The sequence below is a fragment of the Thermobia domestica genome, chromosome 8, assembly GCF_964235325.1.
Source record: "Thermobia domestica chromosome 8, izTheDome1.hap1.1, whole genome shotgun sequence".
Taxonomy (NCBI): domain Eukaryota; kingdom Metazoa; phylum Arthropoda; class Insecta; order Zygentoma; family Lepismatidae; genus Thermobia; species Thermobia domestica.
The window spans coordinates 276,378,167-276,522,345 of NC_137461.1; the positions used below are offsets into that span (position 1 = coordinate 276,378,167).

General features: G+C 35.7%; 1 protein-coding gene across 5 annotated transcripts; it reads left to right on the forward strand.

The window, feature by feature from the left end:
- The first annotated feature begins 15,152 nt into the window (after window positions 1–15,152).
- LOC145693644 (MFS-type transporter SLC18B1-like) lies at window positions 15,153–71,175 on the forward strand. Of its 5 annotated transcripts, XM_081769836.1 has the most exons (11): window positions 15,154–15,306; window positions 22,712–22,862; window positions 24,942–25,084; window positions 28,617–29,005; window positions 33,324–33,392; window positions 35,148–35,265; window positions 52,531–52,643; window positions 56,338–56,528; window positions 61,020–61,115; window positions 68,272–68,440; window positions 70,724–71,175. In XM_081769836.1, exons 4-11 carry the CDS (start codon window positions 29,003–29,005, stop codon window positions 70,910–70,912), a joined length of 948 nt encoding a protein of 315 aa, XP_081625962.1. In that variant the 5' UTR covers window positions 15,154–15,306; window positions 22,712–22,862; window positions 24,942–25,084; window positions 28,617–29,002; the 3' UTR covers window positions 70,913–71,175. The 5 variants fall into 5 exon arrangements, with proteins under 5 accessions (XP_081625959.1, XP_081625960.1, XP_081625962.1 ...); XM_081769833.1 differs by lacking the exon at window positions 35,148–35,265 and having other exon boundaries at window positions 15,153–15,306; window positions 28,617–29,171; XM_081769834.1 differs by lacking the exons at window positions 22,712–22,862; window positions 35,148–35,265 and having other exon boundaries at window positions 15,153–15,306; window positions 28,617–29,171.
- The last annotated feature ends 73,004 nt before the right edge of the window (window positions 71,176–144,179 follow it).

Genomic DNA, 144,179 nt, shown 5'->3' on the forward strand with positions numbered 1-144,179 from the left:
GTTGCCAACTCTTGGTACTATTAATGAAGACTCGCATTTCGAACATAATCTTTTGTTGAAATATACCTTTAATAGAACGAACGACTTTCTTGAATGTAAATTTAAGGATGTTAAGTTAACCGATGGTAGCGATAGCGTACTTGTATTTGACATTTTGTCCAAAAATGAAGAGAATTTACTAGACACTAGTTATTCTCTTAATATGATTCTGTCATTGTTAATTGGAAAGTGTCAAGGAGCTTTTTTGAAAGAAATATTATTTGCCTTAAATAATCAAATGAGTTGGAGCGAATTAAGAGGTAGGCTTGTGGGTCTGTTTATTACCCCAGTTTGTTTACATCAATTTATTTCTGAGAAAATATATAGGCGTCAGCGATTGTTAGAATCGGTTTATCAGTATGTCAAATCAATATTTATTGCTATGAATATTTTGCAATTCGGGGTAAATGAGTCCGACATGGTTAATGTAATGATTAGTGGGATGAACCCTAATCATAAATTTAAAATGTTAAATAATTATGTTCCAGTGTCTAGGTTAGAGTTATTGGAAATTGCCGAAAGGCATGATTTAGAATTTAGAAATCAGACGGAATATAATAAGGAGATGGGCATTTCTAGAAGGAAATCGAATTTAGTAATGTTTAACCAAAATCCTGATGTTAGTTATTCCAAAAATTTTGAAAAATCTGGAAAACAAAATACAAATGTACATTTGAATCAACCTAATTCATTTGATGTTCAGAATGAGATGAAGGTTAAGTCTCAGGCTCGAGGAATATACAAGGATCGTTCTGAAAAGTCTGATCATTCGAAAAAAATTAAGGATTCACCAATAACCATTCCATGTGAGATGACTGACACTGTGGCTTCTTTTCTAGTTGGGAGGATTCATGGACGCTTGTCCGATATTTGTATTGATGGTGGATCAAGCTTTAATATAATACGTTTAGACTTGGTTCAAGCTTGTGGGTTGGAGAGATTTGTTAAATCTACTCCAGAAAAGCTGGTTAATGCGCCATCAGGACTTAATTTTTATACGAACATGGAAATTCTAGTGAATTTAAATCTCTCAGGTCATTTTGAGAGGGTATGGTTTAAGGTGGTTAAAGAGTTACCCTTTTCGTGTTTACTGGGTACACCGTTTTTGAGATCGACGAACTCGGTTATTGACTACTTTAGGAATTGCTTGAATTTGCGTGGTGGACTAAAAAGATTGAAGCTAAACTACAAGAGATTTGTTCAACCAAACGGTAAGTTAAAAGATATGAAGAACGTTGAGGACCAAAAATCTTTTGGGGATCCATCTGTTGAAAAGGCGGATTTAGGAGTTTTATCTGGCTTCATGGCGTCATTATTTATATGCGAGGATGGGTTTGTTTCTAGGTATAGTCATGCAGTGATGCAATGTGAATTTGACTATCGGGACATTGAATTAAGGATGCTTGAAATAAGTGCACCGAGTGTAATGCAGTTAAAGGAACTTAGATCTTTGATTGATTCTGAAGTCAAGGCTGATCTACCTCAGAATTCAATTGAGGTGAGATGTGAAGGTGCTCTTCGAAGTAGTGGTGATCAAAAGCTACCTATTAAGACAGATGACTTAGGAGTTCAAGAAACGAGATATTCGGAGACTGATGGACTAACCCGAAGAATAGATTGTGGAACAGTAATTGATAATTCAGGAAATTATGGAGGTGGTGCAAGTGAAATGTCCTTGGAAAGTCTCGACAAGATACAAACCAAATTAAAGACTATGAAACCATCCAAGGTTAAGGAGTCCAGTGCGACAGACAGAGTGAATCTACCATGTGTGGTTGGACTGACATCGTCTGATAGTTTAGCTGTTGACAACAAGGAAGAATCTTTGGGTTGCGACAACAACTTAAAATCTAAGGAGATGATTGAAGATGGAAAGCCTGTTCAAGATGCAAAAAAACCTAAATCAAAAAGAAGCGTCGGAAAACACGTGATCTCAGGAAGAAGAAGGTCATTAATGTATCGGAAATCAAATTGGTGGATTGTGCAGAAGATCTTAAGAGGAGTGATGGATTAGCCGCTAATACAAAACAACGTTGTGCATCCAAGAGCGAAAGTGATTCAGTGGCGTCGGATATCGACCTGGATCAAGCTGAGAACTTTCATAAACTTATTAAACGAAACAAGAAGTACATTGATGAGGATATTAGACAATCTAGTGAAAGAAAGGATCAGACTCCTGTACAGGTGAAAGACCATAAACATATACAGGTGAAAACCCAATTTATTGAAAATGATTCTTGGAAATTCACCGAGCCGGAGATCTTGGCATTCACTGATTCTTTGAAGGAGAGGTATAAGGATGTAATAACTGAGAAAGTTGGGTGTATTAAGAATTTTGTTGCTAGATTGTATTTGAAAGAAAATAAGCCATTTAAAGATACACCTTTTCCGATACCAAAGGGCAAAGAACGAATTTTCTATGAACAGATTCAGGAGTTAATAGATGAGGGAATAATTGAGGAGGTTGATCATTAAAATTTCGCAAGTAGTTGTTTTTTTGGTGCAAAACAAGAAAAATACTCATAGAATTGTAGGAAATTATATTAAGGCAAATTCTCTCATTGTTAATGATGTTTTTCCTTCACCTAATTTAGAAGAATGTCTCACGGGGCTTGCAGATAAGACCGTTTACAGTAAAATTGACTTGCGCAGTGCATATTTCCAGTGCTTACTGGATAAAGATTCAAGGGATATAACTACCATAGTTACTCCTAAAGGGTTTTATCGTTATACGCGGGTACCAGTCGGAATAAAAACAGGTAGTAATATTTTGTCCCGGGCTATGGAGAAGGTACTTGGAGACATGATAGATGATGGTGTAAAACTTTTTTGATGACGTCTTAAGAGCATCACGTAGTTTAACAGAACACATGATTCTAGTAGAAAGAGTATTACAAAGATTTAAAGAAATCAACATTACAGTGTCACCTGATAAATGTCATTTCTTTTGTAAAAAGATAAACTATTTGGGTTGTCTAATTGAGGCAGATCAGATGGAAATCGACCCCAGTAGAGTTTCTGCGATTCGTAACATTCCTCCGCCAAGAAATAGAAGAGGGTTGATGAAACTTTTAGGTTTATTCAACTAATATTCTAAATTCGCGTCAGAATTCCAGGAGTTAGTGGAGCCATTAAGTGCATTGAAATCACCGAAGGTAAAATTTGAATGGAAACAAGAGCATCAGCGGATTCTTGATAAATTGAAGAACATCTTGATAGAAAATGTTGTTTTAAAAATTCCGGACTTAAACAAGCGCTTCGTTCTTAACGTCGACGGATCGGGGAAAAGCGTAGCTGGATGCGTGCCACAAGAAAACGATAAAGGGAACTTGGTACCTGTCGCTTTCTTCAGTAAACGCAGAGGCTGACAGGCATAGAAGCACTTATGAAATCGAGTTCATTAGTCTTGTGAAAACGATATCCAGGTACAAGCATTATCTTATAAATGCATTTGATGTCCTGACCGATAACAAGGCTTTGACATGGATCTTGGGAAATAGTAAGATACTGTTGAAATACGGACCTTTGGTTGAAACCTTATGCCAATTTTCATTTAAAGTTAAGCATGTTAGATCAGCCGACAATACCGTAGCAGATTTCTTAACGCGATGTATGATCCCTTCAAATTCAATATTATTGATGGACCTGTTGGCCTGGCTGTGTTCAAATGAAATATGAGAGCTGCGAACCATTGGAAATTACCAATAGTGGAGAATTCGTTGGACGAACTACAAAGGGAGGATGAAGAACTGAAGATGATTATTGAGAAGATTGAAAATGGAGAACAAGTAGTAGGGTATCATTTAAATAATAAGATTCTTATAAAAAGGACTAAATCTGCTCTTAATCCATTTTAAATAGTAATTCCGAAAAGATTACGAAGAGTTCTCATAGAATATCAACACAATGATAATCTAGTGGGTGGACATTCTGGAACATACAGAACGTTAAGAAAACTGATGCGAAAATTCACATGGGAGAAGATGAAGGAAGAACTTAAAGTGTTTGTTTCAACATGTGATGTTTGACAGAAGATGAAGGAATCTAACAAAAGTAAGATGGGTTATTTAGCTTCTGAATATAGTAATCGTGTAAACGCACACTGGATGTATGATATAGTAGGAGCTCTTCCCAACTCAAATGGTTTCAGGTACATATTAATTGGTGTAGACAATGCGAGTAGATATGTTGTAATTGAAAAATTACGAAATATCACTTCAAATTTGGTAGCTAATAAGTTGATGGACATATTCAGCCGAATTGGGGTTCCGGAAGCCATTTGGACTGATAACGCATCCATTTTTGTGTCTAAGACCTTCAAGAGATTTTTATTTGGGCTAGGAATCAAACACATACGTTTGAGCCCATATCACCCAGGGGAAATGTAGCAGAGCTCTTCATCAAAACCTTGAAGGCTGCGTTACGCTCCTATATATCTCGAAACCAACAACTCTGGTCAAATTTCATTCCACGATTGCAATTCACCCTAAACATCAGTGAGCATGAAGGATTGAAGATGTCTCCATTCGAAATATTTTATGGACGTCCCTACACAACACCATTAGAAAATCGATGGGACATCGTAGATTCTGATTTTGGTGGTAAAAGTTCAGCAGAAATGTGGAAACAGGCAATGGAAAGTTTAGAGAAGAGTTGGCAAAAAGTCGAGTACTAGTGATGCGTCGGAGAAATCCGGTTACGTTGAATGTTGGAGACAAGGTTCTGGTGAAATCGCATGCGAAATCATCCCTAAAGCATAAATTTACAAAATCTCTAGCTGAAAAATGGGTAGGTCCCTTTATTATTTGAAGATTTTTGACTCCCAATACCATTTTGTTATCGGATGAAGCAGATGCAGCAGAAACCTACCGTAGATCTCACGTTTCGGAAGTTAAGATCTATAGATCTCGAAGACCTTAATTTTTTTTGAGTTAAATTAACTTCTTTGGCTCCTTGCTTATCCTTTGAAACTAAAAGAAATTGATAATCTTAATCAGATATTTATTTTCTTTGAAAACTTTTTATGTTTGCTGAATGTTAGTTCGTCAGATTCTATTGTTAATAAGTGTCAATTGTAAATATATTTGATTAAATTATTATTTCAATTACTATGGCCATAGTAATCAAAATTTTATTTATTTAGTGGAGTGAGAGTCATTCATATTAATCAAATTACATATGTTAGATATAGTTACTTATTCATAGTGAAAATCAGATTTAATATGAATTTAATATTGTTAAAATAATTGAATAATAAATTGTGTAGAATTAAAACTTGAATGAATTATTTATTTTAAGATATGTATGTCAATATGTAATTATGTATAAATATAATGTTTCTTTTATGTTTCGTAGCTTGCCAGAGGAGGAGTGATTTGACGAAAAATTCCGGAGTCAGAATTTTTCTTTTTCCTGGCCGCCGAGTTTGTAACGTACCGTTACACTCTTTAATAAAAAATAATAATATTCTTTCTCGCAGTTTGTATTATGTATTTAAAAACACTAAGGAAATTAACTACTGTTAATTTACATTATCAAGGCTTACCAAAGAAAAAAGAAAAAATATAAAATGTAAATTATTTCCTTTCTCCCGTGCGACCTTACGGTCGAGTTAGGATTGCGAGTGGTGACCTTTGGTTCTTTGCGCATGACCGCAGCTGACTTCTCCAAGCTCCCGCCTTTGTGTGGTAACTTGGAAAGAAGCTGCCCTGTGGATCGGATCATGGTTAAGGATTGCTGTTCTCGTTAAGATGCTCGTGAAGGATTGCTTGTGACCTCGCTTTGTGTGCTTGCATGTTTCAATGTGGTCTCGCTTTCCATGCTTGTCAAAATGGAGTTGCAGTGAAATAGGAATACTGTCGATTGATAAAGATTATTGGATTTTTCGACGAAATGTTATTATTAATTGAAAAGAACAGTGCAAATCAAGATTAATTTGTGTTATGATTAGTGAAGTGTTGTTCGAGTGTTTTAAATAAATTGTGTTCGAGTGAAGTGTTTTAAATAAATTTATAGTAATAAAAGCATGAAACTCTTATGTCGGTACAGTTCCCCACTACACACACACATGAATGACAAAAGCTGAAATAACCATATTGTTCAGGATTAATCCATTATGACAAATACTGACGAAGGATTTCTTTATTGAGATTGATACCCTGTTTCATGTAATGATAGAAGGAATCGCGTATATAACAAAACAATGAAGAAGGCTATAATTGTTCCAAAGATTTTCCTCCAGTGTAGATATTGGCTGAATGTGCCGATAAACCATCGCTGTATGCACTTATTCGTTTTCGGAATTACGAAAACAACTGAGGCCTTCCAAAGTATGAGATACCATTCAGCTTGAACAACGAAAATGTACAGTCGAGCTTGGGTTTAAAGCATATGGGGAGGAAATTCCTTGAAATACCCATATCTTAACGTAATCACACTCTGATGCACTATAGTCCAGTCAAATTACATCAAAAACGGGCCAAACCTAGACATTTAGAATAAGAAGAGGGAATTTTGGAATTTGTTCACAACCTCTTTCTCATTAACCCCCAGAAAATACCAAAAACTCCACTTGCGGCTTTTCCGCCATTTTGAATAAATAATTCCCATCTTGGATTACTCACATGCACTTAGTTTATGCCACATAACTTTAAACTAATTAACGTAGAAAGACCGTTCTTTCTTTATTATACTTCTAAAATTATAGACAATGTAACAAGTTATTATCACGTTTCTCCGAATAACCAGTTTTGCATAACTTTAGGATAAAATGATAAATTTGGACACGTATTAGGGGACATATTCTTTTCATTGCCTCATACAGCTTAACAGAATAGAAATATGGAAAAAGTGCTCGAATAAAAGTTGTTGGAAAGTTCATAAGATTTAAAATGATGTATATATTGTCACTATATACAATGTCAGAGATGTGCAATGAAGCTTTAAACGTCATCGGACTGCGTACAATTTCTGTAGAGACATGAATGAATCACTTAACATGAAGAAAAAGAGACTATTTAGTGATATGAGATGGCTTTTATTGCAATTTCCGGTACGTATCAACAGATTTAGAACTCTAGCTAGTTTAATAAATAGTTCGTAAACAATGGCGTTGGCAGGAGAGTGCGCAAGAACTCTGAAAGTAGACTTTCGCACTAAACGTTCTGTATTTAAGTCTGTGTGTCCACTGAAATTAGTGTTTGAGATGAATGTTTCAAAAAGAAGATGAAATTTATTGAAATATGTTTTACTGATTTTATCAGCCTGCAAAAAAATCCAGTTACGGTTTCTCCCCCTTTTTGAATAAATATCCCTAGCCCAGTGCAATTACGACAAAAATCGATCGAACTTAAAGAATTTTTAAAAAGATTAAACCCTATTACAATATGCAATATGTATGAATATTATACTAAAAGAGTCCCATAATTCTAGTTACTGGTTTTCCATATTTTTTGCGGCCAATTATATGACCAATACGTGAGGTTTATTACTAAACACTATGGTAAATATATTATTCTATTTGATGGTTATGATGGCATGGTCGACCTAGCGAAAAGGATATAAAACAATGAACATGAATAAAGAAACCATGAATACGCGTAATCATTGAGAATGACATCATGTTGTTCGTTTATCTCAACATGAATTTCTTTCTAACAGAAAGAACAAATCCGAATTGATATCACTTCCGACGAAATATCTCGAGAAATCTGGTTGTGTCGAACATCAATAACCTGGAGATGCACACACATTAGTTGTGTTAATCGCAACAAATCTTGCAAAATCTGGCTCGTCAGTAATAGTGGGAGAAGATTAAGATATTTTGGTTCTGATGGTAGCACTTGGAACAGCTGAGACTTACATGTTTACTCCTGGCTTCGACCAACCACATAAGGTATACAGCAGTACCAAACTTCAGAGAGCACTGGGCGATGTGGTGAGCTGCATTTTATTTTTGCATGCCTTCACTGGTTGTTATACAACTTCTGCTCCACATAATCTGCTGATGATGTGGCAGCTGCTGGCGAAAAATGTTCTTAGCGTTATAGATGTGCGGAGAAAGAAAATCTGGATTGTACAAGATTGTGCATGAACAGAAAGATTGTATCCAAACAACGCATTAATGACACTTTCAACTTAGCACTACTATCTCCAACAACAACCGCAAATCACCATAGTTTCCATGTGCTCTATCAAGTTCAGGAGAGGAAAAATCAAGAGATGACTCCAATTGAATAGGGCTGTAGATTTTGTGGTGATGCCTTCTTTCTCTAACAACATTTGAACAACCTGTTCCAGAGAATTGTTAAAGTTTATAGCATGCGACTGCCAGGCGAAATGAGGAAACAATTGTGTTTGTAAAAGAAGAGAGCTAGATTGTACATGTTTTTGTGGGCACAATAATGGACAATGATGTGCTAATAGTACTACTTTAATTGTAGATGCAGATTAAGGAAGTGATGATGAAGCTGTCACCAAAAACAACTTCTTTGAGGAGGAAGTTAACGAAAACTCTGGACGTTCAATTGCAAAACGCCATCGAGAAAAGTAAGTCTCAAAGTACACTAGTATATTTAGAATTTTCGTTTAAATTTATTTATTGTCGCAAGGCTTTTTACTTTGCCATATACATTGATCAGCAGTTGAATTAGAGACAGCAGAAAAGTTCCAGAAACCGCCCTGCAGATGCTCCACCAGTGCATATGAATAAAATGCATCGCGGGGGTACTGCTGCTGTGTACTTCCTCTCTCGGTATCGGTGTCAATGCAGTGTGTGATGTACAGCGGGGGACACTTCTAAATGGTACAGCCATATGGAGATTTACGGTTAAGGTGTACCATTTAGAAGTGTCCCTCGCTGTACAAGACAAAGGACCTGAGTGCACTTGACCGTGGTCAAATCGTAGGGGTCAGTCGACTGGGTGTCTCGATTTCGGAAGTGGCTGCGGCACTCGGATATTCAAAGGCAACTGTGTCAAGGGTGTATTGCGAGTACCTGGCTTCCGAAAAAACCGAACACATACGGGCAAACTGCGGTCAGGGACGTGTCGACGACAGGAGTAGACGCTGAGTGGCCCGCATCGTAACAGTCGATAGACGGGCCACAGTGCGTCAAATCGCGGAGAGGTTCAATGCAAGAGAACAACGCCGTGTCAGCAGCCACACAATTAGCAAAGACCAGCTCGCCATGTGATACAGAAGCCATCGACCCACGCGAATATCCATTGTAACAGCGCAACACAGGAAACAACGTCTAGCATGGGCAAAGGAACTCTGCCTCTGGACCATGGAAATGTGGGAATGATTGCCTGGACAGTTTCACATTGGTACATACCGAAGAACCGGTAATGGTGTGTCACCAACCGCAAGAGGAAGTGGATCCAACGTGACAGCAGGGAACTGTGCAGGCCGGTGGTGGTGGTGTTTTCATATGAGGCATGTTTACGTGGAGTGAAATGGGTTGCCTATACGTGTAACATAGTCCCTCACAGGTAAACGCTATTGCGATATTCTGGACGACCATGTCATGCCATTTGGTCGAGTGCTACTTCCAGGTGGTGAACTCATCTTGCAGTAGGACAATGCGCTGACTCACCGCTCTAGGATTGCAGCAAACTGGTTTGATGAGTAATCCTCTGATCTGGCAACATGGTCGTCGGACCTCAATCCGATCTAACACATCTGGGACGCCATGGAACGACGCCTTCGACTCTGGACCCTCTTCCAACTAACCTTCAAGCTCTGTCGGAGACTGCAGCTGATATGGATTGAGATTCCACAACAACACTTCAGGCGCCACGTGGAGTGCCGCGGCGGGTAGCCTCCGTTATTAAAGAAAAAGGTGGTGTTACACGCTATTAGGTAGGTGTATATAATTCAACTGGTGATGAGCGTATATTGTCTTTCCTTTTATAACTACAATACTTTTAAATTTAGCAGCTTAATAGATGCGCAGAAGAATCTAAGCACAATTATCAAAGCTAGTACATATAGTGAAATAGTCACAATCATGAAACAGGATATTGTATTTGCTGTAAATAGTATACAAAACGCACCTTAAATAATTCCGGTTACTATATTTTCCTTCATTTTTAATAATTAATCCCTTGTTTAAATCACGATTTTTATTTTTTCCTAAATTTATATTTTCAAGAACTAATAGATAAAACTTTAAAGTATACTGAACTTTTGGTAACGCCAACGCGGAAAAAGTGATCATTTATATAACCTATGATATCGGAAGTATAATGAAGAAAGAATGATATATTTATTTTTATTGACTTTAAGAGCCGTAAGGCAAAAACTAAGTGCTAGGAAAAATTTCAAGATGGCGTATTGCTTATTTAAAATGGCGGGAGCAAAGCAACTAGAGTTTTGGGACTCTTTAAGTATATCAATACATATAACATATTCTAACAGGTTTAATTTTTTAAAAAAATCTTTAAGTTTGATCGATTTTTGTTGTAATTGCACTGGGCTAGGGATATTTATTCAAATAGAAGGAGAATCAGCCACTGTTTTTTTTTTTTGTAGGATAACAACATCAGTAAAACATATTTCAATAGATTTCATCTTGTTTTTGAAACATTCCCATCAAACACTAATTTCAGTGGACACACAGGCTTAAATACAGAAAGTCTGGTGCGAAATTCTACTTTCAGAGTTCTTGCGAAAAGCACCCTAGTCGAACTAAAAACAACCCTAGTCGTTGACCTTTGCCTTTATGTATGTCAAGCTATAGGTTCTTCTTTACTTAACTCCGATCTGACAGACCGGGAAAGAGTTTGGTTGCAAGTGTGTGTTATTGCAAAAGCCGCATTGAATGGGGATGTCGACATTGTTGATCACATAAATATTCAGATAATAAACAAACTACTATAAAATGATCTCAAAAGTAATTTTATCCCTCCAAGTTAATACAGTTAGTATTTAATAGCAAACACAACGATTTATAACTTCCTTTAAGCATTTCGGTATCGTTGTTACAATTTTCCTGGTATAGTGTTGGGAAATATTGTTCCACGCTGACGTAATGGTTTCTCAAATCTTTCACCGTAACTCGTACATATTGACCATACGTTGCAATTCGTTCAAAGGTTCTCAATGGGGCTAAAGCCCGTACTATGCGATGGGGTCTTGCGCACTTTTGAGCACTATTAAAACAATCATTTCCTTACAACATATACTTTGTTTGGGATCAATATCTTGATAAAATTAGAAGTCCTCCTCATTCTGAAGTTTTTGTGCTTTGGTGAAGTTGTGTCCTAAGAACATTAAAATATATTTCTTTTATCAAAATCTCATCAATACACACTAACTCTCCAACGTCTGGTGAATATATATATATATAAAACCCAAACCATTACATTTCTTCCTCCGTATTTTGCTGGAAGTTCTTGACATATATCTCTGTATTTATTTGTCGAGAAACTATTATTCTACCATCATATCCATGCAGATTTACCTTAAATTCATCGATAAACAACACAATATTACCAATTTTAAGGTTTATCTTCGAAAGCTCTAGAAAATTTAAGTATATTTTATATTTCTTAATTTGGATAATATATGGTTTTCTCCTAGCAATTCTACCATTATATTCTTCCCGTATTAACTCCATATGGCACAATACACTGACCAGACAAAACATTGTTACCACCCACTACTATTTGAACGAAGTCGTTGAGCTCTACCGAATATTCGAAACTGCATATAAAGAGCATTATATTGCTTTATAATCGTACAGTAACAATTAATCACAAATATACTTATTATTAAAATATTTTATACTTACTATTAACATATGTGGTAACTTCACAATATTTTACAAACGCAACCAAACGAACAGAAACGTTAAGAACACAATAAAGCCCTCTTTAGTACTTGGCTGTTCCAATACTTTCCTCTACTAGAAACAAATATCAAACGTAGCGCACACTATTTCGTAAATGAATACCGGTCTGTCAAAAAGCGGTTTATCGTTTGTAGGAAGATTCTAGCCTAAATTTATGTGATACAAAAAGTTGGTTGCAATCATAATTTAACGCAGTTTTAACACCAATATCAACCTGTAGCATTTGCTGTTCCTCTGTTCACGTGTCTCATTTTTACTGCCCTGTCATGATACTTTTTTCTATTAGATACATATGTCAATCACTCTGTCTCATAAACCTATGTGTCAAAAATGAGTTTACATTCTCATTTGTGGGAATATAAAGCCTAGATTGAAGTGTAATATCATAGCCTTTTCCTCTTAAAAAATGTACGATCTGCAATATAGCGGAATTCAAGATGGCTTACACGGTGACCACACTCCAAATCAATGCAGTTTTTTGCAATAATACCAATTGCAACATTTTATTTTCCTCCGTCCACGCGTGTCGTTATTATAGTTGTCGCAATACTTTTGACTAACCTTGTATGAAGATCCACATGTATGTTCTCACAGCAAAATTAAGGAAAGTTTTCAAGAGAATATTATTCATATAATATGTTTTTATACTTTGACCCAGGGGCAGAAATGGAATTTTAAAACTAAGGGAACAGTCATTAATAGATAAAGTCAGATTGGACTATGTTTCGAGAATACAAACTTAGAGAGACACGGGTGAACGCAAAACATTCGTCGAGAACCGACTTAAGCGATAGCGATTGTTGCAGAACAAACAGCAACCAAACAAAATTAAGATTACCATTCAAGTTTCTTTTTTCTTTCTAATAAGCCCTGATATTCTTCCTTCTGTTGGACAAACACTTCTAATTACTAAAGGAGACACTATCCCCTCGTGCATCTTTGATTTCCACTCTTGTTTTGAGTTCAGCCTTTCTAGCCATGGGACCATTTCTTCCCGGGCCCTTTTGACTCGAGTCCTTTTGTCGTCGGGCCCTTTTAACACGGGCCCTTTTTTCTTGAGCCCTCTTGTCTCAAGGCCCTTTTGACGCGGAGCCATTTGACTCTGACCTTTCTGTCCTCGCCCTTTTGCCAGGGCCCTTCTGACATGGAAGCACTTTCTCCACGTTCCTTTATCAAATCACAATTTAGCATTTTCTATGCAGACAATTTAGCAGTTTCCCTTTCCAAAACTCAACAAAAAGCTTCAAAGTGAATTCCCTTTATTGACCTCCAAATGTTTAATAATTAATAATAAAATACAATGTGTATATCCTATTAAAAAAACAGCAACAAAACTATAATTGCAATTTTTACATACGTATTTACAGTGTTAGTGTCAGTTTCAGCTTTTAAATATAGATTATGGTTTATCCATTTTCATCTATTTCCACTTTACACTCAACTGTTACAAATGTTATAATAACGAAAATACAAGGAAGAGCAGGATTGAAAGGGAGTTAACGTGGCCCAGTATTTTTCAACTTTTTGTGTTTTAAAATGTAGATTTCTATGAGCTGTGACCACTTTTTGTTTCTGGAACCTAACGCTTCAAGATCAAATTAGGGGCAAAAGTAAAAAGTGGGACCATTTTGGCAATACGGATCAGTGACTGCCTGGATGGAGTAGGTGTCATTTGATTTGTATTCACACGTACAGGAATAATTGATGTGCCGTTTTCTTGAAAATTCTATTTAGACCCCGAAAATTGACGAAAATCCGGGATTTTGAGCAATATGGACCACGGATCAACTGGAACGAAATGGTGGTCATTCGATTCGTACCTACACGTATATGAAGAATTGATATGCCATTTTCACAAAAATTCTACGTTGACTCCGAAAATTAATGAAAATCCAGAATTTTCGGGGTCAGAGTAGAATTTTTTGAAAAATGTTATATGAATTATTCATGTACGTGTGAACACGAATGGAATGACATCCATTTCGTCCCAGTCGGTCATTGATCCGCATTGCCTAAACGTTCCCACTTTTTTATTTTTGACCGCTAATTTGACCTTGAAGCGGTCGGTTCCAGAAATCAAAAGTAGTGCCATTGGACACAGCACATTCAAATCTACATTTTAAACCCAAAAGTGTTGAAAAATACGGGGTTAGGGTATTTCCTTTTTAACCGAATAGTAGTTATACCAAATTCTGGTACATCTAAAAATTTTCCTTATTCCGTTTTTAGACGGCATTTTATGCCGTGACAAGTAAATTATACTGGTGATTACTTATAACTAGAGACCGCATATTTAGGCATTAAAAACCTGGAAAATAGGAGGCAAACAGGCACCAAAGATTTTAAAAATAGGCAGTAAAATAGGCACTAAAATGTAACTCGAAATAATGGAAATAAATACTCAATACGATTAAAAATAGATTCAAGTCATAGATAATGTTCAAAGAATACAGAAACATACTGTTAATATTTTCTTTTACTTTATATATATATAAAATGAAGCTTAATATATATTATATATAGACCCTATATATAGAGCCGGATTCAGGATTTTCTGACGTGGGATGCACCAGTAACTACCACTACATTTGAATTAAATTTGAAATTTTAATGCCTTTAGGCGTCTGTGGTGTGAATGAGGATTATTACCTTGCTTGGTGAATCGTTTTCCTTGAACCTTCAGAAAATCGACTTAAACTATTGCTTTTGCAAAACACTAGTTTCTTTTAAGCCCCAAACGAAAACATGACGGCAGAAAGTTATGGAAAGTGTATTTTCACTGCTAGATTCTCATTTTAGAAAGTGTATATTTACAACGGAGGGGAGTGCGTGTGCTCGGATGCACCCCATAAATCCGGCCATATATTGTAATGTACCACGTGCTTGTGTTTACAAACACCTAACGTATGCCTATGTGCGTTATTTATATTATATAAATTATATATTTTTCCCAATAAAGGCTTATTTTTAAGAAAATGCATAGAATAGCAACTTTAAGCACTAAAGCAATTACACTCTAAAAACGAGTAAGGTTTTGAGAACCATAAAAATATAGTTAAAATTGGCATTGTCGTTGGAAATATAATTGTGGTGACATAAAAAATATTAATCTTATTTGCTATGTTACCAGAATGATACGAGAAATTTCATATGTGCTGTATGAAAAATATTATATAGTTAACGATTTTATTGTCATAAGGATCATCTTTATAGTTCCATTAAAAGAAAAGTATAGTTGTTTCAGCTATTCCATGTTTACGCATGCGCACAATGACATTAGAATCAGCATAAACTTCGTCCGCCATTTTTATTTATTTTTTCGTATAAGTGTTTATGAAGAGAGTTTGTTTTTGATTTCGAGAGCTAATTTCCTGCGAAATAGGAACTCGAAGATATGATAGATTTATTTAAAGGTAGGTTTAATATTTTAGAACTTAAACAAAATTATGATAGAGTTTTATGTAATGGAGTAATTCAATTTCTAAAACAGTGAACATAATTCATATTATCCCAGCCGTATATTAAAGTACAGCTTGTCGTACTCTCCTGTTTTAGGGGAACATACTTATATTCATGTGCCAAGTACACTCTTAGCGCTTTAGAAAGTGTTTCTTAGTGGGGAAGCTGTATTATGCACCCTATAATGAACGGAGCAGGCATTGGTACCATTTCCAGCCTCAACATCTGCCTAAGTTACATAATGGAATAAAGGTTCAGGGACGCATTTAGAGTTAACTGACAGGAAAATTTGTGGTAAGGGTTGGGCTTTTGGGTAATTGCATATTAGGAGATAAAAGTTGGAAAATGTTACTATAGCAACTCATTATACGATACAAAGTAAATTTCACAGAATAAATATAGGGGAAGGTTATAGAATGCTCACCCCCATGGCAGGTTAGTATCCAGTTTGGTTCCTTTCTTTATCAGGGCAAGTCTTTACTTTGGGCAAGGCAGTGACAATAAGCAATGAATCTGAACCGGTTCCCGCAATTATAATTACAGTTTCCAAGAAGGAAAGACGTAAAACAACGTGCCCTGCGGGGCCCTAACACGCCTTCATTCGCTGACGCTCGCTTGGCAATAATATGTACTGACATTATATCACTGTCTTGCCCAAAGTAAAGAGTTACCTTTATCAATACTCAATTCACATGGTATTGCTGAGCGAGCGATAGCGAGTGAAGGCAGGTTAAAACTCCTCAGGACATGTTATCTTCTATTATTATAACTAAATGTAGATATCTGGGCTCTTGCCTAAATGTTGCTGTGAGATGGGTACGGGAACACTACAGGTTCGAGCTAAGAATCTCACGTTCGAGCGACTCTACGTAGAATCCGGGTTATTCTAGCTATATAGCCCCAGGGAAAGGATTGCTCGAGCAAACGAGTTAGCCCTATACCAAATAGAAAAATCCTATGTAAAATACAGTGTGAAATATTTTTCATAAAGAAATGAGAGTGTGAATAGAAGTAATTACTATTAGTGTGCAGTGTATTGAGTTGAATTTTGAGTGATAGTGTAAGTTTTGTATGTGTAAGTTTTGTATGTGTAAGTGTGCTCTTCTACTACCTTCGTGTATGCGTATACCCCATTCGCTTACGCACCCTTCGCTACCGTTGGGGCTGCTGCTGTGCTCCTGCTATGACTCGGTTAGATAACATTCTTGGTTTTTAGTGAGCACCTGGCACAATTTGGTTCATGGTTTATACACTTTAGTTTTTATGCGATACATCCACACTATTTACAGTCAGACACCTTAAAGTGAGTCTGCAAGTAGTAATGGAGCTACTCATTTAGTGCATTCTCTACTAAAAGAAACAACAAATCTCTAACCTGACCTGAAAATGTAAGAAATGTGTGAAAATTTGGTAGAACTGTCTGCTCGAGTAATGCCCCAAGGAACTCAAAATGTTCCTTCGTGGGTGTGTGTTTAGCGTATGTAACTTTTTTTGTGGGTAACTCAGGTTGGAGCTCACATAGTTCGTATTCCACACAGTGTTCGTAGGTTCTCTTAAGAAAATTTCCCTCGACTGAAACAGAAGTTTCCCTTTTCGTGTCAAATTTTCCCTACTTTGTTGATTGAGTTGATTTTGAGTTTAACGTCCCATTTAGCAGCGAGGTTATATGAGACGTGGACCTACTCATTAACATGGAATCGGAACCACATCAGCATGCGCCGGAAATCGATCCCAGGTCTCCCACGCCAAGGGCGAATACGCTAACCGTTAGCCACGAAGAGCTCTTTCCCTAGTTTGTTGAGTGTTTAATTCCTATGATGCACGGTATGTTGAAAGATTAATTTAGTTAGACATTATATTGAAGGAAGTATGAACTACATTTATTTTATTCATTTCCTTTTCGTTTCTAACATTTTGAAACAAAAAAGAAAAAAACATCCAGTCAACAATTGACGCAAATTATGCTACTTTGAATACACACTAAACTCTGGCTATTGCATTTGTTTATTTCTGAAGAACAAAGATAAAATGGAACATTTATATTGAGCTCCTTCTTGGCTAAACTGTTTTCCTACGTGCCTTTGGCGTGGGAGACCCGGGCTCGATTCCCGGCGGGAGCTCATGTGGTTCGGATTCCACGTTAATCGGCAACGTTCTAGATTACTGGTCCCCCTTCCCATTGAGCAATAATAAAGACAGAAAACAACGTGTCCTGCGGGGCTCTAACCCGCCTTCACTCGCTAACGCTCGCTCGGCAATACTGTGTAGATTAAATGTATAAACTTTAGTAGAGAAAGAAACCAACCCAGCTACTAACCTACATGGGGGACCAGTAATCTAGAACCTCCCCCGTTAATCAGTAGGTCCCGTCTCATATAGCCTCGCTACGCAAAGGGACGATAAACTTAAGTCAACAACTAAACATTTATATTGTTTAATAAGTCAGTGCGAGAATTTCCCTAGATTTTGACGTTTTATCATAAAATTTCCCTTTTCGCTAAATTTACTTTTGAAATTTTCCTAGATTAGGAAAATTTCACTGAAACTACGAACAATGATTCCACGTTAATCTTCAGGACCCCGTCTCATCACCAGAGTGCAGGAGGGATTAAAGCTCCAGTGGCGGTTCTTAAAGTAACTCACACCGGAAAGGATTACCATTTTATTACTAGTGTCTAATAGAAGAAAACTTGATACTCAGCATTACTTGAGCAGGCGGTTCTACCAAATTTTGACACATTTCTTATATTTTCAGGTCAGAATAAATTTTGTATTTCTTTTAACGTAGCATGCACTAAATGAGGAGCTTACTAGATAGTGCATGCAGCAAGGGTGTAGTCATAGGAGTTCCATCGGGGCCAGCCCCCCCAGATGATTTCCTGAGCACCCAAATACCAAACTTTTAAAACATTGCCATTAGATTATTCGTTTCAGTCATTTAAAAATAACAAAGTTTACATGTAATTAATAATTTACGGAAATTTAATTTACCAATTCTTACTGATGGAAAAATACCACCGTTTTAAAAAGCTACTGTAAATACTACCATTAAATAATGGTGCTAAACTGATTTGTAAGTACATTATATTTTTTATATGCTGTAACTAGTGGTTTAGAATACATTTTTATCAACTGGAAAATTTAGTGAAAAACGATGTTTTTATTCCGTTTCTCAGTTCGGATCTCATTCGCTTTTTTTTTATTTTTTTGCGCAACTTGATGTAAAACAGGAAGCGAGATATAACTGTTAGTAAAATAATTATGGTGTTTTTATTTTAGTCACGAATAATGAATAAATAAGGGATTAAGTGAAATTAAGTGAAATTTAAAAAAAAATCAGTTTATGGGCAAGATTCTAGAACACAGGTCCTCGTTCTCATTTAGCTGTAATAAAGACAAAAGAACGTGGCCCAGCGGGGATCTAACCCGCCTTCACACGCTAACGCTCGTTCGTCAATACTATGTGGATTAAACGTCAAACTTTGGTGTACAGAAAGGAATCAATCTAGCTACTAATCCATATAGGGGAACATGCGTTCTAGAACCTTACCGTCTTTTGCAGATAGATTCTGTGTAAAAGAGCCTAAATTGAAATAGTTATGCACAAAGGTATAACGTTTGGTCCTGGCAGTAGTTCTTGGTTACGCATAATTAAAACTAACTGGGGGGCTCAGTGGTAGAGCGTTCACCTCTGGTGCTTGGGGTCCCGGGTTCGAACCCAGCCCCCGCCAAGTGAACTTTGTGGTGGACGTGCTCGTGGGTTTTCTCGGGGTTCTCCCGTTTCCTCCCACTTTCTTCATTCCACCATTTCACTCATCTCTCATTATCACCGTCTCCTTTAGCCTAATCGGCATAACCGTGGGACGTAAAACTCAAAGATTTCATTTCATTTTTAAAACTAACTGGTACATAATATTTATGGTGATAAAAGCAAATAAATAAATGAGCAGTGTTTTATTTTTGTGGACGGAAACCAAATTTTCCTGTTTTTTCAGGTTTCAAATCACTACCTGTATCGCTTTTTTTTTTTTTTTTTTGGCTTTGTACATTGTAGCTGCTCCCGCTTCAAAAGCAATGGGCCCCTCCAAGATAAAACTTCTGCCTATAATCCTGAATGCAGATGACTTGAGGAAGGCTCAGTATAAATATAGTAGGACATGTGGCATAAAAAAACTTCCGTGAATTAAAGATGAACCAAATTGTGCTAGGTGGCCACTAAAAAGCACGACCTCTATTTAACCGATTCAGGGCAGAAGGGTAGAGGGATATCCGAGCAGTAGGGAGGGGTGCATCCGTAGGGAGCAGGCGCGTCAGCGATGGTAGGTATACAAATAAACGAGGACCGTGAATTTACATGTACAAGAGGGAGCGCGGTGGTAGAGCGTTTACCTCCGGTGCTTGGGGTCCCTGGTTCGATCCCAGCTCGCGCCGTGTGGACTTTGTGGTAGACACACCGTGCTCGTGGGTTTTCTCGGGGTTCTCCCGTTTCCTCCCACTTTCTTCATTCCACCCTATCCACTCATTTTTCATTATCACCGTCTCCTTTAGCCTAACCGGCATAATCGTGGGACGTTAGACTTAAAGATTTCTTTTCATTTTTTCATGTACAAGAGGAATTTAAAACTCAAGTGGCCGCTCTTGAGCGAAGTCGCATCGGAAGGAATTGCCATTTTATCACCACCGTCCAATAGAAGAAAACTTAATGTACCATACTAATCTTAGTATAATACATTAACAATGAATTGTCTATCAACTTCCTTAGCTTATGCCAATGAAACGTTTATTTTTAATATTCTGACTTCCCTCGAGAACAACCAATGCTCAATTGTTTCTTTTATTGTAGCTTATTTGAATTTAATGTTATTTATCGATAGAAAGTTCGATTTCTTTACCTCCTACTCAAAAGCCTGGGAAAAAGTTTGTTTCTCTTTATACTAAGGACACATCAGTTTAGTTTTATTTGAAATTATTTCGACCCTGTGTGGTATCTTTGTACGTAATTTTCTCTCGTCACTCTTTTTGTTTTTTTCTTTCTTGTTAAAGGACATTCTTAAAATATCAAATGGGCTACCGTTGATCAGTAGTAGAGCGTTCACTTCTGGTGCATTGAGTCCCTGGTTCGGTCCCAACTCGCACCATGTGAACTTTGTGGTGGAGAAGCACCATGTGTGGGTTTTCTTATGGTTCTCCCGTTTCCTCCCACTATTCTTCCCATCATTCCATTCATTTCTCATCATCATAGTGTCCTTTAGCCTAACTGTCATAACCATGCGATGTAAAGCTTAATGATTTCATTTCATGTGTAATTTAATCGGTAAACTAGTTTTCAGCGGTATAACTCCTAATATTGCATAGTTTTACATTTTCGAATGCTACTACTGTTAAAATAACGTTATATACATGGCCGTTAATGGCTCTAACATTGAGTAATAAACTTATATTAGAATTTAATAGAGTATCTGAAATTGATAATACAGTATTTCTTGATTGGAGATGATGCTTTTTTGTCTGCCTGTTTGAATTTCTTGAATCCGTACTACACATGACAAGATTTTCAGGAACTTGATATTGGTTAGGCAACGAATATTGCACAACTTGCACATGCTAGCCACTATACTGTAGCCGCTGTATCCCTGGCTCTGACAGCTATGCGAAAAAGAAAGCGAGGGTTTATACTACACTGACACCCCCCCCCCCCACAAGGCCCAATGAGTGACCGAGCTGTCACCGCGTTGACACGGAAAGCAGACGTTGTTGCCACTCTGTCTTATTCCTTTCGTTTGTGCATAGTTAAGTGAAAAGTACTTTGAGATTGTATTCGATTATTGCAACTTTGAGTTGTTTCCTTTCCTTTTTGGGTGTTTTGGGTGTGCTCTTAAGAATATTGTTGTATTTAATTGGTGACAATGGTTAGTTCTTCAGAACCGAAGCCAAAGAAAATAGGAGTGTATAAAGGACAAAACCGAGAATTTATATGCAGACTTCGTGAATATTTCGAGAACTAGCGCGATAATGGAGGTCCTCTTCTTCCTGTGACCAGTGTGGTGAACAGAGTTGCTGATGTCTTGCGTCTGGGAACATCCACTGTTTAGAACATAACAAACTAAAAATGTTCCGAAGAACTTAATTCTCCTTCTGCAGTTTTGGTTACTCCAGGCAAAAAAAAAAAAAAAAAAAAAAAGTTACTTTTGTATAGTTTTCTTACACGGAAAGTTTAAAAAAGCCATGAAAATTCAGCATTTCTTAAGCAATTCATTTCGATTAAATTCGCTTGCTTTTTCTGTTTATTCTTAGTGTACCTGTATACGGTTAAACCCACGACAAATTGGCAACATTGTTTTGTCCACGTGCAGAACTGTCGGAGCCAGAGACGTAGCGGCTCTAGTATACTAACATACCGGTTCAATAGGCAATAAAGACAACCAGCGGCAGACGGAATAGGATTCGAAAGTGGTGTATGTTGTAAAGGTACTTAGGATTAAAAAGTAGTGTATGTTGTAAAGGTACTTAGGATTAAAAAGTAGTGTATGTTCTAAAGGTACTTCTTTCGTTTCACAATTTAGTACAGGAAAATGAAGGTCGTACTTGAATAAGGAAAACATATAATAGTCAAAAAAGCTAACATTTCCGTTTTCCTCATAAAATCCGGCTCTATGCGTGATTAGAGTGCAAAATTAAAAAGGTTGTATAATATTTTAAAAACTGTTTAGGCGCAGAACAGGGATATTGAAAGAAAAGATGTGGAAAAATGTTAGATTAGTAATACATAATACAAAATGTTTTATTACAAGGCTTCGGATAGTCATGCACTAAAAACCTCAAAATATGCATGCAAATATGTCCTCTTTTCTGTTGATATGCCGAACTGCAATCATAGATAACACATAACTAGCTTAATTGTCTCTTCAAAACTGCTGGAGTGTTATCATCAATAGATAAAGGTGACCCCTGTTTCAACTGGATTCCATTGCAAGGAATTTGGTCAGTGACGTTTCGTAGCAGATTTCTGATCACTCAACAAGATAGAAAATCTGTGCAAAAATAGAATTTCCATCCTAGCAGGGACAATTTTGTTAAAAAAATCATCGATAAATGAGTTATATTTCCATGTTCACTTACAAATTATGGTCTTCTTTGCAGCAGATACCATTGAATGTGCATTAGAAGAAAAACAGATGCTATAAAATATGCAGTGTCTCGTAAAATACGATAAATATGCATTTGCATAAGAAACATGGAAAATGCATAACTATTCGAAGCCTATTTGTTACCTAGCCAACTGAAATTTAAATATTTTGCTACGAAAAATAATGGTTCTTGAAATAAACATATTTATTTACTTCTTCATTTTTCTGATAGATTGAGATTGATTTCACACATAAATACAAAGTATTACGTCTCTTAGAGTACCTGAACACAAAAGTAGAGGAAATTTTGGTAAAGAAACCTGGAAGTTTGCCAGAGATACTATATTTAACAACAGTACTGAAAAGAGAAAATCTTAATTCAGGTTAGTGTTGATATTTTTCCCCATAAGGAGAATGTGTTTGCCTTTGCTTCGTTTTCAGCAAATAAATGTAATATATTGTTGTAATAGCAGAATTGCAGGAATACAAATTGATTTATTTCAGTGTGTATGATACAATAGTGTTAATTACTGTTATTAATATTATATTCTGTGCTGCGTCATTTGGGTAAGTCGAAGTGTAGAGAACATAGAATGTTCACTGGCTGTACAGAAGATTCCATTCCGGCATTTGTGAGGTGTGACTGAAATATTCCACGTTAATCTTTAGATATCCATATCATCACAGTAGTGCAAGAGGGATTTAAAACTCCAGTGGTGGCTCTTGAGGGAAGTCACATCGGAAAGAATTACCATTTTATCACTACCGTCTAATAGAAGAAAACTCAATGTATCTTACTAATCTTTGTATAATACGCTAACAATGAAATGTCGATCAACTTCCTTAGTTTATACCAATAAAACTTTTATTTTTAACATTGTGACTTCCTCGAGAACCACCATTGCTCAGTTGTTTCTTTTGTTGTGGCTTATTTGAATTTAATGTTATTTATCGATAGAAGGTTCGATTTCTTCATCTCCTACTCAAAAGCCTAGGACAAAGTTTGTTTCTCTTTATACTAAGCTGCAGTCTATCTTGAAGGAAGTCACATCAGTTTAGTTTTATTTGAAATTATTTCCACCCTTTTTGGTATCTTCGTAAATAGCTTTCTGTCGCTGCTGCTCTTCTTGTTTTCTTCTTTTTTGTTATAAGGCATTCTTAAAATATCAAAAAGGGACTACGGTTGATCAGTATTAGAGCGTTCATCTGTGGTGCGTGGGGCCCTTGTTCCGATACCAGTACGCGCCTATTGAAAATTGTGGTGGACTAACACTGTGTGAAGAGGTTTTCTCGGGGTTATTCTATTTCCCTCCACTTTCTTCATTCCTCCTCTTCATTCATTTCCATAATCGATGTCTGCTTTAGCCTATACGCAGTTCCATGGAACGTAAAACTCAGATTTCATTTCTTTTGAAATATCAAAATAATTTAACAAAAAAAAAAAAAAAAAAAAAAAAAAAAACCCTACACTTTGCGCCATCAAGAGCAGTATCTCTATCCTTCGTGATTCTGGAACTCAATGAATAATTAACACTTCTGACCAGAGTATATACACTTATTTATTAAAACAAAAATACAATGTAACAGTTTCTATAATATAAATGTCTATGCTCTGAAGATCTCTTTCAGTTAGTGTTTGATGAAGACAACGCTAAGTTAATTTAGTTTTTAATAAATAAGTGTATATACACTGGTCAGAAATGTTTATTATTCCAAGAGCAGTATGTAATTTTTATTTAGAATGTATCTAATAGCGTGGATTAGCAAGTATGTACATTTTTGGTATAGAGTTTGCTATTTCCCACCATAGTTTCTCAAGGTAGTACCTTCAGCGGGAGAAGCTCAGTTACAGTAGTTCAAGGTAGCACTTTTCTCATGGTAACTCAACTGCTAAGAAAGTAAATACAAGACCTGAGGACATGTTTTACAGGTCATTGACTTATTATTGATTACAAAACAGGTTACGAGTCAATCCTTTTTAGCTGAGCGGTGTTAAACTGTCATAGTTCTAGTTTAAAATGGAAAATAACTGGGTCTTTTAGCATGCTTTGTCTTGGAAATGGAGCAGGCAATCCTGACATTGCTTCAGTGACTTGACCCAGGTTTTTTTTTTTTTTTTTTTATGTAGTTACCATGCTTTGTACCCCTGGAATAATTGCCTTGACGAGCATGGTGACATATGTTCAAAATATATATTTACAGTGTCTTACTACTTGTGAATATGCCTTGGAAATAAAGTTTATTCGTGGGAAGTCTTCGCTTTTTTTTTATTAGCATGATAACACATACTACCGAGTAATTTATGGTTTAAAATAGTGACACAGTGGCTGTAAATTTGATTATGTAACGTAACAAGTATTTCCAAGGAGATGCCTTATACTAAAAGAGAACGATAATGAATGTTTCACAGTTTATTTTCTTAAGTTTGAAAGGGATGCTGAATGCTTATTCTTTTCTTCCAGATACAAGAAGCACAGTCCTTTTTACTTTATTGAGAAGACATTTTCCTGTAGTAACATCAACTGCGAAGAAGAAAGACACAGCTGGAACGTGGAGACCCACAAAATACGAAAGCCAACAAAGATTCTCCTTTTTTCACGTAAAGGTAAAAATAATAATATTTACTTTCATATATGAAATTACAAATTTGTATAATTAGCTAGTTTCCAGGCCTTGAAAAGTAAGAAGTGGGAGAATGTATTTCAACTCTGCTTAATCTGAACAAAAAATTCTAGGTTTAACACAGATAAAGGGAATTTGGATAAGGATGGAATGGTATCATCTAATTTTATCAATAAGGAATAGTCTAAGTAATGAGTTAATATTTTTATTTCAATAAATGTACATAGTTATATTACTGGCGTGTACAAACCAATTATTCACTCCTTATTTGATATAAAACTTGGAAAAAGCTTTTATTTTACTGTTCTAAAAAAATGGACCATGTGGTTTTATATTCATAGTAACGAGCCACAAAGCCCCGTTGAAGGAATCCTGATAGTGATTCCGAAATATCGGTGAAGTTATTAGCACTAGGAGGCGAGTATTTTAATAACTAAAATATAGCATCCTTAACTGTACTTCCTTACTATAACCGGAGGTGGGGGAAATTTACTACTTCCGGTTTTAATATTAATCTACGTAGAGCAAACACTTAGGTATGTCGAGAAGCAGCTTTACACAATCAATTTAGTATTGCAAGAATAAGAACCCATTTTTTATCTTGAAACCGTATTCAAACCGGAAGTTGCAAAGATCAACCACTTCCGGTTTTATCGTTGATCGCTATAGAATTGAAAAGGGTATTGCGGTTTTCTGCAATAAATTTAGCGTCTCAATAGTATTTTCTATTTCTAATATATACGAAGAAAAGGAGAGGTAGAAATCTACAATAATTTTCGATTGTAATATTGAAAGAAAAAAATATTATGGCATACAAACCAAACTTCTTCACGTGGTGTACACGTGGCAGTACTACTTGTTTGTACATACAATATATCCCATCAATAGGTAATTTAAGAAATTATAAGACACTATTCATAAATTGTGTAGTTTGTCACGAATTATAAATAACAGCAAGAACAAATCTAAAATATTACTAATTACAATTGCACAGTTACTTTTTTAATTGCTAGTTTATATATACGGTGAGTCATTTAGAATATTCAACCTTAAAACGGAAAATCAAAAGAGTGAGAGAAGCGAAACTGTGACAAAGCAAGTAGAAGATAAGGGTACACACATATTAAGCATCAACACCCGGAGAACAGTCTTGCTAGTGTAACATAAAGTTAGGTTTTTCAGAAAGCAAATTGCATACCATCTTATTACAAATTCCAAATCTACGCTTAAAGAGAAAACAAACAATACCACAATTGATGTTCAGTGGTGGAAACTAACAACCCTAGTTTCCCAAACATGAAAAGAAAAAAGGGGGCGCGGTTGCTCAGTGGTAGAGCGTTCACCTCCGATGCTTAGGGTCCCTGGTTCGATCCCACCTCCCGCCGTGTGGACTTTGTGGTGGACAAACATCGTAGTCATAGGTTTTCTCGGGGTTCTCCCGTTTCCTCACACTTTCTTCATTCCACCATTTCATTCATTTCTCATCATCACCATCTCCTTTAGCCTAACTGACATAAACGTGGGACGTAAAACTTTTAAGATTTCATTTTCATGGAAAGAAGAAAAAACTTGGAAGCCTTCTACAATAGAAATGATACGAGGCAAGCTTATCGAATGTACCTTAGTGTCAAACAGTACACTCAATACTTGACATATTGATACGTACAAAATTGTAACAAATTAAAAATTGAACTTTTTCAAAATGTTCTCGAAAATTATCTCTCGAACGGTTTGAGATATCAAAGAACAATAAAGTTATTATGGTTTTAATGTTTTTCGAAAGCAATGTACGTAATTAAATGTGATAGTAACATATTAAACTTTCCAAAATAAAGCCTTTGAAAAGTCAGATTTTCAGTTTGTTATAATTTTGTTCCTATCTCTTCGAAATACGTCAAATCTTCATGGTAGTATTTTACCAAAAGGTACATTCGATATGCCTTGCCCCGTCTGTCTTATTTGCGTTATTACTATTGTAGAAACCTTCAAATTTTGTTACTTTTTCATGTTTGCTATATTGTAGTATTGTTGGTTTGAAACATTGAACAATAAGTTTGGCATTGTTTGTTTTCTCTTTAAATGCAGATTTTAAATTTGTAATAACCTAATGTGGTGTTATTAAAAAAAAAAAAAAACTAATTTTATATGGGGTTGACATCACTGTTCACTGGATGTTGATGCCTAATACAGATTAATGTGTCCCCCTCCCCCTACTTGCATTCTACGAAGTTTCGCTCCTCTTCCTGTCTTTTGGTCTTCCCGTTGTAATCATTGGAGTTTATAAATGACGCACCATATATATATTGTACAGCGTGTGAATGAACTAGACCACAAACTGTAACAAGTGATTCCTCACATTATAATTACAAAAAAAAAAAAAAAAAAAAAAAAATTAAAAGTGCATAGTTTCGGAGTTAAGACTGCCGAAGAAGTGACCAGATTAACTTTAAAGGTCCATAGCTCCATTAGTATGTGCCCTATCCAGATATCCATTTTTGAGAATTCTCCAGTTGTTGCATAACGATTTTTAGACAGGCAGTTTGGGAGTACTCATAAAATTTTAACTAGTCCCAAACTGCTTCTCTAAAAATTGTCGCACAAGTACCGGAGGGTTCTGAAACAGATATTCGGATCCAATTGAAATATGCTCCATACGAGTGGAGCTGCGGAACTTTGAAGTTAATTTTTTCGCGTTTTCGGTAGCTTATAACTCCGAAACTATGCTCTTTCGACCACACTTACTTTCATGTGAGGTGTCACCTGTTCATTAACAGTTATATATATATATATATATATATATATATATATATATGGTGTCTCAAAAGTCCCCTGACATAGGGTAACACTGTTATTATCAGAGTTACAACAAAATGTAAGAGTAAAAACCATCTACAAATATGATGTTTTCACTCTAAAGTGAAGGATTTTTTTTTTTTTTTTTAATTGGACGAGCCGTTTTGGCTGTACACTCTTTATGCGCCCAATGTTAAACGAAAATGCAACGTTGGCATTAACCTAGACCTACAACATAAGTGGATGAATTTACTGTTTGGAAGGGGGGCTTTCCGTCGACATGTTAGCGTAAAAGACAGTAACTTCATTCACTTATGTTGTGGGTCCAGGTAAATGGCAACGTTGAAGTTTCGTTTAACGTTGGGTGCATAAAGAGTGTACAGCCCAAACGGCTCGTCCCATTTAAAAGATCTTTTCACTGTAGACTGAAAATATCATATTTGGAGATAGTTTTCCCTCTTACGTTTTGTTAAAACTCTGATAATAACAGTGTTACCCTTTGTCAGGGGACTTTCGAGACACCCTACATTATATATATATATATATATATATATATATATATATATATATATATATATATATATATATATATATATATATATATATATATATATATGTGTGTGTGTGTGTGTGTGTGTGTGTGTGAGTTTATAGCTTTAAGATTGGTTTTGACTTCGTTTACAATTTATGGACAATTTCTTATTGAGTATATTTTGTTTCAGGCTATAGATGAGTTGCTGCCTGAGTGGAAGGACATAGAAGATGAGAATATTCTCAAAGGATAAATGTAAAGGCTACAATTTTTGTAATACATTTTCCTTCAGAATATCCATCTATCCACAACCAAAAAGTTCCTTATGTAATCGACAATGTTCTGATCATGCACTCTTGTATATCTGGCCTGCTATTCAAGTTTGGTTTTAAAAAGAATAAAACTTGCATAACGTCTTTTCCAACTGCTCTTTCATAAACTTCTACATCAAATCTTGAAAAGGCTGATCATTGGTTGATCCTTCATAAGTTTCTACATTAAAATTTGGAACAACGTGTACACCAATTCATAAATCACAGCTGAAGCAACGGGTTTTGGAACATTTTCAACGAGGTTATGGTGAGAAACATTTGCAGTAAACACCTGTTAGGCTGTTCGTGTTTCTGGAGATGTTTTCTAAGCGACTTAATATTTAGAAAATCACGAAAGCAGTATTTTTCTCCGTCGATATTTGCTACAGGTTACAACTTGTGGAAAAAACGAAAGCGGAGAAGAAGATATTTAGGTGATTTAAAGCTAACTTGCACAAGAATGGGGGTATTGTTGATATAGGGATGGTGTTGTTACTAGTATAACTTGTTAAAGAACAGAAGTATAACTTGTTAATCCTTATTAAAAAGATTACTTTGTTTCAAGACAAATATATTTTGGATATATAATGTATACGTTACTTATATGAAGTTGTAATTTAATATAAAATATATTGTGTTGGTTATGAAAAAATAAATACAATTAAATGAATTCTGATAAAGTCTGCTTTGTGCGTTCATTAGCCATTACTTACTATTCTAAAAGAACTAGGAATTACGATAAATAACAAATTATTTTTTTGATGTACACTGAAGGCAAAGTTTCCTCATGACATTTTGTTTAATAGCTTCTGATGGATCGTAGTAATTTTTATTCAAAGTATCTTAACAACTTCATATTTGCGTACTTTTATGTATGATATATATATATATATATATGAGACGATTTTTTTTTTTTTAAATTTTCGTTACTACGAGATTTCTGTTAACTTCCTCTGGGGGTTCCTGTTTGCTTAATCTGAGTTATCTTACAACATATTATGACAGGAATCCAACCTGGGTCTCTGACTTACCATGCAGAGTGCAAATTCCATCATATTCAAAGAATGAAAAATATGAAATAACTGGTTCGAGACTCGAACCCAGGTCTCCGAGAACAACCAAGTCTCCCGGTCTAGTCGTATACTTTTGTTATCCCTCGAATGTACTTGAATTCATACCTATAGAAGGATTAGTCTGTTCTAAAGTAATTTAGTTTTTCCATTATTATCTAAAAGCTCTATTATACTTATCTACAATCACTATAATAATACTCAATAATTTAAAGGGTTTGTTCTTTCAATGTAACGATACAGGAAAGGAAAAAGAATTATATCAGCATGTGGACATTTATATTTATACGAGAATAGATATCCCAGAAGTTTTCCAGTGTACAATCATGTACAAAAGATCTTGAACATCCATTCCCTTTGTAACAACACCCTATATTATTAGTATTGGTATTGCACTAAACGAAGTCTATATTACTATAGTCCGCGTCACCCGAATTGGCGTGTGGCATCAGCCAATAAGCTCGCAGTGTGCTGTTACTAAGCCTTCAGGGAAGAATCATTCATAATTGATTTTATTCGTATTTGTGGACAATTAAGAATGATTAGAATCCTGCCTGAAGGCTTAGTAACAGCACACTATGAGCTTATTGGCTGATGCCACACGCCAGTTTGGATGAAGCGGACTATAGGTAGTATGGGTCTTTTAATGGGCTATTAACCAAAAATAAAAAGCATGAGTGCAAAAAAAAAAAAATGAAGATAAGAAGGTAAGTGTAACTTGACTATATAGCTTCTATTGAAACGCTTTCTTTGAATTTCAATTAAGCACGTTTTGTGTTAATTTAATCATATACATTTTGACAAGTTCTTATCGTCAGTAAGTGTTAAGGTCTCTCACAATGGTATTTTTTCACTTTTTTGGTAAGAAAGAAACACTGATTTTAACAGTTCAGTAAAGAATTTGAATGATTGACGAACTTCCGCGTTCGTGGCCCTCTGTTCACATTTACAGCAAAATAATTTGTAGGTTAAGAATGAATTCTTTTAAATGCTGAGTCCATATTCTAAACGCTTTCTGAGTTCGAATTACTATAATAGCAGTTGCTTCCACTTTTAAATTTTTAAATTTTCAGTCTGTTGTTCGATTATATTATTGTGCAATGATTTTCTTGTTTAAAAATCGCTGTTGCACTTTCAACTTTAATATTTGCTGGTAAGCCATCTAATTTTACATATAGTTTAGGAATGTATATACTATATACGAGGACGCAAACAGGAAGTCACGTATTGTGTGACGTCGAAGTTATACACTTCAAGCGGTTCATTCAAGTTATAAATCCTTAGTTGTGGTTTCTGTTAATGAAATATAATAGTGTTTCTTCTTTCTAACGAATGAAAAATTTACCATTATGTGAATTCGTGAATATAAATATTCATTAAAGTCACTTCTTTGTTTAACGTCACACGATTATGCTTCCAGGCAAATGAAAACTATGATGATGATAATGAACGACATGGTGGAATGAATCAGGTTTGAGGAAATGGTGAAATCACGAGAAAGGACACGTACATAGTGTTTATCCAATAAAAGGCCACTTCATGTGAGCTGTGATCAAACCAGAAACCCCTCGCTCTAGAAGTGAGCGCTCTACCATTGAGCCACGGATGATGATAAAGAAATCATCGAAACGTATAGGAATAAATTAATAAAACGGTTGCTTAAGTGACGTTGAAAGGTTCATCAGATTATTAAATATGCATTCTATCAACTCATGTAGTCTGTACATTATTCTTACAGGTGCTGCTGTATAGTTTTACTACTGCTGTTCATTGTGCCAATTCCAGTGCTGTTATAGTGACTGTTGCCGTACTGTGGACTTCACCTATATTGCACTGCATTGCTATTATGTAACACATTTAAGAAACAGGATGACGACACATACCACCATGGATCGTTATCATTTTAGATACAATCTGCCTATATGCAATATTGGTGCCGTTGTAGTCTGAGAGCTGCTGCACAAGATTGCATCTAAAATGCTAACTATCATTAAACTAGTTTAATACTTGTGCATAGTTGTGTGTGTCAACATCCTTCCTTAAGACATGTTACATAATAACAATCCCATGCAATATAAACCCGTCGAAAAAAAAACTCCGGACCTCATGCAATTTTGGCTGAGAAAATTATCTGGCTTGGTAGAGAGCGTTGTTTGGTTTCGTCTTTATTGCTGGGAAGCGATCCAACAGTAAATATCAGAACCCACATATGCCTATGCGTAAATATTTCCGTCTTCAAAATTAAACAACACTGTCTACCAAGTCAGATAATTTTCTTAGCCAAAATTGCATTAAGTTCGTAGGTTTTTTCGGCGCGTATAACACTCACAGTATGGCAGCACTCACTACACCCGTATTGCTAAAACAACATAACAGTATCGTTAGGACAACTATACCAGTATTGTTAGGGCAACCATAATAGTATGGCCACAACCATACCAGTATTGTTGCCTTAGCAATACTGGTATAGTTATTAACATGATGTGCATAGTACAGACAGCCTAAAACTATAGCTGCGATAACAATACCACATTTCTTGGACAACAATATTTATGGTAAGTGCAGCACAACAATATAGTTTTACTAACAACGCAGATATTTATACTGACCATAAAGTATAGTCGTGAAAGCATCAGGACACGTCACACCAACTATTTTAGCACTTCGAGTATGGTTACAACAACTATACAAGTTGGTGTCACAACATATATTGTATGGTAGGGACAAACACAATACATTTTTGCATAGTTCCGATGACCATATCAAATAGTATTTCCAACTATATAGCAGCTGTATAGTTGCAAGTACAATAATTGGCATAGTTGTTAATATCATAAATATGTCTAGGACAACCATAATTATTGTTGACCCAACTAAATTTTTTTAACAATATAATATTGTACTCCCAGTCATAATTCTTGCTGGCGCTATATTAACAATACTGTATAGTTACATTCAACCATAATTATGGTTGAATATAACAATACCGTTTTTAGAGTGTATTTAGGCGGTAAGGGACAAAATAGGCAAAATAAAATTGGCTTAAATCGAAAGTATAACCCTCCATATAGACTTTAAATTTTTTGATCATATCTTTAATAATAAAGAATAAGCATTTTTCGTAGCATCCGGTCTCCACTTATAACCCACGAAACGTCAACAGGTCTGTGAGACCAGTAATTACGTATTATGTAGGAATATGCATATTACGGGTTGAGCTTTAAAATTAACCAAGTTTAGATGTTCATGTTTGTGTACGACAAGTGTTCAGTTCCTGTTTGCTTAAAAGGAATTGGGACTCGAGTTGCTGATTTTTGTTATAGCAAGCGTTGAGTTCTCTAAATGCAAGTAAAATGAATGCAACTCTAGATTCAGCCACAACAAAAGTTGAATAAAGTACAACTTGAATTAAAAAAATATATTTATATGAGATTGTCATGACATGTATTATTACGTATTCATCATAATACACATATATGCTACGAAGGTGTACAGTAATTTTTTTCTTATTTACAGTCCATTGTCCAAACCTTTTTCGGTTTGGGGCTGATAGGAGGTCCTACAATTGGTGGTGCTTTGTATCAGGTATGTTATGCATAACTGAGGTTTGCTATTTCCTGAAAATGTATGCTATTTGTAATTATTATTTTATATCTAAAGGAAAAACCAATGCATGAAACAAATTGTAAAATGAAAATTAATTTTAAAATGAAAAGCGTAATAATTATTTTCTTTATTTTCTTAAATACGTATGGAAACTAATGCTCTGACATTTCCGGTAAGTTCATTTTATGATGTTATATATATATATATATATATATATATATATATATATATATATATATATATATATGAACCTTCTTGATACCGCACAGTTTGGCTGTAGTCCACTCAGTTAGTTTCGGAATGGAGGCTTTGAAAAAGAAATCATGTGCTTGTTCTTTTCTTGTTAACGATTAAAATGACGTCATGTAAATAATAAAATTTCTCAAAATTCTGTCGAGTATAATAATTGGACCGACACATGTACCGGGACGCTACCATGTTTAACGTAGAAAGTAGGTAGACCAGATCGTAACGTCTTTTGCGACACATTCGCCATAGCTAAACCTTGTCTGATGCTGGGAATAAGGAGGCAGACGATTCATTAAAGCATATCATAACGATCCATGTTTTATGTTTTCGGCAAGAGTCGTGGTACCTAATCTATTCGTGTAAGCGTTTCAGTAGCGTTGACCAGAGATTTCGTAAACATAATCCGACAGCAGAAGTTGAAGGTACGTTGTTCTCGTCATATTTTGATTTAGTAAGATCTCGTTCCAGTCACAGATTAAGTTCAGTCAGTTTTGTTTGTGATAATCCGTTCAATGCTGTATGATCATCTCATCTAAAATAGGTATCTGTCTATTATTTATCTTCTTTGATTATTACTCACCATGAATTCTGTATGGCGTCATCATATTGGACACGATTCCTCCTCATACACCTAATACGCAGGCAGTCACGGATACACTTACTTCTGTTGTTCTTCTAGGGGCCGCGGTGGCTCAGTAGAAGACCGTTCACCTCCAGTGCGTGGGGTTCCTGGTTCGATCCCAGCTCGCTCCAAATAGTCTTTGTCGTAGACAAACACCGTGGGCGTGGGTTTTCTCGGGGTTCTCCCATTTCCTCCACTTTCTTCATTCCACCATTTCACTGATTTCTCATAATCACCGTCTCCTTTAGCCTAACCGGCATAACCGTGGGACGTAAAACTCAAAGATTTCATTTCATTTTTTCACTTTTGTTCTTTTGTTAAGTGCCGCAAACGCGACGCAAAATAATAATAATAATAATAATAATAATAATAATAATAATAATAATAATAAAACGTTGTTACTGTCTACTTGCTTCAACTAACCTTGCACTCACAATTTGTCCTTCTCAAATTTGTAGATTTCTTCCATTTTGCGCTACGAATATCTGGCCATTTAAAATTTTCAAGTTGACCCCACGTACCCCTATATGGGGCTCTGGAGTGGGCCTGTTATAGCTCAAAACTCACGCCCCTTAAAATAACGATGGACGTATTTTTGCGTTTTCTCATATTTGCAGTCGTTTCGACGATATACGGGGTAGAAACGGACTTTATGGACAGCCTGTATATAAGTACCACATTTCTATGGCTGGAACAGATTAATTATATTTACATTTATTTCGTATAGAAAAATAATTTCCCTTCGCTAACAGAGTTAAGGAATGATTTAAGTTCGTGATCCGTGGTCCACTGTATTTACTTTAGTGTGTTTAGAACAATTTTCATTGTAATTTCGAGTGAATAATAAACCCACCATTTTGTAGGTTGGAGGATTCGCACTGCCTTTCACAGTAATGGGATTGTTCCTGTTTATCGTAGGAGTTCTAACGCTTGTTGTAATGCCCAAACAAAGGCAAGTGGTAGTGGAAACTAAACACCAAGGTATGTTATTAGTAAACACATATTTGACACTAAGGAATTAAATTTAGTAGCTTAATCCATGGCATTTCAATTTGGAAAAGATAGATTTTGGTTGATGTATCAGCATATTGATTATCATCCAGTGACGGCTCGTGAGGGAAGTCAAAAACTGAACTTTTGTCTCTTGATGTTAATATAGGAAAACTTTCCAAATATATTAATTTTTTACTGTAGTTATATTTTTCTTTCCTTCATTACTATTTTTGTTCTTCTTGGTATTAGTAATTGGGAAGGCTTTGTGGCTATGGCTGCGTGGTAGAGCCGCACCTGTTATAATCACGGTTACTTCAAGAAGCAGTATTGGCATTTGGGTGGCAAAATTGGAGAGTAAAGATTTTACACAAAGTGAGCGCAAGGATTGTGGTTTGGAAACCTGATAACATAATACTTGCCACATATAGTCTATTCTGCTTTGGCGGGTTACTCATTAGACAGGCACTATAAATACAAAAATCAGGTTATCGTTCAATAAAATATCTTAACCTACTTCATTTTTAAATAAATTTATAAACGTCTTCTGATAATAACAACCTATATCTTTCATGGCCTCGATTACTACACTAACTATCTAAGTATTATACTTTTCTTAAAACCATCCTTAACTAGGATGCTCTCTTTAGGATAAAATTTTTAGTTTAGGGGAATGATAAAATTTAGTTAGAATTTTATTAAGATCATTCGACGGTGTTAAGGTAAAAGGTCGTAACCCTCAAAAAATTGAAAATGTGAATCCTTATTTTATTCAGTTCACTATAAGTCAGGCCATAGATGAGAAAAATATCGTAAGTTTGTGTGTATTATTAAAGCAAATAACCACTTTTCATACTTGTGTCTTGCAAGGATGTAAACGGAAGTTAGAGATTGTTTTTTTCTGTTTTTTTTTTTTTTTTTGCTCTCCTGAAAAAAAGATGATTTACCTTGACACCGTCGATCACAAAAATACATAGGTTGAACACAAAGTAGTGAGAACACTATTCTCACGTCAAGCGCTGTGTTTTAACAGTACAAGAGTACCCATAGCAGATAAGGGAGTGTGGGACGATGAAGTGGCAAGTGCTAATGACTATGTGTTATTCAATCAAAGGCAACAGTGCCGTAGAATAGAAGAGGTGAGTAGAACCGCCATAGCAATATGTTTCGGGAAGACGAACACTTGCGTGGATCAAAATTGAAGTGGAACGTGAATGCAGTGCACAATAATGTTTTCAGAGACTTCGTAACGACTTTTTCGCCAAAATAACGAAACCACTTCACGGGTAGCACTACAACACAAGAGAAGCCGTTATCTATAGCATATGGCGGTCCCTGTGGGACATAGACACGTTGACTTTATACGATAACTTCCATCTGTGTAGCAGAAGATTATAGAGATGGAAGACGATTAATATTAGAGGAATGCAGACTAACAAGTGTTCTTCTGTACATGAAGGCAGGTACAATATTATAACAACGTTGCCATTACTTTTCTCCAGCCCTCGTATAAAATAGATATTTACAATTCTGTAGATGTCATTTGAGTTTAGTGTCCCTTTGAGCAACGAGGCTACATGAGACGTGGACCTATAGCTTAACGTGAAATCTGAAGCACATTAGCTTTCGCCGGGAATCGAATCCGGGTCTCCCACACTAGTAGAATATACAAGTTGTGTTTTTATCTCATTTATCTGTGAATGCAGGTGCGGATGCGAATAGAGCTGCTGCGGATGTGATATGATGTAGATATATTGACCCAGATTTCTAGTTCCATTAAACAGCGGTCGTGAACGACTGGTCGCATAAGCCATCACAGTACTTAACTGTGCCTTCAAGAAACATTTTAAAAGAAATAAAAATGACACAAAAATGTTTTTAACAATTATTTATAAAATTTGAACCATTTGATATTAACATTTATACGTGGGTTTGCCTTCAAAATTATGCAAAACAATTAATTTCGTTATTTTATTTTGTTTTGAGTTTTTTCCCCCCCGTTTTTGCCGCCCTTTTCCAAAATGCTCTCGTGTACGGTTGTAAATGTTGCACATGCCTCAGGCTGGCCTTGATGGTACTCTTTGAAGCTATTTCCTCTACCACCACCTGAAAATAAAGTGAAATTAAAGATTAATAATAATAGTATGAACGAAAGACAAAGTGTGGACACATTTTGTTGTTTTTTTTTGTTTTTTTTTAATTCTTAAACGTTTCTATTGATTTCCTATTTCTTGTAGTCGCACTCAATGATTACAATTAACGTACACAGTAATAACACGACAATAACTGAGACTAAAACAATAAAACCCATAAAGTGAAGCGAAGTTTCTATTGGCATATATCCTATTTATTTGGGGATTTTTCTTTCCTTACACACAAATAATATTCTAAAATATTAGAATATAATTGTCTTAATTAACCCTTTAGTGCGCAGCTTTGCATATATACAAAGTTTATTTTGAAATTGTATTGCAGTATGTAGTTTCTAGTTCGGACATACAAAAACAGCTTTGCGTATCAACTAAGATGGCCTTTCACTAATTGTTCTGAATTTCCCGCTGTCATAGTGAGCCAGCGTTGGTCTCTTTGTATTACTTGCTGCACGCGGAGTTGTCATCTTGTCGTCTTTGAGCTGTCTTTGCTCGTTTAGGTGGACACAGTTTTTGAGCTGTTCAGTTTTTCAGTGTTAAACAGAAGTGTAATAAGTGCAAAAGTGCAAGTACGCTGACAATTCGTTGAGTTCTATTGATTTTATCTATTTTTTTTTAGTGGACTTCGCAGATGTCAACGTGCAACTTTGCATAGACTCTATATGCAAACACGATAAAATATCCCATAGACCCATAATATTTGCATTATTTAAAAAAAAAAAATCCCGTGCTCCCTACACCGAAACCACTCTAAATTAAAAAAAAAAGTCAGTCTGATTGCAAAAATTGGCGCATTAAAGGGTTAATTTGAATCAGACAAAATGCCACAATGAAAATGTAAAAATAATGCAGTCATCTTCTACGTTCATCGTGTTCTGTGTTTAGCTTTGATATATATTTAAGATGTATTATAGAGCATTTTCTCACTCTAATTTGATTGTACAATATATACTGTATATACACTGAGAAAAATAAGTGGTAACCTAGTGGGGGTTAATGGACAATTTAGCTGCTAGAACCAGTTAATAATTTGTAACAACCCTTCTGAGACAAAAAGGGTTAAATTTACGAGGTCGCCGGTAATCAATCAAGAAAGGTTACTAGAAAATGTGTAGAAACAATCCAGTGTTTGGTTGCTATTAACCAATAAAATAGGTTAGAAGAAGGCAACCAATTCACGAAGGTTAATTTAATTTAAAACACTGTGTTGTTATCAACCGATTTTCACACAAGGTAAATTTAACCCTTCGAAACTTGTTTACTGGTAACACTGCATTACTAGAAGTACAAACAGCAAGGTCGCCATTTGCAATTTTAAGAACGAAAAGTTTTAAGAATTATGAATACATCCGAAGGAATAGGAAAACAGTTATTAAAATATGGATTCTACATAAATTAATAGAGAAATGTGAAGGAAAGTTTATTTACGGAGGTTTATGCATATTCTGAGATTTAAATGAATAAAATGTTATGTGACATGTTTCTAGTACAAATATCCACACTAGATGGTAGCACTACTAGTTATGTAATTGTCGTCAAATAATTCACACACTCGTAACAATAATTTTGTAATGTGTTCAAGAAACATAATGCGTTTTACGTTGCTTTACGGTACAAATATCAAAATCCTTTTACGTCTTTGCTTATAGGGAAGAGTATCACCCAAACAAATTCTCACTGTTAGTTGTTAAATACTTGTGATATTGGTGGCTTATAAGGGTAGGGCGTTACTCTTTAAACGGGATGAAGACAAAATAAAGTATCGTCATCCGCAAAAAAAAGTTCGTATATACTGTAACTTCCACATTTTCATTAATAACTCAGTTTTCTTAATATATTATCGCTTCTTTGTGCTTTCCTTAACAAAGCAGTGTAGTAATGAATAATTATTTATGATTTTTGAGAAAAAATAAAGCAAAATAAGAAAATTATAAGCAAAAAACTGTGACTGTTATGAAACTTTAGTCTGTCAGATAATTACGCGAAGAATATCCCGAGGGAAATTCACTCCATACAGTGCACAGGTATTAGGAGCACTCACAAATACGTAAAATTGAAGGAACAGAAAATAATGTATTTTTGAGATGAACATACAATTCACACTTCACGTGAAGTTCCAATATGGGAAATCAATCAATATCTTCAGTTGAAATTACTGAAAAAAAAAAAAAAAAACAGAAAATGGATATTTAAAACTCCAAGTGTAAACCTGCGCTTGGAGCGAGTCTATTTCTAATATCAGAACGCGTTATTTCGTAACATGCCTGCGTGGCCAAGCGGGTTTAGCAATGCTGTTGTAATTTTAAAACCGAAGGGTGGCAGTTCGAGCCTGAGTGCGGAACGCTTTTTTTTTTCAATATAGTGAAATATTTTTTTAAAATATAAATGTCTAGTTTGAAGTGCTTAAAAACACAAGACCAGATGAACAATCACTTTTCAAAGCTCAGTCACATTTATTCACTGTTCATCAATTAGGCTATATACGAAGACACTAAAATGTGGAACGTTAACGATCCTTATTAACGTTAATACCACATCCGTTATAATGAGAACAGATTTGTGATCTGAATACCAACCTTAAACCATGCGTCCAAAATGAAAATTATTCATGTTCTTGATACCTATTGCAACACTCAGTTGTAATGTAGAGAGTAAGAGTGCGAAAGAGAGAGATAAAATACTGTATACAGGGTGCGGAAAAATTCCCGGAACGGTCCAATATCTCGCGAAGTATAAATATCACCAAAACAAAAATAACACATGTTAAATAGTTTTAAAGAAGCTATCCAATGATAGAAAACACAATCACCTATCCCTACCTCCTTGGGGACTACGGGGGATAACTTTAAAATTTTAAATGGGAACCCCTATTTCTTATTTTATATGTGGATTCTCCAGAAAAAGTGATAGTGATTTGATCAAAAATTGAAAATAGTGTGTGCGAAGATGAAGTTACATGGAATACAATATCGATAATTGTTTTGCAAAGTAGCTTTATGAAGTAGTTCTTAGTAGTAGGGTTATTTACAACAAAAATAAGCCATTTTTGTCACCATTTGTATTTTCTTGCAAATTAATAAATATGGACAAATGCATTATTTTATGGAAGTTAAAATGTATGAATTCGTTATGTGGGTAAAAAAAATCACATAAAAATTTTACTCTGCGTGGGAATCGAACTCACGACCTTTCATGCCGCAGTCCCGTACGCTAACCGCATGGCCCAGAGCTCGACACTGAGAGGCCACATTTTCATAAAGATTTGCCGCCTCCATTTTTTATGTGTCGATTCAAGTGCTATCCGTGAAGGCACTGTTTTCAATTTTGGGTCAAATCACTGTTACTTATTCTGAAGAATCCAAATGTGCAACAAAATATGGGGATTTCCATTTAAAATTTTAAAGTTACCCCCGTGTGGGAATGGAGGGTTGCGTTTGGTATCATTGGATAGATTTTTCAAAACTGTTTAACACGTGTTATTTTTGTTTTGCTGATCTGTATATTTCGCGAGATATTGGACCGTTCCGGGACTTTCCCCCGCACCCTGTATAAGCTTGTATTTTTAATTAAAACAGTTAGTGTAAATCATAATCTGGATTTTTATAAAGTAAATGAAACAATCACATAGAAAATGTATACAGTTTAAAATTGAATTAAATTGCAATTCCAGAATCTGTAACATTATACATTTCTTATTTATTTACATCGAATGTTAACTTATTGTATAGTTTATAGCATGAGTATCAGCTGATATGTAACACAAAATTATCTATAAATTGAATTTAAATAGGAAATGATATAGTTGCTATAAGAACAAGTTTATGAAAATGAACTGTATAATAATGGTTGTATTTGAAACAGAGTTTGCGTAATGGAGTAAATATTTACACCGCCAGCTTTGCAATACTGTGCGGTTTAAATTGTCAATCTCATCAATTTTACTTATTTCGCTTGAATGTTTATGGAATTTAGTATAGCATTATGAAACATTCAACAACTGATCTAGTAGTGAAACATATTTAATAAGATTACCGCACATTACGATAGATTCCGAGATCGCTCCCAGCTTTGCGAGCACTTGATAATATTTTATTATTATATCAGATAAAATATTATGTGGAAGAGCTAAATTAAATTAGAAAATGAAATGAAATATTTAACATCCCACTATTACGCCCTTTAGGCGGGAAGGTTCTAGATTGCTGGTCCTCACATAGAGGAGAATTTGTATTAGTAACCAGTTTGGTTCTTTTCTTTATCAAATCTCAATACACAATTCATATAGTAATGTCGAGCAAGCGATAGCGAGTGAAGGCAGGTTAACCAGGTTGATTGCTTTCTTCATCACCACTCAATTGGTATACGGACCAGTGTTCTAGAATCCTGCTATTTTAGGCTAAGGGAGAAGATAATTAAAGTAAGAAAATGATATAAGAATTGGTGGAATGAGAAAGTGGAAGGAAAAGGAAATGCTTTGAGAAAAGTCACGGACATAATGTTGTCCACCACAAGCTTACTTGGACGGAATAAAACCAGAGACCGCATGCACCAAAGGTAAGCGCTCTACCAGTGAACCATCGCGCCCCATAAATTAAATAAGAAATATCAGTAGTAGGCATTTTATAATTGAATATTGTATGTAAGAAACTTATTGTCCATAAAGATTCTTTCTCTTCAAGCTTTTGTAATTGATGTTGCAAATTGTCCGATGCTTTGCAATGCGGGTCAAAGGAATAAATGCATTTTTTCGGGATAGTATCGTCTGCCCCTTGCTGCTATTGGTGGTATAAAAGTAGTGTTGAGTTGATTTTTAGTTTCTTGTTCCTTTTGTTATGTGAATATAGACTAGACCAAAATTTTTTACTGGTGTTCATTTCAGGATCACTCGGTAGCATGTTTATAGTGGAGGAATGTTACGTGAATATAGATTACACCAAGTCACAAATATTTTGACAAAGATATACATTTTTATTACACAAATAGTTTCTGCTTTTCCTTTTACTGCAATTGTTTGTTTCTAATAGTGATTTTTATTCTTATTGTATCCGTGAATACACATTCAAGACTTTTTTTAAAAAATAAGTTGTTTAATAAGGCACTGAAAAGTGTTGGATTTTGTAACACTCTAACACTTAAAAACACAATACTGAGTGATCCTGAAATGGACACCAATAATTAATTTTGGTCTAGTCTATATTCACGTAACACTTTCAACAGCGAGGCTATATGAAACGTGGGCTTACTAATTAACGTGGAATAAAAATAAAAAAGTCTAGTGGCTAGCGCGAGTGTTTTTGGTTCTTGTAGTCTCGGGTTCGATTCCCGGTAAGGGTCGATTCAGGTTAAATTTTCAGGGGAGTTTATGGGAAAAACGTTAAAAAATATAATTGCAAAAGTCTGATGCCAGCGTTTTGTAAGCTATTGACAAAATAATAGAAAGACAGGAAAGAAATTCTCTTGAGAACTGAAAGTGAACAATGTTTTCGCATTTATGCTTAATTTGCTACTAGCGTGACACATTAAATTGAATATAATATAAATATTAGACACAAAATTCGCTACTTCACGGTTGATAACATGGTAAATGCTAGGTATTGTTAAACATTAAACGTAACACCTCAATTTTATATCAATAAATAACTTAAATAAATAAATAACAAGACAGAACAATACTATTAACCTATATTTGCATAGTATATAAATTAAAAACACGTTGCTTATCATAACGAAAAATGGCTGAACCGTTTGAAATGAATTTTATTAACATAGTTAACACCTACCTCGGACTGGGTTGTTGTCACGCCATTTTTATTGAAATGCGTATCCAAACAGAAGAGAGGGGGTTAAAATGTATGCCAAAAATAGAATCTCTCACGTTTGTGAGATGAAATATGATACATAAATTCCTTATTTAAAACGAGTGTGCACGTGTCCGACCGTGTTTAGAAATTTCGGTACTAAATGGAGAAGAGGGACAATTTGTATCGTTTTTGCTCAATATTTAAGAATGATGACATCGAGATTGAGTCTTGTCTTCACAGCAAAACGGATGAAGCACTTGAAATTATCTTTTAAATATACGGTATTTAGCATTTGGTCCAGTCGGATTCATTAACACATATGTCGTAGGAGGAACAGATGGATATAAACACCTTATTTTAAAATATGTGAGCCCATCTTCCATTGTCCTTAAAAATCCACTTTTGAGGGGGAAATGGGGCAAGTTCCAAATAAGGCGGTCAATATGTAAAAGTGACGTCGTGTTTGTCTGTCCGATCATCACGGGAAATCATATCAGCCGTTTGAAATAAATATTTGAATACATTTAGTACTTGGAAGAAAATGGTTAGCTGACGTTCACTAGAAACTTGACAAAACTTCGATACAAATTAGAGGATAGTCAGCTATGCCTAAATCTAATATTGTAGGTGGAAGTGAAAACGACGAAAGAAGTAACAGCGGATTAAAATTTAGCATTAGAAGTCATTGAAAAACAGAATGTGATGCGCGAAAACGAGAAAAAAAAGAAAAGGAAAAACGTAACGTTGCCGACGACAACACACTGGATGGTGCTTATTGAAAGACCCATAAACGCTATTCATTAGCTCATTCTTCACGGTTTGGATTGCAAGAAATAAAACTATTTCTTCGTGCTAATACGCCTCTCAAAACAAAATGTTATATTTCTGCAAAATTTGTTTTTCTCACATGACTGGATAATTTTTTAAAAAATTCTATTGTGCTGAAGAAAACAAAACCATATGACAAGCATATGTCTTTACTACATGTTGTTATTCACTACATCAGCGAGACGTTGTTTGCAATGACACTGATACATTGAGTGGTTTGTTCGAGAAAGTTGCTTGTCTCGATTTTGTTTACTCTTTAGGTTTTTCGTAGAATACATGAAAAAGAAATACATTTTTCGCTTAGATATCCAGGAATCCTGTTTTAACTGATCAGAAAACAGCAATCTACTGGTGAAATGATATGGGGTAATGTGTAGCATTTTGTTTTCACGCCATCGATAGCAGCAAGGGGCACATGAATTACATAAAAAGGGAGTGTGTTGTTATGAACTACTAATATCTTTTTAAAAATATCTACGTGATACTTCGTAGCTCAGGGGATAAGTGAGAGCTTACGATACACAAGTTCGCACGATCGAGTCTTGTCCACTGCTATCGAGTTTTTTCTATTCTCAGCCATTTCTGACTTCTACCCTTTTCACGAGTTGCACGTTGAATGAGCAGCCCTTTTAGTTGAAGCTATTAAACGACATGTGCAGTTGGTTACTCCAAGAGCTAGTAAGATCGTAGTTTTTATTTGCTAAGAGGCAGAAAACACGTTATTTCGATATATGTTGTTTGACTACAAGGGAGCACTTCACAACTGATTACTGAGTGATAAGATCTGTGGTATTCTGTTCAACTTTCCTTTAGGCAATTTTAAACGTAATAGACAATGTTTGTCTGACCTTGTCAGTGCCTGAGGCAGAAGAAAAAATCAATGAAAATGTTTTCAACATAACATTTTCGATTTATGTTTATCTCCTATCCGTTTTTGTTACGATTGCCTCCTTTAGAAATATCAGCTCTCTCTTTTTTTTTTTGGCCCGGATAAGGAAATGCTATTGCGGTTTTCCAACGTTCAATATTTTTGGCAAAATTAACACTTTCAAATAAAGCTAAACAAGCATATGTTTCACAGACAAAACAATATGTAAAGTTCTACTTTCCAGTTAGGCAACATTCCTTCAAAAAATTGCAACTATAGTTTGCATCTCAAGTAATAGGGTAAATGTGCCAGTAGTCGACCATTTAAGGAGATTTTCAACTTTGTTAAAGTATAAAAAAAATCATTTTTTACTAATAACTTTTACTGCATATGTCATTAGAAAGAACAGTGTTTAAATTTTACGTTTGTGTAGCTCGCATAGGAAATCTTTTATAAATAATTACACAGGAAAAAGAAAATACCAGAAACCCTGAAAAAAACAGTAGTTGGCCTATGAAAACCAAACGTCAGCCATTACTTTAACCAGTACTCAGCCACACTATAGAATTGACTTTTTTAATGGAATTTTAGAGATCAATTCCTCAGTAGCAAATTAAGGGACAAATATATTGCAAAGAAAAACTACGTGGAAAACAGGCCCGCAACTAGAGGGAGCTAGGGGGCCTGGCCCTCCTAAACTTTTCGTGGCCCCTCCAGACCTCAACACAAAAAACACAATTTAGATATGTGTAAGAGATTTTTAATGACTTGCCCCCCCTAACATCTCTATGCCCCCCCAAACCTCTGTGGCTAGAAGCAGGCCTGGTGGAAAATATATTGCGATACAGGAAAAAAAGACTTCTTGTATGATATTTACCATAAACTAAGAAAAATGTGCCTCGGCCTAGACTAGCCTATTTAAAACTAATACATAGGCCTATTTATATTTACATTGATATTTATATTTAGCTATGACATTAACCCTTTAATATGAAGTTCATTAAGCACATTCAGGACACATAAGCACTTGTTTAGCAAGTTCCTCGTACGATAATTCACTGAGGCACGTGCATTTTAAGTGATACCAGTGATCACAAAGTGACACCCAATATATTTAAGTGTATCGTTCTTAATATCACTTATGAATTCTTCTTCAGGCCTTAGACGGCATTTCAACAACTTCTTGCGTCTCGTCTTTTTAACTACTAATGCTACTTGGCTTGACAGTCCTTTTCTTTTTGTTTGACTTAAAATTTTTCCTTTCTTTTGTATTTTCTCCCTTTTTCATTTTAGACATTCCTCTTCTAGTTTTCTTTTCTTTTCATTCTTTACCATCTGATAATTTCTCCATGCTTGGGAGGATACTGCACTTTGAACTTTTTCTCTGGGCACATGTTTGGTAGTTTTGTTTTTGATTGGAGCTAGCCAGAAAAGATGCTAATCAAAGCCAGATGATATGGAAGTATTTTACGAAGGTTTTCTTTGAATTTCTTCTGAGATCATATGGAGTTATTTCTGGCTCTACTGACTGTAGAAACAGAAGCAGACCTTTCACCTTGCGTCGCTTCAGTACAAGATGCCATAACAGATATGTTGTTTTCCTGGTTTGAGTCAGACGTAACGTCTATTTCTGATATCGAAGATATATTTGTAGGCTCTACACGGCCAATTGCTAAAATTTGGTATGTTCCAGGACTAAGATATCGAGCATTTCACTAGCAAGTATCTACTGACAGCAGATCGATCCTCTTCGGACAGAACAATAGCCTTATATGTGTTCATTAGTGTAGAATAAGAAGACTCTTTGGATAGAGTATCCTCAACGCACCTGATTGCAAAAACATCTGACACTGAGTCTATTCCAGTAGATGTCTTTGGACTGGTTGAAAGAAACGCTAAATCACGCGTTCTTAAACTGTTAGACATATTTTCCTCACGCTCACAGTGAGTTAGAATGTAAATATTTATGATTATTCTGTGTTGTTTCGGCAATCAGGCAACTCTAGGAACAGAGCAGATAAGAACAGATAATAATAATAATAATAATAATAATAATAATAATAATAATAATAATAATAATAATAATAATAATAATAATAATAATAATAATAATAGTTGAAGAGCAATTGCAGCCTTGGAATTAAAAACGTGCAGAAACGTGACATTGTGCGGAGTAATTTAAAAAAATAAATCAATTAGATATGGATAACCCTTACTTCCTCATAGCTACCTTAGATTAAAAGACTAAGCTATGATCAGGGTCAAGGGCGTCGATCCTGCTAGGGCCGGGGGGCCCGGGCCCCCAAAGCTTATGTAGGGCGTATGCTTAGGGTAAAATAAATACTCATTACCTGTCCTTTTTAAATTTTAGAGAAATAATTCAGACCAGCCATAAATCCTTAACCTTTTTTCCCTCAGTTCTAGAAAAATACAAGAATTGAAATGGTTACAATACCAGACTGATATTAAAGTACGGGACAAAAATAAACGACCAACATCGTCATAAGTTTTAATGGCATTTTCGATCGTTTAATTTTGTCCCGTACTTTATAACTGTATTATACTTGTATGATGCAATTAGTGACATCATAACAGTTACTTTTTCATTAAATCGTTAGAAAAGTCTTCTACGTATTAGTTAAGTGTTTTAGTTGTATGTCATGTGTCATTTAAATTGAATGAATGATAATTGGATGACTACTGGAGTATATGTATCCAGTAGTCGTCCGTTGAAAGTAATGGGGGGGGCTGACCATTGGAAATTGAAGTGAAGAGTCATTTCCAGTAGTCAGCCCCTAATGGCTGACTACCGGAAAACGTTATCAAAAATGCAACTTGTAGTCAGCCTCCCTTATTTCTACGCAATATCTTGGTTTGTATCATAAACCACGAATTTTTAATAAGCTACGATACATTCATGCATAGAAGAAAGCAATAACTCGTACTATTTTACAATAATATAATTTTAACTTAACTTTGAAGTAAAGCTTCTTCCTTATTTTTTATTAACAAAATGCGCACTTTGCTCACTTGCATCAGCAGACCTCAAATGATAATTTTTCTTTTCTGCCACGAGGAGTCACACCAGGCCAGAACAAATGAGGTTGAATACTGGAGCTCTGATTTAAGTTGTAGTTGATTATTTGTTTGATAACAAGCTACTGTATGTTTATTTAATATGCTTTTTACTGAAAAATGGCTGACTACTGGAGACGGCTGACTTTAGGCACACTTACCCTCCTAACTAATTAACTAATTCTATGGCCTATGGAACCCGGAGGTTCAATGTCGCATTCACAAAAGCTCTCCACTGACTTCTATCCTTAGCTAACTGGATCCAGTTTCTACTTTGTATTCCTATTTCTGCGAGATCCATCTTAATATTGTCCTCCCATCTGCGCCTAGGTCTTCCTAATTATAACCTCAAGTAATATGTAAGATAATAATAATAATAATAATAATAATAATAATAATAATAATAATAATAATAATAATAATAATAATATCTTAGTATCAAACTTTAAGCGATTTTTATATGATGCATATATTCATGAAAATAGTCACTACTTGTTATGTACTCATTTGGTGTTCCCCTAGGGTTACTAGGAATTGAAATCAGGATCTCTGACTGTGCAGTCCAGTATGCTAACTGTATGACCACAGAGCACGGATCTGACAAAAAACATTTTCATAACGTTTTGCTACCCCTCCTTTTCCCGTATCGATTAAAGTGCCATCCGTGAAGGAATTGTTTTCAATTCTGGGTGAAATCAGTCACTTTTTTCTGGAGAATCGAAATGTCCAATAAGAAATGGGGGTCCCACTTTAAAATTTTAAAGTTACCCCTACCGCCAAAGGGAATGAGAATAGAGGATTTTGTTTGGTATAATTGAACTATACATATAAAGCAGAAACATATATTCTCATTTTGGGCGTGTGTTTTCAATTTGATATTAACTTAGAAATCTATTTGAACTTTGGTAGTGCTAGCATTTCCATAGCATCATCTTCGTATACAAGATGGTGAATAAAAGTGACAGAGGTTTGAAAGCTGACAGTTTATCTGATTTTGTTTTTATAACCAATTCAAATGTTAAAAATGTAACGTTGCATTTAGAAAAAATAAAATATCCTTATATTGAAAGAAAACCGGACTGGGAACCGAACCGTCAATCATTACTGTAATTTCAAGCGCGTCGCTAAACCCACTTATTTTCTTCTTAATTTACGTCGCGAAAGGCGGCCCCGAAGTTCACTTACCAAAGTCTATTTTCCCCTTATCAGTACTTTCTGTATATTTCCTACTCGGTTATACACGTTTTACAGTAACCTTGAATGATAGGGACACAAACACAGACACGTCGAGAACATTTAAAATTCCAAAAGTTCTCCCACCGGGAATCAAACCCGGTACCCTGTACACCACAGACACACATGCTAGCCACTAGACCACACAGCCAAGTTATAAAGCCAGCGCGTTTTAATAATTCTACTGGAAATGCACGAGATATGCACTTGTAATACATTGAGTGATTTATTCGAGAGAGGCAAAGCACTTTACTTTGAATTCATTTCTTGGTTTCGTTTCTACTGTGTTTATTCTTTGTATTTTTCGTACACTACTTGAAAAAGCAAATACATTTTTCGCTACGGTGTCCAGAAATACTATTTTAACTGATCATAAAACAGAAATCTTTCGGTGAAATAATATGGGGTAATGTGTGCTATTCTAGTTTCATACCGAGTTCCTTCGTAGCTAAGCGGTTAGCATACGCACCTTTGACGTAAGAGACCCGGTTCGATTCCCGGCGTGAGCTCATTTGGTTCGGATTTCACGCTAATCAGTAGGTAAACGTCTCATATAGCCTCGATGCTGAAAGGGATGTTAAAATCAACTCAACATTATTTTATACCATCAATTGAAGCGAAAGGTAGACGATACTATCCTGTTTAAAACATGCATTTATTTCTTTGGCACATATTACAAAGCATCGGATTATTTGCGACACTTCAAGAAAAAGATGCTTTATGAATATTAAGTCGCTTCAAGCGTTCAAATCGCTTTGTAAAAATCCAGATTATGAATTGCAATAACTTTTTACGTTGTAATTAAAATTACAGCATATATTGTTTTCTATCTCTCTCACATACTTTCTCTCTCTGTCTTTCTCTATATATACACACCTGTATATTACAATAGGTATCAGAACATGAATAATTTTCATTTTGGACGTGTGATTTAAGGTTAGTATTCAAATCAGAAAGTTGTTCCCATTATAACAATGTTAACGTTCCTCATTTTAGCGTCTTCGTATATAAATGATGACAGGGTGAACAAATGTAACAGGCTTTGAAACGTGATAGTTCATCTGATTTTTTTTTTCAAGCACTTCAAAGCAGAACTTTATATTTAAAGAAATGTTTCCATATGTTGAAAAAAATCAAAACTGCCGGGAGGCAGATTCGAACTGCCGCCCTCCGATGCTAGACTCTCAAGAACACTACTAAACACGCTTGACCACCGAGACAATTCATGAAAGAATATGTTGTAATAATGCTCATATATCGCTCCAAGCACACGTTCACAGCTGAAGTTTTAAATAGTCATTTTCTCCCTATATCAGTAATTTCAACTGAAGATATTGACTGATTTTGCATATTGGAACTGTGCATGAAGTGTGAATTGCATATTAAACGCAGAAATACGTAGTTGACTCTTCAGTTCATGTTTCTGTTCAATAGCTTCACATGTTAGTGAGTGTTTCCTAATACCTGTGTCATTTTCCCTCTTTTTTCCCACGGGATATTCTTCGTGTAATTATTTGACACACTAAGGTTTCATAAGATTAAAGGTTTTTTGCTTATAATTTTCTTATTTTGCTTTATTTTTTCTCTAAAATAATAAATAATTATGCGTTATTACACTGCTTTGTTAAGGAAATCACAAAGAAGCGATAATATAGTCAGAAAAGCGAGTTATTAATGAAAATGTGGAAGTTACAGTATATGCGAACTTTTTTTTTGCGGATGAGGATACATACTAGAAATGAAAATAAATTTAGGTAGTTATTATCTATTTTAGTATTGTATTTTTTGATGTGCTCGTGGCTGAGTGAATATCTGTTACTGTTATTTATCAAATAAGTTATACTAATCAAAATACACGGTTAGAAAGTTGTCGCACCCTGTTTCGTTAACCGAGCAGTCGGTTATTCCAACATACTAACAAGGTTACCGGTTACAGGCTATGATTGATAGTGGTAACTACGTGATCGGTTAGCGTACCCCTGTGAGTTATTACACTGTAACCTAGCAATGTTAACCTGTAACGCAAGGTTACGATCACTTTCTCTCGTTAACCTTTTTGGCTTGGCTGCTGGGACACACGACTCTGTTTATATATTGACAAACTAACTTGGTTACTGTCCACCTTTTTCTTGTTTACTGTAACCTTTCTTTTTTTTGCGTGTATATTTTATACAGTAATCGTATCGTTTCTCTATATTTTTATTAAGTTCTGTTCAGCGGACCCAAGGGTAATAGATTCCATGTATTTTGTTTCACAGAATCCAAATTTCAAAACCCCAAGATGACTGACCGTCTCGATTCATTTTTATGGGTGAAAAATTTAAGCGATTTTGGATACTTCGATGTATTTTGATACACAGAATCCAAATTTTAAAACCCCAAGATGATTGACCTTCTCAATTCATTTCTATGGGTGAAAAACTTAAGCAATCTTAGATAGTTCGATGCATTTTGTTACACAGAATCCAAATTTTAAAACCCCAAGATGATTCACCGTGTTAATTCATTTTTATGGGTGAAAAATTTAAGCGATTTTGGATAGTTCGATGTATTTTGTTACACAGAATCCAAATTTTAAAACTCCAAGATGATTGACCCTCTCAATTCAGTTTTATGGAGAAAAACTTAAGCAATTTTTGATAGTTCGATGTATTTTGTTATACAGAATCCAAATTTCAAAACCCCGAGATGATTCACCGTGTTAATTCATTTTTATGGGCGAAGAACTTTAGCGAATTTTGATAGGGAGGATATGTGTTTTTCGCCCTAAAACAGAACTGAGACGGTCAGTAGTTCTAGGGATTCAAAATTTGGATTTTGTATAAGAAAGTACATGGAATTCATATTCTGGGATCTGCTGTACAGAACTTTTATTTCTCTCTCTCTCTCTCTCTCTCTCTGTGTGTGTGTGTGTATTATTAATGTAATTTGAACAAATTGAACTGTGTCGGCCTTGAAAAAACCGTCCAGAATAATAATAATAATAATAATAATAATAATAATAATAATAATAATAATAATAATATAATTAAAAATTCTTCTATTCCTTCTAGATTTTTTCCGAAAAAAATACTTATATCACATTACAGACTTGCTGAAGGCAACCAGATAAAGCAGATTAAATTTTTTTTGATAAACCTATTTTTTTTCCTATAAACCTTTTCAGGGTTATACTCACTCAATGATAAGATCCAACGCCTATGTGTTAATTCTAATCTACAGTTTATATATTTAATTCTTGTGATTTTTTCTGCTAATAAATGTTTTATGTAATAAATTATTTTTATTTTTGCTTCTACAGGACTTTTGAGCGTTCTAAGAATTCCCAGTGTTCTGTTGTCTATTTACTGTACAGTGGCCACAGCCATAACTGTTGGCTTCTACGTAGCAGTATTGGAGCCACACATTAGACAGGTAAACAAGACTTTTCATGTTTGAAATGCATATTCAGTTTCCAAGCATTAGCACCTTTCTTCGCAATTGTCAAAATACGAAATAGAAATATATATATATATATATATAGAAATACTAAAATTTATTTTTTCCCCATGGTATACTACTTTAAGAGCAATATGGATTAGAGTGGTTCATGTGTTTGAGTCTTCTTTTTTAACATCGTCTAATATAACTACTCTATATATGACGTTATCTTCATGAAGATAATAGGAAAAAGAAGAAACAGCATGCTTGGCCATCTTACTCGGCACTCCGATTGGATCACTGTGCTGATACAGGGAAAAGCAGAAGGAAAATCACAAAGAGGAAGATGAAGGATAGAATATGTAGATGCAGTTACGAAGAAAAGACCTTATGAAAGTATAAAACAGCTCTCCCAAGCGAGAGAAAAGTTTTAAAATTTACATGTTGCCCACCAACCTATAATTGAGGTGAACAAAAACAAAATATATGACGTTATTATAGCCAGATGGTCAAATCACGCAGTTCTAAATAGGTATTGTATCAAAGATGCTGAGCTTCCATTTTACAATTTGTATCTTGTTGTTTGTTGCTAAAACTTTAACACTATAAATTTTTAGACGTCTTATTATTATTATTATTATTATTATTATTATTATTATTATTATTATTATTATTATTATTATTATTATTGTTGTTTTAATGTAAATATTCTGTTATACGTTCTAATGCAACACTGAGGAACCCACTATTAACATGGCATCTGAACTACGACTGAAAACTAGAACCCAGTGCAAAATGAAATCTTTGAGTTTTACGTCCCACGCTTATGCCGGTAAGGCTAAAGGAGACGGTGATTAAAATGGTGGTGGAATAAAGAAAGTGGGAGGAAACGGGAGAACCCCGAGAAAACCCGCGCACACGGTATTTGTCCACCACAAAGTTCACTTGGCGGGGACTGGGATCGAACCCGAGACCCCAAGCACCAGAGGTGAACGCTCTACCACTGAGCCACCGCGGCCCCTAAAACCCAGTGCAGTTGGTGGGTGTGCAGAATACCATCATGTATACTCAGAGTTTTGGCCATTACCTCCACACTAGTTCTCTACCTGTCTCAGTTATCAAATTTTTGAATAACATATTGCCACGTAACAACCATTTTGTTGGTCGATATAGATTTTGGGATGATGTTCCGCCATTGTCACACACAATAGCTGTTACGATGTCGAACTTTTGTGAATTCCAACTAGAAAACGTACCTATAGAGAGGTATATTTTTACAGTTTTCCCGTGTTTCTTTTAAATCATTCGACGATAAATGAAAGATATATATATATATATATATATATATATATATATATATATATATATATATATATATATATATATATATATATATATATATATATATAACATATCAAGACCACCTTGTCTCTAACGTTTCTAGCATCTTCGTTTGTCATTGTTGGCGGCGGATCACGATTATCCTCTTGTGTCATGAAAACATCTTTTAGGAATGGTCTATATCAAATAAAAGATTGTTATTATAATCTGACTTCGAAAGAGGAAATAACAACATAAAAATATTGTATATAAAAAATGAAATTTTAATTTCATAATTGGTATCATCACTAAAATTAAAGCATTTTATAGACTGAAATTTATCTTTTTAGATACGAGCTCTTCATTTACTACAATCTTTATGATCTCCCAATTTCCAAACGCACACTCCACGTATAAAATTTACTATATTTACGTGATCCTTATGAGCTTATACATGTTCAGACATAAAATGTAGTATATAAGGACTTACTGCTACACAGAATGTTTTACTGTTTAGCAGATATTCTCAAAATTCCACCTCGAATTAGGATAGAGGTAGTTTCACTCTTTTAAAAAAAATAGAATTTACTGTAGGGAGAAATTTTATGGTTTAGGGAACATATATGTTGTTTTGATATTTCCCCTCCCCTTACATTTTCACAAAAAAGTAAAAATGATCTCAATAATGGGCTACCTAATTTATGAATTAGGCGTTTTTGTTATGTCGATAATGAACTTCTTTATTGACCTCCAAGTTACCCGGACATTACAACCTATTATTTTTTTCCTCGGTGCGTGTGTTAGAGTCTAGAGTCTACTAGCTACCTTTAGCACCAGCAATAGTAGCAAGCATCACAGAAGCCTTGCATCAACCAATCGTAATATGCTACAATCATGTACGACTGTAAACTCGATGTATGTCGAGTGACAAAGGCAGTTCAGATTGAACACTTCTAAAGTAGAAAACAATTTTTGTGTTGTGAATTAGAATTATTTAAATTTCTCTTTGCATTGATAACACTTTTGTATATCTGAGTGTCATTAAACGTCAGTTATATGGTGGAAGATAATTATTTTGTAATATCGTAAAATATCCGAATGGAATGAGGAACGATGTTGAAGTTGATTGTCCGACGATGGAAATGTTACAGAAATCAATCTATGGTCTACAATGCATAGAATAATTAAATACTGTTACTTTCTTTTACCACTTGACTGAACACACTTATTCAACAAATCTAGGAGGAATAATGAAGATAAGACTCCAGGGGTGGTCGGTCCTTTGTTTCTTAAAACTAGCTCTCAATTTATGTTAAAACACAACAACATGTAGCGTTTTTACACCGCTTACATAGGGACCTCGGTTCGTTTCATTAAGACTCTATGAAATACATGCTAGTAAACTTTTATTTTTAACTTTTACTTTTTTTTTTTTTCAAAAGGAAATTTTCAACAACAACTATTAATATGAATATCTTTGTATATAACGAATAATGTAAAGCCAAACAACAAACAAATAATATAAATCGTTTAAAGCTTAATATTTCTGGCTCTAAAGGAGCATACTTTGTCAGCTCTATACAACTGGTTGTTAAAGGAGCAAGAATCTTTATGCAATTTTATCACACAAGAAGAAGGAAAATTGCAGTAAGTGCACGAGTTGATTAAGTGATTTTTAGTACGTACCAAATGGAATCTAATTAACAAACACGAAGAAATATTGGTAATTACAACAAAATATAATTATATACCGAAAGTCATTCACTACTACGTCTTAGCAATTTCTAGTTTAGTAGCCAAAAGTACCATTTTTAATTTCTAGATTTAATTTCCAAAAAATATTACTAATATTCACTGATCGAGGGAGAAAAAGAAAAGGTTTAAATTTAGAATACATTAGCCTAATTAAATAGCCTCCCAAGACAGTGAATATAGCAAACTTAAACGTTAGTCATACTTATTCAATTTAACTCATTCTACATGTAATCTAATGGATTGAAAGGAATATGCGTATTCACTTTCCCTCACCTGTCCAAGAACTGACGAAAACACGTTCAGTTGAACAGGTTTACGATTCGGCCACTAGATGTCACATCAAACAGTGACATCGCAGTCAAGGCTTAGACTCAGCTCACCCTAGCGTTAAAGACGCGAATCACTTAATCAAAGCGAGCATTTACCGTCGTCACATAGATGGATTACAAGATCTTTCTAAAAAACATTTACATTTTTTTCTCTCTCGGACGAAAATTCACGCTACAAACATTAATAATAATAATAATAATAATAATAATAATAATAATAATAATAATAATAATAATAATAAACCTATATAACAATGTTTCCTTTTCATTTTATTATTTTTTAGTTTGATCTTTCTCCCATTGCCATGGGTGCAGTGTTTATTATATCCGGAGGAATGTATGGTATCATGGCACCAGTTGTAGGCCGGTTATGTGATTTGTGTCTTAATCCAAGGATATCAGCAGCTATTGGTAGTGTCGTTATCATAATTGGATTTTCTATTATTGGCCCAGCTCCATACATTCCGCTACCTACGTAAGTAACATTTCTACTTCCAATCTAATTTTATAAGTTTGATAATCTACAAGTACCAAATCCACGTAACCTAACGATGCAGAGTTACAACAAAATGTAAGACGGAAAACAGTCTCCCAATATGACGTTTTCAATCTAAAGTGAAGGAATTCTTTTTTTTTTTTTTTTTTTTTTTTTAATCGGACGAGCCGTTTGCGCTGTGAATTCTTTATGCGCCCAATGATAAATGAAACAGCAACGTTGCCATTTATCTGGCAGGGACGTAGCCAGAGTTCTGAGTTTGCGGGGGGTAATATTTGTGAATGGAATAACCCATATATATAGGGCACTCCCCTTAATTTGCGGGCTGTTTCCCGCTTAGTGGCAGTGTTCCTAGCACTGATAAAGATCTAAATAGTTGATATATTCTATTCACTGGTTTGCCAGAATCATTGTTGAACATCATAAAATTAAGAAAGTAAATCTACATTCAATACTTTCTCGAAAACAATTAAAATGCTCCTAGCTTCTGATTTGAATCGGCTTTTCAGTTTTGTATGAGTCGGTTACAGAAAGTGCATTCACATAGATTTTTAGCCCTTAGTATCTCAAGGCGACTATAAGGCTGGAATCACTCTAAGAGTTGGAAGAACCTCGCAATGTTAACGAAGATGACGACTGGCCCCAAAAGTTACTGATCTTATACTCTTATTACCGTTGACTTAGCATATAAGAAATAGCCTATACATGGGTTTAAAAAAAAACTTTCTTAGAAGTATGAATAATTTCAGTTTACTGTGGATAAATTTTCATTTATTGTCGGATAAGAACAATTTATAACATATAAATTTAAATAAATATTTGAGGGGCTAAGCCAAGATTTGGGGAGGCCGGTGCCCTCCGTGCCCCCTTTAGCTACGTCCTGGGTTCAGGTAAATGGCAACGTTGCTTTTTTATTTAACATTGGGCGCATAAAGAGTGTACAGCCCAAACGGCTTGTTCGAATTAATAAATTCCTTTACTTCAGATTGGAAACATATTTGGAGATGGTTTTACCTCTTACATTTTGTTGTAACTCTGATAATAACAGAGTTACCCTATGTCAGGGTATTTTTTGGGCACCTATATATATATATATATATATATATATATATATATATATATATATATATATATATATATATATATATATATATATATATAATATGTGCCTTCCTTGTGTTATTTTCTTTCAAAATCTTCCTTTCCATATTTTTCTTTTTACTTCCTTAACTCACGCTTTCTTATAGTGCTTACGGATTGCGGTACCTCATTATTTCTTCAACCCGAGGAGTTCAAAGTTTTGTTGTTAATATATTATCCTCGACCACTAGTTCTTGGATTCCTTCTTTCCACGTTTAAACATTATGCTTTTGTATGAACCGATTTTTTATGTGTTTGTCAAGTGTACATTACCCAACCTTGTCATCTCTATTTTCCTTAGAGTTACGAGTTAGTTTGGCATTAATGTTGTCCAACACACCATTGTGATAAAACGAAACATCAGCCTCGAATAAAGTTTTCGCAGTTCATTAAGTTATTTCGATATTTGTACTGGACCATAACATAATCCATTTGATATATATTTCTTCAAAAATTGACCAGTCTCTCTGCAGTCCCATACAGTGGCGGATCCAGGGGGTCGATCTAGGCGATCGCCGCCCCCAGATCTTCTTAATTTATATATATAAATAAAACCCATCCCAGAGTTTGGACCTCTTAAAGTTAGCTCTAAGTAGCAGTATTCCAACCCACGCCCCCCCCCCCCCCAGAAGTCCGTCCTGCATCAGCCCCTGGTCCCATATCTTCCGCTGAACCATAGCTGCTACAATGTTAAAAGGTAGCTGAAAACTATGACAGAAAATCAAAGAAGAATAGAGAGGACAATCACTGATAATTGCTTCTTTTTGCAATGTCAATCTTACCATTCTGTGTCACAGGTACGGCGGACATGCTGCTTTCGACTTATTTGACTATCGTTAGAAAACATTAAAGAATGTAATTTTGCTTTTTCCCCACATAAGTTAGAAATAGATTAGGAAAAGTATTCATTAACAAGAAGGCTAAACTAGAGGTATGCAAGATCCTGGCAAACTTTTATGGTCCCCTCTTCTGGTTTATATAACTGACAATTGACATTGTTACAAATTTTATAATAGTTGAGTTATTCTTATATGGCGTGCGTTAGAATAAGTAAGTCTAAATATAATTTATATGCAGAAAGTATAGAATATATTTCTGAGCTATTGTATTTTATTAATGTATTGTAGTGTTCTATTTTTGATAGCTAGAAATTCCTTTCCTCTTGTGTGTATCGCCTTCAGAAAAATTGTTTATTAGACTATTTCTTCGAAATCCAACTTCCTAGGCAGGGACTGCTCGATGTAAAGAAGGACTAATCCGTTCAATCTCCCTTGATCTTTCTTTTCTTTTTATTTATTTTTTAAATATTGGAAATGAACGCTCCGCTCTAGCAGTTGTGATATGAATTGTCAGAAGTAACATAAAAGCTATAGACCTTTTCCGCAAACTGGATGGAAGGAAGTGTTTTCCACTATGCGAACGAAAGCTAGTTCATTGAGTGTTGTCATTTCGAGGTCTCATTAATTACTAAGTGCCGATCAAATACTTAAATTTACGAGTTGTTACGGAAATAACTTAAGAATAAAATGCTTTGATATATTAATAAAAATGAATACCATCAATTTAATCCCTTTAATGTTAAGAACATTTTCTTGAAAGAAATAAAGTAATTTAAGTTCTATCAAGTCACAGATAGGCCCCTTCATCTCGTAAGATCCTGGACAAATCTCAGTTCAGCTACCACATAGTAATGTCCACTGGCACTGTTTCCTAAATGCATTCTAGTGAATTACCACTTGCTACAGACTTAATAAACATGAAAAAGATTTATTCTAACTTCTAGTGATGAGAATTACAATACTCATTCATTTATTTTAACACATAATCAATCATTCAGGGACCACTACATAGGAATTATCATATAAAGCTGAGGTATTTATGTACGGTACTATTCGTGGTATATTAATTTTTATTAACATCGCATAAATAATCTTTAACATCATAATTCCTTTTCTTACACCAAAACTTGAGCTTTTTTTCGAATTCTTAATGGTTTGAACATCTTCTAAGCATGAGAGCAACTTATTGAATAGCTTTTCGTATATTTCATGAATTATTGCACTGAAAGTAGAGTTTCTGTATAATGAGTGTAAGTTGTTCTTTCTATTTTGTATTATATGAATGTAGTTAATTAAGGTGAGCAAAATTGATATAGATAATAATAATAATAATTATATATATATATATATATATATATATATATATATATATATATATATATATATATATATATATATATATACAGAAAAAGTTAAGATTTTTTTTTGCCTGAAAAACATTTTTCCAGAAGGCTTTTACTACCGATAAATAAAAAATGGGTCTTACTGCCTTCTTCTGAAAGTGAGAAACGCCTCTACCAAGATATGAACTTCCAGAAAATTATTTCGAAATTTAATAAAGGATAGAGTTTATTAGCATAATACAAGTATGAAGAAAGCATTATTTCTTTTGAAACAAAACCATGCAGCTCATAGATAAAAAATAAACAGTATTTAGTTTTATTCATTTATTTTATTTAGATTAACATTACGTTCATCCCAAGTAAATCTGTTATATATTATGACTCTTAAGAATTTGGTAGAGTGAAAGAAACCTGGGGAATTGAATTTAATCCAACCAATAGAATGCAGTATTTGAGGTTTATACGAGTAGTTCATTTGAGTGCTTTAGTTTTTTTTTTTTTTTTATCTCCATCATCAATTGACTCTGGGATGCCCATTTTCTTTTAATGTTCAACAATGTATTTTAGATTTATTGTTAATTCCACTATGTTGTCATCTGTTACTAAGATATTCACATCATCAACATATGCTGCATAAATAAGCAAATAGTGCTAAAATGGAAAGCCATTCAGAAGTAGTAATTATGCTTGGTTGAAAATTGGTAATATGTTTTCTACGCTATCTTAAGTCACGTTGGTTTACTCACTCTAATTTTATTATAGTTCTACATATATATGCATATATAAATATGTATAGAAACCTTTTATTCAAGTTTTCTGGGTACAAGTATAGCTAGCCAGTAAGTTCAAATTTACTCAAGGCAGTATTTTTCCTTTGAAGGTGCAATGTGTTGTTGTGAAACCTGAAATTTAAATCTGGTACCTGTCTTTATTTTGACGACGCTTACTGATAAAGGAACTTGTGACAACTGAAATATTAAATAAATAAACAAATAAATAAATAACAGCGGAGGTACACATATATGTATACCCCAGAAACTTTCCTCATTACAAATAACTTTTAAGTTACTTTCAAAACAGATACATTTCTCCCTTTTCAGGTTATTCTTTAAAAGTTAAGCATCTAATTTTGTTCTTCTATTTTGCAGAATACTATGGATGAGTATAGTGGGTTTATTCCTAACTGGAACAGGACTAGCTTTCGTACACGTGGCATCCTTTGTTGAGGCCTTACGCTCGTGCTTGTAAGTTGCTTTCATATCTTACAGATTAATATCTTGAAGTATACTCATAGCATTGGTACAAATTGACTTATTTTAGTATTAATAGAGTGCAAACGTTCAGATTAGTGATGTAAAGTTACACCGTTAAAAGCATGTAAGATAACTCTAGTTATTGTAATTCCATTTATATATATAGGGTGGCCCATTTTAATCTTTCCATGGAAATATCTGAAAAACGGTTGAACATAAATGAACTGGACAAGAACCAAAATAGGAAATGTTATGGGGCAAATCGAATGGTGATGTCACGGTGCCCTCCAGGGCCGCTCTTCAAGGAGGCCTGGGGGCCAACTTTAAAATTTTAAATGGAAACATGAGGCGAGTGACACCTTGTTCGATAGATCTTTAAAAACTAAAAAGCGATGTGGCAAAATATTTTTCATATCGGTCACTGTATTCAAAACGGCCGCCAAGATTTGTTACCTGTATCAGATAAACGTCCAGTACCACTAATATGAAAACGGTTGAACATAAATGAACTAAACAAAAACTGAAATAGTAAATACCACGGGGCAAATCGAATGGTGATGTCGCGGTGCCCCCCAGGGCCGCCTTTCATGGGGTCCCAGTCCCAACTTAGAAATTTTAAACTAAAATATGGGTCAAATGATACCTCGTTCGATAGATCTTCATACACTAAATAGCATTGTGGCAAAAGATTGTTCATATGGATCACCGTTTTCAAAATGGCCGCCAAGATATGGTGGCTATATCAGATAAAACGGTTGGAGATAAATGAACAGGATAAAACTCCTATAGGAAATCACACAGGGTATTTATCATTCGACACCTCGATAATAATCCAACGGAGAAAAAGATTTTTAAAGTATAAGTGACATAATGCTAAAGAGGAAATCTAGCTCTTAGAAAATTATTTCCGATCTCCCTCCGTAACTGGGTGAAGCGGGAATGAATGGTAAAATCTCAGATGAGAACCCCACTTTTACTTGCAATAGGTATAGTTTGTCTGAAACACTTGGGTGTACAAGTGATTGGTAGCGTTGGCTTCGGATTCGGGAGGTCGCGGGTTCGATTCCCGCTGCCGACCATCATAATTGCGGTTTTCCAGGGTTTCTCTCAATCCTACCAGGCAAATGCCGGGACAGTACCTACTAAAACAGGGCCTGGCCGATATCTTTCCTAATCCTTTCCATTGTTGTTGTTATTGTTCTATATTCAGTATAAAATGGCCTCATAACTGTATCTGATAATTGTTGAATAAATAAATAAAATAAATATTGTTCAGACGCCTTTTGAACAAAACCAATGTTTGTACACATTGTTCTAAAATTGCATTGTTCGACAAATTGGTTTTGCATTTCATTTGATTCATTTTTGCACAAATCATTACCTGCAATCAAAATAGAAGGTACCATTTAACAAGAATGTTACCTACTTGTTTTCCATTACAGACATCTATCTCTTATAAAAACAACTTCAGATAATTTTGTTAGGTAGATACAATTTGAAAAACTAAGATTCTTATTTGCAATTTCACCGTTCCTTCCCGTCCCGCTTCGCCCACTTACGGAGGACGTTGGAACGATGACTTTCTAGGAATTAGATGTCTTCCTTTGCATTATGGCATTTTTACTCTAATCATCATCATTTTTACTCTGTCCCAACATTTTCGAACCATGGAATGATAAATACCCTCAGTGATTTCCCATAGGAGTTTTATTCTGTTCATCCGTTATTATCTTCAACCGTTTTCATGTTAGTAGTACTGGACGTTCTATCTGTGCCGGTACAACCCAACTCTGAAACATGGTTATTTAGATACACAATGTACTAATTCTTTTAATATTTCTTTAAGCGCCTTTGTTTCAATCTAGGTAGCCTCAAACTTACAATTTTTTAGATTTCGGCATCTAGTAACTTTGAAACAAAGTGGTTTTCGCCCTATGTTCATACGGACTTCTTTTTATTGTTTAGGTGTGAGGATTTCACCAGTGGGTTTTGACTAAATAATAAATGAACACCCTATATATATATAATCATTCGCAAATCATGTGCCTTGAACTAAGCTCCCAGACACTATAATTTTCCACTAGCCTCTTCATCTTAACAATGACACTCAAGGGTAAAGATTTTATCTTCCATTGCAAAGAGTTTAATCCGAAGACATGCGACTTTACTGACATGTCTTCATTCCCATTCTCTTCTTCTCTTAATCTTTATCACCATTTATTTTCACTTATTATCGTTTTTGTTTTATTGTAAATCACAACCATAGTAAATAAAAAATTCCCCTTTTGGTGCTGGAGTTCCTGTCTTTGGGTCGAACCCACCTCTCACCAACTGGGGTTTGTGATAAACAAACACTATGTCCATGGGTTCTCTCGCAGTTGTCAGATTTTTTCCTACTTTCTTCTATCCACTATTTCATTCTTTATTATCATTACTGTTTGCCTGAGAGTTGGAACGTAATCAAGGAACGTTAAACTCAAATAAATAAGTATAACAAAGATTTCAATTTCTCAATTTTTCTTATATAATAGTATGAAATGAAACTTTTCATTCACTAAGTGTACGTGGCTCATTGCCATAGTGTTCACCCCTTGTACTGTACAAGGGAGCAATGGTATCGATCCTAGACAATGCCAATTTGTGGTGGATAAAATAGTATCCGTGGGTTTTCTTGGGTTTTTCCCTTCTCCTCCCACATTCTGATTTCATCAATTACTGTCACAATCCTTGCTTTCATTAGTCCTCCATTGCTTTTAGTCAACAGGATATAACCGTCGAACGTTAAAGTGAAAGTTTATTTCTTTTCTTTCCAGCCATACCTATCATATTGTTCAGAATTTTTCAATATCCTGACCATTTCATTCTTCTCTTCTTTTTCACTAATTTTAAACCTACTCTCTCTATCACTTTGTCCAACACATTGTCAGTGATTCTTTGTTCTTTCCATTGCTGTTTTCCTTAATATACATATTGTATTCGAAATCCCAATTGTTTTCTATCACTTTTCCGTAGTGTCTATGGTCACACGAGGTTATCCATCGTATAGCATAATGCATTGGTAATATTAATCACAGAATTGCAATTAGTTTTCTTCCCGTTGCTCGAATATTTGTTACTCGATTTTTTTTCTATATTGGAGTAATAAATTGAACCATTTAAAAAATTAAGATATCTAATAAAGGTGTACAATAATATGAATATCGAGATTTTCAGTTGTAAGTGGGTATGGAAGTTAACAAAATTATTCTGATTGAGAAAGAATTTGGAGATACCGTCGGTAAATTTACATACAGGCGTATCTGAAATTGTTAATTTTACAGGAAAGCGATTTGAAATTGTTGGTATAACGTTATACCTTATTATTCATTTCATTTTTAACACATTGTTGGGAAAGTTTGTACCAATAAAGCTTTGATGTTAGCGTTTCTGAGGATTGTATTAGAGGTTGACAACGTTCTACTCTTTGGCGGGGAAAAAATGGGACTCAATCAGTTACGCCCTTCCGCCGCTTTTTTTTAAAAAAAGAAAAAGTTTAAGTTACGCCCTTGAAAAATTAAAAATAAGATACAGTAATAGTGTTAAGCGTTCAAAAATACACTGAGGACCAAGAATGAAATCGAACCGGGGCACGCCTACTGTGTGTTTCAGATGTAAAGCATCACGGGCAATGGCCAATGGTGCACGATATTCCGCGCGGTGTTGCCGGATTTCGGACTCCCTTTTCCCTTCTTGCTCTTCCTCCAGTTGAGATTATGACACATACATTGGCAACATTATTCACAATGTAAATATACTATTCCAGCAAACTCAAGAATTTTGACTGTGCATCCTAGAAGTATATATAGCAATTAAATTACTTACATGTTAACTTTTCCAGTGGAAATGCTAAACACTTGTCTTCAACACTACTTTCACTATCATGGCTCAGTCTTGATTTTTTTTCTTTGTCGGAGATCCAGGGCGTTTCCACTGCATACTCAGGCGCTTTGATTCCGGCTCATAATGATGAACCCATGTTTCATCGCCGGTGAATATCCTGCTTAAAAATGCATCACCTTCGTTGTTGAAGCGAGTGAGTAAGCGTTGACAGATCCTAACGCGCGTGAGATTGTGTTCTGCAGTAAGCTTTCTTGGTACCCACCGTGCACAGACTTTATGGAAACCGAGCTCGTCGTAGATGATTTGATGGACAGAACCATGACTGATGTTCAAAGCAGCTGCTACCTCATCGATAGTGATTCGCCTATTCGCCAGAACCATCTCTCGAGCTTGCTGAATGTTGTCATCTGTAGTGGAGGTTGATGGCCGTCCTGTTCCCTCTTCATGCGTTACACTTGCTCGACCACTTTTAAACTTCTCGAGCCACAAAAACACAGTTTTACGTGATAGTGCACTTCTCCCATATTGCGATGATAGTCTGTGATGAATGTCTGACCCTTTGACACTCTCCGACCAGAGGAATCGGGTCACTGCTTATTGTTCCTCTTTGGTGTAAACTTCTAATGGAGCAGCCACGATATACCTTCAACATAAGGAAGAAAAATGGAGGAATTAATATCACACTTTCACAGCATTACCACAACAGTATAACAATAAAATATGCGAGGACAGAAGACAAAGTGCGCAATGTATGAAATGCTATGACAAAAGTGTAGATAATTTTTGACTCGCCATCGTATAATGTGACATTTGTTGTACATCACATATTATGATACGAGACTATTTACATAGTATATTACAATAAATGGACTGCGTGGATGTTACGAACTAGTACAGTTAGGTACCTTTCACTTCTATAGATAGGTATTTTTTAAAAGGACGTGTTCCAAGCGAACAGCTCTTTGACACCTGTACTGCGGGACGGAGACAAGCTGGCGGCGGCTTAATTATGCTCTGGGGAATATTCATGTAAGCATCCATATGTCTAGTGGAGCTCGAGCAGGGTACCATGACGGCCGAGGCGTATCGCATACTGGTTGCAGACTATGTACACCTTTTCATGACGACCATGTTTCCCAACGGTAGTGGCATTTTTCGACAAGATAATGCACCATGTCACAAGGCCAGGAGTGTGATGGAGTGGTTCGAGGAACACGGAGGCGAGTTCCAAGTGATGTGTTGGTCCCCCAACTCGCCGGATCAGAAACCAATCGAACACATCTGGGATGTGATTGAATGTGACGCCAGAGCGCATTGCCCACTCCCCGGAATTTACGGGAATTAGGTGACCTGTGTGTGCACATGTGATGCCAACTCTCTCCAACGACCTACCAAGGATCATTGCGTCCATGCCAAGACGCGTCGCCGTTGTTATCCGTGCCAAAGGTGGACATACTGACAATCAGGTAGGTAGTCATAATATTCTGGCTGATGTGTGCGTATATTTTGTCTCGACTCGAATTTCGAGACGTCTTGTCTCGAATTCGAGTCTAGTCGAGACAGCAACATATTTTCGAGTCGAGAAAGCGTTTTCTCGAGACGAGTCGATTCAACCTTAAATCTCGACTCGACTCGACTCGTGCGCATCCCTAGACCCAAGCACATCAATTGTATATCATTGTGTTTTTTTTAATCTTTGTATGTTAATGATCAATGTTCTTTATCTTGAATTTGTGGACTGTAATATTGAAAATATAGGATATTATGTATAAAATAAGCTATAGCTGTTACAGATTCTGTAAATATTAAATAAATAATTATATAAATTTATTGTGTTCTTTGATGTCTTTGACATTGCCCCTTCAGTATTCATTTCTGCCCCTCCCCCCTAAGAAATCGGGCTGGCTAAGGTCCTGGGGAAAGTATACCCTTCTCTTAAGCCGTTTATTCTGAATTATATCTTGAATTACACATTTATGCATTTAAAAAAAAATCAGAAAAGAGAAATAAGTGTTTCTTTTTAAGATAAAAATTACATTTTTTAATCTAGAAAAAAAAGTTAAAGAGAATACCATACTTACATCATAATATAGGATATAATTTTTTATATTATTTCATTACATTTACATCATATTATATCACATTTTCACCCTTCGATCTCAATTTCTTAACTAAATATTTTACATTATTGTAACTGCATATTTTACTTATTTCATGGTGTTTAACGAGTTGTTAAAACTGATAATAAACTTACATCACCCGAATTTTTCTTCCTTCTAAAACAAGCTTTGAAAATGTGGAAAGAAAAAAATACAAGTAATACCATGCGAGAAAACTGCAAATACGTATTTTTATTATATATCTAAAATATTTATGTCTGACATTTTACCAAAAAGCATACTATATTACTCATATGCACAAAGATGTCCCAATGCATATACAGAATACAAATATATTGGTTGGAACAAAAGAATCCCAGTGTGAGAATATGAAAATCATAATAAAAGTCACTTTATGGTAATTAAGGACGAACAAAAGGCAGAAAACGGAAAAAATGAAAGAAAACCAAACTCAAAACTAAACGTTTAGTCAACAGAATGTAAGAAAGAATGAAAAAAGAAAAAAATGCATTCAGTTGTCGCAGTTGGGCATATTCAAAATTGACCTAGAATCTCTTCTTTTGATTCATATCTTCTGATGAATAGATGTTCAGGCTCGAAAGCTAACTTCCCTTACCATTGGCTTTATTATTATTATTATTATTATTATTATTATTATTATTATTATTATTATTAATAATAATAATAATAATAATAATAATAATAATAATATTATTATCATTATTATTATTATCTCCTAATTACCATATATGACTTTAATTTTCAGTTATATTTCCCTTAGTTAAATGTAGTCTATGCTACTCTCTATAACAGAAGATTATTCTTGAACGTAATTAGGCCTAATTGTAATTAGTTATAAGATGATGGAAAACATCAACAAAACTTCCAAGAATTGAAGACAATCTAGCATTAAGATCTGCCCTGCTAAGTTCATACGAATAGTTTTGGCAAATTTAGATGTAATAAGCAATTCTTTCTCGCAACAACGATATGATATAATTGTTTTCAGAGTATTAAGCTTATTTAACACATTATAGTATAATAACTTTATAACGATATGATATAATTGTTTCCACAGTATTACGCTTATTTAAAACATTATAGTACAATAATTTTAAATTGTTGTAACACTATCAATTTAATTTCAGAGACCGTGGATTTTCTAACGACATGCATACATATGGATTAATTTCCGGTGTATGGGCTGGTTCATTTAATTTAGGAGCTTTTATAGGACCTACAGTTGCTGGGATTCTCTTTGATGCTGTCGGATTCCAAACAGCGTCTCTCTTTGTTATTGGTACTCAGGTGCTGGTGGTAAGTAAATATTAATTATATCTAGTGTTCAATTATATTTAATTATGCCTAAAGGAAAATAAAATCGAGTAAACAGAAGGATCTTTATTATTATTATTATTATTATTAAAAATGACACACTTGTCTTTGAATTATTCTCTTGTTTTATTTTAAATACAATGTTCTAGCCAACGTACATCTCTTGGAGAAATTTTTGATCCTGTTTCTGAGCTCAAATTTGAAATAAATTTTGAGTGTGTTTACAATGAGAGAATGATGCTAGCAGCCTAAAGAACACTCGTATGTTACCTTTCATGATACATATTAACATATTGAGTGGCATACTATAGTTGAAAACTTTTCTTGATGTTTTATTACGAAAATATAATAAAATATTTATGAACAGAATTGCTAATACTATTTGTGACAATGTAGACAAGTGAAAGTTCCATCCACCGAGTAAAGTATTTTGCCTATTGATCCCTCATTACGTAACATGTTACTTTGTGTGAAGAATAGCTCCTAACACACCTGCTTCCCATATTACTAGGTTTGATACTTAGTGGAGGGTCCTTGTTTCTGATAGAATCCAAATCATCAGTCGGGATTGCATCTCAAGCAGACTTAGTCTTGAAAGCCAATAATAATTTTCAAACAATCTATCTATATGAATATAAGGTGCGAAATCGACACAAATTGACCATAAATATAAGCTTTTCGTGTCTAATTTGACACGTTAATATGACGTTAGCTTTAGAGAAACATTAATAGCCTAAGAGGAAGCAATAAAGGCTTTTCTCAGATAAAATAATCTTTATATTAGCTAATTATACTGAACTCACAACAGTGGCGTATTTACGATTTTGTTTCGGGAGGGGCTTTCCAAACTTTCGCGGGGGGGGGGGGGGCTTTGCCTGAAAATGTAAAAATTCTGCAAGATATTTCATATACTTGACTATAGTAAGTAATATTTCGGGGGGAGCCTTAAGCTCGGTAGCCCCCCCTAAATACGCCACTGACTCACAATCTTCGGGAAATATTTATAGTGCTTCCAAAAGGAAAATTTGGATCTCGATAAATTTACTCAGTAAAGATGTAATTATACGTAGCATTATTCAGAACAATGCCTAACGCTTTTCGAATGTAGTGGTACAACTTAAGTCAAGCTATTTTAAACTATTTAAAGCTATGAATTAAAAATCTGATTTCACTATAGTCGTTATGAGGATTAAAATTTAACTCTTCGTTGCTAGTGCTCACAAAGGGTCACAGTGAGTCAAATGCTACACATTCACCTGAGATACATGTCTAGCCCTGACCAATACAGCAAATTGTCCGTCTGAACAGAAAATATCATTTCGTACCAGCAGGCTTATTAACCATTTGGTTACCTACAGCTCATGCAAAAGTTAATTAATAAAATTGATAAAAAGAGAGAAAAAGACACTTTTTGACCTATTTGGAACTATCCTAACTATAAACTAGAGAAATTTGTTATTGTTATTATAACTCGAGTGTCACAAGCTGCAAACTATATTGAGGAACTGAGTAACTATAACTCGAGTGTCACAAGCTGCAAACTATATTGAGGAACTGAGTAACTATAACTCGAGTGTCACAAGCTGCAAACTATGTTGAGGAACTGAGTAACTATAACTCGAGTGTCACAAACTGCAAATCTTGTTGAGGAACTGAGTAACTATAACTCGAGGAAACCACCTTCGGCGATCAACTATTTCTAAATAATTGGAGCAGTGTAGAATAAAGCAAAATTTCAGATTCATCTTTTGAACTCTCTTCCTTGTAATTTCGCTTCTATTTCAATATCAGCTTTGAAACCAGAACCCATGCTTTCAAAATACCACTTTCAGTTCCTTGCACAGAACTGATTTTCTGGGAAAATTGGTTTTGCTAATGAGTCCGAAACCACTTTTTATCAATAAATGTCTTTCAGCTCCACTAGCAAAACGTTTTTTTTTTTAAGGGGAAATTTCTTCAGTTCCGTTCCTAAAACGAAATCGAACAGAATCCGTTTATATTTGTCGGTTCCGGTACTACTAACAGCCCTGACCAATACAGCAAATTGTCCGTCTGAACAGAAAATATCATTTCGTACCAGCAGGCTTATTAACCATTTGGTTACCTACAGCTCATGCAAAAGTTAATTAATAAAATTGAAAAAAAGAGAGAAAAAGACACTTTTTGACCTATTTGGAACTATCCTAACTATAAACTAGAGAAATTTGTTATTGTTAAGGAATTTTTTTCAAGTAATTGAGTTGATTTACTTCTAATTTTTTCCAGTTCATTTTCACAACATCGTGTATTTGTGTGAAGAATAGCCCTACAGGAACTGCTGAAGAAAAGCAACCACTTTTGGAAAATAATACTTGCGACCACGGAAGTAGTTCTGTTGCTGAAAAGACTATTAAAAATTGGGTGCAAGGAACTCTTACAGGTATCTCTGAAGAAGAAAAAGTGATTGCAATATGAACCAATGAAATAAGATCATTATCGGAATAAAAGAGTGAGTGATAAATTAATATGAACATGGACCTCAGCAACATGGAATAAAGTCACTTCAGATTGTGATATTGTTTGTAAATAAGTTATTCAATTTTGTGTATATATGTTTCGTTTGTACATACTAGTAAGTGTAAATATGTGTTCAGAAGATCACTACATGTTACAGATTCATAAATTTCACATTTTCAGAAACTTAGTTGGTAAAACATGAAAAAATTGTATCGTTACAATGAGAGTAGTTATTCTTTTCATTATGATACTTATTTCATATCTTTACTAAAATTTGCAAACCTCATATAGTTTTAAAATTGTATATCTTGACGTATGACTTAAATAGTTGATATGATATGAGTATAGCAAGACTTCATGGCTTTGGATTGAATATTGTAACAAAAGGAACACTGACCATAGCTTTAACACACACTGTATTTACACTGTAATATGTAACGGTTTCGGATATCTAACATATCCTTCCTCAGACACGATAGAACATAGAATGAAAGTACAGACACACACACACACACACACACACACATATATATATATATATATATATATATATATATATATATATATATATATATATATATATATATATATAGTCATAACGATCGGCTTCAGCCAATAGAATTTAAACTTTTTCATAACAATGATTATATATTGTATATGTCTGTTAAAAGAACTTTAAAAGGAAATTGTTCATAATAATGACTGTATTTTCATTTGTGTTCTATAGTGTCTGAGGAAGGATATGTTAGATATCCGAAATTGTTACATATTATAGTTTAAATACAGTGTGTGTTGAAGCTTTAGTCAGTGTTCCTGTTGTTACGATATGGGTATGTGCAAAAGTTCTACCTGTCTTTGGTGTTCAGATAACATAAATGGTAGCTTACCTTTGATAATACATAATCGTCACTGTAATTAATGACAGTTTGCTCTCTTCCTGGTAGCATATGAACCCCTCGCAGGTAAAAGCTCTATGGTTTGGAATCAAGAAACTAGCTTACTTGTGATGGCAGTAACATGGGCCTTGGATTATCATGGTTGATGATGTGATGGTTCCTTGACGATTGACGAGGCCTGACCGCTTTAATCCCAATGCTGCTCATAGCTCTTCCACCCATTTACAGTGCAAGATGTCATTAATGGTTTAATTACGATCCAGGCACTCATTGTGAATTATTTTCTTTGAATCCTGCCTGCCATACACAACTATTTTCTTTGAATGCTGCTTGTCATGCACACTACAACACCTTCTTGGAATGAAGTTGTGCTTTAGACTCCGACGGTGGAGATTCAGAAACACAGCATAATTCCTGCATTGCTTCATGTTCCTTCGACAATGTGTGGCCCTGGTATATATATAATATTTACCAGAAGATGAAGGGAAGAAATGTCGCGACTCTTCCCTCTCTTATGGATTCCCATTCAAGTAGTGTGGAATCAAAGATCGAACCTTGTCGCAACTGATGTAGAGTCCAGTGCTTTGATCAAACTTTCGAGCCAATACAGCGTTGCCTTGTGTACCTAGAAGTAGTCCGGTAATTTCGCTACTATTTGTTTTGAGTTGTTTCTTATATCTTAGTCAATATACTCTTCGGAAACCATTGCTTGACACCCATACTGCCTACTCCTCAATGTTTGAGACAAGCGATGACATGAATTATTGTCAACTGCACCTGACCCATACATTTGCCGAATGTTGCAGCAAACTGCAGTCGCAGTACTGCTTTAGTCGAACTCATAAGGTAAACTGTGTTATGTGTTTCTTATCGATCTCCATTTATCTTAAACTCTACTGAGAGTTTCTCATCCACACTCTCTGCCTGTTGTTCCTCTAAAGTTTCCCCGATTACACAACCACCGATCCATGCAAGGGAACGTCATGTGTAAGGTCCGCATTCCGCTAAACAATGATCTGTCAAAAACAGGTAGAACATTTGCAAGTGTCCAATGAAAATTACTGCCTATGATTGGTTTTATTTTTGTATGATCATTGAATTAACATTAAAGAAGTTTACTGTCTATTAAAAAGAACACGTTAATACTATTAGTTTTTTCTTTGTCTGTTCATGAATTCTATCTTCCAACTAAATTAATATAAAGTTACCATCAGTAGCATACGATAATTTCAAAAAGGGGTTCAAGATCTCAAGTTCATATCGTTTTAGGATTTTTGTATATATACACCTTATTATGGTAAGTGTTTATTTTATTATGTTATACAAAGGGTTTAAACGGAAAATCCATACCCCCATTCGTACGCCACTGATTCTCATAGGCTATTCACAATATATCAGAATACAAGATATCAGAAATTTCTTCAGCGAAGAGACGGTGTAATATTTGATGAAAGCAGAAGGAAAAATATATTTTATTCATTTCCATCGGTATATCGAATCCCCTAACATGGCACAGTGAGATTTTACTTTTTGGTAACTTCTGTAATGGTTGTTAGGCAATGGTGACATGTGCGTCTGTCCTTTCCCCTTCGATATATTTTGTTCATTATTTTAGCTCTTAAAGTGGAAAGCTCCCAAGTTAGGGGATTCGACTGTAGCAAAGAATATTGATCAAAATAAAGAATCGGTTAAAAAGCAACTGCAATAAGACAAGTGAAAGTGGTGATAAATTTCATATTTAAACACAAGAAAATTACAAATACAACAGAAAACAAAATACGTTGAAATGCGCACATAACTTATAGACTATAATTGACAGGGCCGTGCCGTGGAAAATCAGCGCCCAGGGCGAGAGTATACGACGGCGCCCCCATAAATATATTCCAAACAATATTTCCTATCTTTGTCCTCTTTGTCCCGAATTTTTCGCCCCCCTTACTTCGGCGCCCGGGGCCGTTACCCCACTCGCCCCCCTCCTACGGCACGGCCCTGATAAGCGATAAACAGCTTTAATTGAAAAGCTTATTACAAACCGTAAATTAATTACGGGTATTGAGGTTACTAGCAACAAGATGTGAAAGAAGTGCGGTCGATATATAAAATAGGAAGTGAAAGTGTGCTTGAATAAGAAAGTTGGAACAGCACGACGGCAAACTAAATTAATTAGTGATCACGTTCTCAATTGATATCTAATGTGAGTGTCCTACATTACTTCGGAACATTTGCGAGCATGAAGTTGTTTCCTTCGACTCCACTTCTGAACAGGTGGTAGATACCGAAGCAAAAATATAGCAATTTGAAAAAAAAAAAATAATAATCGTAAAGTATCAGAAAAGCGTCTTTCTGCGTTTTATTCATTTGAAGTTCGGTTAAGAAAATCATCTTTAACTCTATTATAACACAACTACTAGATGACACAATAATACATCATAAAGCCTATTTGCAATATCTACAAGAATCTTTAAAGTAATAACACAATTTTAGTAGGTTGTCATGTAGAATATAGTTTTAAACGGGTTATTAATCATGTTAAAGTGTACTGCAAAGGTTTATGTAACTAATTCGTGTGATATACGAGCACTGCCTGCTTACACGTTTAACGTTAGTTACATATTGGAACATTAGCATATTTCTTGGAATTGAAAATGACTTAACAGTTTCATTGTTTTTTTGGAAGGCACATTGGTAGTAGTTACTTTGGTAATTCCCAATCGTGCTGTAAACTACAGCAACCGGGCAACGCAAAATTTTTGTGCTTTAATTTTCAAATTCATAATAGTGTTATTTATGAACCGGAAAGATGAACACAGGAAAAAGATTACATAATTTAATATTTGAGGATATATTGTAGAAACGGTAATTTTCTAAAATAAAATCTCGTTTGTGAATTTGGTCTATGTGCAGAAGGCAGCTTTATTTACAAATAAAATAGTTTTTATTGTGTAAAGCTTGCACAAACAGATTTCCAGCCTTGGACTAAATTCTGTTCTTTGCATTAATCTGGATTTTTGGGTCGAATCTTTAGAAATACGTTGTTATGCGTTGGAAGCACGCAGGGGCGGATCCAGGACCGACTTCTGGGAAGGGGGGGGGGCGGTGGGTTGTCATACTGCTACTTTTGAAAGAAATGTTTGTCGCTTCCTAGTACCTCTCTCGTTCTATGAGAAAAAAAAAATATTGTAGCCAGTGATATAGCTCACTTTCGGTTGCATTAAACTTAGAAATGGGAACCACTATGGTGGCACAAAATCGATATCAAAAACTGCTTCCGGCTAAGGTTTTTTCTTTACTATGAAACCGGAAATAGTAGTTTCGCACTATTTCCGGTTTACATAGAAGGATAGTGATCAAGATGACAATCTTCGAATACTGGATTCATGTATATATATATATATATATATATATATATATATATATATATATATAAAATATAATATAATATCTTACCGGAGGTTGTGATCAAGGGCTGATCCAGGACGCACTTCTGGGTGGTAGTAGCGGTGGGTTGGAATACTGCTACTTAGAGCTACTATTAAGAGCTCCAAACTCTGGAATAGGTTTTATTAATATATAAAATAAGAAAGTGTCTTCTTCTGTGGGGGTGATTGTCCCGATCGCCCCCTGGATCCGCCCCTGGTTGTGATACATTTTTCCTACTACCTGTTTTTGTAGAGAAACAAGCGAGATTCGTTTCACAGTGTAAAACTATGGTATACTTCCAATCTATGCCAATTGAATACTCAAACTTCAGTACAACAAGTAGCACAATTAAAACTCCTCGTTGGAATAGATTAATAAGATCAAAGATAGAATCTATTCCTCGGATGCTGAATCCGTATCAAAAAGCCATTATTAGCTATCACTTATCGTTTTTGTCCTATGTCGATAAAGATTTAAAGCACTTCCGAACTTGTTAATTTGAACCACTTCCGAATTGAATTGAGGGTTAAGGGAGGAGATGGAATCTATTCTTAGGACGCTAAATTGATTTCAGAAAAACCTCTTCTCGATATCTTTTATAGTTTTTTAGTTTCTTAAAGAAAATGCATCTTGATATCTGTCACCGATTTTGCTCCTTGAAAATTAGTATTACCTATAAAATCAAAAATAGTAATAAACTTCAACCATTTCTGCCCTTGTGGAGTGTTGCGGTTTGTAAGGTATTTCCTCTTGACACCCTGAATCGTTTGTAGGTGAACCACTTGTCGATATCTATTACCATTTTTGTTCTGTGGCGATAAATGTTGAAATTTGCAATCGTTAATTTGAACCACTTGTGGAGTGAATAGAGATCAAGGGAGAAGAAGGTAGAGCCTATTCTTAGAACGCTTAGTCGATCGCGAAAAAGCTCATCACGATTTCTCCAAGTTTTTGCTTTATAAAAATCAGTATTGAAACCAATATACTAGTAAATTCAGCCACTTTCGGTTTCGATAGTATTATCGGTTGAGATGATATATAGCTTATGTACTCTTGAGATGCTGTATCGATTCGATTGAAAAAAAAACACACTTGTGGCTATCTATTACTATTTTTGTTCTATATCGATCAATGTTGAAACCGAAAATGGTTATTTTAAACAACTTCCGATCTGAGTAAAGGATTAATGGAAAAGATAGACTTATTTCTCGGTAGCTGAATCGATTGCAAAAATCTACATCTCGATATCTCGTAATTCAGTATTGAAACCGGAAATAATAGTAAATATAAACAATTTCTGGTTTTGATTGAATGTTGTGGATAGTTATATGTTGTCTCCAGACGATAAATTGTTTGCAATAAAACGCTTCTCGCTATCTATTACTCTCTTCGTTCTCTAGAGATAAAAATTGAAACCAAAAAAGGGTATTCGAACCACTTACAGTTTGAATGGAGGGTTAATGGAGGAGATCGAACCTATTTTAGGGGCTCTAAATGGACCGCAAGAAACGACTTCTCAATATCTGTTACTGTTTTTGCTCTTGCACCTGTCGACAGACAGACGGACAAAGCCCTTCTAAAGACTTTCGACAGTTATGTATAGATTAAGCTGCAAGTGTAATAAGGGCGAACATTCAATATATTCTTGGGACACTGAATTGGTTCTGGAAAACCGCGTCTTTCTATATGTTACCGTTTGTGTTCTGTTGATCAACAATGTAGCAGAAAGCGATAGATCTCTACCACTTCTACATTAAACAAAAATAAAATGGATGAGATGAATCTATTCGTGTTGCAAAACTATGTATGCTTCTCACTATTTCTTACCGCTCTGGCTCTGATGCCAGCCGGCAGACGAACGGATAGATAGACAGACAGGTCGTTCTATAAGACTTCCTATACGTATGCATAGTATATTATAGTTTGGAAGTACTAACAAATAAGAAAAAATGAAATCTTTACGTTTAACGTCCCACAGTTATACCGGTTAGGCTAATGAAGACGGCTATAATGAGAAATGAGTGAAATGGTGGAAAGAAGAAAGTGGGTGGAAACGGGAGAACCCCGAGAAAACCCACGAGAACGGTGATTGTCCACCACAAAATCTACACAGAGCGACTTGGGATCGAACCATCGACCCCAAGCACCTGAGGTGAACGCTCCACCACTGAGCCACCGCGATCCCTGTACTAACAAATGAAATGAATTCAGTTTGTTTTACGAAAATTATCCGTTTTACGTTTCTCGGCAGTTTTCGTTTTCCGTTTGTCAACAAATTTTTCGGTTTTCGTATTCCGAAAAAATTTTTGCTGTTCGTTTTTTCGAAAAATTTTTCGTTTTTCGTTTTTCGAAAATCTTTTCATTTTTCGTTTCGAAAAATTCATTTTTGGAAAAAGTATTTTTCGAAATAATGTGGCCATCCCTACTATTCTGATTTTCACGAAGCTTTGCACCCTCTTTATACAATGCAGACTGCAGTGCAGAAATGTTGCCAACTAATTAAACAAAAAGTGTTATATGTAATTTTGTGCTAAGAAATGAAGAAACTGAATGGAGAAAAACAATGAGATTAAAAATGAACTGGCATGGGCTTGTGATAGGAGAATCAGGAACCATTTTCTCTCGTTTGCAGTGGCGGATACTGCTCTCCTGAATCTTTGAACTACTATGTAAACGCAGACATGCACCAGGAGGAATAAAGGCAAAACGTTAAATTCCTTCTAATAATCATCCCATCATAGATCTACTAGCAGATCTATGATGGGATGAAAGGATTAAAGTTTATTATCCCCTTCAACAACAAGGCTGTATGAGATGTGGACCTACAGCCTAACGAGCGATCCGAACTACATGAACTCCCTCTGATAATCGAACGCTAGTCTCCCGCCTGAGTCCCGCGAGTACGCGAATCATATAATTCGGAGGTAATTATCGGACCTAGAAACATGTGCAGTTGTACTCACCACTTCTATTCAAAAGTGAGCTCTTGGGATCCGTGGTGGCTCAGTGGTAGATCGTTCTACTCTGGCGCATGGGGTCTCTGATTCGATTTCAGTTCGCGCCAGGTGAACCTTGTGATGGACAAACACCGTGTGCGTGGGTTTCCTCGGGGTTTTTCAGTTTCCTCCCACTTTCTTCATTCCACCATTTCATTCATTTTTTCATCATCACCGTCTCCTTTACCATAGCCGGTATAAACGTGGAACGTAAAACTCAAAAGATTTAATTTCATTTCAAAATTGAACTCCTTGTACGTACGTTTCCATTACAGGCGCGCGAGTGTTTCGAACAAGTAATTGTTCATTCTTCAAGAACTTGAAAACTACTGAGTTTACTTATTTATTGAATAGAGAATTTATTATTTTATTTTCTTTGTTATATGTAATAAAATATCTATATAATATGTTTTGAATCCTCGCGACTTATCCTCTCGTTTGATATCTAACATAAAAGTTACGCCTTAAACAATAATGTCATGAGAGTATGAAGACTCTATCGACATCTTATTCATCAAACTCCAAGAAACTTTTTAGATTCTACACAGAAATAAAGATTTATCATGTATATAGTACCTCCACTTAATGTCGCTGCAGCCAGAGAGAGAGAGTGAGAGAGAGAGAGAGAAATAAGATTCAAAGTTACGAACCTTCCTATTCAATATTATAAAATTCTTAAATGTTGAATATTCCTTTGTACATATTGTCATTTCTGGAACGGTCATTTATTCTGATCGCATTTTAAAAAGGCAATATACGAATTATAACTGAAAAAGTGAACCTCATATTACTCCGAAATGAATCAGTAAAACAGGTTTTATCCTCTTTAACTTCTTTCTCCCTTCACTCTCACTCTCTCTTTTTCTTTTCTTTTTAATTGTCTATTTTCTCATCTATTATGAAAGTTCAAACAATGATCTGAAATACTATAAGGAATTTAATATATTCAATAAGAACAGCAAGTACACTTGATTTCTCTTTTTCTTTTTCTTAGCCCATTTTCATGAAAAGACAACCGTTTGACAACGATTCTTTGTGAATTAGCAACACTGAAAATAAGACTAATAACAGTTGATTCTTTCATAAGCAAATAGTACACAACAAATACAATATATTATAGTAATTAAAGTATTGTTAAGGCATAGTAAGAACTTTTAGTATCCAACTTAAAGTGCGTATCTATATGGGATCAAAATCTTGAAGAAAATCGAATTTGTAAGAGAAGACTGTTACAACAAATGACAAAACACACGAAGTAGTACGCGCCACAATTTAAAGATGTTGGCCAAAGGAGTCAGCAGGTTCACTTGAGTTCACTTGAAAAAAATTATGACCTTAAGTAGCTAATTTTCATGTTCTCATAGATTAGTATATACACGTTATTTATTTATTTACTTTGCAGTACTGTAATTACTATCTGTGTGTTCGCATGCTATACAATGTAAGAAAGCACATCAATAAATTGAACTTAAGGGGGAAAAGTACCATCTCTTTTCATGGATATGCGTAATGATTTACAGGGGTGTAGCCACGGGGGAGCCATCGGGGCCAGGCCACCCCCAAATGACCAGCTTTTAAAAGATCATTATAAGATTACCTCGTTTCAGTCACTTAAAAATAACGTTTACATATAATTAATAATTTACGGTAAAATAGTATGGAAAAATACTATGTTACCATACTAATCGAAAAATAGTATGGAATCTGCTCTTTATACCTATCGGAAAACATTATGGTTTATTTTTTTTTTTTATTTTATTTTTTTTTTTTTTTACAGCAGGTTACACAATTTATTGCGATTAATATTTGACACTTTGAAGACAAACGTTTCAGCAAGGTACTGTAAATACTACCATAAAACAATGGTACTAAATTGATTTGTAAGTAGGCCTGCATCACATGTTTTATATGCTGTAACTAATATTTAAAAAAAATATTTATATCATATGAAAAATATGGTGAAAAACAAGGTTTTTATTTTAGTATGGATTTCAATTAATCGGTAATTTTCAATTACTTTTACATGTCACCATCCCCCTTAGGAGTACTAATCGGGACTGAATTTGGATTTAAACGGCATCGGAAGTGGCACTGTTCATATCAGCCATTCCAAAAACTATGATTCGATATTAATATTGGTCTTTTTCGATCATTTTTGTATATCTTCCCCTTCTCTTGAAAGTGTACCTTCAAAGTGAAGCTATAAAAACCATTCTAGGCCCGAACCTCATCTACGTTGAAAATTTAATCGAAATCAGTCGGGTGGCTTAAGAATTGTTACAAATGTAGTCATTTCATTATATATATTGGACCAAATTTGGCAAATTTGGGCTGGTGATAGTACATCTAACAAGAAGCAAAAAAAAAGTCGTAGTGAACATGGGACAAATTCCGTCCCGTTTAGGAGTGACTGAGTGTCGAAAGCGTGAGAACATGAACATAAGAGGCCAACAGCTTAAAAAGAGTACATCATAGAGAGTACGGTTAAAAACGTCACTTAGAAAGTCATACCTACTCTGTTGAAAAATGCATGTTTGGAAACGCAGCTATGCCTGCGCACGGTATTCCCGAAAGAAACGGAGGGATTCCCTGGCATGCTGTAAAGAAAGAAGTGTCACACGTTGTTAATCCCGTGCGCACACGTAGCTGCGTTTTCAAATATGCATTTTTCAATAGAGTAGGTATGACTTTCCAAGCGGCGTTTTTAACCGTACTCCAGAGATGGAGTGGGTCAGTGGGTGGGTGGGTCAGTGGGTCAAGTGGGTCAAGTATTCTGAGTCGGTCAGTGGGTCGTGGGTCAACAGCATGTGACCCACTGTGACCCACCAACCACCGTGACCCACTGTGAGCCACCACCCACCGTGACCCACTGCGACCCACCGACTCAGTATGATCTACCGACCCTCTTTGCTCACTGCATTGTAGACAGCATCTTCTGAAGACTGGTAAATTTGTCTCCGTTTTACTTTCAAGACCTTCATTTCCCTTCCTTTTCCACTTGTTTCTGACTACTTACCTGAGGTTAGTATATCTAACCAAGTGAAAAAAGAACTTCAGACACTTTTAGATATTGATATTTTTAATTGTAATAATAGCAATAGGACTTACACTACAACCTGGCTTTCGAGACCTGGGAGTTTTTAGAGCTAACTACTGGAAAAAATACATTTTCGAATCACTGTAATATATAAATTATTTATAAAAAATTGAATGTAACTATGTGTGCCTGATCATCACGGTCAAACTGCAAAGTCAAATGAAATTACTTTTGGTATATAGTTCGGCCTTAATCCAAATTGGGATGTTATATTGCTTTTATTATTATGCATAATATCCTAAGGAGGTAGTGAGGATCCAAATTTTTACGGAAAAAAATGAGTATCTTGCAAGCCGTTAAACTTACGGAGTTGAAATTCAGTGTATTAACTCTTTATTGAAAACAAACAGGATGTGTCGTAGCATTTTTTAAAATTCTCCTTTATGTGGGGGAGGCGCACTTTCTATATAGGGAAAATTGGTAGTGAGTTGGTTTGTAAAAATTAGGAATGGGCACGAGCGAGTTTGAGCGAGTTTTCTTTGAAAGTCGACTCTACTCGAAGCAAACATGTTTAAACTCGACTCGAGAACTCGGCTCGAAAAATTTCCTCCAACTCGACTCGAATTTGGTTCGAGTTTCGAGTCGAGTCGAGCCAAAACGAGCCTAATTGTATGTGGAGTTCAAGTACTCTCTTCAAGTACCATACATACACAATATAATTATTATCAATGACAGTTCTTCTTCTTCTTCTTCTTCTTCTTCTTCTTCTTCTTCTTCTTCTTCTTATTATTATTATTATTATTATTATTATTATTATTATTATTATTATTATTATAAGGACCGCCGTGGCTCATTGGTAGAGCGTTAACCTCTGGTGCATGGGGTCCCGGGTTCCATCTCTGCTCCCGTCAAGTGAACCTTGTGGTGGATGAACACCGTCTGCATGGGTTTTCTCGGGGCCCGCCCATTTCCTTCCACTTTCTTCATTCCACCATTTCATTCATTTCTCATTATCCCCATCTCCTTTAGGCTAGCTAACATAAGACTGGGACGTAAAACTCAAAGATTTATTATTATTACAGCATTTTTGCTTCGCAATCGGAAGGTCCCATGCTCGAATCCAGAGTTCAGTATCCTGACTGAGGTTTTCCAGGGTTTCCAGGTATACATTATTGTTGATATGAGTGCTCCAGTGTAAAATGGCCTCTGAGATTGTATCTGGTACCTTAGTAATATATATTTCTCGTTCACTTAATTCTGCAAAAGATGGCTGATGGTGGGCATGAAGTCATACGTTTCCAGGTACATATACAGTTCCTAAGAGACCACCACATTTACGATAAATTTTCGATACGAGACAAACACAAACTTTGTCTCCTAGACTATTGTCGTGGTCTGTATATAAGTAACTTTAAGACACAATCTATGCTACATTCGCGAAGTGTTCTCTCGGTATTCGTGTAAAATTGATTCAAATGCGATATTGTCTGCGGCCCAATGCATATTGCACTAATTTTAACGGCCCATATGTAATTTGCATATTTATGGGCCTTCCTATATCCGGAATTCAATCATACACTACTATAACGTTCGGGAACAAAGATTTTTTACACTAGTTTCTTTAGATGGAACTGGACATGTATGTGGGTATATACAACAAAAAATTGGATCAAGTATTGGATCAAAGAATTGTTTTGAATGAATATTAGTCTAGTAGTACTTTACTAAGTAAATAAGCAGAACGATATGGAGGAGAGATTTGAATCGGATAAGCACAACAGTGGCTTGTGATTGAAGAAGACAAAATTATTTATGTAACACTGTTGTCAGAAATAAGATAAAGTATGAATAATGATAATATATTGTAGGTATTCACTATTATTATTATTATTATTATTATTATTATTATTATTATTATTATTATTATTATTATTATTATTATTATTATTATTATTATTAATTTCAGCAAGCAAAATGTCACAGATGTAAATATTTCGTGAAAGCAGAGAAATGAACTTGTTTTCCCGATTGCCTTTGTAAATAGCTGTGGGATTCTTCCTGTTATTTGAGGAGTGTCTGCAAATTTTGACTACCATAGCTTTGCTCAAATAAATAACAAACTGCCGCAGAAAAGTAATATTGTCCTTCTCCTATTTTTATAGCCTACTATAAAAAAGGAAAGAGCTTAAAACCATTCAGTAAAGAAAAGTCTGAACCTCTGTAGGGAGGGACCTCTGATTACAGATTCCGTTTGGTGGTAACTTGTTTACTTGCAGAGTTGCAGGGCTGTTGAACAATAAACCACACGTGTTCAGTTGCAGTCCAGTCTAAATCTGTAAGAACGTTTGCCTCCAATGAATAAGATAAAAGAGAATTTCCGGCCACACAAAATATGAAGAAGCGAAGTCATCACTTTATTTACCATGATATGTGGGGGGCGCGTAGCTCAGTAGTAGAGCGTTCACCTCCGGTACTTGGGGTACCTGGTTTGATCCAAGCTCGCGCCCTGTGGACTATGTAGTGGACAAACACCATGCTCGTGGGTTTTCTCGGGATTCTCCCGTTTCCTCACACTTTCTTCATTCCACCATTTCACTCATCTCTCATCATCACCGTCTCCCTTAGCCTAACCGACAAAACCGTGGGATATAAACTTAAAGATTTCATTTCGTTTTTATCATGATACGAGAGGATTTAGCGAACATCATGATAATTGTCACTTCTGATAAAATTAAGTTATTAGGTGGACTGAATTGGTATTAAACCACAAGGGCAACTTGTTTGGTATGTGTCATTGTATCGAATTGCATAGGAATGATGAACTTTCTTTTCATACTTACTCGAAAGTCAAAAAATGTGGCATACAATTATGTTTCCACGAGCTGCCCATATTATACAAATAACAACATTGTTATCCGGAAAAGGCTTTTTATAATATTGGTAATAATAATAATAATAATAATAATAATAATAATAATAATAATAATAATAATAATAATAATAATAATAATAATATGTAGAAACTAGATGACGATTATTCTTCTCGCAAGAAATTCTAAATATGAGGAATTTAAAAATACCATAGGAAAATTATAAAGCTAAAGACAATATAGAAATATTACGAAAGAGTATTATGAAGATAATTTAAAGTTAAGTATGATTACTTTTGTCACGAGTATTCTTTATAATGATTGATACTAACAGAAAAACAGACTAATAAAGCAATATGTTAATACTGAAAAATTAGCAATTTCTCCATATAGCCTATGATAAGATATTCAGAAAAGTGATCAATTTTGAATTATCCCTTTTATTAATCTTTCATAATGGGAGCCATTTCAACACAGCTATACACAGTCACATATATAAAGACAAGGAGATTTAATGTTGATAATTATGGTTGGAGGGGTTATTCGAGATATATATGATAAAATATTGGAAAATATGGTAAATTTTACGTATTAATTAATTAATTACGAGTATTCATAACGTGAGAGCTGCTTCAACACGGCTATAGCATAAAGGTGTATACCAGGAGATAAATTGATACCCACACCAATTTGATTAAAGAGGGGTTACATGAGACACATCATGTATAGGCCTATATCAATCTTAGAATACCCCGGCAACCCTGTTATTTTTCTGTTCTGGAGTTAGCAGTTATCTGAATCAAAGCGGTGCTCCGCCCGGGTTTAGGGTTGTCAACGGATCGAGTGGCTCAGCTCACAGCTCATCTACTATCGAGCTGAAACGAGAAATGAACCGAGTCAACACCTCACCTAACCGAGACGGCCAAAACCGATGGCTCACCTGAGCCGAACCAAACCGATTCGGTGGCTCATCCCGAACGAGTAGGCTCAGGCCATCGGCTCAATTGAGCCGAGCCGATGGCTCATTCGAACCGAGCCGGCTCGAGCTGTTTGCTCAGTTGAACCGAGCCGAGCCCGTTGACATCACTACCCGGGTTGGGCTTCTGCTTAGTTTCAGAAATACGACGGTGCAGGTCTCATCCTTGATGGTAAAAACTACAGTATATACCTTATTGGTGCTCACGACATTTGAGGCTGTCGTTTTATTTTTTAAAAAATCTATTGTGGTCTCGTTATCGAGACGAGATGAGATGCAAGCAGTGTCCCCTCTCGTGAGCAATACTAAAAGTATTCCACAATGCGTCTTACATTTCTCATGACTTTCGCTTTTCAGTTTAATCAGGCCATGATTTCAAATCGAGCTAAAACGAGCTAAACGAGCGAGCCTTATATCAAACACGACTCGACTCGAAACTCGATCTCAAAAACAGTAACTCGGCTCGAAATTCGACTCGAGAAAACTACCTTTGACACGGCTCGAAACTCGACTCGAATTCGAGTCGAGTCGTGTTTCAGCTCGACTCGTGTCCATCCCTAGTAAAAATAATCGAAAACGATCGATGTTATTTAAGAAAAAAATCAGAAACAAAAAATACAGTGCTTGGCTTCATATATCCATTGCTTTATGTTATAATAATTGCTGAAGCTTATGTTTATTATATGGAGCTCTTAGAGCACAAAGCAATCAACCCATAAAGTTGTGAGAAAAATAGGCATAAAATTTGTACTGTAAGCTTAATTACACGGAAATTTGAAGTTTGGATTGTACGCATAATTGTATGGAAAATTTTACACTTTTTTTTCTTTACGTTCGCCTACTTACTTTGATTTGGAACTTTGAAATTTCATCCTTTTTTCCACTGAAAAGTATTGATAATTCAACAAGAAAGTAATATTATGATAATTTAATTGAAATTGATCGTAATTTCGCACATGGAAAACAGCAGTGTGGTAATTGAAGGGGAAGAAGGAGGGAAATTCCCATTCACCTCTGAACACTTTCCAGGAACCTCGTTCCCTTTCGCTTTCTAGACGGGGGAGGAAACTTGGTAATGGTATCAAACCTTCATGTGTAACTACAAAAATTAAATTTATAAACAAATAAGAAATCATCAATTTATCAGGCTTTAATTGATAATTTATTCACAAGATTCCCTATCAAAGGCGTGGTAGATGAACTTTCTGTTCTACATGGATCGACATTGCCAACTGACATGGTCGATATGGAAAAGATGTTGTATGGTGATAGAGAGATGATACTTCTTGCTGAGTATTTCAAACCTAACCAAGAAAAATCGTTATCAGACTTAAGTCTAACAAGTAGATTGTCGATAAGAAGTTGCAGAAATCGGGTAGAAGTATTATCAATTTCCACGACAGAGTGCGAACAGGGATTTCCCCTTATGAATTTACAGATGACTGATATTAGAAATAGACTTTGCTCAAACATTGTCTAACTTGTTGCTCATCATGGCCCACCGCTAGGCAAGCTCAAAATAGACGAGCTAGTTATTTCTTGGCTGAAGGATGGACATCATTCCGCTGCGGACGATTTACGACGAAAAAGTTACCAACAGGAAATAAATCCGATTTCAGATTTGTTTTAAGGTGGAAAATTACGAGTTACGGAAAATGTATACTTGTATTACTAATGGCTTATTTGTGTTATTCAACTTTGTACCTAATTTTTAGTAAGTCTCTTCTTTGCTTTAGGTAAACTCCTTTGAATAAATATTCATAATAATTGAAATTATGCATATTTGTAACTTATATTTAACGTGGTGTTTTAGTGATTACACTAATTACAATTATGAGCATGCTTTATGGAAATGCTCTTACAGCGGGTAACCGAGCACCTTTATACTCTATGAACAACTGATTTTTCAAGTCTTTTGCGAGAAAAATACTGTGAACTGAGAAACCATAACCTTTTCCATATTGTACAGGGATATTTTCCTGCGAATAGAAGTTTCTTGTGGAATGCGCTCAGAAATTAACACTTGCAAGAATACTCTCTTAGTACAAGTATATTTTAGGCACACACTAATTTCTCTCCCACCTCGAACTGTTTCAATTCCCTCACTGACAAACACTTTTTCATTTTATATCGTAAAGGTCAGATCCACCGTTATTGTGCTTGAGCGATTGACTAGAAATTCAAACTCCAATTAGTGACAATTTCACAGTCTTGTTTTATTACAAGTGTAAACTCTTTAGTCAGTTCAGAAGAGGCCGTGGATCGTGTTCACAGTTGATGACGATATATTTTGGTGAGTCAGAGTAGGTCAAAGTGGATGGGAGTGGTTCATAGTGGGTGATGGGTCACGGTGGGTCAGAGTAGGTCATGGTGGGTGGTGGGTCAGTGGGTCGTGGGTCAAGTTTCATTGACCCACGCCATCTCAGCCGCACTCTCCACGATGTATTGTTTTCAAGGTGTTAGCCTCTGAAGTTCATGTTCCCACGCTTTCAACACACTGTTATTCCTAAACAGTGCGGAATTTCCCCCATGTTCACTAGGACTTTTTTGCTTTTATAAGATGTACTATCACCCGTCCAAGTTCGTCCACATAGTTACTGTTCACCCTGTATATATAGATATATAGATAGATAAATAAATAATTACATTATTTCGGAAAGTTGCGAACTATAGCCTACATAAATTGAATCATACAAAAGTTATTCGAAGACGCACTAGACAGCAGCATGACTGGTGAACAACCCTGTGTGTATTAGAATACAATAAAACTCCGTTTTGCGGCTATCGTAGCATTGCATTTACGTCACACGATTTTCCTGAGTTTGTTGTTAGTGATCGTAACCACCGCTTTAAAATTCCTTCGCGTTCTCACTTGTATCGCTATTTCTGAGAATGTTATTTAAAACTACTGATTCGAATCATTACCCACTCTTTTCTTCGAAGAAGTTTCGCATGTGAAACAGAAGAAACTTTTTTTAATGAAATATTTTTCGCGACGGAACAATGCACTATTTGCAGACCTAAAGATATTAAAAACCTAATTCGTCGGATATTAATGTCGTACTACTTTTTTATTATTATTATTGGATTTGGATATTTTTGAAGAAATCGAGTTTATTCGCATTCTCGCACTGATTAAAAAAAATAATTTGTAAAGTGATAAACTGAAGTCCGAAGTCCAAAGAAAATGATCAAAAGCTTGTTTACAAACGAGATGTCCCTGTTTCTTCACGTGTGTAGCCACTTCGAATCTGTGGTCGACGAGGGACAGAACTCTGCATCGTTAACACTGGCGAACTTCAGATGCACGAAGCATCCTGGATTTCGGAAGAAGAGGTCGAAGTTATTTCTTTAAATCCTATTTTAACTGCATCTTCCGCAGTACTTTCTCATTGCCAATCACCAGTGACCTAAAATGATGGGTGCAATTTCCTTGGGGAAACGACAGCTGTTTTGAAGAATTAGGATTGGTTAATTAAACAACCTTATGGGGATAAAATATTATTACGAGTCTACCATTTTCTAATAGTTTGATTTGTTGGCGAAAAACGCTACAAATATATTCACAATAGTATAAGCATTTTGTAATAAAAAGTTCTACCATTAAAAATAGTTCTTTATTGTAATAACCCCTAAAATAATCAAAATAATGAAAAAACAAAGATCAAAATTTGTTACGTAACAGAGGGGAGGGGGTTCGGCCTTGCGTTACGAAGTGTGACAAGCAGGAAAGAGGTGGTAAAAATTGGTCAAAAATAGCGTTACATAATATATGGACGGCCCCTAGAACAGGAAATGAGACATGGATGTTAATAAAATAATTATATTCTTTTAGTCATAAATAATAATAAATTATTTTTGTCAGGAAATCTTAAACAAAATAAGTTAAATTTCATAGAAAATCAGCCTTATGTAGATAGGTTCTGTGTACAAGGGCTTAAACTAAAATAGTTATGCACAAACGTATAACGTTTGGTCCGGGACAGTAATTATTGGTTAAACATAATAAAAACTACCTGGAATATAATTTGTGGACAAAACGCTAATAATAATAATAATAATAATAATAATAATAATAATAATAATAATAATAATAAGCTAGAAACCAGTGTTTTTTAGTTTCCCGAAGGAAACAAAAATTTGCCGGCTTTTTCAGGCCTCTAAAACACTAGCTGCAACATAATTTCTTTTGGCTTTGTAGCTGCCCCCCCCCTCAAAAACGACAATTGTGAATACATCTGGAGGAATATGAAAACAGTTATTAAAATATGTATTCTACATTAATTAATAGAGAAATGCGAAGGAAAGTTTAGTTACGAAGGTTTCTGCATTTTCTGACATTTAAATGAAAATAATTCTGAGAAACATGATTCTAGTACAAATAATCACACTAGATGGTAGCACCGGTAAAAGTGCAGCTGACGTCAAATAATTCATACATTGGTAACAATAATTTCGTGATGACTACAGAAAACATAACCCGTTGTACGGAGCTTTGATAGCTTTACATATATAATAATAGCTTTCATTATGTAAAGCTTGCACACACAGACAGTGGTGTTGGTTTAAAGAAAAATTCACGCGTCGCAGGGAGATTTAGCAAAGAATTTTTTAAGGAGGAAAAAAAATTTGATTTTATGAATGTAAGATACAATGTAGGGAAATTTAGCTTTTCAACAGTATGATGAAAGATAGTCTGGTGGCAGAGCAAGAGCAGTGGCGAAGGGCCGTAAGAGGCCCTGAGGCCCGGCCTACCCATTTACTTTCAAAAATTATCATTTATAATTAATTCATTTTCCTTGCACAGAATATATGATAGTTTTCAAAGTTGAAAAAAATATTGTTCGGTAAAGAAATCGTGGTTAGCACCACTGCTGGGAGGCTCACCGAGCAGTGTCTCAGGCGGCAGAATGACTACTGCCAAGCTATTCAGAAAATCCCGCGAGAGAACGTGTTGGTAATAACCTGCGGAAGAGACCGGCCTCAGCGCTTATCGACTCGCGTTTCTACATAAAGCGTTTCTCGCAAGACCTTCGATTTCGATTCGATATATCGAACAAATAAAGAGCAAGAGAACGTGGGCCCCATTCCGTTCCAACTTTGCTTAATTTTGCAGACTCTAATGCAACGCAAAAGCTGGAACAAGCAGTTCTAAGGTGCTACATCTATTATCGCAAACTAATGCCCTTTTATTCCATTACGTTGGCGCAAACCTATACGAAATCCGACTCATTGAGTTCATTAGAATTGAGTAGAAAGTGTGCAGTTTTGAGATATTGTGAGTGATATTTTTTTTCTTACATTAGCAAAAATGAATGAGAGAAAATGTCAGTAAGTGGAGAATATGAACATACTATAATTCCTATTATAGAATCTTCTATGTCAGTGGTCTTTAGAAAATTAATGTGTTATTAAGGAACAAAGGCCAACGCCTGTGCTCAAAATAGAACAAACAGAGGCCAAGAAAGTTCTGCATGCATTGGTACAAAAAATTATTTGGGGTTGTTGACACATAAAGAGCAGCGTTTGAAAAATATTTAAGTATGATTCTGCTTTTAAAGGGGAATTAAGTTACACACAAAATGACTTGATGAATGCTTGTCTTGTGTTTCGAACAATAAAATTAAAGACGAAATTTTACAAGCAGAGTTTGTTTCAGTACAAGTAGACTAAACAACATATATTTGTTGTGAAGCGCAGATAATGTGATAATCCATCTTCCCCACCCGATCACGCCCAATTAAAACAGTTAAATTGCATTATGGCAAATTAAGATTAGCCATGAGTCACATACGTGAATTTCATTATGAAAATTGAGATCCGGATCAAATAAGCGTTGTCGATGGACTACAATTACGTTAAATTTATCTGAATTTGTCTTCTTGTGTTTCTGTAGTAAAATATTTATGTCTAATCTGTTTCATTTTATTATTGCTATTATTATTATTATTATTATTATTATTATTATTATTATTATTATTATTATTATTATTATTATTATTAATAATAATAATAATAATAATAATAAAACATTGGGCCTACCCTCTTGAAAATATCACTCTTCGCCACTGAGCAAGAGAACCTTGCATTTTTGGGTGACCAAAGTTTTTTGATGTTCTCTTATAGATTTTGATGTGCTGAATCCAAAACTGCCGGATGCAACCTTGGCACCCTTGAGCATTTCCCACAAAACTCCCTAACCATTTCCCCTCCCCCTTTTTATTAAAAAATCGTTGACTTCGGGAAAATTATCTGTAACTTCTACAGTAGTTAATGTACAATAAAAATTCAAACCTTGTTCTGCTTCTAATGAAAGTCTTTCCAACTATGTTAATCACTTGGGGCTGCGACGAACAGGAAAGGGAAATAAAATGGGAAATTCTGGAAAATTCCCTCCCAAAGCATCTTTCAGCTCTTAATATCCAAGAGGTGTACCTCAAATCTTCATCCGGAAAGAAAATATTTTTATATTTTCATGAACTTTCGAAACTAGCAAACAATATTAGGAAGGGTACCACCCTGGCACCCTTGAACATTTCCCACAAAACTCACAATTTCCCATCATTTGTTTTTTACAAAAAAATTATTGACTTCTGGGAAATTATCTGTAACTTCTAGAGTAACTAACGTAGAATAACGGTTCAGACCTTGTTATGTTTCTATTGAAACAGTCTTTCCAACAATGTTAATCACTTGGGCTGCGACGAACAGGAAAGGGAAATTCTGGAAAATTCTCTCCCGAAGCATCTTTCAGCTCTTAATATCCAAGAGCCGTACCTCGAATCTCCATCCGGAAAGAAAATATTTTTATATTTACATGAACTTTCGACACTAGCAAACAATATTAGGAAGGGTACCGCCCTGGCACCCTTGAACATTTCCCACGAAAGTCACAATTTCCCATCATTTGTATTTTAGAAAAAAACTATTGACTTCTGGGAAATTATCTGTAACTTGTATTGGAACAGTATTTCCAACAATGTTAACCACTTGGGGCTGCAATGAACAGGAAACTAAAATAAAATAGGACATTCCGGAAAATTCCCTCCCAAAGCATCTTTCATCTTTGAAAGTACAAAAGGGATGGGTTGTATCTCCTTCCGAGAGAAATATTTTTATATTTTCATGAACTTTCTATACTAGTAAACAATATTAGAAAGGTTGCCATTTTGACCATTTCCCATAATCTACATTAAAAATAGTTCATTGCGGGAAATGTACCTTGAACTTTTATTCAAAATTAACAAAATATAATACAAAAGATATTAATGCCTTCCTGCTTCTGTTCGAACAATCTTTCCAATGATATCAGCCCTTAGGGCAACATTTGCAATTTCGAGACATTTTTATTAAGCATGAATGTAATGTATTTAGACTGTTGCAAAATTTTCTATTAGCAGTAAAGTGTATTAATAAATCGTATGTTTTGAAAAATAAATATTCTTATAACTTTCTTCGATTTTTATGATTTTGATTAAAATGTAGCACCTGTAATTCGAGAGGTTTCGCACACTTAGAAAATGAATGTTCTAGTGGTATTCTAAAAGCCACACTTATCTGTAGAAAATGGTTATTCAAGATAAACTTACATAATGACAGTATGTCATGTTTATTTGTAATATTATTCCTCACCATTTTCTTCACTCTCGTCAGCGTCGTTATGTGAGTACGTGTTTAGTTCGTTGTAGCATTTACCATCAAAGCATTTACAGAACATTGTACAAGGTAGTTTACCTACACAACTACATCTTCTTGTTGAACAAGGTTTCTCTGACGAACAGGAATATTTGATGAGGTGAAGTACATCGGCAGGAGCTGGCTCAACATTTGGAAGAAGCGTAACTGGCCTTAACGATTTGGTTGTTTCATCACGTGTCCATCCATAACAAGTTGGATCAACATTTGGTGAGTCTGCCCTATCTGCACTCAGCCAAATTAGCATTTGTAGATGTGCGCGCTTTACATTTAGTTTAAAAGCTTCCGACGTGGGTGGAAGAGAGCAAAGTAGTGGGGCTCTTGTGTGAGCAGATGCAGTTTTTTTTCTTCCAAACATTAATACGAACCTCTATCATAGACTCTACACTTGCTACACCATAGCACGCAGCTACAAAGTCAGTTGCTTCTTGTTCTATATCACTGGTTATGTCTTCCTGAGACCCCAATGTTTTCAAGCTAACTCCTTTTAACACTTGTTTAATGGCTGTTGATTTTCTTGTATTATAGCCACCATATTCAGGAGTGATTTCAGGACTCCTAATGATCGACTTTAAAAGCTCGAAATCTATTATCTGTGCTCTGTACACTGAATGAACTTGAGATGCAAGTAATGCTAGAGTTGGCACTTCTTTTACTGAGAAATGTTGGGGCGTGGGTGGCTTTTTTGGCTCTGTGTACCGGTGTACAGGCACTCCACTAGTCACACGTTCCTTTATTTCTTCCTTTGTAATGCGACAAATTTTGTTACTGTTGCAACTCCATGACTTCTCCACTTGAGTTATCAGCAGAGCCATACTGTGAGTTTGACGTAGGCCATTTAGAGATGAAATAGACTTGTCGAAGTTGTCACCAACAGCTTGCACAAATCCGTCTATTGAGGTATTAAATCCTTGCAAAGTTGGTGCTTTGCTGGCTTCTGCTGCAGCTGACGCTTTAAATCTTAGGGTCTCACTGTAACTACAAGTGATTTCAAACTTATAGAATTCGTCAATGAGACGTTTGCTGTTCAGAAGCATAGCAAGAGCAATGTTGAGAGTAGTTGGCTGCTTTGTCAATGCTGCAGTTACGATATTTCCAATGAGTATTGCAGGTAGCTCAGTAATTCCACGTATCTGTAATAGGGAAAGTAAAGTTTCACTAACATTATTTTTAATATTGTCTTCAGAGAGGGTAGTTTCGTAACTTTTCAATCTATCATTAGGCTTCTTCACTTCATTCATTATCTTTGTACTAGTTCTTTTATTGTTTCTCCATCATCGTCATCATCTTCAGTAATATTCATGGCAAGAGCAGCTTGATATTTTAAAAGAAAGAATGTTGAATACACCAGGAGAGGACAATACTAGAAGATCTATTCTTTCCTGAACATCTCTTATAATTACAAGATGATCAGTTCTAGATCCACCGTTCTGTTGATAAAGATGGTAAACTTCGATGGAGTTCCAAATACGAGAAGTGTCCTCTTTTAAAGCTGTCATGACTGCGTTGATTCCATCTCCGTCACTTCCTTTATTTATGCTGCGTTTCAGTGAACAAATTTTAGCTGACTTGCTGTGCAAGAATTGATTGTAACAGTCTTTGTGGTAACGAGCGTCTGCCACATGTAGATCTCCAACAGCTACATTTATAAGCACTCGAACAACTTCGGATAATTCTTCATTTCTAACATCACATATTTTGAGGATAGCTTCCTGAATAGTCGGTTGCCCTGGACGATCGACCGTTTTAAGTAGGTGATATCTGCGCCATCGACTTGGATTTTTTGGATCAGGATCGGAACAGATCTCTCCACAGAATAGACAGTCAGTATGAAAATTGAAAGGTTTTGCGTCTGACCTTCTAATCCGTTTCACCTGTGGTTCAGAGGAGGTTGAAGTTGACTGCTCTTTTCCTCTCTTGATAAGCCACTGCGAAGTATATCTTCATACGCAGTCCTTATGAAAGTATACTGACACATTTTCCTCAAGAGAAATAAACCGTCCGTTACGTCTAAGATTACTTGCCAACATAATTGATCGAACTCGAGCTGGTCCTCCTGTTATAAGCCGCTCTTGTGTTTTCTGACAGGTGAAAATGCATTCCTTTTCTTCCGCCATGTTTTTAAAAAGTGCACTATGAAACACTACTTTGAAACGTGTTAACACACATAAAACAGTAACAGTTTATTCACTTGGCACTTGTCAGTTGTAAACTCACCTACATGTTCACTAAAAACTGTTGTCTATGTGACGGCTGCTACCTGAAGATATACAAAAAGGTTCAAGTAATACATAGAGGAACGTTAGAATTAATAACGATGAAAAGATAAAAGGAAATTTAAACATTAAAATCCATGAACTTCTAGCCAGGAATCGTAAACTGAACTTAAATTGTTAAAAACAAAAGGAAATACAAGTACTAAATATATCCTACTCACCAAATTATATCAGGAAGATAATTGTACCATCCATTGTGCTACTTATCAATTCTATAAATGTAAATTCCTTTTAAATTTTAATTATTCAAGTGTGTATCTTATGGTTACAGTTTACGTGTGTACGGTTATTTTCAAATGTAGAAAGTTCATGAAAATATAAAAATATTTCTTTCGGAAGGAGATACACACCATCCTTTTTGTACTTTAAGAGCTGAAAGATGCTTTGGGAGGGAATTTTCCGGAACTTCCTATTTTATTTTAAATTCCTGTTCATTGCAGTCCCAAGTGGTTAACATTGTTGGAAAGACTGTTCCAATACAAGCATAACAAGGTCTGAACCGTTATTCTACGTTAATTACTCTAGAAGTTACAGATAATTTCCCAGAAGTCAATAATTTTTTTGTAAAATACAAATGATGGGAAATTGTGAGTTTTGTGGGAAATGTTCAAGGGTGCCAGGGCGGTACCCTTCCTAATATTATTTGCTAGTTTCGAAAGTTCATGTAAATATAAAAATATTTTCTTTCCGGATGAAGATTCGAGGTACGGCTCTTGGATGTTAAGGGCTGAAAGATGCTTCGGGAGAGAATTTTCCAGAATTTCCCTTTCCTGTTCGTCGCATCCCAAGTGATTAACATTGTTGGAAAGACTGTTCCAATAGAAGCATAACAAGGTCTGAACCGTTATTGTACGTTAATTACTCTAAAAGTTACAGATAATTTCCCAGAAGTCAATAATTTTTTTGTAAAATACAAATGATGGGAAATTGTGAGTTTTGTGGGAAATGTTCAAGGGTGCCAGGGCGGTACCCTTAATAATATTATTTGCTAGTTTCGAAAGTTCATGTAAATATAATAATATTTTCTTTCCGGATGAAGATTCGAGGTACGGCTCTTGGATGTTAAGAGCTGAAAGATGGTTCGGGAGAGAATTTTCCAGAATTTCCCTTTCCTGTTCGTCGCATCCCAAGTGATTAACATTGTTGGAAAGACTGTTCCAATAGAAGCATAACAAGGTCTGAACCGTTATTCTACGTTAATTACTCTAAAAGTTACAGATAATTTCCCAGAAGTCAATAATTTTTTTGTAAAATACAAATGATGGGAAATTGTGAGTTTTGTGGGAAATGTTCAAGGGTGCCAGGGCGGTACCCTTCCTAATATTATTTGCTAGTTTCGAAAGTTCATGTAAATATAAAAATATTTTCTTTCCGGATGGAGATTCGAGGTACGCCTCTTGGATATTAAGAGCTGAAAGATGCTTTGGGAGGGAATTTTCCAGAATTTCCCATTTTATTTCCCTTTCCTGTTCGTCGCAGCCTCAAGTGATTAACATAGTTGGAAAGACTTTCATTAGAAGCAGAACAAGGTTTGAATTTTTATTGGTCATTAACTACTGTAGAAGTTACAGATAATTTTCCCGAAGTCAACGATTTTTTTATAAAAAGGGGGAGGGGAAATGGTTAGGGAGTTTTGTGGGAAATGCTGAAGGGTGCCAGGGTTGCACCCGGCAGTTTTGGATTCAGCACATCAAAATCTATAAGAAAACATCAAAAAACCTTGGTCACCCCAAAATGCAAGGTACTCTGCAAATCTTATGGACTGGCTGCCAGACTAAGAAGATTGCTTTCTTTTCAGAATCCCACTCACAAAGTGACAAACATTTTTTTTCCCACAAGTGTTCTGTTGCCTGATGTTATTATACAATATAACATTGGCGTACTTAATAACAGAGAATCAAAAGCAGAAATGTATGTTGTTGAGACATGAGCGCAGTATAATAATCAATACATACGCAATAACGCTCCCTTTAAACAAATACGTATATAGTAAAGAAAAATTAGGGAAATGTTTATATTAAAAATGGATTTTTTGAGCATCAGAGGAGAATTTTAACGAAGATCTCTGGCTATGTTTGGAAGTAGCCAAACCCATGAAGGAGTAGTAGGCTCCCGTTATATTGCGTCGAGTCAGCAAAATTTTAGTTGCACCGCTTGCATCGTCCATTCTTACGGCACTGCCTGAGCTCCAGACCAATCCCTGAATTTCCTGGGATTAGTGCGAAGCTGCATATATGTCGTCTTCCACAATTTATACGTACATACAAACATAGCTCTACATATATATGTACACACACACACACACACACATTTATCTTTGTGGTGGACAAAGACAGTGCTAGTGGGTTTTCTCGGGGATCTCCCGTTTCCTCCCACTTTTTTATTCCACCATTTCATTCATTTCTCATCATTATCACCATCTCCATTAGTCTAACCAGCATAATTGTAGGACGTAAAACTGAAAGATTTCATTTTTCTAAGATTTACACATACATTTATAAAGTATATATATATATATATATATATATATATATATATATATATATATATATATATATATATATTAAGGTGCCATTTATTTTGGGTAATTTCGAGTTGCGATGCTCACTCCTCTCCCAAATGTATTCCATGGGACCCTAAACACGCATAAGTGAAATAGCCGCTCTCTACGAGAACGTTAACCCGTGCCGACTTGGCGACGAAGTCCTAAAATAACATTTCTACATTATAATATAATTTAGATATTGTTGTAATTAGAAGCAAAAGTGTCTTCGCGTTCTGTGCAATTCTCTTCAATTAGTGTTGGTGAAATGAAGTTGTGTGCTCTTTGGTCCGAGGTGAAGTGTGGTTAAAGTTTTTATTGGACTTTTGGTGAAATCCGTTTTCGAATCGCTTCAGTAGTTCAGATGATTGACTAAAAATTCGCTATTTTTAATTGATAGTCGTTAATTTTCAAACAATATTACATTTCCAACAATGTAGTTGGGTGTAATTTAAATTTAAATTTAAACTTATATTTAAAATTTTATAATAAGTATGAAAGATGATCATGATTCATCTAGGGACGTTAGTAATACTTTACCTGTTATTATTGATGCCATCAATAAATACTGCAGGTACATAAACGCTGATATCTCCCATGTAAGCAAGGCATCAGGATCAAAATTCAGCCAAAATCAAATCCAAAATGATACCGCTTTAATCAAGAGCATTGAATTTTCCAACAGGCCTAACGAGACTACCTGTAATTGTCTGTTAGCTTAAAAGGCCTAGCAATTCATAATAACAGGTACAATTATAAAATCAATAAATCCAAACCATTCTCGCTTTCACGACGAACTTGGTGGGTCGTAAAGCGAAGAAGGTATCATGTGCATTTTCTACCTCTACTAGGGATTTCAACTGGCGTCAAAAATCCAATACAGCCGCTTTCAAAACTAAAGTGTAGAATGGTGTCCCAGGTCATCCGAGACACGTGGGGCTTAGCGTTGCCCTGTAACAGGAGGACCCCTTTGCGATTCAGAAGTGCTGGCTCCAGAGTCTTTAGCATTTTCTTGAACACGGCTCAACTGCTGATGGTACACAGTTGCTTTGGTGTTCTGACTAGCTGGTAGCAGTATTTTTTCTTACTGTCCAGAAAATTTGGACTTGAACTTAGTAAAATAAAAAAAGCATTAAAACGCGTTAAACTCGTCCGATATTCTACAAAGTTGATATGGTCATAGACTTTAACGGTACGCGTGCGACCTCAGCACGAAATACTGTGATGCACAGACCTTCGTTTCTTGAGGGATATAAATTAGAAATAATAATTCACAAAGGTTAATAGTGTAAAACTTATATTTTACAGAATATTAAAAAATTATTATTTACTAATAGTGATTATTGATGTGTTATCGACAATTTGGCATTACTGCTGTATCGCCGGACCAATTTGAAAATCGAAAAAATGGGGCAAAATATACTGCATTCGGTTATATTTGGTTGGATTACATTAAGTTACGTTAGATTATTAGGTAGTAGTAGTAGTAGTAGGAACAGTTTAGAAGCCCCGCAGGAGTTGGTTGGGTTCTGTTCTTAACATGAAATGGGCAAATTAAAGATTTGCCCAAATTTTTCTGTACATTTTACAATCTATGGATCCGTATAGTAAAACAAATGTACCTCTCCGCGAAATAGACCATTTGCCTCCGCATACAGTGCCGCATACAACATCAAAAACAACCAGCAAATGCAAGCACTTTCTGAGCTTTTACTATTCCCCTTACCTCACTTTCAATCACTCTTCCACATAAGCTTAAAAAGAATCTCCAGTTGACCCGGTAAATCTCCTAAAATTGGTCCGGCGATACAGCAGTTAACCCGACAATATATTTTATAATGTAAAAAAAGACTAACAAATTACCAAATAGAAGGATCGTTATAAACTCATCGTGATAGTATCAGACAAAGCTGTAATAAATTGACTTTTAACAATTGTTTATAACAAAATCTGAAACATGAAGTGATTATAACAATTTATGTACGTACTGATACTGATTCTAAAGACTTCTCACTAAGATCTCCCATTGCTTTCTCTTATTTTCTCTAACTAATTAAATCAGTATCAAAAACAATTTGATTGCTTTTAAAAATAGGCAATTTATTACTAAAAAAATATTATTGAATGGTTTATTTGTGCTAAAGATGTTTTATATACGGTAGGACAAAGAACTAAGTATCTGACTATAATTATCTCATCAAACGAGAATTCAAATTTTAAAAAGGTGGGTCTTCTTTTTCGTATTAGTTTCTACTGCTACTAACTTCAGTAGAAGAATACTACTAAGATGAAATATTTTTTATTTGGTTGTTTGTTGAAGTTCAGCGTCCCCTTTCAGTATCGAGCGAGACTATACAAAACGTCTACCTACATTTTAAAGTGGAATCCGAACAACCACAACACGTTCAATGCTTTCCCACTCGGGACCCTGTACATCAAAGGAATACGCGTTAACCACTAAAGCAGTGGGAAGGGCTTGGAATATTTTCTTGGAATTATGAAAGTATATATTTAAAAGAAAGGTTTGTCGCTTCCTAGGACCCCTCTCGTTCTATGAGAAAAAAAAAATATTGTAACCAGATATATAGTAAGTATTTATCAGCTTCGGTTGCATTAAACTTACAGATGGAAACTACCATTGTGGCACAGAATCCAAATCAAAAACTGCTTCCGGCTATCGTTTTTTCTTTACTATGAAACCGGAAATGGTAGTTTCTCACTATTTCCGGTTTACATAGAGGGATAGCGATCGAGATGACAATCTTTGAATCCTGGATGCCTATATATATATATCATATCTTACCGGAAGTTGTGATCAAGGGCTGATCCAGGACGCACTTCTGGCTGGTAGTGGCGGTGGGTTGGAATACTCCTACTTAGAGCTACTTTTGACAGTTCCAAACTCTGGGATAGGTTTTATTAATATATAAAATAGAAAAGTGTATTCTTCTGTGGGGGTGATTGCCCCGATCGCCCCCTGCATCCGCCCCTGGTTGTGTTACATTTTTCCTAGTACCTGTTTTTGTAGAGAAACAAGCGAGATTCGTTTCACAGTGTCACAAAACTATGGTAGACTTCTAATCTAATCTATGGTAGACTATGGTAGACCAAATGCGAATTGAATACTCAAACTTCAGTACAACAAGTAGCACAACTAAAACTCTTGGTTGGAATAGATTAATAAGATCAAAGATAGAATCTATTCCTCGGATGCTGAATCCGTATCAAAAAGCCATTATTAGCTATCACTTATCGTTTTTGTTCTATGGCGATAAAGATTGAAACCAGGAATGGTTAATTGGAACCACTTCCGACTTCAATAGAGGGTTAAGGGGGGAGATGGAATCTATTCTTAGGCCACTACATGGATTTCAGAAAAACCTCTTCTCGATATCTTTTATAGGTTTTGCTCTATGAATATAAGTATTGGAATCGAATGTAGTAGAAAATTTCAAGCATTTCCGGTTACAAAAGAGTGAAGCAGGTTATGACGATATGTTCTCTTAAAACCCGGAATTATTCCAGAAAATTGCTTGTGGCTATCTATTACAGTTTTTGTTTTATCGTGACAAGTGTTAAAAGCGGAAATGGTTAATTTGAACATTTTCGGTTCAAATAAAGTGTTAACGAAGAAGGTGGATTCTATTCTTGGGATGCTGGATTGATTTTTCTTAAATGCAACTCTCAGCGATTTTGCTCTATGAAAGTTAGTATTACCTATAAAATCAAAAAATAGTAATAAACCTCAACCATTTCTGCCCTTGTGGAGTGTAGCGGTTTGTAATGATAAGTTATTTCCTCTTGACACCCTGAATCGATTGTAGGTGAACCACTTGTCGCTATCTATTACCAATTTTGTTCTGTGGCGATAAATGTTGAAACTTGTAATTGTTAATTTGAACCACTTCTAGTGTGAAGAGAGATCAGGGGAGAAGGTAGAGCCTGTTCTTAGAACGCTTAGTCGATCGCAAAAAAACGCATCACGATGTCTCCAAGTTTTTGCTTTATAAAAATCAGTATTGAAACCAATATACTAGTATCAGTATTGAAACCAATAACCGATTCAGTTTCGGTTTCGATAGTGTTGTCGGTTGAGATGATATATATCTTATACACTCTTGAGACGCTGCATCGATTCGATTGAAAAAAAAAAAACATTTGTGGCTATCTATTACTATTTTTGTTCTATATCGATCAATGTTGAAACCGAAAATGGTTATTTTAAACAACTTCCGATCTGAATAGAGGATTAATAGAAAAGATAATCCTTTTTCTTGGTAGCTGAATCGATTACAAAATTCTATATCTCGATATCTTATAATTCAGTATTGAAATCGGAAATAATAGTAAATATAAACAATTTCTGGTTTTGATTGAATGTTGTGGATAGTTATATGTTGTACTGAGGCGCTAAATTATTTCCAATATAACGATTCTCGCTATCTATTACTCTCTTCGTTCTCTAGAGATAAAAATTGAAACAAAAAAGGGTATTTGAACCACTTACGGTTTGAATGGAGTGCTAATGGAGGAGATCGAACGTATTTTAATGTATCTAATAGAGATGCGCACGAGACGAGTCGAGACAGAATTTTCTTGACAAAATTCGAGTCGAGACATAGCTTTTCCAATAGAGAAATATACATTTTCCCAGTCGAGATATTCCTTTTACATCACATTTTCGAGATGAGACAGCCTCAAATCTTGTCTAGTGCGCATCCCTAGTCTCTAAATCGACCGCAAGAAACGACTTCTCAATATCTGTTACTATTTTTGATCTGACCCCTGTCGACAGACAGACGAAAAAAAAACATTCTAAAGACTTACGACACTTACGCATAGGTTAAGCTGCAAGTGTAATAAGGGCGAACATTGAATATATTCTTGTGACACTGAATTGGTTCTGGAAAGCCGCGTCTTTCTATATGTTACCGTTTGTGTTCTGTGGTGATCAACAATGTAGCAGAAAGCGATAGATCTCTACCACTTCTGGATTAAATAAAGGAAAAATGGATTAGATGAATCCATTCGTGTTGCAAAACTATGTATGCTTCTCATTATTTCTTACCGCTCTGGCTCTGATGCCAGCCGACAGACGAATGGATGGATAGAGAGAGAGATGAACATAGCCGTTCTATAAGGCTTCCTATAGGTATGCATATTATATTATAGTTTGGAAGTACTAACAAATGAAATGAATTCGGTTTGTTTTGCGAAAATTATTCGTTGTCCGTTTCTCGGCAGTTTTCGTTTTCCGTTTCTCGAAAAATTTTTCGTTTCTCGAAAAAAATTTGTTGTTCGTTGTTTCGGAAAAATTTCGTTTTTTCAAGAAAAACTTTTCTTCTTTTGAAAAGTTTTTTCGTTTTTCTTTTTCATTTTTCGTTTTGAAAAATTCATTTTCGAAAAAGTAATTTTCGAAAAAAAAATGTGGCTATCGCTACTATAAGCACAGAGAGCAACGCGCCATTTGCAATTTTAAGAACGAGATGTTTTCACAATTGTGAATACATTTGCAAGAACTGGAAAACAGTTATTAAAATATGTATTCTACATGAATAAATAGAGAAATGCGAAGGAGACTTTATTTACAAAGGTTTGTACATTTTCTAAGTTTTAATCGGAAATAATTCTGAGAAACATGATTCTAGTACTGATAATCACACTAGATGGGAGAACTACCAAAAGGGCAACTGCAGATAAATGATTAACCCATTTTTAACAATAGTTTCGTGATGATTACAGAAAGCATAGAACGTTACACGTAGCTTTACGGCACAAGTAACGAAAAACTTTTATAGCTTTGCTTATAGGAAAGAGTAACAACAATGCAAATTTTCACTGTTAATTTTTTCGTTCTTTTTATATGAGTTATTTACGAGGGTGCCGTGAAAGTCATCTTCTCTAGTATCCAGCTTTCTCACTGGAGGCATTGCTTGCAGTGTCAAGTCTAGGCTAGGATTATTACGTGCTTGTGGACGCAAGCACGGCAAGTCTTAGTACTTAGTTACGGGCGAGAGAGTGAGAGAGACTAAGGGTTTCACCCAAGTGGAGACTACCTTACCGTGCACACCAGTGTACAAGATTTTTGGAAGCTTAGCTTCATCATTCATACATCATTTCTTCTTCATCATCATTCTCAGTCTCACTTCAACTTAGTACAGGACGGAGATCATCACGAGCTCAGACGTGCCTTATGGCATCTCAACCCGTGAGTGGCCAACACTCTGGTTTACCACCAGTTGTACAGCAACCCTCCTGCTCTTCCGGGACATCGGTAAGACGGAGATGTCATTCATTAGAACGGATTTCTGCCAGCCAGGGTTCTTCAGCTCGCTCCCGTTCCCCAGTGGCATCAACAAAACTTCCGCCTGCTAAAAGACAACATAAGATCAGTGACGCTAGTTCCGAGTCTTCAATGAATATCGACATTCACGACAGTAACCAATTTCCTAATCTGCCTCCACCGGGTCGACCAGCTCTTTATTCTTATCTACTTCAAAACTTTGATCCGAAATTCCTTAATACGAAACTTCTTTTTGTTCAGATCACTAAATACATGCCTCGTGCCAATATCAATCAGATCATAAAGTCCAGGAACGGGATGATAATCAAAACACCGGATCCGGAATTTCTCCGTACAATCCGGAACAAATTCAGTTTCGAAATTTTCGGAGTAAAATCTACCATGACAAAGCTGAGTGACCAACACACCAAACAGCCACCACCACCGAAAAAATCGCCCACTCTATCTGTTGTTATTCGTGGTGTAGATCCGAGTTATGCTGATGATGAGGTCCTTGAAGAACTAAAGTTAGAAGGCTACACTATCATCAAATGTATCAGGATCAAAGGCGACCATGGTCCGACATACATGGTGCGCGTCCTTACTAATTCACAGCAGACTATTGATGACTTGCTTACTCGCGGTGCCTATATCTACAAACAGCGCCATCGTGTAGAACCGTCTCGCACCTCTTCCCCATTACCTCTTCGCTGTGAGCGCTGTCAGGTTTATGGTCAGCACTCTACTTCTCAGTGCAAAAATCCATTTAAGTGTGGCTACTGTTCAGGTCCACACCCTATACGCAGTTGTACAAATTTAAAATCACCTCCGACGTGTTCCACATGTCAAGAAAATTCACATCCGACATATAGTTACAAATGCCGATCCAAACCAGCTCCTGAGCCATCAAAACCACAAACAGTAGTGCCACTGCGCATACCTGAACAAATCCAACCACCTACAAATCCAGCACTTCAACAGCCTGTAACTGTTCATCAGCTCTTAACATTTCTCACTCTCTCTTTACAAAATATTCATCCGTTCTTACGTAACCACATCGCTCAACAAATTCAGTATGCAGCCAAGGCAATTTTCCACGCCAACATCTGTCCTACATATTCTGGTAATAATGTCTATTATCATTCAAATGTATTGGAAACCGAAGTTTGAAACCGAAGTTCTTTCTTCATTGCACTATGGCGCTCTCTTTCTTGTTTTTGAACATACGTTCTCTACCACAACACAAGCCGCTTTTTGAAGCGCTTTTGCTTGAAGAAAAAATACATGCATTTCTTCTAAATGAGACTCATCTCACACACAAACTGACATGCCGCATACCTCGATTTCAATTGCTGCGACAGGATAGCACTATAGCAGTTAGGCGAGCTAACGGGGGAGTAGCGATTGGATTCTCACCTTCCATTCCATTTCGCAGTCATTCTCCAGCTTTTCCAAATCTTCCTGAACATCTTGTCACATCTTTATACTATAAGGAACTTTACGTGACCGTTGGTACTGTGTAAATCAGTCCTGGGCATGATATCCCTCTTAATTTCTTCCAATACATCTCGGATAACTTTCGCACCTACATAATCATGGCAGACGTGAATTTACATAGCCGACCAGTCAATCAGCGAGATCAGTTCCTTAATTACATTACTAGCCATACTACTGGCGTGACTCTGCCACTACCAAAACATACCAGGCCTTCTAGTCAGACTACCTCGGATATCGTTATTGTGTCGAATAACATATATCATCGTAGCAGTGTTGAGGTTCTTGATCTCATTGGTAGCGATCATGCTCCCATCAAACTACTTATTACAACTCGCTCAGCCAATAATTCTCAGGATACACATAACCGAACTACTTACCGCTATCGCTATGATAAAGCAAATTGGACTGCATATAGATCGCATATCACGGACCATCTTTCTGAACTATCGCCACCTACTACTGAGTCAGAACTTTACCATTCTCTCGACTCTCTGGTTACTGTCATGCAAAACGCTACCGACAAATATGTTCCTAAATCTACTGCTTCTATATTTCGGCCATCCTTGCCTCCTCAATATCTGCCACTGATTAGACGTTCTCGTCAGTTTTATAGGGATTTCGTTGCTACTGGCAACCTAGACTCCTTGCATCATCACCGACAACTACAACGTACCGTTCATAACTACCTTAGAGCTTACAAACTACGATGCTGGATAAAAACTTGCAACCATCTTGGTTCTCTTTCTCATCCAACGCAGTATTGGAAGCGTTTCCGGCAACTCACTGGACAAACTACACGAACAACTTACCCTCTGATAGACAACAATACGCCTCTTCATACCGATACTGATAAGGCAAATGCTTTTGCACACTATCTTCAAGGCATATTTACACCACTCACACCTGATTTGCCTCCTCGTCGTCATCCCGTCGACAAACTAAACCTTGAATCTCCGCATTTATAACCAAGTATTCAACACACACTTCCTGAGAACAATCCTCTTACTGAGCCAGTTCAAATTTCTGACATCACTTCTGTCGTTTCTCATAGGCGCAACACTGCTCCAGGCATGGACTCTATCACATATAGGCACGTTCAAGAAAGTCCCTACACTGTCTTATATTTGCTCTCTCTCATCTATACATTTATTCTTCGCACCGGCTATGTCCCAGCTGACTGGAAGACGTCCAAAACCCTTATGTTTCTCAAACCAGGCAAAGCGGCCCACACTGTCAGCTCTTACCGGCCTATTCAGCTAACATCAACTTTCTGCAAAATTTTGGAGCGTATCCTTGTCAAGCGTCTTCATTGCTATCTGGCACTTCACAACAGTCTTCCTCTCGCACAAGCTGGTTTCAGACCCTCCTTCAGCATCAACGACCAATTATTACGCCTTACAAATTCCATCTACAATCATTTTAATACAGGACATCCTTCTTGCTTGGTTCTGTTTGACTTAGAAAAAGCATTTGACAAGGTTTGGCATCCTGCTCTTCTATATAAACTCAAACAGCTCAAAATACCTCTTCCATATCTTCGCTTCATTTTCAATTTTCTCACCTGTCGCCTGGCTTACGTTTACATAAATTGCAGCTCCTCATTTCCAATTTTTCTACATTCTGGGGTTCCACAAGGATCGGCTTTGTCACCATTACTGTACATTCTATATGTTGCCGACTTTCCTGCTGTTCCAGCCACAGTACAGCTATTTCAATATGCAGACGACACTGCTTTATTCGCCACTGGTAACACTATCCACCAACTCAATTTGGCTTTACAAGAAGCAATCAATACTTTTGTCGATTGGTGCTCTCACTGGCGCTTGAAAATCAATCCGACGAAAACTCAAGCTATTGTATTCCAATCTCCAGCATGCCGTTCCCGTATACACCGTAACCCCAGGCTCTTAAATCTCACTGTTCAAGATGTACCACTCAAGCCTTCTCGTACTGTTAAATATCTTGGCCTTACTTTCGATCATCGCCTTAACTGGTCGGCACATCTACAAGATATTTCAAAAAAGGCGTATGGTCGTCTAAATCTGTTGAAAAGTCTTGCTGGAACAACCTGGGGACTCTCTGCGACGACTATCTTGAATACCTATAAAGTGTTTCTGCGCCCTATACTTGTCTACGGTCTAACAGCCTGGTTATCCGCACCACCATCATATTATGAGAAACTACGCATTCTTGAACGACATGCCTTGCGTATAGCTTTTCGCATTAAGCTGCCCAGTCCAACCCGGGACCTCTATGCTCGACTCACATTTCCGCATATCTTATACCATCTGGAAACACTTCGCACCAAATATATTACCCACCGTCTGCAATCGAATCATCCACTTCTCCAGCAAACATTTGAAGAACACGCCCGTAAGCTCTCCCCTTCTGCTACTCTCATTCCTCCGCTTTCATTACTGCTTACTCTGTACCATTACACCAATCTTCCTGACCATCCTGACAGCCGATATTACGCACCATACTCTTCAGATGCTCAACTCCCTCATATCTGGCCATCATATGCACCGTAACACCTACTGTTTTAACAGGGCTCCCCTGTCTTCATCAATGCCTAGCGTCGCCCCTAGGCGAGAAGATAACACACATTCGTCTTACTAACCGAACCTCTGTGTTGTGATGTGATCTGCACTTCATTTCATCTTTCATCCAAACTTGATGCTTCTCCTCTATCTGTACCTATTGAACCTTAACAATGATTATGGTTAAAGGCCATAATGAACTATAAATTGATTATCAATAAAGTATTTCCTTAACCACCCATATCCCATCTGTATGTTTGTTCTGACTGCCATAATATTTCTGAATCTCTTCCCCTACAGAGGGCATAACCCTCTTCGGGCAGCAGCTAGCTTTTGCTAGCGGACAAAAAAAAAAACCGTGAAAGTTGGGAACGATGCATTTCTCAGTGGATTTTTACAGAAATCTTTTATTGGGTTAATGCTGTGTTATAGCTAAGCCCTATATAGCTGATCAACCTGACTGCCTGTATTCTGCTTTTATTGGCAGGTCACTTCCATGCTTCACGGTCCTCCTCTAACTTCTTCGTCTTCGCGTATGATACATCTGTAAGATTGGTTAAAAAGAACGAATCTTTTCGATCATTCAATTCCTCATCGACTTATGTAGTTTGCTTCCTTCCTTCACCAATCTAATTCTCATTGCAATTGCATTTCGAGCATCGGTTCCTCTCGGAAATAGTCGTGCTTCCTCGGGCTCCTCAAGCATAAAACACACACAAATATTTTTCAGTAATTTTTGTATGTGTTTGCGCGTGTGTGAAAGAGTGAGAAACAGACGTTTATATTTCTCGTTCGCAAACCCCTAACATACCCCTCCCCCTATTCTTTCCTAATTCTCGCTTCGCGCGAAACTAAGAAACGATGAGGAAAAATATGTTCTTGATGTTTGAGAGATGAGAAGGAGACAATCTCGGGCTGAGCGGTGTCACACACTATACTCTACTCATGTTTCACGTTCTTTCAGTCGGAAAACACGCTCGAAGTTCTTTTTGTCATTCACCACTTTTCACCATCTGGATACCCTTCTCAGAATCGGATCGCGTATCGCCTTCCACATAACCAATCTCGTCCAGCCAAATCAATCCAGTTCTCTTCTGAGGTCATTTAGAAGGAAACAGCTGTGCTATTTTTTTTCTTTCGGAATAAATGCAGCGAGATTTAACCCTGAACTTTTTTTTTTAAAAAAAGTCTACTTTTTCAGTTATCACAAATTTTCCTAATTACACATTGATAATGGTAAAAATTTTGTCTTTATCAGGATTTTGATTATTTATTTATTTATTTATTACTAAACTACTAGATATAGTCTCAGGTCAGTTTGCACTGGACCGATCAGCAGGAATAACAACATTGAGATAGGAAGCAGAAAGAAAACGACCACGGCCTGTAGGTTAAGGTACCATCCCGGCATTTGCTTGGTGAAACTGAGGAAAACCCTGGAAAGTGTCAGCCAGGATGGCCGCCCTCCGGATCGAACCCAGGACCTCCTTAAACTCTTGGGGGGGGGGCAATTGATCTCTCCTACTCCCCCTAAATAAAACTTCTCAAATGCCGTCTCATGTGATTGTTTAATTTTATGTAGCAAGAGAAAATATGAAAGGTGGCAGCCCCAGCCAATATTTGGGTGATCATCTCGGTATTAACTTGGTGCAAGGTGAGGAAAATCCCAGCGACTTGTATCCAACTCACCCAACCACGGGCGTCGTTAACGAGGACGTCGGGGTGATCACTTCCCCCCCCCCTTTTTTTTTTTTTTACAAATATTTAGTATGTAAGGAAACTAAGACAAGAATATTTAATAAAGGTTATAATAAGCTATTGCTTGAACACAGCCTCTTTTCAATTTGATGCATGCATTACACTAAAACAGGATCACAATAAATTTTGCATGGGATGGCTCTGAAAATATCTTGGTGCGAGAAAGGAATAAGCAAATAAGTGTTTCAGTGATTATATTTTTAAAACCCATCTAACATCCTAAGAATTAAGAAGCTAACTTTGCTTCTAACCAAACCTTGTACTGACTAAATATTCACTCATACTCAAGATGCGTATGGTTGTATTAAAGCAATTTTTGGGAGTGCATTGAAAACTTACTGTTTATTTTTATGTAAAAGCGACAAGACAATACCGGTCATTACGACCTATCATTTTACTCGTATCTTAAGTATTTTTTTGAAAAACTGAATGAAACAAAAGGTGTTAAAAACGGAACAATGCGGAAAGTTTCATTCATCGGGCATGATACATCAGTGTAGTGACATTTTGGGTTATCCGCAACCCCTAGACCCTCGACCCATCCATTAGCAGGAAAAATGTCCGGACGGAGTTAGCAAGAGGACAATGGACCAAGGTTTAACGGAGGAAAACACACAGGAAATGAATACCATTTCCTAAGCTTTCTTCTGCTTTATACGCATGCGCGAAACTTTCTGTTGCTCTCATTTCAATCTATTGCTTGTGAAAACTCGATCTTTCCATTCCTTACCTAGTCCAAAAGTCAACTGCGAAAGATTCAGCCAAATCAATCAGTTCCTTTTTGAGATTCATTCATCTCGTTCACCTAAAAGATTTGATCTTTTGGATCGAACCATTCACGAACGACTCATCTCTAAACCTGATACACTATATATATATATGTCTAGGGTTGCCAGGTTGCTCGACAATTGCCAAACAACCACGACAGGCAAAACAAAGCTGAAATGGAAGGCATGGGCTCTGGCCCGAAACTTCTCGCAAGAAAAAAACGCCAAGATAAGTCCGAAGTCATGTAACTAGTACTGAATCACAAGCTTAGGTAGTTGTTTTCTATTTTACTATTGCTCGTTTTGATGATATCAGGTTGTTAGAGATGTGCTTGAAAAAATAATGCAAATTATGTTAAATACTTAAGGATATGTTATATTAATCAAAATACGCGGTTAGAAAATTGATGCATCTGTTTCGTTAACCGAGCATACGGCTGTTCTAACATACTAACTAAGTTACCGGTTACAGGTTATGATTGGTAGTAGTAACTACGTGATCGGTTAGCGTACCCCTATGAGTTATTACACTCAAACCTAGCAATATTAACCTTTAACGCATGGTTGCGACCATCTTCTCTTTCAACCTTTTTCGCTTGGTTTTGCTGGGACACACGACTTTGTTGTCCATATATTGACTAACTAAATTGCTTACTGTCCACGTTTTTCTGGTTTAGTTGTATTTTTTTTTTTTTTTTTTTTTTTTTTTGCGTGTAGCATTTTTTCCCAATTGACTAGGATCAACACAAATTCAAACGTCTCTAATGCCTCAGCTACTCTCAGCATTTAGCTTTCTTACTTGTCAGAAAATATCGCGGTAAGGAACTCTTCAACACCAACACTTCTAGCTTTCATGCAGCTAACAACAGTATGTATTTTTTCCCACCTTTTGTACATTTTTTAAAAGAGTTTTCTTCTTCACTTTTGAAGCCATTTTATCAACAAGAGCTAAAAGTGACCATCTAGGAGACTAAAATGAATCCAAATATATATCTTGAAGAACATCAAGAAAATTGGAAACTTCTGCGGAGACATTTGCAGCATCGGCAATAACAAGATTCAGATTAGATTCGCACTGCAATGAATGTACGGAGCGTTTGGAGTAGTTCTAATTCTATTACTAATTTTTGCTTGTAAACCACTATAGTAATCAATACTGAAACCGGAAGATGTGATCAGGGGCTGATCCATGACGGACTTCTGGAGGGGGGTGGCGGCATAGGCGCCGGAACCTAGGGGCTCAGACCCCTTCAGCCCCCCCCCCAATATTACCGATGAGGGCCCCAATATTTCAGTTATGTTTTCGTATTATTTCTTCAAAATACTTTTTCCAGCCAGTTTTAGAAAATAACTACTCAGGTGCGTTTTCAGTTTCACAATATAATATTTAGTTTTCTTTAGTAAAATTAGTGTCGCCAAACAACTATTTTTCCGTTTCAGAACTTTTATTGAAAAGAGGAAAGAGAATACTTTTTTTTTTTCTCCCGCTCCCAGCTTCAATTCTTTACTGGTGACTGTATTTGTGAGCATTGTCCTCCTGGAGCATCAAAACAGAGAGAGAGAGAGAGAGAATTGCCGTCATTTTATTACTATATGAGCGGATGTAAAGGACAAGTATAGTGCGCCTTTCTTTCTAGGAATTCTGGAAGCCTTCTGAACTTTCCCTGCTACCAGTTGCAACACATGCTAGTTTATATAGGGGTTTATGACCCCTGGTTGCAGAAAATCAACCCTGCTTCCCTTTCTTTGTTCTGAAGTTTTTCTTTCTATATTTTCAAATATTGAGTTTTGGTCATTTTGTGGAGATAACGCAGTCAGTAATAACGTATACTCCGATGTGTTTTGTTCCCAAGATTTCGTGTCGTATCGGTGTGTTAGTTTATCGATAATCTTGACACAAGAAATAAAATATTATTGTGGTGACGTGTTATTGTTTCAGTTTTCTGGAAGAAGAGGAGCGTGAGTTTTAGTGAAGTGTTTGTTTTATTTATTCACTCATTCATTATTTGCGGGTCAATAGTGTTAATTGAACACTTGAAAAATGGATCGTTTTATAGTGAGAACGAAAAAAAAAGTGCAAAATGAATCTTCTATTTCAGTGATTGACAATATTGATAGTAGTGCTTCTGTTGTTGAGGAAGAGAGAGAGGAAATTTCAATGCCGTCTTCATCTACAGACAGATCTATATCAAATAAAAGAACCTTTCAGGTACATTGGGGTGAGAAGTTTCCTTGATTATGACGCTAAAGTAGACGCGGCATTTTGTAAAATTTGCAAAGACGCATATGAGAAAAAACTTTTGAGGTTTTCATCAAAAATGGAGTTAACCTTTATTGAAACTGGTTTCCGTAATTGGAAGAAAGCGCTGGAAAGAATGAGAAAACATGAAAGCTCTGATTGTCACCGAGTATCGTTTTCAAAACTTCATGTTCTGAATATAAGATCAATGTATCTTCCCAGCTCTCTGATGGTAAAAGAATTCAGATGGAAGAGAGTAGAATTGCCCTACTGAAGATACTTTCTTCTTTGCGTTATTTGGCTGTTCAGGGACTAGCTATAAGGGGTCATACTGACGACAAAAGCAATTTCAATCATTTGCTCCGGTTGAGAAGTAAAGACAGCCCTATCCTTAAGTTGTGGCTTGAACGAGAGAGAGAGAGAGAAAAGATGGATATCACACGATATATGTAACGAAATGTTATCAATTATGAGTAATGCTGTAGTGATGCAACTTGTGTCCACTATAAAATCCACAAAGTTTTACGCTTTGATTGTTGACGAAACAGCAGATATCTCAGTGAAAGAACAGATTTCCTTTTGCTTTAGAATAGTCACCAACGATCTTGAAATTGATGAAATTTTTCTAGGCTTTTACTCAACAAATGACACACAGTCAAAAACGCTTTTCAAAATAATTCAAGATGTTCTTCTACGTTTCAGTTTAGAAATAACGTATTGTAGAGGCCAGTGTTACGACGGCGCTTCCAATATGGCTGGCGTACGTGGAGAACTTCAAGCAAAAGTATCTCAATTAGAATCGAGGGCTCCTTATGTACATTGCTTTGCTCACTCTCTTAGCTTGGTTGTTCAAGATACTCTAAGAAATGTGACAGGCTGTCGAAATGTCCTCAACCTGGTTAGGGAAATAATTGTTTTTGTAAGACATTCCCCTAAGAGACTGGCTATCTTTCATCAACTGCAAAGTGAAAATGATAAGTCGATTAATTTACGACCGTTTTGTCCAACAAGAATGACAGTACGGCATGTCTCTCTTCAGTCGTGTTACCTTAACTACCATGAGCTTATGGATTTCATGTCAGAGCAATCTTTATCAGATAAGTAAGATGCGGTGCCAAAGCACATGGCTTCCTGGTTCAAATGCACTCGTTCGATTTCTTTTTTCATGTCGCATTGCTAATGAAACTGTTTTGTCACATACATAGCGCAAATACAGTATTACAAAAGAAAACTTTATGTATTCAAGATGCTGTAAATATGATTTCAAGCCTACAGCTCACTTTGCAGAATTTCCGAACAGATACTGAATTTGACACGTTCTGGGCAGATGTAGTAGGAAAAGCAAACGAACTTGAGCTTTCAGAACCAGCTCTCCCGCGACCAAGAAAACTTCCAAAACGGATCAATCAAGGTGATAATCCCCATGAATATGAAAACCCGCAGCAGCTATATCGTCAACAATATTTTGAAACTATTGACACAGCAGTACAGTGTTTAGAATCACGGTTTGATACTAAAATAAAACATTTTCTAGGGCTCTGTGAACTGTTTATCATTGGTGAAACAAATGATGTTAGTGCTATAGACGAATTTTACAAAGACGATATAGATATCGAACGGCTCAAGCTACATCGTGATATGTTACTTCATCTTCGCAAAACACAAACTAGCTCCGAACCTTTCCGAAGTTTCGCGTGTGTTCTTGACTTCTTAAAGCAAAACACTTATCTTCAAACCATGCTGCCAGAAATCGTTAAGTTCGTTCGATTATTTTTGACGCTACCATCCACTAGCGGAGAGGTCCTTTTCTTCTTTAAGACGACTAAAGTTCTATTTACGATCTACCATGGGACAAAAACGGCTTAACGCGTTAGCAATTTTAAATTGTCATCAAGAACTTTCTGCAGCACTCGATCTTGATCTTATTGCAGACGACTTTATAATGCGCACCGAAATTCGCAGGCAAACCTTTGCTATGAAAAAGAAGTAATTCTCCATTTGCCACCTACAAACCTCAACTTGGATGGAAGAAAATCAACTAAATACAAGTAAGTTAATGTTAACATAATATTACAATTTAATAAGAAATTTAAAATTTGGTAATCATATCTTATTCCTACATCTATTTTATTGTCTCGTATTATTCAAACATTGGAAATGTTTAAACTTTTTTTTTTCTGCCTCCCAACACAAATATGTGTATTGTTACGGGAGAGAACACTCCCTTTTACAGTCGCCTTTCATATACGAACAAATAGTCATGTCCCATTGATGTCCGTTATTAAGAGGTTTAATTGAACTTATTATGAGATAAAAGGTTAAACAGTTTATTGGTTATAGTGAATTCTTAGCTATTATCGTTTCTGAATTGTTGCAACTGTATTGTTGAATTGACTAGATTATTATTCATCGTTTCTTTTCAGCAACAAGGCTATATGAGACATGGCTCTACAATTTAAGCTGAAATCCGACCTACTGTAGTTCAACGCTCACCCACCGGGAATCGAACCCGGGACTATGTGCACCAAATGGACGCGCGCTAGCCACTAGATCAGCTGAGAGGACTGCAACTGCATTGTGATGAGTTGTCAGTAATCCATTATTGACGCACAGAAACGGGGAACTAAATAGTGAGAAAATGAATGAAAACTGTTAACCAGAACGAAGCGGGAGGAGGGGAAACTTAGGCTACAAGGAGGGACGTAAGCAGGTGTGGGCCCTGGGCGTCCGGACTTCCCCGAAATCCGAACTTTTCTGTAAATTTAGTCTAATTTTAGGGGCAATTTTACAATTTTTAATATAATTTAGCCTGAAATTGTGTTTGGACCCCCCGAAAAGCTTTGGACCCCTCTCGAAATAAATTCCTGCGTACGTCCCTGGCTACAAGGTTTCTAAATCCTCTCTGATTAAAACCAGTTGATTTTCAACCAACTAACCCTAAACAATTCTTTCTATTTAGAGTAGTTGAGCCCCCCAATGTTTTCTTCGTGTTGGCGCCTATGGGTGGCAATGGGTTGTAATACTGCTACTTAGAGCTACTTTTAAGAGCTCCAAACTCTGGGATGGGTTTTATTAATATATAAAATAAGAAAGTGTCTTCTTCTGTGGGGGCGATTGCCCCGATCGACCCTGGATCTGCCCCTGCTTGTGATACATTTTTCCTAGTTCCTGTTTTTCTAGAGAAACAAGTGAGTTTCGTTTCACAGTGTAAAAGTATGGTAGACTTCCAAAATATGCGAATTGAATACGCAAACTTCATTACAACAAGTAGGACAACTAAAACTCCTGGTTGGAATAGATTAATAAGATCAAAGATAGAATCTGTTCCTCGGAGGCTGAATCCGTATCAAAAAGCCATTATTAGCTATGACTTATCGTTTTTGTTCTATGGCGATAAAGATTGAAAGCAGGGATGGTTAATTGGAACCACTTCGGGCTTGAATAGAGGGTTAAGGGAGGAGACGGAATCTATTCTTAGGACGCTAAATCGATTTCAGAAAAACCTCTTGTGGATATCTTTTATAGTTTTTGCTCTATGAATATAAGTATTTTAACCGAAAGTAGTAATAAATTTCAAGCATTTCCGGTCACAAAAGAGTGAAGCAGATTATGACGATATGTTCTCTTAAAACCCAGAATTGATTCCAGAAAATTGCTTGTCGCTTTCTATTTATTTCATCGTGACAAGTGTTAAAACCGGAAATGATTAATTTGAACACTTTCGGTTCAAGTAACGTTTTAACGAAGAAGGTGGAATGTATTCTTGGGATACTTGATTTATTTTTTTTTTTTTAAATTGCAACTCGATATCTCTCAGCGATTTTGCTCTATGAAAATTAATATTATCTATAAAATAAAAGATAGTAATAAATTTCAACCATTTCAGCCCTTGTGGAATGTTGCGGTTTGTAGTGGTATTTCCTCTTGACACCCTGAGTCGATTGTAGGTGAACCACTTGTCGCTAACTATTACCAATTTTTCCTGTGGCGAAAAATGTTGAAACTTGTAATCATTAATTTGAACCACTTCTGGAGTGAATAGAGATCAAAGGAGAAGGTAGAGCCTATTCTTAGAACGCTTAGTCGATCGCGAAAAAGCTCAACACGATTTCCCCAAGATTTTGCTTTATAAATATCAGTATTGAACCCAATATACTAGTAAATTAAGCCACTTTCGATAGTATTGTGGGTTGAGATGATATATAGCTTATGTACACTTGAGACGCTGTATCGATTCGATTGAAAAAAAAAAAAACACTTGTGGCTATCTATTACTATTTTTGTTCTATATCGATCAATGTTGAAACCGAAAATGGTTATTTTAAACAACTTCCGATCTGAGTAAAGGATTAATGGAAAAGATAGACTTATTTCTTGGTAGCTGAATCGATTGCAAAAATCTACATCTCGATATCTCGTAATTCAGTATTGAAACCGGAAATAATAGTAAATATAAACAATTTCTGGTTTTGATTGAATGTTGTGGATAATTATATGTTGTCTTTAGACGCTAAATTGTTTGCAATAAAACGCTTCTCGCTATCTATTACTCTCTTCGTTCTCTAGAGATAAAAATTGAAACCAAAAAAGGGTATTCGAACCACTTACAGTTTGAATGGAGGGTTAATGGAGGAGATCGAACCTATTTTAGGGGCTCTAAATCAACCTCAAGAAACGACTTCTCAATATCTGTTACTGTTTTTGCTCTGACACCTGTCGACAGACAGACGGACAAAACCATTCTAATGACTTCCGACACTTATGCTTAGCTTAAACTGCAAGTGTAATAAGGGCGAAGATTGAATATATTCTTCGGACACTGAATTGGTTCTGGAAAACCGCGTCTTTCTATATGTTACCGTTTGTGTTCTGTGGTGATCAACAATGTAGCAGAAAGCGAGAGATCTCTACCACTCCTGGATTAAATAAAAGTAAAATGGATTAGATGAATCTATTCGTGTTGCAAAACTATGTATGTTTCACGCTAATTCTTACCGCTCTGGCCCTGATGTCAGCCGACAGACGAACGGATGGATAGACAGACAGATGAACATAACCGTTCTATAAGACTTCCTATACGTATGCATAGTATATTATAGTTTGGAAGCACTAACAAATGAAATGAATTCAGTTTGTTTTACGAAAATTATCCGTTTTCCGTTTCTCGAAAAAGTTTTCGTTTTTTGTATTCAGAAAAAATTTTTCTTTTCGAAAAATTCATTTTAAAAAAGTAATCTTCGAAAATATGTGGCTATCGGTAATATAAGCACAACGAGCAACGCTTCATTTGCAATTTTAAGAACGAGGTGTTTTCACAATTGTGAATACATCTGCAAGAATAGGAAAACAGTTATTAAAATATGTATTCTACATGAATTAATAGAGAAATGCAAAGGAAAGTTTATTTACGAAGGTTTATGCATTTTCTAATATTTAAATGAAAATAATTCTGAGAAACATTACAAATATTCACACTAGATGGCAGAACTACTGAAATCCCAACCTCCGTCAAATAATTCATACATTTTTAACAATAGTTTCAAGATGAGTAGAGAAATCATAACACAATGTAGGCATCATTACGGCACAAATAACGGAAAACTTTTATAACCTTGCTTATAGGAAAGAGTAACAAAAATACAAATTCTCACCGTTAGATTATTTTTCTTGTTATATGAGTTATTAACAAGGGTGCCGTGTACGAAGATGCGTTTCTAGGCTGAAATTTTCGAGTAATTTTTTAATGGGTGAATGCTGTGTTATAGCCAAGCCCAACATAGCTGATCAACTTGATTCTTGATCACTAGAGATGGGAAGTTTGATTCCTTTTATGGAATCGACTCTTTTGATTCCGTTAACACTAGAACGCCCAAAGGGATCAATTTGATCCTTTTGCGAAATTCATTTTTTCATATCTACCATATTTTAAGGAATTAGAAGGTGGCATTACCTGACTTTTCCTAAATTGTTGATGTGGCATAGAGAAAAAAATTATATTGTGGTTGTGCAATTTAATAATCTGATATCGATCGATTTGCCTTAAACGCCCAGGGGATCAAATTGATCCTGCAGTTGAAAATGTTATTATACTTACTCGTATCGACTATTATTTTGCTTTTCCCTGAGCATCTTTTACTTAAAATGATTTAATTTGTCAAACCAAACGTTACGAAATCTTCGTTTCCGGTACAAGGACATCTGTTGGGCACTATTGAGTTAGAATGTGCCGTCATACCGTAATTTGTCATTACGTGGTAGTAACGTGGCAAGGTGTTTGGCGCAATGGAGCAGTTGACATTTTGTTCGAAGGTTTGACAAATAAAATCCATGAATAAGTAATTTTATGGTGAAGAAGCATTTACAAATATGGCACAAAGTAAACTATTAAATCCTCATGAAGTTCTTGAAGAGCTTCAAAGAATATCCGAAGACAAATCCGATGCGGTGAAATGTCATCGAACTCAGAAGACAATTTGTAATTTGATACATAATGTAGTGAACAATCTTCTGAAGACGTTAGTCCTGCAGATGAAAATGAAACTACCGAAGGTGAGTACATTTTATCTCAGTCTGTTTTATTCAACATGTGCTTAAATTGTCTAAAAGTCAATAAGAAAATCAAATAATTTCTGACAACTATTGAAGAAATGTGATGAAATATTCGTTGTGATTGAAATATTTGGTCCCCTGTGAAGTAACATTTTATGGACTAATCATATACTTTGCATGAATATTTTATTTCAAAAAAATCATGTAATAAATTTACATTATCTATTTGTAAAATACGAAAGCAGTCGCACTGAATTTTTCTCTCTACCTTTTTTGCAGGCATTCCAGTATATAATGAGGTAAGATCAGAACAAGATGGACACATGTGTGGATGTTCAGGTGAAGGCATCAGTGCGGCGGCGAAAGAGTATACAGCTCCAGACAGTACTGTATGGGAGGAAATACCTGCTAATGTTAGAAACGCGGGTCGGAAATGTCTTCATAACATTCTAAGAGAAATTTCAGGGCCAACACCGCATGCCACAAGAAATGTAAATAGTGAACCTGTGTCAAGTGTATGGCGCTTATTCATAGAAAAACGCATACTTACCCACATAAAAAAACTACCGAAACAGAAGCGCGTTATGTGCTGAAGAACAATACTTGGTCACTAAGTTTATCGGAACTCGAAGCTTTCATAGCGATTCTGTATGCTCGTGGTGCTAGTGGCAGTAAAAATATTAGGGTTCATGCAATGTGGTCGAAGTCTTGGGGATTGCCATTTTGTCCTGAGACTATGAGCAGTAATCGATTTTGCGAAATAATGAGGTTCCTAAGATTTGATATTAACGTTGACAGATTGATTCACCAGATAAGTACGGGCAAAAATTCTGGCTGGCTGTAGATATAGATGCGAAATATATTTGAACGGCTTCCTTTGCGTTGGTAAGGAGGAAGAACGCCCTTCAAATCAAAGAGTTCCGGAGTACGTTGTCATGCGTCTTATGGAGCCATTTTCTGGCAAGGATCGAAACGTTACTACAAGCAACCATTTTACGTCACTAAAGCTGAAGATCTGAAAGCAAAATCATCTACCATTGTTGGGACAGTGAATAAAAGTAGAAGAGAAATACCGACTGAAATTAAATCAGAGAAAGCATCTTTGAACTCGACAAAGATTCTCAAAAGCAAGGACGTAACAATGACCGTTTATCAAGGTAAGAAAAGTAAGAATATTTTGGCATTGAGCTCTCTTCATGGTACCGTGGACATAATCGACAATAATAAGAAAGTTCCTGAAACCATTGCTTATTATAATGAAATACGGGGTTTACATTGTAGACAAACAATGGCCAAGCAATGTACAGTGAAAGCGTCATTAAGAAGATGGCTAATTCATACTATTTTATAATATACTTGGTCTTGCAGTAATTAATGCAGTTGTAATATACAGAGCAGTCAGTGGAATGAAGATATCACGGAATGAATTTATTCAAGGCTAGCAGAAGAACTCCGGACGGAATACCTGTACCTTCGATCTGAGGATTCAAGTGAAGCTACAAGAACAGAAGACGACATAGATTTAAATTCAGAAATCCGCGTTAACGACGTAATTGCCAGACTGCCAGTAAACTGCAAGAGACACAAGACGTCTGCAAACTGTAGAACTTACAAAAAGGCAGTTTGTGGAAAATGTGTTCGTAAAGTGACTTATAAATGTAGAAAATGTGTGTAATCACGGTGATACCGGGGCAGTATTGAGTACCATATTCGTGAACAAAGATGAAGGAAAGTCGTAAGCAGAACTATAAATAGAAGTAGTTACAGGGCTTCAAAAATAAATTTTGTATTAAGATGTAAGTAATGACTACTATCTACTTATGTGGTAAACAAACCAAAAATGTTTTAACACCCAAAATGTATGTTCAAATTATATATATATATATACACGCACACACACACACACACACACACACACACACACACACACACACATATATATATATATATATATATATATATATATATATATATATATATATATATATATATATATATATAACTTGCTAAAAAAACTTGAGTGGAACATGGTTTTGTGTTTCTACACAGTGAAGAAAAAGAAAAACTCGAGTAGTGTTTGTCAGAAAGGTAGGTTTGTACAAAAAGAAGCTAGGGATCAAATTGATCCCTACGGGCGATCTAGGTGAAACGAATTTCCGGGCGTTCTAGTGTTAACTAGAACAACTCATAAAAAGGAACGACTCCATGGAACGAGTCGTTCCTTTCTAACATGAATACTTTGGTTCCATCGGAGATGCAAGCAACACATGTTCGTTCATTTCTTCCGTTGTATATCGTGAAAACTCGGAAATCTTGGGTTGAGGTGGAACCAATACATTTGAAGCTTGCAGGAAGTTGTGAAAAAAAGAAAGACTATTGCCATCTCATCTGTTTCTGCTGGTCTGACTGTAGGGGGAGTTCTGGTTTGGAACAAAGCTCTTGTTCTCTAAGTGGGCGGCTATTTGAAGCGATCACGAAGCGTATTTATTGCTCATGTGTATGCTTGAAATACGCTGACCATGTATTTAAATCTGGGCGGCTAAACATGAACGCGAAAGCAATAAAATCGCTGAGAAAACGCCGGCTCGAGCGTATTTGGTGCAGGTCGGAACAATAGACCGCCTGCTGTTTAAAAGATTTCAAAAGGAAGGACAGAAAGGAAAGACATGTTGCCAGGCAAGGGGATTGTAACAAGAAACAGCTGCTTGGAAGACGCTTTGTGCAGAGATTGAAACTCTGCTATTATAAAGTATGTGTGTGTATAAAAAGAGAAAATTCACAAAAATAGAAGGAAATTCCGAAAAATTAGCTAATCACAGAAAAATCTATGTAACACAATAGGGTGATTTCTCGTGATACACTTGATTGACACTTAGCTGGTGCCATGGTAATCTATAAGCAAAATATTTGGCTTTAGGCAAAAGATGAAACAACGAAATAACTTGAATTTGAGCCCCTATCTCCGAAGCTCGAACTCCACCCCCAAGCAGATAACCACAAGTGTAATCACGAAGAGAAATTTTCAGTTGTGTTTGAAAACGTGTCCTGTGTATCCTCGTCGCCATAAGTGCCTTTACATCGCAGTGACGGGTATGTGACCGCGCAGTACTCCAAGGAAGGGATGGTTGTATAAGAATTTGTGATTAATTTTGAAGAGTTTTTATTTTGACTAGGGAATTAACATAGGTGAAGGGAGTAAAGACACAGATTTGAAGCATCAGTTCACTGTTATTGAAGCATCAGTGCACGAAAAGATTCGTATTCTCAGTTTTTCTATTTATTGTTTTATATGTTATGTTAAACACCACAATATGTATCACTGATATCGCAGATCGTATTATTTTTTAAAATCGTGTTTGTAACCTATTGTCAAAACATTCATCTCCAGACATGATGTAGAGAGAAGAGAAAGAGATACGACATCTGTAATATATGTATATGTGATTCACTAAGTAACTGTAGAAATTAATTAAAGGACAGATAAGAGAGCGAAAAGGAGCTCTAGAAGTCTGAACTTTTTAGAAACGTCCTAGATAGGTGAAAATATAGTTAAAAATTGCAAAAGGTACCATGTAAATTACCTCTCTTTTCTTATATTCTAGTATACTTTTTCTTTCACATCCAAACATCTCTATTCAGAATTACGAGATAAAGGTGGAGAGAGAAACATTCCCATTTCAAGAATTATATCAGGAAAAAAATCTTTTGACTTAGACTAGATTCGAACTAGCAACCCTTGAATCCATGGCTCAGCGCTCTACCGATTGAGCTAACAACTACTGTCGGAAAAAGCCAGATTTCTACAACTACCGGTTGCTGAATGGTGTGTATTAACCAAGTTTGCCGAGATAATTGCTTCATATAGCTATAATAATAATAATCATAATAATAATAATAATAATAATAATAATAATAATAATAATAATAATAACAATAATAAAGTAGAAGAAGAACAGAATCTAAAAAGTCACATATGTTAAAAGTTTGACGTGCAGAGTAAGTCCTAATATGAGATTTTATTAATTATATATAATAAATGTAAGCGTGGTTTATTCGTGCATGCTACTCAAACTGCGCAACTCACTACCTAGTCCCATAAGGGTTGTATGCTTATGGTACAGTAGCCTTGCGTCCTCCAACCGTGAAGAATGTTTCTGTTTGAACCTATGCGTGTCCTAAGAGGAAGGAGGAGATTGAAAGAAAGAAAAGTGGTTTAGAAATTATGCAAACGTAGAATATCTCACGAGGCGAGGTGATATAGAGTTCAGCGTGTCTTTCAGCTACTACTCTATACAAGACGTACATCCACGACTTAACGTGGAACCCGAACCACACGACTCCTGACGGGAATCGAAACCCGTATCACATCTAGTTCTATTATGGGAGACACAGGAACATGTAAAAATAATCGAAAATGAACGTTATTAATGTTAAATCCATAGCTTTTGAGTGCATGAATTATGTATGATACCCTCTATATCGTTCACATCAAATTTTAGCATTATCTGCATGGAGGTTTGATAGGAGGGGTGAAAATTAAAAATTCCTAATTGAAATATATGAGTGTCTATTCAATAGCTTTCGGGGTCACTGAAATGCATAATTACACTCCCGATACTATTAAAGCCCAAAGGTTTGCTCTTTCGTTAGCAGGAAGTTTATTCATTTACTTAACTCAGGACACCTTAAAGTTAAGGATATGAAACTCGATGCATATATTTCTAATTCAAAATTATTAGATACGTATTGTAGCTTAGACTTCTAAGGAGGGGAAGGGACAATTTACGCAATGATTTCCTTCACATTCGAATAAAATACTGCCTCATTATATTGCAAAAACTCATTTCGAGTGGTGTCATTGCTAATAGTTTTCCGTATTTGTTTATATCCCTACTCATTTATAACAGTATCTTACTTTTCCTGTGACGGGAGCAACACCTAAGCGAGCATTCAGTAAAGTAAATGCCATTAAAATCTATATTCATAGCACAGTGGTGCAAATAAAGTTGAGCTCTTTGGCAATCTTTAGCATGGGAAGCGAATAAAGCCACCACATTGGAAAAGCAGCTAATGAATTCCTCTCCGAAAAAGATCATCCGCACATTTATTTTACAGGTGGTGGTTTATAGCTATACTTAAGTTTGACGAAATTGCTCCAGTGAGGCGAGACACTGAAGTCATTCGTAATAAGGGGGAAGGGACATGTAAAAGTAGTCAAATATGAACAATATTAGTATCGAAATCATAGTTTTCGTGGTCGAAGATGAATAGTGACGCTGTCGATGTTGCTTAGGTAGAAGTTAAGCCTTGGTTGGCATGGAGGTCAGAGTGGGAGGGTGACAGGCAAAAAATAAATAAAATAAAATCGAAACATCCTATATTTGTGTCGAATATATATTTTTCGGTATCTCTGACATAAATAGTAATATTCCAGATGTGGTATATGACCAAGGTCGGCCCCATTCGCATGCGGTTTCAGAGGAGAGAATCGGGGAAGATTTCAGAACAGTTCCTTTGACTTAAGTTTCAGTACACTGAGAGGGAAGAGTGGTAACACACAAATACTGGTGTCACATCCGGACCTATCAGAGGTATGATTTCTGGGGAACTATCGTTGCTCCAGGGAGGCATTACCCCCTGATCAATCCCTAACATTCTTACTGCTTTACAGGGGCGTAGGCAGGAATTTATTTCAGTGATCGAAAGCATTTTTAGGGGTAAATTGTGCACCCTCCAGGAGCCCATGTAGCATCGTACGTTCAACAGAACTTTTTCTGAGTCAAAACTTTGTCTCTCTCTCTCTCTCTCTCTCTCTCTATATATATATATATATATATATATATATATATATATATATATATATAACAGTAACAGGGGCGGTTGTAGACATTTCGTAACTGTAAGCAAATAATATTTAGGCGCCCCGCCTATATGATACTAAAAGAATTAAATGCTGTAATGGACAAAAATTCTTCAGATAATTGTTACAATTACAAATTTCTTCAATATATAATAATTCAGTCTTCCAGTGAGTATTAAAGGAAAATGGCAAAATTAAACCTAATTAACTGTGGATAAATCATGACCAAAGTTCCGGTTTTAATAATTTATATATTTTTATTTTTATTATTATTATTATTATTATTATTATTATTATTATTATTATTAAATAAGCACAGGAAACAACTAAAATGTATACCTAAGATGTATTTTGACAAATACAGTTGAAACATAAAAGTCGAAATAGAATAAAACTAATGAACTTCAAGTCTAACATTATCACAGGTTTGATTTTGACAAAGAGATATGCTCTTACACTTCATTAAAAGCATATTTAATTAGTGTTTTCTAGTGATACAAATATGGTAATTAGCTTAATTTCTCGTTTTCTTTGTTACTGCAAAGCTCATGTTATAAAGACACTTTTCTGGCTTTCAATTTGGCAAAATCTCTTATTATTGCATCCATATCAATTTCATTCAGAATGTCATCTTCAATGGCCATCAAAGCTAGTCCATTTAATCGTTCTTGAGATATACTTGATTTCAAATAATTCTTTATTAATTTTAGTTAAACTAGTTCAATACACAACAAATGACAAAAGTGTGTCTTAATTTATATGTAATTTGTCCCCGATCAGTGGCAGAACTTTAAAATCATGTTTCTCCGCAAAAATTCTTTTCAGGGCCCCTTATGCCTATAGAACAATTCAATTGTTTCATGTTTCTTTCCAACATAGACGTTCGAAATCAGGCAGTAACACAATGTAAACACAAGTAATGATGCACCCATTGAGGTCCGAAGATTTTTTCGGAATAGCCTACAAAATGCAAATAATTTTGTGTATTTACCCCCTGAAATTATGCTAATTGGGGGATCCAGACTCTCAGACTGCCTGTTCAGTGTTTCGTCCACACATATTTTAGGGGGCCACTCCCCCCGGGAGGAGATCAAAATAATACGTCTATAATATAATAATAAATAAAAGAGTACCAGCAGTGGCCCTACTAAGTGTGCCCCCCGGAAGATGTTTTCTGAATAGAAAACTGCACCTATTAGGGATGCGAACGATACAAGATTTGTGGCTGTCTCGTCTCGAAAATGTGCTGTAAAAGTGATGGCTCGACTCGAAAAATGTATATTTCTCTATTGGAAGAGCCGTGTCTCGACTCGAATTTTGTCTGGAAAATTCTGTCTCGACCTGGTCCCTTGCGCATCCGTAGCACCTATGTCGTTACATCCCTGAACACAAGTAACTAATAATCAAAACTCTACTTTGCATTAGAATTATTACTAATTTAAAATATCGCTCCATCTAAATTTATTAGCAGAGAATGGATTAATAATAATTGTTATCTGTCATAATAAAACGAGCATCTGTATACGCTGCTGTGATTGAAAGTGAGAGTACTGAAAAAAATACTTGTCATCCAAATGACCTTTCGTCGCTTTCGTTTATAGCCTTTCAAGTTCTATACTTATATGCCACGTGAAAACTAATTGTATTCAAACACATTTTGAAATACATGAAATTTAATTCAGACCCGTAACCGAAATGACCGTATCGTTCCATTTTAATTCAACAATTAAATTACTGCAATCAGGTTAAAATAAATTTGTCAGCTTCAAAAGAATGTCGACCTGCAAATGCTTCGTTAACAGTGACTGATATTGACAACTCCCCACCTCAATATTTGTCTAATTTTGTCCAGCACTCGAAAGAAACTTTTTTAGAGCCTTCGGTTGCTTCTTATCTTCTTTCACGTTTTGTAGCTTTCTTTTCCGATAAAATGCTCACTTGGTTTTATATCGTTGGTCATTATTATTACATGAAAAACAAAGTACTATTAAAAAGTGAAAGCACACATCATTATAAATTAAAAATATAAACAAAAACGAAATGACTTAGGATAGAAATGAAAATGTTGACGAATGACAAATGACTAATAGATATTAACAAAGTGAGCATTAAGCACTGGACAGCGATTGTGAGTCATTAGGAACTTAAGTTAAAATTTCCTTCAGAAATGATTTTTAAAAAACCCATTTGTACCGCCCGTCTTTTCTTAGTATTCGCTCCACTCCCTGGACGAATGGACAAGAAAGCCTACTTGCTTGCATGGGGCCCCGAAGAATGTTTTTAGGGTGGTCATCTCCCTCGTTACTATATTACGTTTGGTATTTTTATTTGTATTAAGAAAATCTTAAGAAATTATACATATACATTATAGTTGTCGTAAGCCAGATGGGGCCTGGCCCTTTCGTCCCCTTTTGGGTGCCCATGCTTGCTTCAACTTTAATAATGTGCATTTCATTTACGGTGATCTTTCTCAACCCTTAACTGTTGAGAAAGGAATGAAGAGTCTGTTATATTTGTATTTTGTGCATATGGTGGGATTGTGGAAAGAATACCAGTCTTTAGCTCTACGGTCATAGTGCTTAATACAACATCTATTGGAAAGCTAAATTTACATTGATTTTATCTCATATTCGTAAAATATCACTTTTCCCTCTTTAAAAGATCTATCCTGTGCCGTGGAAATTTTCCTCAAACTAGCATCTCTTATGAGTGTGGCATTGGCATCAATTTCTAGAGGATATCAGGCTTAGCGCCTATTTTGAATTCTCCCTGTATGTTGTTATTGTTCTTCAAACAAGAAATTGTAATTATTAAATAATAAAGAAGAGACTTCCCTATGTTGTCACCTCATCCCAATACAAATTCATGCTTACCATCCTCTTCCTAGTTTCCGTAACTTCATCAAAACAAGCTCAGCCACGCCGTTTCAGCAATTAACAAACTTCCCTATTGACCAAGATAATTGTGATGAGCTAGTCATCCACGTGCGGAGCACCAGGAAGAAGCGAAAGCAAAGAAGTAGAACAAAACCAGGGGACACGGGACCCTCGAGGTGAGAAGTGTGACAGAAGCCGCCAGAAACACACTTTGGACCCCTATTCAGAAGAGTCGTCGTAGCAGCAATTGGAAGACGGTCGGCACGCCTGGGCCCTCACCAACCATTGCATGACAGAGGTGTCATTCTGAAGAGGCCAGGACATCTGGGAGCTGTTGCCCTGAGGTCGAGAGGTTCTTCACTCTCGAACATGAGATCCGGGATCGATACCAGACGGAAACACTCAACGAATTGGAGGATAAGGCTTCACCCGATATTTGAAGAGGCTCATCATATCGAAATGGCTGAGGTACAGTAAAACCCTTTCCTTTCCTAACCTTTGTGTCTCTGTGATTTCTTCTATTAGAAAACATGCATTTCATTTCATTCATCCCCAATTAATTACTTCAGCGCTGTACTGCTCAGATCCCCACGTACTTTCTCTCTTGCCATGCAAAGTGCTATCCCCACATTCTTTCAGTAAAGAACTGATAATTAAGCAAATAACTGTGGTTGTAACTCCACAGTACAGTACAGCAAGAAATTGATGTGCGAGTCAATTTCATTTGTAAAGGGGTGTTTTACAGCCAACCAAGCGAAGATTCGACTTTATTGTCCTTTTGATGTATTTTATCTGTATCTCAGTCTGTACAATATTTATTCGAAGCTATATGAGGAAAATTTTTCATCATAACATTTTTAAAATGAATATTTACATTTAAAACAAAATTCATTTTTCTAATTTGGTGCCCTGTTCACCTGGCGCCTCCTGCGAACGCGTAGTTCGCAGGATTCAAGATCCGGCCCTGCAGTAACAATGGAATTCTGTATTACCGCCCGACTATCGTTGTTGTGAAAACATTCATCATAATATGACGTAGGAAAATGAGTTACATTAAAGTATAAGATCTAATGTCAAAGTTGAAACATCGCAAGTAAAACAAAAACATATAATAGCAAAAAGTTTTGAAAATAATTTCAGTTTAAACTAGCTGCGACTACATTTAATTCAAAATTGAACTTCTGGAGCGCAACATATGAGCGTAACTAAAAGAAAAAATCAATAAGAACAGTCGGGATTTGAACCTAAAGAAAACAAGTAGGAGTCCCTTATACTAACCATTCATCTACTATATTTTGTTTACTAAAAATATTTTCCATGCAGCAAAATGCCATTTCACACTGAAACATTAACAACATAAGAACAAAGTTTTCAAGAAAATTTGCCAAAGCTTATGTATTAAAAGTATCCCGGTATTCGCCCAGTGGTACTGCAAAATCACTAGTCAGGATGCCTCGTATCGAAATTTGAACCTGGAGACTCCCAATTACAAAGGTCAACGCTAATCAGTAACCTATGTTCGCTCAGTAAATGTCATGAAATTACTTTTCTGTAATTATTTTTGGAAAATGTTTATTATTTTCATGAAGCAAAGAGTGCATCTTCTACTTGGGTTGAGAACTATATACTATACTTCTAAGAGTCAACTAATAGTTGATGTTTATTATTTCCGTCGATTTTCTACGTCTGCTAAGTTATTTCAATTTTTTTTTAAGTTTTCCCTTCCGGTTATGACAATGATTAGAAATGAAGAGTCCTCTTCTTATACAATTCATGATCATTGTAACATTTTTTAGTCTAAATTCTCAATTATTGAAAATATTTAAATTAGTTAGAATGAAGAGGATAATACTAAGAAACATGATTAGAAAAAAGAAAAGAAACATTGTTGTTTAACGAATTGATAGAATCAAGCTTTTTCAAAACATAAAAAATACTGTATGGTATGGGATGATCATGGAAAAAGTAAAAATAGCCATCGAGGACACACTAACCAACCACTGTACGCAGGTAAGTCAAGGTTCGTTAACTTGAAAATGAAATGAAATGAAATCTTTGAGTTTTACGTCCCGCGGTTATGCCGGTTAGGCTAAAGGAGACGGTGATGATGAATAATGAATGAAATGGTGGAATGAAGAAAGTGGGAGGAAACGGGAGAACTCCGAGAAAACCCATGCACACGGTGTTTATCCACCACAAAGTTCACTTGGCGGGGACTGGGATCGAACCCGTGACCCCAAGCACCAGAGGTGAACGTTCTATCACTGATTCGTTAACTTGGTTATATGAAGAAATCACTAACAGAAAATAGCTGATAGCTTTACGCCTAACCATCTCAGCGACCTCGAAACTATGAACTCTACATGAACATCGGTTGTCATTTTCGATCATTTTTATGTTACTCCCTTCCAAGGTCGCAAAGTCTTGCCCCTTATCCTAATGCATGAAAAGCAAATAATATTTTCGCCAGCCAGGGGCAGGGAAGGAAGAACGCACACAACTCGCTGTATAGCTTTAGGGCAAATACCTAAAGGCACAAGCAATAAACCACTTGACCAAGAGCAATGTTGCGAAACATAAGGCAGGGTAAGCCCACGCTCAGCCTGTTCGACACAAAATCACTGACCCTTCGAACAAGATAATATTGTCGCGCTCTCAGAGTTAGGTTTTAATTGCATTTGTGTTGAAGTACGTTTTCTTTGGTTTTTAAACATTTGATGAATTTCTTACACACTGCTGTGTATGATATTTTCTATGTGGAATATTATTGAATATTTTCTACTGTACACATTGTGTAAATAGAACTCATCTGTATTTCTTACATTGACTTTGAAAACTTTAGCAATGCCCTCATGCGCTGTGTACGGCTTTAAAATGAACACACGAAATAGAAATTTGGTGAAGCGAATGTCAAGTTCCGTTCATTTCCAAAGCAAGGAGATTTACAGCAATTGTAAAGCAATAGGGGTGTAATTTTGTCATCTGTGGTTGGACCCAAAAAGCCGTAGGTCCACGCTGCTTATGCCCTTAGCAGAGCTGAGCTGATTTTGAGTTTAACATCCCGTTCAGCAGCGAGGCTATATGATATATAGACCTACTGGTTAACGTGGAATCCGAATCACATGAGCTCCCACCGGGAATCGAACCTGGGTCTCCCACGCCAAACGCGCGTACGCTAAGCTTGTGCCCTTAGTTTTATGAATTTTACCAAATGAATGAATATCTACATATTTTAACACAGTATATGAGTTCTTTGCTATATTGCTTTTGTAGTAATATTTTTGTCATTAATTTGCTTATTATGTATCTTTCTATATAAAATAACAAGTTCTGGCTGGCTGATTGATCAACGCTAGGCCAAACGGCTTAAGCTAGAAACTTGCCGCCTTATGCAGAGTCGTTTTGACAAATGATTAGCGTCATGCTAAACGCCCGACTTCTGCAGGAAACATATGTAAGTCGACCGCTTTAGTATGGCACTAATCACACGTCAGAAGGACTCTGCATATGGCCCTTGAAGTTTAGAAATGGCATATGATTTGTAATGTAAGGTTCCACTAAAAGAAGAATATTTGGAAATTTGAAGGGAAAAGGGAGAAAGAGGAGTGGCAATTATCTTAAAATGCCCATACCTTGGAATCTTTGAGTGTTAACGACATGAAATTTGGTATATGGACTTCTCATTTAAAATAATTAGATATGTATGTAAGCGTTTTTATGATATTTGCCCTAGAAAGGAATAAAATACAATAGTTACAATTGTTATAATTGGATGGTCATAACTCGAAAATCGTTAAGGTTATTGACATGAAAATTGGTTGAGTTGATTTTGAGTTTAACGTCCCATTCAGTAGCGAAGCTATATGAAACGTTAACCTACTGATTAACGTGGAATTCGAAATACATGAGCTCCCGCCGGGAATGAAAATTGGTGTTTAGGTTTTGCAAGTAAAACAATTAAAGACATGTTTCTGCGTTTTTTCATTTTTCCTTAGAAAAAAAAGGTTTAAATTGTAATTGGTAAAATAGAATGGCCATAATCCAAAATCCCTTAAGAGTAGAAACATCTTGATTAAAGATGTATTTCAGCGTTTTATATATATATATATATATATATATATATATATATATATATATATATATATATATATATATATATATATATATATATATATATATATATATATATATTACGGTTAGAAAAACAGCAGGAAGTCAAAGTTGGGAGTTGAAATTGTTACAATAAGATAGCCATATCTCGAAACCACTTAAGATCAGAGGTCTTAGGGATATGAGAAGTGAGAGGTCGGAGAAAGAGCAAATGCAAGCGTCTGGGGGCGGACTCCCCGCCTAGCTGAAAGCAAGTTATGCAATAAAAAAATTTGCATCAGTTAGACTTTACACGGCGGTTTCTGGGTGTTGGTTTTTGAAGCTCCAAGTTAATCACATAACTTCAATTTACATGTCTTTATTTTCTAAAATTCAGCAGTTGTTTATAAGTGGGTATTTTGGACTCAAATTTTACATTTAAATTCATATGTTTTTTCGTTATTTATATCTGGTATCAACTTTGTTTTCTTTATCAGAAAGATAGAAGAAATTTTTGATTATTTTTACATGTTCCTGTGTCTCCCATAATAGAACTAGAGGTGATACGGGTTTTGATTCCCGTCAGGAGTCGTGTGGTTCTGGTTCCACGTTAAGTCGTAGATGCACGTCTTGTATAGAGTAGTAGCTGAAAGACACGCTGAATTGTATATCACCTCACCTCGTGAGATATTCTACGTTTGCATAATTTCTAAACCACTTTTCTTTCTTTCAATCTCCTCCTTCCTCTTAGGACACGCATAGGTTCAAACAGAAACATTCTTCACGGTTGGAGGACGCAAGGCTACTGTACAATCCGCGGCAAAAAACCTGCAACATGAGCATATAAGTTTATTGTGAAATGACGAAGTCTTTTGGTCCAAACTAAGTGTGCAGGGGAGGAGGCCGAGGTTTATCCTGGCGTGATTCGTTCCACTCAGACGTTATGTTCATTTTCTGTGCTGTTAGGCGTAATTTCACAATAAACTTACATCCTCATGTTGCAGGTTTTTTGCCGCGGATTGTACCATAAGCGTACAACCCTTATGGGACTAGGTAGTGAGTTGCGCAGTTTGAGTAGCACACACGAATAAACCACGCTTACATTTATTATATATAATTAATAAAATCTCATATTGGGATTTACTCTGCACGTCAAACTTTTAACATATGTGACTTTTTAGATTCTGTTCTTCTTCTGCTTTATTATTATTTTTATTATTACTATTATTATTATTATTATTATTATTGTTATTATTATTATTATTATTATTATTATTATTATTATTATTATTATTATTATTATTATTATTATTATTATTATTATTATTATAGCTATATGAAGCAATTATCTCGGCAAACTTGGTTAATACACACCATTCAGCAACCGGTAGTTGTAGAAATCTGGCTTTTCCGACAGTAGTTGTTAGCTCAATCGGTAGAGCGCTGAGCCGTGGATTCAAGGGTTGCGAGTTCGAATCTAGTCTAAGTCAAAAGATTTTTTTCCTGATATAATTCTTGAAATGGGAATGTTTCTCTCTCCACCTTTATCTCGTAATTCAGAATAGAGATGTTTGGATGTGAAAGAAAAAGTATACTAGAATATAAGAAAAGAGAGGTACTTTACATGATACCTTTTGCAATTTTTAACTATATTTTCACCTATCTAGGACGTTTCTAAAAAGTTCAGACTTCTAGAGCTCCTTTTCGCTCTCTTATCTGTCCTTTAATTAATTTCTACAGTTACTAAGTGAATCACATATACATATATTACAGATGTCGTATCTCTTTCTCTTCTCTCTACATCATGTCTGGAGATGAATGTTTTCACAATAGGTTACAAACACGATTTTAAAAAATAATACGATCTGCGATATCAGTGATACATATTGTGGTGTTTAACTTAACATATAAAACAATAAATAGAAAAACTGAGAATACGAATCTTTTCGTGCACTGATGCTTCAATAACAGTGAACTGATGCTTCAAATCTGTGTCTTTACTCCCTTCACCTATGTTAATTTCCTAATCAAAATAAAAACTCTTCAAAATTAATCACAAATTCTTATACAACCATCCCTTCCTTGGAGTACTGCGCGGTCACATACCCGTCACTGCGATGTAAAGGCACTTATGGCGACGAGGATACATATCCAGTTATGGTTAGTGTGTTTAACACAGAGGCGTTTATAATCGAAATACAAAATAGGCCATGCCTATATAATTTAAGAGATCCGAACTACACGAATCGTGACTTAAAAATGTGAAGAGAAGTGGCTGCGATATTTGTTCCAGACTGGGAGGGAATGGAACGGAATTCTCAGAATGAAGAAAGTAAGAATATTCCTATTTTATGATTTCATTTAATACTGTTAAGTAGAGCTACATCGAGGCAAATTGTATGTTCACTATGAATAATAATAATAATAATAATAATAATAATAATAATAATAATAATAATAATAATAATAATAATAATAATAATAATAATATACTTTGTTAAAGTTCTGCCAACTTCCAATATACCTAATATATACCAAACCTTAAGGCGCAACAGTCCGAAAGGGCCAGGGTCGCCTATGCGTCATTTTATGGGGTGGATGATGGAACAATTGCCCTTAGATGGTCTAAGCCATAGATGTGTGCACAGTAGAAAGGCGGAAAATGCCACCTCTAATAGTTTGGTACTTAGGTATATCGAAAATGTTTTAAACAGCAAAGACCATAATTTTAAATTGCGATTCAATACATCTTATTCTCTTTCCAGTCTTTGAAATGACCGAAAAACTACGTTGCCAAATTATTTCGAAATTTAGTTTTGTAAAACAAACACATAATGTTTCAGTTTCCAGACATTTCTTTCCATGCAGCTTAGAAATATTCCTGGGAAAGATATGTTTATTTTATTTTATTTATTTATTTTAACTGTAACTGCTCGTGTTTTATCAACTTTGTTCTGAAACTGAAAATAAGTTGCTAAAATTGGTAGAGTAGGAATTTCAGAAGAAGCCAAAATCATGAGAGGAAAAAAAATTAAAAGATTAAACCAGAGAATTGGTTAAAAATATCTTGATGTAAATTTTATACTTGGTGGCTTGGAATTTAGCGGTCCTTTCAGCACCGAAGCTATACAAGATGTGAACCTAAAGTTTAAGGTGGAATCTAAACTACCTTTATGCGCTGAAACTTTTCAATGATCTCCCACAGGATTCGAATCCGGAACCCCATTCTCCAAAGGCACGTGCATAGCTAGTAAAGTATAAAGTAGTGTAAATGTTGGAATTTATTGATTGGGGTCTAATATTTGTTTTCGATACAGAGGATATCTTTAAAAAAAATGCCTCTTGCTCCGTCTCTTTCGACTATATCAGCGAGGCTTCATCAGACGTGAACTACAGCTCAACGTGGGACCCTAACCACATAAGCTCCTGCCTAGAATCGAATCCAGGTCTACCACTTCTGGCGCGGGAAATGAAAAGAAAAGACCTGGAAACCCTGACTGGCTCATAGTATGATTTACAACTTTGGTGAAACTAAAATTACCGTGTAGCCACTTAGGCCGCGTTCGCTGTGGGGGGTAACGCTTTGTCGACTAGCCTAGTACTAAGGGTCGAGTGAAGGGGAATGGGAGGTATGTTGCTTGGGTTGTCATATGTTTGTCCTCACTCAGGCAACAAAAGAGACGAACCTGTGCGTCAAGGTCAAGAGTAAAAACTTCAATCCATATTGGTATTGTTTGAATAAACAAAATTTCTGTCTATCTACCCGATATAGTCGAGACGTTCTATTCGTCCCCAACCGGCTTCCTTTGTACTCAAGCAGAAAATTTGCCATAACCACCCTCATAAATAACACTCCAAATAAGCCATAAACGGCACGTGTTCGGTGTCGAAGTAATACGTTGTTGCCATCGTTAAACTTTTATTATCGATGGATACATTATATAACAATAATAATAATAATAATAATAATAATAATAATAATAATAATAATAATAATAATAATAAAACACAACAATCATTAAAGGAATTCAGTATAATAGTATGGACAGGGTGGTCAAGGACGGATTTCTGGGAGCGGCAAAGAAAGATTGTATTTTTTTCTCATCAGGCTTCTGCGGCATTGCCTTGCGGGGGGAGGACAGGGGCGAACTACTTAACATGTTTGGTTCGTACAAGCGTTATCGTTATGGAAGTTACATAATATTAACAATATGCTATATTTAAGAGTAATATAAGCACATATCATGAAACTATACTTGCCGCGACCTTATCCTGATAGCCGAGATACGCAGCTTGAATTCAGGCGACTCCGCGCACATTACATAGTTCCTCGCGTTACACAAGTAAAACATTACTTAGGAGATCAATTCAAAGAGCTAATTGAGTTCAAGTATATAAAAATGTCAATACAGAAACAATATTTAAAATAAATGATACTACATTTATTAGTAAAGGGTTATGAAAATGACGTCACGACTCAGAATCGGAAAGAGAGAAGGAAAGAAAGGAGTGAAAAGCCGGCAACTAAGATGCGAGTCTCTTGCAAGTGTTGCAAGACTATAAACTTGAAAAATCTTATAACAAAAGCAGCGGACAGTAAAATTACTTAATTGGTCAATGTTAGAAACCGTCCACGATGGATAGGAAATGGCTTAATATTTTTATATGATATATAAATTAAATAGAGTAACTACCCCGTAAGAAACTTCATTGCCTGCTGATAAATGAAACAAAAGAAATAACGGAACTCACATGTAACTTCTGCAATTTTTGTGCAGAGAGTAACACTGGTCTACCAAATATCGTCTTCGCGCGTGCGTTAGAGTGTGTATGTGGGTGTACTGAAATTGAAACCATGAAGAGTGTTAAGCGCGAAATTGAAAATATGAATGAATCCGAATTATCATCTTCTCAGTATTATCGCAAACACGAGGAAGGGAAACCTCTTTAAAGTCAAGCAAAGTAAATTGCCAACAATTTGTACGCTCGATTAAGAGAAAAATATGCAGACACAACTATTGAAGAAATTGTTAATATGATTGTTGCCGGTTCGCTGTGGTTTACTCAGTGTCAATGTAGAATTGCTGTGCTTTTAGAAAAAAATAATCGTATTTTTAATTTATTGTGTGGAAGGGTGGCTGCTCGTATGTTTCTGTTTATGATTGACCTTTTCCAGGTAGATATATGAGAATAACGGGGAACGGACAGAATGGCAGGAGGACAAAATGGCAGGGGACATAATGGCAGGAAATAATGGCAGGAGGACAAAATGGCAGAGGACGAAATGGCAGGCGGACGAAATGGCAGGGGACAAAATGGCAGGCGGACGAAATGGCAGAGGACGAAATGGCAGGAGGACAGAATGGCAGGAAGTTAATTTGAATTGTCGGGTTTTAAACTATTTTGTTTCTTGCTTGATAAATGAAGATTTCAACATAAATTTTCGATTTATTCATTATGCTCCAAAATTCGAACTGCTAATAATATTTCAATTCTAATTGACAGTCATCTACAAACACCTTACTATTGCAAGCTTTCTATTCATACCGCAGTGTCTTACTGAAAGAAATTAGTTTTAGTCGTTTTCTTTTTTATATATATTATTTAAGATCTTTTCGGATAATACTAGAAGGAAGCAGCTTTTATCTTTATTTCTCACTGTGATCTGTATATGCTCAAGTGAAGACAAACAGTATCAAAAGTTATTGAAGTTATTTGCAAAACATTTTAAGTAACAAACAAACAAACAAACAAACAAAAAGGAAAACACATAATCCTCCATATTAACTTGCGAATAAACTAACCTCGGTATTGTACAAAGGATCAGATACTTTCTGGGGCAAAGAAAACGAATTAAAATTGGTCGATTCGACTTGTTCCGAAGCTTTTGACGAGAGAATATGTAGGATGAGTACTCATTATTTTCTGGTGACTGTCTCTAGTATTTTTAAGTCTATAAAATATGCATAGGGGCAAATTCAAGGGAAGCTCGGGGCAAAAATCATCGGAGGAAACAAATTGTAGAGTACTCACAAGAAACACTAGAACTTTCGGTAGACATAGGATCTCCCGTTTTCAAAATATAGGATATGATTAATTGGAGAGCAGGAAAATTCGGTGTGGGGAATGTTAGGTGTAAAGAAAGATTCGTTGTAGTAGGCCGTAGGATTTATTAAAAACTCAACTTTGAGGATAAATGAGCGTATTTGTTTGAAGTTCAAATTTTGTGTAGAGGTACACGTCTGTGAAGTTGTCCCGCCCACCTAATGAATTTTTCTTTTTCTTATCTACATTGTTAGTTTATCGTTAGTTTACGTTAGTTTTGCTAAAACTATCGTTAGTTTTGCAAAAATAACGATTTTATTCGAGAAATAAATGGGCAGGCCAACTTCACGGTTCCCCGCCCACAAACGAATTTCAAAAGTTTTTCATATCACATCGTTAGTTTATCGTTAGTTTACGTTAGTTTTGCTAAAACTATCGTTAGTTTCGCAAAAATAACGATTTTATTCAAGAAATAAAGTTTCCCGCCAACTGTGAATTAGCCCGCCCATATTGAATTCTCATAAAATTCCAACTCATATCGTTAGTTTATCGTTAGTTTACGTTAGTTTTGCTGAAACTATTATTAGTTTCGCCAAAATAACGATTTTATTCAAGAAATAATGTTTCCCGCCAACTGTGAATTAGCCCGCCCATATTGAATTCTCATAAAATTCCAACTCAAATCGTAAGTTTATCGTTAGTTTACGTTAGTTTTACTAAAACTATCGTTAGTTTTGCAAAAATAACGATTTTATTCGAGAAATAAATGGGCAGGCCAACTTCACGGTTCCCCGCCCACAAACGAATTTCAAAAGTTTTTCATATCACATCGTTAGTTTATCGTTAGTTTACGTTAGTTTTACTAAAACTATCGTTAGTTTTGCAAAAATAGCGATTTTATCCAAGAAATAAAATTTCCCGCCAACTGTGAATTAGCCCGCCCATATTGAATTCTCATAAAATTCCAACTCATATCGTTAGTTTACGTTGGTTTTGCTAAAACTATCGTTAGTTTCGCCAAAATAACGATTTTATTCAAGAAATAAAGTTTCTCACCAACTGTGAATTAGCCCACCCATATTGAATTCTCATAAAATTCCAACTCATATCGTTAGTTTATCGTTAGTTTACGTTAGTTTTGCTAAAACTATCGTTAGTTTCGCCAAAATAACGATTTTATTCAAGAAATAAAGTTTCCCGCCAACTGTGAATTAGCCCGCCCATATTGAATTCTCATAAAATTCCAACTCATATCGTTACTTTATCGTTAGTTTACGTTACTTTTGCTAAAACTATCGTTAGTTTCGCAAAATAACGATTTTATTCGATAAATAAAATTTTCCGCCAAATGTAAAGTTAGCCCGCCCATTAAGAATTATCATAAATTTCCATCTCACATCGTTAGTTTACGTTAGTTTTGCTAAAACTATCGTTAGTTTCACAAAAATAACGATTTTATTCGAGAAACAAATGGGCAGGCTACGTTAACGGTTCCCCAACTACAGACGAATTTCAAAAGTTTTTCATATCACATCGTTAGTTTACGTTAATTTTGTTAAAACTATCGTTAGTTTCGCAAAAATAACGATTCTTTTCTAGAAATAAAGTTTCCCGCCAAATGTGAATTAGCACGCCCATATTAAATTCTCACAAAATTATAACTTATGTCGTTAGTTTATTGTAATATGACAAAATAATAATAATAATAATAATAATAATAATAATAATAATAATAATAATAATAATAATAAATAATTTGCTTTTCTTGAAATAGGTAATAACATTTTATTCGTTACATTTTATGGTTTTCGTTTTCACAATATGAAGTGTCGTAAATTATCGTAAGTGGTAATATTCAATATGTATTACACCGAATCTACCTTACACCTGAATTTCCCCACACCGAGTTTTCCGTACACCGTATTTTCTGTACACCGAATTTTCCTACACCGAGTTTTCTTACACCGAATTTTCCTAGACCCGATTAATTGTATATATGTCATATGATTAATTGTATATATATCATATGCAATTTGATAAGGTAATAGTATGAACACAAGAAAGAGCATTTATCAACGTTTAAAGATACGCAAGTCATTACACAATTTACTTCATTAATAAATATGATTTAAGTGTCATTATATCAATCTTTCGTGGACTCGTCGTAACCTGGAAGAATTCTGATAAATTCTACATGAAACTAAGACGGAAATCAGGACACATTTTGTACATAAATTTACAAAAAGATACGAGACTTTTACAAACATTTACGAAACGAGACGACAAAACCTGAATTCTCATTGGGGATGAAAGGCGAGAGATTAAAGTGGTGTGCCTGATAATTTAAGGTCTCTCATAACTCCAGTGAAATTCAGCAAAAAATCTCTGAATTACGAAAAAAAGAAAACATACAAAATACATTTTCAGGGTAACTCTTACAGCCATTACGTTATTATAAGATTAATGCTACTTCTGAAACTGATTTGATTGAATATGTATTTGGATAACGAAACTACTTTCATAAGTTTTTCAAAGTATCAAGTTTGAGAAGAACGAAGTTTGTCTTCCACTGTTGTTATCTCGTTGCTCATAGATATCAGTGATGAAATAATTGGTCGAAAATCACGCGGCCGCTTCTTACATCAATTCATGAAGAAAATTAGTTCCAATATTAGGTACCTAAGTTCAGTATTTAAAAAAAAAAAAAAAAAAAAAACTAGCCTCTTGCAACCATGCGTAGCACATTTTAATACTTACACTTGAAATAAAAATATGACTGGATAAAGACGATTGCCTTTGTCTTTGAATTTCATATGTGAATAACAATATAGGGCTTTTCAGATAGAGAAGGGGAGGGGCAGGTTGTATTAAACAAGATCGTACACCTGATATGTTTTAACTATAGGCAACTTGTACTTGCAGGCTTAACTCAGTCTTCTGAAGTCAAACGACAAATACCATTAAGATGTTCAAGAGAATAACGTATCAGCATTATTACATACTACAGACACAAAGATACCACTAGGCTCTCAAGTTTCAAAATTATATTGTGTGTGAAAGCAGTTAGTAGATTTAATTCTTTGTCACATGGTAGCTAGACCCTGAGAGAAATTCAGAGGAAGTCCACGAGAAAATTCTTTCGTCATAAATAAAAGTTGTACTACTTAGAATTATTATAAAACCAAGATATCAATTGGAAGATGCTTAAAAAGAAATAAATTTAAGAGAAAAGTTAAGACATGGATAACTGATATTTACCCTCGTTTACGCTCTTGGTTCAATTTAGCTGTATTTATATGCTTTGGACATTTGAGGTAGAAATGAATAAATCGAGAACCGTTACCTACTAACAAACACAATAGGTAAAACCTAAAAATACGAGCTCTAGGAGTTATAATTTTTGCCAAATTAACTTCCTGCCATTCTGTCCTTCTGCCATTTCGTCCGCTGCCATTTCGTCCTCCTGCCATTTTGTCCGCTGCCATTTCGTCCTCCTGCCATTTCGTCCGCTGCCATTTTGTCCTCCTGCCTTTATTTCCTGCCATTATGTCCCCTGCCATTTTGTCCTCCTGCCATTCTGTCCTAAATTCGAGAATAACTTCATTTCTTATCCTTTCTTACCTTAATCAATTGAAATGAATAAGCAAAATAGTTTTCATGCTCTCGGGTTTTAATTGTGAGGATTGAAAATATATGACGTGCGAATTTCCAATACATTTATTCCTATTGTCGTGTCTTCATGAATTATTAAAACAAATAGACCAAGAAACATATTTTTCGTAAGCGGCAGGGAAATGACGAGAAATCATCGCTCCGCGCGTATCAGCTGAAACTCAGAACAGCGCCAGTTGAAACCCTGGCGATTGAGAGCCAAACCAAAAAACACACACACACATACAAAGGCTTCCCTGTGAAAAGGTTCGCGCGCCGACATGTATTAATGCGCTTGTGATGCGGCTCTCAAGTTAACATTGCGTTTAGTATAATGATTGATTTCTTTTTACTTTTCATTACAACGAATTCAAATTAAATTAAATATTTCAGTTTAACGCCCCAGAATTATGCCCTCCAAGCTAAAGGAGACAGAAGGAGGATGCAATGAAAACAAAAGTAACGAAAAAACAACTAGATAAATCTGTCTTTCTGCGAAGACTACTGAAGAACAGTAAGCAAGAGGGTGAAAATTGCAACATCGCTTTCTTTTTCAGCAGGTCAACTGGCAGGCCACCCTCAACTGGAAGGACATGTTGAATTATCCCTCCCATGTAACAAAGAAACACGCGGTTTCCTTCAATTGTGTTCCGCTTCCTTTGTAGCCGCGTGGGGATGGTTCGAGCGATTTTACTTTTTTTTTTTAATAGCAATCTTCTCTTCCTCTGTCTCTCTTGGCGAGCACGGACCCAAATAAAGAAAACAACAACAACAAAAAAATGAACATTGGAAACAAGGAACGAGTACATTAAAGTTCTTCAAGGTGAATGAACTATAAGAATGGGTTGTCATTCTTTTTTCCCTTACTTATAATACCAAGGAAAGAGTGGCAGAACTTCAGAATCAGCCCCCACGCAAAAATTCTTCTCGGTCCCCCGCGCAAAAATTCATCTCACCCCACTCTCTCGCAAAATTCTTGTCAGGGCCTATAAAGCAATTCAATCTTTTCGTGTATTTTCCCAACACAGATATTCGAAATGAGGCAATGATTGTACTATGTAACACAAGTATCTAATTATCAGAAAACTATTTTTGCATGAGAACTGTTACGTTGTTTAAAACTGTATTTACTACATGTGAATGGACTGTTTATGATTATTGGGGGCGCGGTGGCTCAGTGATAGAACACTTACCTCTGGTGCGAAGGGTCTCGGGTTCGATCCCCGCTGAAGTAAGTTCGTGGTGGGCGACATCGTTGCTCGTGGGTTTTCTAGGGTTCTCCCGTTTCCTCCCACTTTCTTATTCCACCATTTTCATCATTCACTTGCAATTTCATCCGTCTCCTTTAGCACTCCGTTTTCATAATCGTAGGACGTTAAACTAAAGCTTTCCTTTCTTTTGTTTATGATTTTTACACTGTTGTACTGCAAAGAACATGTGTATATTTGTATACGACTGATTCAGTGTTGAATTCAGATTTTTGTACAAGAGGGGAGTGGATATTCTATATATACACTATCAGGGGCGGATCCAGAACCGACTTCTGGGGGGTGGTGGGTTATCATACTGCTACTTTTAAGGACTCCGAACTTTGGGATGGGTTTAATTTATATATATATATAATAAGAAAGTTTTCTCTTCTGGGGGGGGGGGCAATCGCTCCGATCGCCACTCTCTGGATCCGCCCCTGTACACTATATTCTAGATATGCACTATATATAGATATTCAAGGGGGGCTGAGCCCCCTTGAGCATGTCTGAATTCAATACTGGACTGATTCACAGTGAGAGTTCAGAGGAAGAAAAGTGTTATTTACTTTCCCAGTGACCTTTTGATTACACCATTAAAAGTTACATCATAACCCATGAAAACTAATTGTATTCAAATAAATTTTGTAATATATTAAATTTAACTCATACTCAAAAGGCCGCACGCATTCCGAAAGCAGACTTTCTAAACTTAATCGAAAAAATTAATATCCTTTGGCCCGGTCATAATTAAATCTGAAACGACAATATCAGGTCTTGTGACCTCTCAGAACCAACAATCTGTAGGGTCAAATAGTACCTACTATATATTCTTACAGTTTTCAACAAGATTAACAAGATTTGTGTGTGGGAGGGGCTCGAATATGAGGTTCCGCCACTGGTTAGTATTATGTTATGTTTTAATTTATCATTTGCCTCAATTTCTTTGTTTCTTTCGCGGAGCTCAGCTCGCATTATATGATACTCATGTTTGTTTTAATATTTCTTTTCAATGGTCTTTTCTTTGTGTCCAGCTGGAGACGGGAGTGGAGGGGAACTTCGTGGTAAATCGGAAGTATATATTCGCCACTCAAAAACAAGGCCAATATGATTCCC

What these genes read in the sequence shown, in the direction of transcription:
- LOC145693644 (XM_081769833.1), top strand. Translation starts at nt 29,003, where the DNA reads ATGGTGAGAAACATTTGCAGTAAACACCTGTTAGGCTGTTCGTGTTTC. An exon ending in TGGAGCCACACATTAGACAG is followed by an intron (nt 52,644 to 56,337) that starts GTAAACAAGACT and finishes ATTATTTTTTAG; the next exon opens with TTTGATCTTTCTCCCATTGC. An exon ending in TTGGTACTCAGGTGCTGGTG is followed by an intron (nt 68,441 to 70,723) that starts GTAAGTAAATAT and finishes AATTTTTTCCAG; the next exon opens with TTCATTTTCACAACATCGTG.